The sequence below is a fragment of the Vanessa cardui genome, chromosome 2, assembly GCF_905220365.1.
Source record: "Vanessa cardui chromosome 2, ilVanCard2.1, whole genome shotgun sequence".
In the NCBI taxonomy this organism is placed as follows: Eukaryota; Metazoa; Arthropoda; class Insecta; order Lepidoptera; family Nymphalidae; genus Vanessa; species Vanessa cardui.
In genome coordinates this window covers 14578255-14722433 of record NC_061124.1, presented here as the reverse complement: position 1 = coordinate 14722433, position 144179 = coordinate 14578255, and the positions used below count along the sequence as shown (strand labels likewise).

The following is a 144179-nucleotide window of genomic DNA, read 5'->3' as shown; positions in this document are numbered from 1 at the left end:
TTACTAACCATTAGCCATCAATTCAGAGGCATCAACACGTGACTCGCGAAAGTCCTCACAGAGACAAATTGTCCGTCCGAAGTTAGCGTAGGTCGATAATGGCGTCTCATACTTTTTCAATAAGGACAAAATATCGCGACGGAATCATATTTCCTTGTAACTTCGAAAGAATACGGACGCCTTGGGAAATAATATTCAGTGTAAGTTTATGAATGATAAACTATATAAATATCAATATAATTTTTTTTGGCCCCTTCATGGATTATATAAGCAACAACAACAACAACAAAAACAGCCTGTAAATTTCTCGCTACTGGGCTAAGGACTCTTCTCTCTTTGATGAGAAGGTTTGGAACATATTCCATCACGCTATCCCAATGGGTTGGTGGAATACATATGTGGCAGAATTTCTATCACATTAGACACCTCCAGGTTTCATTCACTGGTGCTTGACTGGGTTTAAACCCGTAATCATTGGCTAAGATGCACGCGTTCTCATCAATCGGCCATTTCCATTCTATCGGATAGTATAAGGAAAGTGACTTTTTCTGCCCAAATCAGCAAACGGAACCTGATGAAATTTGGTACGAGGCACACTTGAACCGAGAGAAAGAACTAAGAGGGATACTTTTTCGTAAACCAAACCCACCACCCGTTTAACGCGCGAGCAAAAGCTTCTCACAAGTCAAATGGTTATGTGGCATAAATAGTATTATTTGATTCTTATGATTCTAAATTTACCTTTTACCTTTCTGCTATAAGTTAGTTATTAAACGAAACATTCTCATAAGTTAAATGATTATGTTGTACAAATATTTTTAGTAACATTCTGTTGCTTAGAAAATAAATTTACCTACCTTTATAACAAGTAAGGTGAATTATTTGAGAGTATAATCATTTATTTGCACTAAATTAAATTTAAAGAATCGAATAATTCAATATATAATCTAGAAGATTCTCTTACCTGTCTAAACGTGAAAGCGACCTAAAATTCCAATAATATCAAAGTAAATTAAATAATAAATTAACCGACTTAATTGCTCAGATGACTAGAGACTCTTTGTGATTACCTCGATTAGTTTCCTCTTAACTTCGTTATATTCGTCTAGACAAGTCCCAAGATAGATATAAGGTCAGACCAAAATATTTTGTTCTACGACTGTTGCGCGGTGGAGTAAGGTGAAGCCTCGTTGTAATCAATTTAATATTTTATTTGTAATTACATAAAGTCTTAAGTGTAATATACACTTAAGAACTTATGTCTTCTATTTGTGTATAATTAAGGCCTTTTAATGCTTAATATATTAAGTTTAATATGATAATAAATTACATAGATAACATAAAGGTACCTACTATGTCTGAAAAAACAAATGAATTAATTATTGTTTTATCCATTGTAATGTTATAAATGCGATGGTAAGTGTGTCTGTTAAACCTCTGAATCAATTCGAGATATATTTTGTAAGAACCAATCTTGAATCACAAGAAACGGGTGTTGATTTTTCACCCCTTAAAGGGACAAGGTTGTATGCAAATTCTTGACAAAATTTCAAGCGAGTAAATAAAAAATGTTCCATAAATTACAAATTTATTTTTTTATGTTTCGGTGTTATTATTTCAACCTCTACACTCGAAATGTAACGAGACGAAAACGTTCAGGCACAAAAGGCTTTTCAGGAGAAACGACTCTGTAGAAGCTACTTAAACATTTAACACTGAAACTGCTACGTTTCCCAATCATATGTGATTGTGCAGCCGGGTCTTTGAGACATTGACATTATATTTGGTGGTAGGGTTTCGTGCAAGGTAGGCCACTCACTCATCAGATATTCTACCACTTAAGAACAGTACTCAGTATTATTGTGATCCGGTTTGAAGTGTGAATGAGCCAGTGTAACAGCCAGTATACAGGCACAAGGGACCATCGCAGTCCCCGAGGTTGGTAGCGCATTGGCAATGTAAGAAATAGTTAATATCTCTAACAACGCCAGCGTCTATGATTGGCGATGATCACTTACCATTAGGTGGCCCATATGCTCATCAACTAACCCCAACATCAATAAAAAAATTAAAAAAAGCATTCCTATGTTCATGTTATTATCATAATCCCTCGAAGTATTCATGAATATTATTAGTATTGTAGAATTACGCGTGAATACGCGTGCGACATTTTTATTTAACGAAAAACTCTTCATTATCTTTCAACCATCATTGTAAAATTTAAATATTTTTTATTATGTATTTTCTATTTTGTTATAATTAAGTGGTGCACATAATTATGTTCTCTCTATTTATAACGATCGTTATATTGATTAAATTATATGCAGTTCACTGACCGCTGGTCTCTTCGACCTGCGGCAGACAGCTTCAAGTTAAACTCAGACAAGGTAAACAAAGCAAGACAGGATTGTGCTTGGACCTCAAGAGACTTAGCCTACAGAATACTGATCAAGTTATAAGCCTCCGAAGTAAATCTCAAAGGGTTAATGTTCTGAATAAACAATATTTTATTATTACAAAATAATATGTCACATATATCATATTGAATGATAGTCAAGTAATATTATTTAAATGAAAATAAATTAAAACATTGAGAGAGAAAGAGAGAGAACGCTTGCATCTTAACCAATGATTTCGGGTTCAAGCCCAGTCAAGCACCACTTGTATATATGCTTAATTTGTGTTTATAATTCATCTCGTGCTCGACGTTGAAGGAAAATATCATGAGGAAGCCTGCATGTGTCTAATTTCATTGAAATTCTGCCACATGTATGTACATTCCACCAACCCGCATTGAAACAGCGTGGTGGAATATGTTCCAAACTCTCTCCTTAACGGAAGAGGAGGCCTTAGCCCAAAAGTGGGTAATTTACAGGCCGTTACTTTACTTTACCTTTTTTTTAAATAAAAAGAGCAAAAAAAATATTAATTAATTTTCATTCTCCACGTTTACCGTCTTATCCATAAAAACAATGTTATCTACTTGGGGTTAATCATCTTTAATTTTGTATTTAAAAAAAAAATTGAGAGTATGGTGTGACAGCACAACTGCTACATAACTTTGCTTACATTAAATTGCTGTAGGATTATTCCTCTGTGATGTCTCTTCACACGATAAAAAAATCAACACTCTACCTTCCTTATCCTTACACAGTATAAAACAAAGTCGCTCACCGCTGTCGGTCCCTATATATACTTAGATCTTTAAAATTACGCAACGGATTTCGATGTGGTTTTTAATAGATAGTATTATTCGAGAAGAAGGTTTTTGTATATAATACATATATATTATAGAGTACGAGAAAACGAGAAAAATTCTGTAGTATAATATATTTAGTATCAGCATTGCACATGTGCGAAACCTGGCAGATTGCTAGTTTTATAATACAAAACATTTAATCGTATAAATCGTAGTCATGTGCGTCTATGATGTCATAATTTATTTAAATGTTTACATTAGTAACTATTACTGGTAAACTGATATTTCATCATAAGGAATAAAATAAAAAACAGAATCATCATTTTAAAACAGTTTTTCTAACATAATTACGTCGAATGGCCTTGATGCATCCACTCAATTATGAGAGCTATTTACTACATTTGTACATTTTTGTACATTTTAATTTAGTATATAGACATATTTATAATAATCTTTTATTATAAAAAAGATGTAAAATATTTTGAACGTTAAAAGTGAAACAATTTTTAATAAGAATGCTTGTTATTGTTGTTGGTTCAATTAGAATTAGTTATCGATAAATCATCGCTTTCCGCTTAATAATTAGACCAAACATCTCGTTCTCTTGCGAAACTCCATTGTCAGCGAAGACCTCTTGGAGAATCTATTCACAGGCTATTAAAGCCAGGACAATGCTTGTCAAATGATTCATACAAACTCATAATGTTTTCAAGAAAAATATTACATTAGTTCAGTTATCTCCTTTTAAAATGAAATCGAATTACAAATGTTTATAGTCTTAACAATAGTACTAGTACGTCAATTCCCTGTAGCCCAAAATTAGATTGTAGTTTTATTTAATTAAATTCTTAATGAATTAACTACTGAATCGTGTGGTCCAAGGAAAGCGATTTAATCTATCTAAGATATATGCGTACTATGTTTTTTTTTTCATGGAAGTGATTTAAAAGTGTCTGTGCACTATGGCGGCCGGCTGGAGATGGGTGCGAGCAGCCGGAGAAAGACCACAGTGGCGTGCACTTGGAGAAACTTATGTCCAGCAGTGGACAAAAACGGGCTGATGGTAATGATGATGTGCACTGTATTAGGTAGTAATGCTTTGTGCAATCCCGCCATACGATCATAAGGTATTCTACAGTTAAGCAGCAATACTTAATATTAGTTTCCAAGGTTCGTGGTGTTGGTGCCAATGTCAATTACCCATATCAGTGACGCTTTTGGCTTCAATCATCCTCAATCGATTTTCCTAATTTATTTTGGGGCTTTTGGATGTTGTAAGTTATTGTTAAATACTAGATTTGGAAAATTAAGACCAGCCAACCAATCAATGTTTTTAGTTGCATTGAATATAGTTGCTGGTAAGTTCGTGTCTTCTCTACACAGGCACAGACTGGTAGATAGCGAGGAATATAAAATGTAACCGCCTGTTAACGATTGTTTTTTGTTTAGCTATTAGATATTTACTCCTATTACTTATCATTTAAGCTCTTCGGCATAAGGTTGTATATCGCTTATCATGAACTCATGCGGTCATAATGATCTCTGGTGGTAGCGCATAAGTCGTGGCGATAGCGCAGTGCCAACATTAGCCGCCAGCAAACGGCTTAACGAGCGCAGTTTCTCAATGTCCTCAAGATCGACAGCTTAACGTGCAGAAACCATTACGCGAATATATTTACTAGCATCGCAAGATTGCTTTTAAAGATTTAGTACCTACATGTGAATTGGCAAAAATTTTATAATTATTATTATTTCCATGGAATGTTCCAGGTTCTCTAAGGTTCTAGGCTGATTAGATACGATGAGCAATAATCCTACAGTGTCACAGTTATTATTTTTTATTATGAAACAGATTCAAGAAATTTTTAAATCATTAAGTAATAAATGGTTTTTATCGAGTTATGCTCTTTGAAATGAATGGAATTTGTAGAGATATTATTCCGATAAATTTTTGAAACACGAATAGTTACATAAAGATATAATTGACAAATATAAGTTCGATATAAGATACGTGCTTACAATTTAATTTGTATGTGTAAACTTTAATCAATTATCAATCTTTCTTCAATTCAATTCAATCTTTAATCAAAATCAATTTAAAAAATCCTTCAATGCTTAATGCTACAATAAATTGGTACGTTGTTGACCAATTTCAGATACGTCCATAAGTCTATATTAGCCTATAGCCTACTTACGATTAAAAAAATTATAATAATATTTTATATAATATAAATCCAAGGAATACTCAAACTATAAACGTGGAAAATGCAATTGCCGGTACATTCCATATTTAAAATAAAATAACTACATATTAGCGAGAATATTAAAACATATTCAAGTAAGCGGTATAATTGGATTTCACACATGAGCAATTAATGCTGTTAGTCTGTAACTCGTGCATATAACGCAGTGACCATATTAGCAAATACTCCCACTGATTATGAGCAGTTATAAAGATTGACGGATTAATATTAACGCATTTAATGATTCTCAAATCCATTGGTAATCGCCACGAATTATCGTAAATTTTTGTGAGTATATGGTTGGTAATTCGTTTTTTTAATTACATTTTTTATTTATCAACACAGGCTCACAGTTGCCTATGCCTTTTTTGTATTCAACTTTAACACATTTGGAGTTTTATATTTTACATTTTTGCAGAACATCTGATCTTTACTGGACAAAAACCTAGTCGTCTTCTTAAAAGACGAAGCCCACACTGATAATTTAACGTTACCGTTCAGCAATTAACGCTACAGATTAATATATATTTTGTATAGGCTTAATCACTTAATGTACTTTTTCAAATGTAACGTTATAACGTTATTTCAAAACACTGTAGCAACTACAAGTAACGTTATATTGGCATCATGTTCCATCCATTTATTTAATGTTATTTTTTTGCTTTGATTTATTCCTCTGGTCATATTGTCAGTTATTACTTTCTTGCTACGGTGATATGTTGCCTATCCAAAATATTTATACAACGTTTTCTCTTGTATCGCCATTACTATTATTAGTGTGTGCGTGTGTTTAACATGTGTGCTGTAATATTAATCATTTCTTACATCACCGATGTGCCAACCTCGAGAGCTTAGATGTGATATTTCTCATCCTTAAAGACTTGTAGAAAATATGTATTAAACATTAACTTACTTTTTGCTTCTGACACGCTGATCAAAATCATTTAATTGTAATCTGAATAGCCATTTGTCGGTATCCGATGATGTGATAAGCAACCAATAAGCGTTCAGTATTTAGTTATTGGATCTGACTTTAATTTAAAAAATGATGATTACGTATATGGCAAGCGAATAGCTTGACATCGTAATAGCTGCTAGAATAATGGCGCGGATAACCCAGTGGTTACATTACCCACAGCAAACAACGTAACGAGCGCAGTTATTCTACGTCCAACGAAATCGCCAGCTAAACGTGTTTGCAGACAATGTCATTAATGTAAATTATAATACCAAGTATTTAAGCTAACGTAACTATCGTTGATATCATCTATAATGCAGGGCTTCCGATTTTAATATTTAGATTCGAACTCCAGTTAGGGCCAGTCATCATCATCATCATCAACAACAGCCTTTTTCGTCCACTGCTGGACACAGGCCTCTCCAAAAGCACGCCACTGTGATCAATCTCCGGCTACTCGCATCCAGCTCCTGCCAGCAGCCTTGCGTAAATCGTCACTCCACCGTGCCCGAGGACGTCCTACACTACGTTTGCCGAGACGCGGTCTCCACTCGACAAGCGAGGACTAGTAAGATGTAATTATTTTTATACCTTTTTTAGTGCCGTTCAGTCCGGCATACAATTACAATTTACAATAATGTGCATAAGAAAATACTCTAATCCAGTACTGACTCTTCCAAGTCATGTTGCATTTGCGTTACTTTCTAATTACAAGACTGAATGGATTAATTTATAGGACGAGGGAATACAGAATGCACATTTGTCTGCATACACTTATGAACTATTATTAGTAGGAATTACGGTTGTCATTATTTTCTGTGTTACTCTTCTTCTTGGATACAAGTCCGAATGCGATATAATTCATGCGCCAATCCTTCCGCATTGCAATTGACTAGACGTATAACTAAAACATATGTTTTTATCTATTTAAAATCGTACTTTTGAATCCATTCAAACAATTGAATAGAAATTTTGTAGACAGGTAACGTACGATTATACTGTAGTAGCGGCCCATCCTGGCTTGGCACGTGTGAACATAAGAATTTCATTTATATATTTTTTGTTTTATAAATAATCGATATATTCAATTTCTTTACACATAAACCTCCCTTATGAATCCCTCTGGCCATTAATAAAAACCGTATGAAAATCCACTCAGAAGTTTTGGAGTTTATCGCTAACATACAGACACGGCCGGGGGACTTTATTTTATAATATGTAGTAATAATACGGATAGATACATAATATAACAGTATGGATGTGTAATGATTGTTAAAAACGGCTTAAATTCCAAAACTTCTGTTTAGTGAATAGTAATTGACATCAGTGGGACATTATTTTGTGTAGCGTTGGTCGTTATTTTGTGAATTATTTTCAATTAAATAACAATTGTTTATGTATTTAATAAATTATTATGCGCTATCCACACAACGTAATAATTTCAATGAATTATTGCTTTAAACCAATAAATTCTAAACATGGCTATGAAATGCTGTTGAAACATTTCGAATTTATAAAGCTATCTATTATTCTCCGAACTGCAAGGAATAGCGAAAATTTTCAAAGGATTCTCAAGCCATTTCGATGTAATAAAATATTTCTCGCAGAATTCCTTCTTTATCCTAAGCCTGACTATGCTGATGTTTGCTTCCTTGATGCGAATGAAGAGACTTGATATATTTTAGGCGAAAGATCATTGGATATTTGATTTTTGAGGCGATTTTGAGAACTCATTGAGAGTATGTCCTTAACAACTTTTCAAATGGGTATTAAAACGTCCTAAGTCATAAAGTATATTTTAATTTAACTTCTACTGGCAAGAACTATGTATCAAGATGGCCAAGTCACAGTTACAACGTAAATAATTATAAGATCCACTCGCTTTTGTTACTGGTACACATGTGGGTACTCGTATTGTTAAAATGAAGCCACACAAAAACAGGGTCCCAGTTTAATCACCGCGCCGCCGTGCGTTCGTATTAAGCTTCCTATTATACATCGCCGTGGCTTGTTTCTTTACGGTATTTTACTAAGAATATTTTATCTCACAATGTATTTTATATTTAACTTTGTTTCTATGGGGTGAATATAAATGATGGTAACAGAAAAGTTGCAAAACCTACATACAACCTCTGATGGTATGATCTTGCACTAATGAATAATTTTCCTCTACTTATATCGTCAGGAACACATTACTTGAGTATTTGGAGTAAGACACTGATTTGAATCCAAGACCTTTATTCTGGATACATCCTCTCCACAAAGCTATGTTGATTTAAATGCACAAATATACTTAAACAACATATATGCGTAAAATGTTAAATAAAGGTAATCATCATATGTGTCCTACGATCCGTATTTGGAAAACCAATATGTATTATTTTTTTACGTGGCTTCGTACTTTATCTCTTGAAATACTGCGCTCCATAAATGTTTTATTGATTGAAGACGATCTCGCCTTGCGGGTTCAATTTCCGCTCATGACAAATATTTGGATTAACTATACGGATATTTTTCTACTGTTGGAACTGTTCTGGTTGAGATTTTCACAAGTACTCCAGCTATTCCAGTTATTACTTTTTAGACGGGATTATATTAAAATTTAAGAAAATATATCTTCTCCAAGCAATTGCTTTTTGATGATGATGTCTTCTTAAGTGATTTAGGTCGTGGCTTCTTCAATAGAGACTACAGCACACGTTATGATGCTCAAGTACGTAAACAAATATAAGTGCACTTGATATTTCTTCACTGACAGAACCTAATGGGACGGCAATTCGACACGACCGGTTATAGCTACTGAACAATAATTTTATGTGATTCCGAGGATTGTGAATAGTGCCAATTCGATATTTCGGTCTGCAATCGAATTTTTTCAGAAGAATACACGATAGCTTCTTGTTGGCCTTATTTGGAATTTTCAAAAGTACTCATTCCATAATGTTCAGCGTATACAAACTAGCTACTACACCTACAGTACTTTCTTTAAAGTGATATTTTAAATAGACGCAAAGATATACTAATATTATAAATGTGAAAGTATCTGTCTGTTGCTCTTTCACTGCTTAACAAATGAACCGAATTTGATGAAATTTGATATGAAGCAAATCGGACTCCAAGGAAGGACATAGGCTACTTTATTGGATAACACATGACAATCAACGTCCTAAAACGCGAGCAAAACCGCGCGCGACAACTAGTCAACCACTAAAAAGTCAAAATAAGTGGCATGAAAAAAAAAAAACAAAATGACGGAGCATCCATTATTCCTTGCTCATTCGCTTAATTGGCATCATATTGATTCACCTCTCAATCAATTATGCAGCGCGAACGTGTAACACGGTGCAAGCTCTCCAGAAAGTAGGTCGTATCAACACTAGCAATTCTATACACGCTCGCTTTTGCTGGAAAACAGCAATTGGGTCAGTGACACCCTTAAAACGTCTACACGGTGTATAGCGAATGTGACGAATCGTTGTTTATGGTTAACTAATGTTTGCTTGATATTTCTCGAAGATTTTCATGTATGTAAATAAATTATGAAGATGTTAGCTTTATCTGTTTGTTCCCAATTTTCCCCCATAAACAACTGATATGATTTATTTGGAACTTCCAGTTTATAATTTTTATATAATATGTAGAACACGATTCGTTTGTACTATGTAATTTTTTGAGATGGGTTTTTACTGCGTCTATGTAATCATTGATGGGATTAAATATATTTGGGAACTTATTATAATATAACAATTTATTCGCAATCACTATCAAATAGAATATAGAAGAAAACTGCCACTAAATATTCCACTCGTGCTTTAAGAACTTCTCTCCTATTTTTAAGAAAAAGTTTTCACCTTATTCCTACTCACTGCTCCAATGCATGTAGGTGGATGTACACGTTGCAGAATTACATCCAAAACATATAGGCTTAAGATGTTATACATCAATACTGAACACTCAATTTTTAATGTAACACGAATTGAACAAGATATCATCGGATAAAATTTTCTTTAACCGCTTGGTAAGCCTCGCTCAGTCAGATATCTTGCAATCTTAGTTAAAGTTTTCAAGCAATATCAACATTATAAATAAAATTTTAACAAAAACAAAAAGCCGACTTTTAAAACAAATAAAAATGCACTAAAAAGTAATAAAAATATTACATATTTAACATAATTTTAGAGTCCTCCTAGGTAAAATGAAATGAAAAATATTAGTCTACTTAAAAGTCGATTTACGATTATATTACGTGGTTATAATTATTGTTATATTAAAAGTAACAAACATAAAAATTACAGACGAATTGATGACCTTCTCCTTTTTGAAGTCGGTTGAAAAGAGCTGAGATGGAGCCCAGGGGTTAGAATGCATACATCTTAATCGATGATTGCGGGTTCAAATCCAGGCAAACACTACTATATATGTATATGTGCTTAATGTGCGTTTATAATTCATCTCGTGCTCGGCGGTGAAGGAAAACATCGTGAGGAAACCTGCGTGTGGCTAATTTCATCGACATTCTGCCACATGTGCATTCCACCAACCTGCATTGGAACAGCGTGTTGGAATATGTTCCAAATCCTCACCACAATGGAAGAGAAGGCCTTATCTCAGCAGTGGAAAATTTACAAGCTGTTACTTTACTTTACTATCAACATTAAAATAAAAATAGAAAGCGTATTTCGTGCACAATAAATAGCCGTTGCATTTTAAAACCTTGTCAATGCTACTAACTGTTATTTTACCACAAAATGTTCTATCCATTTCTGATCTTTTAGATATTTTGATATCTTACAAATGTTTTGAAATGACAATATAACATTATGCCAATTTTATTTGCTCAAATAATTATTAACTAAAATATAACACTTTATATATTACTTTATTAATTAATTAACAAAGATATTATAGGTCTGCATTAGTAGAAGTATCACTTGTGTTACTAATATATTCAAGTGTGTATGTGATGTTCAACATAAAACGACAAAAAAAAAATACCAATTCGATTATATCTACACACCAGGACATTAAATAGTACCATGGGTCCAAATTAAGATAAATCTTTACGACGTTGAAAGAAGGCAGATACAGAAGACAAACCTAATTTAATACAAAAGTTCTAGGCGTAACTAGCTTATAAATAATTTCGCAGAGTTGAATGTAAGAAAATTTTATATCGGACATAAAGAAAAAACGCCATTCCTTAACAAAGTTAATTCAGAAAATTTACCTTACTTATCCCGCCTATATTGCTACCACGTCTCGAAAAATTGGGAGCGACCATTCTGAGATCCTATTACAATATTTTCTCAGTGAAATATAGTGAGGATCTAAAACGATGAAGGCACCGAAAAGACGTGAACAGCTTCATAAAGTCTTAGGGATCACTGGGAGGGAAACTTTCGGAATTATTCTTTTGTTTAATTAATCTTGGACTGATAATGTTTAGACTTAGCTAGACTAAACTCAATTGTATTTTATAACATTCCTTTAAGTATTTTATTGTTAGATACATATAAGATATTCTGGTTTTAAAGACTAAATAAAGAAGGTTTTATAATATTTTCATTTTAAACGATACAATTTTAAATCTCTGATAATATTAAAATAAAATTTTAAAAGTATTTTTTTAGTGTTCTTGAAAATAAATATAACCTGCCTGCTGTTCATGATCTGGATAAAACTTTTTATTTCAGGCGACAATGCTTTCCCAAAACAGTTAGAAACATTTTATCGACAAATTTTATAATCAGTTATTTTTGTTTCAACCGACTTCAAAAAGGAGGAGGTTATCAATTCGTCTGCATTTTTTTTTTTTTTTTTTTATGTTTGTTACCTCATAACTTTTTGCTGGGTGGACCGATTTTGATAATTTTTTTTTGTTTGAAAGGTAGTGCTTCCCGTGGGGTCCCATTTTAATTTTATTTTTTTCCGATGATGGTATCCGTATGAAAACGACATAAGTCTTAAATTTGCATTATGTATATGTGCAACAAATAGGTGAATAACTGAAAATCACGTTAACCAATTTTGATGATTCTTTTTTTATTATACAGTATATACCTCAAGGGTAGTTTGGTGAAAGTTTGATAAGGTTCTGAGCATAGGATCCATGACAAAATAACGGAACGGAAGGGAACGGAACAATTCTGAGGAGCACCTTAGCGATACTCGGTCGAATCCTTTATATTTATAGGTTATTTGGATATTTGAGTCACCTTCCGTAATGTGGTTATGTTTATGTAATTATCATAGTCGAATATTGTAATCAACTAGCTACCCAACCCGGCTTCGCACGGGTGCAATGCTGATACTAAATATACTACAGAATTTGTTTATTTACGACATCACATCGCAAACTTCTAAAATTATCAGTGTTTCTTTACTATATTGTTCATGTATTATATACACAAACCTTCCCCTTGAATCGGACTATCTATTAAAAAAATTGCATCAAAATCCGTTGGGTAGATTTAAAGATATAGGGACAGAGAAAGCGACTTTGTTTTATATTATGTAGCGATGGAACTCCTATACGGCTCACAGTTAGGGTGCGATGTGGGGCAGAATTTCTTACTATCTTTAATCAAATTTTGTTAATGTGATGTGATGTCATATGATGTACGACATATATTAGCTCTTTTTCAAAGTTTTTTTGCTAAGGTCGATTATAGCTCTTTCGAGGGATCCTTGTAGTTTAGGCCGCATGATGTATTAAAGCCGCATTTTCGAAAGTCTATTTTTGCTTTATTCGCAAGTTTCCTTTGAAATTGTCCTCGAAGTAGTTTCTGACTCATATAAACGGAACGCTTAATCTATCCATATTAAGAAAAATTAGTTAGTCTACATCAGCTTCACTTAAAATCAAAAAATAAATAAAAATTTTAACAAAAAGAAAAACCGACTTTAAACAAAACACTATTTTAAAACAAATGAATATGCACTCAAAAGTAATAAAAATAATTGCGTATTCAACATATTTTTTAGAGTCCTCCTAAGAAAAATGAAATGAAAAATATTAGACTACTTAAAAGTCGATTTACGATTATATAATGTAGTTATAATTATTGCTATATTTGGAGTCGGTGTCAGCCAAGAAAAACCTACAGTATATCTATCAAAAAACAATACGAGAATACTTTAACAAATATGTTTTTTACAAATTACCTTTTATACAATAATATACTGGATCAATCAAGGGGCTCGTATCGCTTCTTGCTTTTGATTGTTGGGGCAAGGGCACCATGGCTGACACTGGCTCCAAATAAACCAATAACTATAACTGCGTTATATAATCGTAAATCGACTTTTAAGTAGTCTAATATTTTTCATTTCATTTTTCTTAGGAGGACTCTAAAAAATATGTTGAATACGCAATTATTTTTATTACTTATTCGTGCATATTCATTTGTTTTAAAATAGTGTTTTGTTTAAAGTCGGTTTTTCTTTTTGTTAAAATTTTTATTTATTCAATTTGAAGAAAGCAGTGCACGCGTGGATTTGTGTGTATGTATGTGTGTTACTTTTTTAAGATTTGGTGGCAAACAAGCTGAGGGACCAACTTGAAGATTCAGAATTGCATTGTAGAAAATGCCTTGGAAACCAGAATAAAGAAGTGCGCACATTGTGTTTTAATTAAAAGTTGTCTTCTTACCAAAGTTAATAAATAACTATCACTAAATTATTGGAAAGAGCATATGGGATTGCGTTTGACGACCTTCGTGGTCGAGTAGTGTGTACACCGGTTTTCAAAGTTACGCCAACCCGAGGTCTCGGCTTCAATACCCGGCCGAGTCAATGTAGAAAAATCACATTACATTAATTAGTTTTCTATGTTGTCTTGGGTCTAGGTGTTTGTGGTACCATAATAACTTTAGATTTTCCATAACACAAGTGCTTTCAAATCAAATAAAAATAAACTTTATTCGAGTAGGCTTTTACAAGCACTTTTGAATCGTCATTTTACAAATAAGCGAAGCTGCCACCTATTCGTAAGGTAGTAAATTGGAATCAGAGTAATGTATGTGATCTTGTCCAATATTCGTATTTGTTTTGTATTTGTCTGCTCCGTTGGAAAAACACTACATTTGTCTACCCCAATGATGAATTACAACAACGGTCAAAAACCAACAAACCATACATATGCAAGCAGCATCATTTTAAATACACTTGAAGTACACATTTGACCTCGTTATAATTTTGTTACATGACGTAAGATTATATAAAAAAAACTCGTGTTGCGCCAAGCGACGAGAGTGTTTCGCTTGAAGTCGTCAAGTTTGTAATTAAACTTAAATTTGCTCGACGAGGATTGAGGATTATACTAAAAGTTGTCTTATAATTAGGAACAAGTTTCCCTTCTCTTCGCTTAAACTGCACAAGGGATTTCCTCTTTACTTAATATTATCAATTAACACGTAAGTTTTAAGGAATAATATTAATTTATTATTACCGACAATTACCGATAGCATGAACACTGCTGATTCCAATGAAAAATAGTATTTAATATTTGTTTAGTTTGAAAAAGAAATAGACCGCTAAACTTTTATTTCCCTATTCGAATATTAAATTAGGAAGGATATATTAAATTAGGAAAATTGGTTATTTTTTATAAGTTTATACGGTTTAAAAAATAACAATGAGCTGATACCAATAAAATTGGTTTTCAAATGATCAAAATGAATTATAATAGAATTAATTGTTATTACATGAACGATAATGGACATAACACTTTTGATGGTGCATACTTAATAAATTAATTTGTTTAATCCACGTTTCCACAGAAGTAAAAAGTAATTTACAGTAATCACGTAGCCGTCGATTGCTGTCAAGCTTATAATTAAAAACTCGTCAATTACAGAAATGTTTCAGAATTCTTGTATCTACTTTAAATTTTAATACAGAAACCAATTATAACGTAACATCGATACAACCCAATTATTACTAATTATAATTAAAACTTTAATAATGCAGTAAGTATTGTATCATAACTGGTTATATCTTCTCTTGTACATTCGCTCACGTTTTAAGGGACATTCTTCAGATATGAGGTACAAAAATATATGTCTTATTGTATGTTAAAGTTTCATACCTTTTTACTTGGTGGTAGGGCTTTGTGCAAGCCCACCTGGGCAGGTACCACCCACTCATCAGATATTCCAAACAAACCCAACAACAGTACGCAGTATTGTTGTGTTCCGGTTTTACGGGTGAGTGAGCCAGTGTAACTACAGGTACAAGGGACATGTCATCTCAGTTCCCAAGGTCGGTGGCACATTGACGATGTAAGGAATAGTTAATATTTCTTACTGCCTCATTGTCTATGGGTGATGGTGACCACTTTCCATCAGGTGGCCTATATGCTCGTCCGCCAACCTATACCATAAAAAAATACCATATTACAACAAATTCAATTCAGTGGACGTAAAAGAAAAACAGACAGATAAAATTATTTCGTATTTATTATATTAGTAAAGATTATTTACTTATTTACGTCTACCTCAACCCAATCCTTAAAAGTGTTATAATAAATACAGATAAAGATGTCAAAAGTGAAGAGCCGATAAGTGTTCCTTGGACTGACGCCAATCCAGTATTATTCGAAGCAGGTAGACTAGGAATAGTTGTGAGAAGTTTTTCGAATTTTAACGGAGCTCAACAGTCGTTCAACATTCCTTTATGTTGTAAAGACGTCTTCAACCAGTCCATTCGCTTGCCAAGAATGGGCGCTGCTTGTGGATGCAAATTTTCAACCGTCTTGTGGATAAGATGATGCGTGGAACTTAAAATCAATTGGAAAATTAATTGTGCTTGTTATAAGTACGTACTCCAATTACAGTTATTTAATACGGAATATTCACTTTTTTATTTTTAGTTGGTGGAGCTCGATATTTCGACGTTATCTACGAGTGTCTTGTTCACGATCGAGCTCCTTCAACTGAAAAAAAAAACATGGTAAACATCCTGTATTAAATAACTTTAACATTAAAAATAACCATGATAACTTAATATCTCATATACTCCAATTAATTTTAAATACCAAATTATATTTGATTGAAGGTAATTGGTATGTTTTTTTATGCAGTTAGACTTTCTGCGCCGTGATTACTTTGCTCTTTTAATTATTTTGGTTATTAATAACTTTTTTCATTAAAAGTCTATCTATATTTATATTTATCTATTGGATATCTTTAATTATAATATATTCTTGAGATTTCCATCAATCACTACAAGTATCTGCCTTATTTACAGAAACAGTCTGTAAATTTCCCACTGCTGGGGTAAGGCCTTCTCTTCCACTGAGGAGCGTGTTTGGAACATATTCCACCACGCTGTTCCAATGCAGGTTGATGGAATGCACATGTGGCAGAATTTCGATGAAATACCAAGCCGAGCGCGAGATGAATTATAAACACAAATTAAGCACATATATATATTGGAGCTTGTGTTGGTTTCAACCCGAAATCATCGGTTAAGATGCACGCCTTCTAACCACTGGGCCGTCTCAGCTTATTTATAGTGATAGTTTTTTTTAAACAACCTTTTGTTTTGTAGCCATTCGTAACAATTTACAATTGATAGTTACAGTAGATTGCATTGTCACCAACACAAAAAGTGTTTACTAAATTTCAACTGAACGGAATCGGTGAAATTGGTTTTGAAATTCAGTTACAATATTTGACCTACGCGGACTAACAGCGAAAGAATAAAATATATTTTTTTTAAACTATACAAATTTAAGTTCATCATAACTGTAGGCATAAAAAGTGGACAAAAAATATAGATAACAAACGAATCTATGACAAAGGAATTTTTTAAATCTAAATAATTATTAGATATCTAAAGTAAAATTCAGATTTATTTAACAAAATCAGATAACTGCTTCGCTACCATAGATGCTCCACTAGACTGCAAGTAACATGCTAGTCTTTAAATAGACGTGCCTTTATATTAATAATGTTCTTTTATGTTATTAATATTTTGTGTTATTAATTTAAATGATAAATACAGATCACGATCCTAAGGTATAAATTAGATCTGATTAAAAACAATATAATTCAGATAATTTTGACAAACTTTTTGCCAATTTAACCACCAAGTATTTACTTGGTGTTGGGGTTAAATTTCGTGCTAGCCCATCTGGACTATATACTCACTCATCAGATATTCTACCGCCAAAGAGCAATATCCAGTATTGTTGTGCTTCGGTTAGGGTAAGGGTAAAAGGGCCAGTGAAACTACAGGCACAAGGGATATAATATCTTAGTTCCCAAAGTTGGCGGCGCATTGACGATTTAAGGAATAGTTAATATTTCTTACAGCGTCATTGTCTATGGTTAATGGTGACCACTTACCATCAGGTGGCATGTTCGTCCTCCAACCTATACCATTAAAAAAAAACATATTGTTACGGTCCTAAAATGTTAGTTCACTAATTAATTTTATTAGTTTAAATGGGTTCAGGTAATTATATTATTCATTACATGAATGTTTAACCTGAACTTTAAAGATATTAATATAATAAAAAATAACCAAAAGATCTTCATATTTTTCTCAACCTACGATACAAATGATAAGGAAACAAACATTTCATATAATTAAACCATAATTTCATCAAATCAAACATTATTGAAAATCAACATTTACAAATCCACCAAAATTGAAGCACAAAATAAAATAATTGTTTGAAATAATTGAAATGCAATATAATTCCATAGCAACGGGGAATTCGAATTAATTCTCATTGTTATGTTGGTACGAATGTTTCGTTTAGTTCACGGAGCCGAGATAACGCTGAAATGACATATGGGCCAGTGAGGCATGACGTAATAATATGGAAGGCAGAACGAAACGTAAAAACAGTTGAAGCGATTTTGATGCAAATTATTCTAATGTACGCTTGAATAATTGTCTGATTCCTCGCTTTGTTTGATAAATTACAATATTCTTAGCTTGCGTTGCTATATTGAAAGTCGAGTGTTTTTGTCAGTTGAGTTTTCGTTATATGTTGACGAATATCTTCAAAATCGAGATCATGAAGAAACAATTTTAAACAACTTAGTATTCATCAAATTAATGTTCCTTTCTATAATGTTGTCTTAAATTTTCGCGATTATTACACATTTAAATAAAACTAGTTATAACGGATTTTAATCGCGTATATTAATTGTTTTGGACATCCCGACGTTTCGAGCACTTTACAGCGTTCGTGGTCACGGGTAGACTAAGGTGGCATTTGTCTATTTGAAGAACAAAAGAAAATATTATTTGCAACTACCGCCAACGATTTCTCAATTGGTATCTTGAGTAACGTTCCGGTTGCACGCAGAAGGCACTGACTGTATCTTTAGGTCTTGCAGTCTGTTGGATTTGGGATTTTAAATATATAATAAGCGGATAGCAGGTGTTAGAAAGTCTCCAACCATCTTCTCTATTGAAGTTCGGATGTTTTTGAATTTCAATAGCCTCGCGTATCATTCTAGGAATGAATCTGTGTTCTTTAGCGAGTATCTGTGGTTTATCAAATCGGATAAAATGGTTAGGTTTATCCAGAGCATGTTCACAGACTGCAGACTTTGAAGAACGCCTATTTTTGACATCTCATATATGTTCCTTGACCCTGGTACCGATACTTCTCTTTGTTTGGCCTATGTAAGATAAACCACACTCACATTCGAGTTTATATACTCCTACAGTTTGTAAAGGAATATTACTCTCGATAGGTCTCAAAAACTGGCTTACTTTCTTGTGAGCTCGCGATGTGGCTTAATACGGCTTCTACGATGCTGGCGAGGCACGGGCAGCTTGTTCTGGTGGAGTGCAAGCTTAACCTGACGTAGCTCGTCCTCTAGGTGTTTAGCATCGCACGTGGGCTCTCTGAAACAAAGATTTACCAACGGTAGCTAACTGACTAGGGTGGTGGTGCCAGTCACCATTGAGGTATTTGTTGGTGTGTGTGGGTTTCCTATAAACTGTGTGACTTAATGTATTATCAGAATTCTTGATAATAAGGATGTCAAGGAAAGCTAAAGAATTATTTGCCTCTAATTCCATAGTAAATTGAATGTTTTTATTTATTATTATTTATTATAATTAAGATGTACTAAAAATGCAGATGTCAGATCACTAGGTAATATCGTGAAAGTGTCATCTACGTACCGTTTATAAAACCTAGGTGTTATTGGTCCGGAGCGAAGAGCCCTCTCCTCCAGGTCTTCCATGAATAAATCGGCGACCACGGGGCATACTGGAGAACCCATGGCTACCCCGTCAACTTGTACATAGAATTCATATATTATCAATATTACCTAGTGATCTGACATCTGCATTTTTAGTACATCTTAATTCTATAAATAAAAACATCTAATTTATTTATTGTTTGTTTGTGAAAATTGGTGTATTTTTAAAATTTGATATGGTCTTTTAAAATTTTGCTAGAATCTTTGCCGATAGCTTCATATTGAAAAAAAATCTTCCCGTTTCAAAATAGTTATTAAATAAATGATATAAAATCTCCAACAATATATGAGCTAGCCTTTATTTACAGTGCAAAATGGAATCTCATTTTTTCAGTAGTTACAACAACTTATCACTAAACACAAAAAGCCGATGTAGGTAACATAAAAGTGATTCGTCTTTAGAGGTGTCAACGACATTGGCCTTAAAAATATAGACCAATATAACCTATAAAATTTTAAATCAAATTTTAAGAACTAAATGATATAAAAATTGAAAATAAATTTAATAAAGATATAATATCGGAATGATTTTTTCTACACTTTGACATATCTAACACTTTCAAAACTCACTATTCCGTGCCTGAACATGATACACGGCTGGAATATGAAATATTTGCGCCTCAGCTATGCAAATGAGTATTATAAGCAGGTTTATCTCATTGCAATGTTTGATGCGTACTGAATTTACCCGCGTTATCTAGTAAGCGTTTTGTAGTTTCAAGCGCTGTAAACCGCTTGACAGCGGTAGATTAAACTTAATGAAATATTGATGAATTCATGAATGATAAGCTATAATCCTATTACATATTAGAATCTTACTCAGATCTGAATTCCATTTGCATTAAATTAGCTGTTTGGGAATCATCGTATGACAAACGAACTAAAGTGTGCTGTAATAATTTACATCAGATCTCACAATATAAATGGTTACAGCCGACTTACAGTGTTAGCCTATTTTGATACGTATATCCTATTAATTATTGCAGTTAATTTCGCATATCACATTTTGAGACGTAACGCTCGTCTTGTGTTGTGCGTTTCGAGTTTCCATTTACAGAATACAACCACTGCCTCATTATCATCATAGTTTGTGTTATTATTGCGACAGATTGGTTCGTATAAAACACTTTATTAAATCATGTATGATAAAAAGCAGAAGGACGTTTATTGTATTAAAGCAACATAAGAGAATATAAAATAAAAAGAACAGTCATATTAATTTTTAAGCCTAAAGACGCTTGACAATAAAACGCGTCGTTTAATAGTAACGAGATAATGTTTGTCTATATCTGCGTTTTATTGTACAATTTAAGAGTCAAATAATTTTGTAATCAATCTAAACAGACCCTGTACCAAAAGATATAATTTTAATTTACGTTCTATTATATTAAAAGATGGCCTAGTGGTTAGAACGCGTGCATCTTAACCGATGATTGTGGGTTCAAATCCAGGCAAGCACCACTATATATATGACGTGCTTAATTTGTGTTTATAATTCATCTCGTGCTCGGCGGTGAAGGAAAACATCGTGAGGAAACCTGTGTCTAATTTCATCGAAATTCTGCCACATGTGCATTCCATCAACCCGAATTGGAACGTGTGGTGGAATATGTTGCAAGCCCTCTCCTTAATGGAAGAGGAGGCCTTAAACCAGCAGTGGGAAGTTTACAGGCTGTTACTTTACTTTTTTAATTTTATATTAAAATATGAGATGTGGATCTATCACTGGGTGCAAATGTTACAGAAATGAGATGTATGCGATGGTTTAGTGAAGGTCTGCCACAATGGCGACTGCTACAAACATTCCTTGATATTTATATGTAGGTATATACAGAACTAATAACATAACATAATATGTAATTTTACTACACATTATTATAAACTAACATACATAATCGCTCATGTGAAACTTCATTAAAGTAGAAATTACGGCTATTTTTATTTTCATTTTAGAATAAGACAATTGCTTATATTTGTTATCACGTTTTAATTATTTTAAAAATGGAATACGAAATTTTGTGTTCATCAGTTTCATCTCAACAGAGTTATCTTTCAATATAAAAACTAAGCCCCATTTCCCATACATCCATATCTAAACTTTCTATTTCATCAAACCTTTTCACATACAATTTCCATTTCACACCTCCAAAGCCATTGAGCATCACATCGTCCCTTTCACATCAAAGAGTTACATCACTATTCTTAGAGGAATTATTCCAGTTTGTCGCTTCGGCAATCCTTTGGCCTTTTATGTCCTTCGGAAATAATTTATGGTGCTCCCGTATAACGTTTATGAAATGTTTCGCGCGGTTTCCTCTGTATTTATTTCAAGTTACAAGCGTAGAGCGTGAAGTAAGATAATATTAATAAATGTTACAGATACAAAAACAAAATAAATTTCACGCAGGAATAATAATAGTCCGTAAATGATATATTATAGAAACAAAACTAGTTATAACGGATTTGAATCGCGTATATTAATTATTTTTAACATCCCGACGTTTATTTTGTTTATGTTTACCTGTGACCACGAACGCTGTAAAGTGCTCGAAACATCGGGATGTTAAAAATAATTAATATACGCGATTCAAATCCGGTATAACTAGTTTTATTTCAATGTGTAATAATCGCGAAAATTTAAGACAACATTATATATTCTTATTATGTGTATTATTATTATTAATATTGTAGTTTTTTTTAATTTTTATAATATATTATCATATATTGTCACAGCCCGTCACAAACACACAGGGTACAATTGAAAATCACGTTGGGTTCTTGGAACCCAACTTGAAGCTAAACGGTAACCTTTCGGACACGTTAAGTATCATTGCATTGTTTTGTATTGCTGTTCCTTTTTTTTTATATATTAAGTTAGTCAGTAGTCATAGTTAGTTAATATGGTTTTTTATTTTTGTCGTTTTTTTAGTTTTAATTTATTTTTTATTTTTTATTCTTTTAATATGTATTGTGTCCTAATAAACATTTATTTCTTTCTTTCTTTAAATTTACCACTTGATTTGGCATAATTTTGGAAGTCGTCTCACGGACTAAGCTTGCGTGATTATGAAAATGTTGTAACTTTGTTTGATCCTACTGTCTTAACATAAAAGCATGAGGACTGTTAGATAATATATATTCAATACTAAGCGACTTGCCTTGTACAATACATTAATAAAGAAAATTGTTTGGAATATAAATTATACCGTATAGCACACAGAAATAAAATGAATCTTTTTGCAAATTAAAAACATTTGAGAATTGGACCAGTAGTTTCGAATATTACATACAGACGAACAAATTATACATGTTTATATATCAATATAGAAGTATATTAAATATATATAATATAAATTAATGTATTAACTTAAATTAATACCCACAGCAATAATAATTAAAATAAATAGGATTTATAATTAAATTTCGAATGTTTCAAGTAAATTGAAAACATACATAATTATTTATTTACAATTACTGCATAAATTATACAACTTTAATTTGTATGCAAGGAAAATATTATAAAAAAATAAAGTGCGATTCGCTCAGAGCAAATAACAGCAGTGTTAATCTGTAAAAACTCACTACGCGTAATGTTAAAACCGATTTACAGAGATTCGCTGCTTTAATACGTTTATCCTTTAAATATTATAACACAACAAAGAACCTTCTCATCATATACACACGAATTAAATGGTGAGTCAGCCAGTGTAACTACAGGCACAAGACATAGCATCTCAATTTCCAAAGATAATGGCGCATTGATGAAGGAATGCTTAAGAAATTTGATGGTGCTACTGCCAAGCCTAAGGTAAGTGGTGACCTCTTATCAAAAAGTCAATTATATGTATTGGAATCTAATGTCGCATAAGACCTTCTCGAGTTTCATAATCGTTTCGAAAATTCTGAGACGGATTATTTAATTAATAGCTTATCACGTCATATTCGAACCCAACTTAATGTTACTTTAAAAAGATACCATGTATCTTAAAAAGAATATGCACATAATACGTTTTTATTATCAGCGCAAAAGTTCAAATCGTAATCAAGGCAACATAAGCTAGATTTACGAGTGCATTATCCGAAAATTTAAAAACGGAACCACGCTTTAGGACCACTCACCCTAAAAGCAACAATTACGTTTCAGCGAGTAAAGCGGCATGCGACAGGATTTCAATTCGCCTTACATGGTCGGCTAAAACGTTTGCCACTTCGAGTTTCCTTTTATATATCACTAACCGCTTCTCGCAGCCTCCCTTGTTTTGATTCGGATCATTGTATTCTGATTTGCATTCTTATAAAACCTCTCAGAACAAAAATGAGAAAAAATATATGCCTATACACTTTCTTCTGTTAAAACGCACTTACAGGTTTCCTCTATGTGAAGTGAGGGGTGGGGGGGTGCTTGTTTGAGGGGCTTACCGACACTAATTTCCCTCATGTGAAGTAGTAGGTTTCTATGTAGGGTTCGCCAATATTAAAACCCACTGAAAGACCAGCAATACTCACTCCGTCTTTTCAGAGGAACATCACGGGATCGCTTGCGCATGCTACCATGACTAACTATACGAGTCACTGTTAACGTCAACATGTCCAAACAATCTGTAATGTCAATTCGCCGTCACTCAGAAATGGCCGTTAGGTAAGTTATACTTTTTTCACATACGATTTCATTTTTATCTTTGCCGTTTTGTAAATTCAAATCGTTTATAAAAAACACATTGGTAAAAGATGCATGTTATTCGATACAAGATTTTATAGATGATAAAAAAGCGTGGAGTTAATACCTGTTGACTTCCAAGCAGGATATATTAATTTAAATAATTGTATTCAACTAACTTGACTATGTATGTTTCAACCGACTTCCAAAAGGAGGAGGTTATCAATTCGTCTGTATTTTTTTTTTTTTTTTTTTTTTTTTTTTTTTTATGTTTGTTACCTCATAACTTTTCACTGGGTGGACCGATTTTGATAATTTTTTTTTGTTTGAAAGGTAGTGCTTCCCGTGGGGTCCCATTTTTTTTATTTTTTTTTCCGATGATGGTATCCATGTGAAAACGACATAAGTCTTAAATTTGCATTATGTATATGCGCGACAAATAGGTGAATAACTGAAAATCACGTTAACCAATTTTGATAATTCTTTTTTTATTATAAAATATATACTTCAAGGGTAATTTGGTGAAAGTTTGGTAAGGTTCTGAGCACAGGAGCCATGACAAAGTAACGGAACGGAAGGGAACGGAACAATTCTGAGGAGCACGTTAGCGATACTCGGTCGAATCTTTTATTTATAGGTTATTTGGATATTTGAGTCACCTTCCGTAATGTAATGTAATTATCATAGTCGAATATTATAATCAACTAGCTACCCACCCCGGCTTCGCACGGGTGCAATACTGATACTAAATATACTACAGAATTTGTTTATATACGACATCACATCGCAAACTTCTAAAATTATCTGTGTTTCTTTACTATATTGTTCATGTATTATATACACAAACCTTCCCCTTGAATCACACTATCTTTTAAAAAAAACCGCATCAAAATCCGTTGCGTAGATTTAAAGATATAGGGACAGAGAAAGCGACTTTGTTTTATACTATGTAGTGATGGAACTCCTATACGGCTCGCAGTTAGGGTGCGATATGGGGCAGAATTTCTTACTATCTTTAATCAAATTTTGTGTATGTGATGTGATGTCATATGATGTACGAAATATAGTTGGTCTTTTTCAAAGTATTTTTGCTGAGTTCGATTACAGCTCTTTCGAGGGATCCTTGTAGTTTACGCCGCGTGACGTATTAAATCCGCATTTTCGAAAGCCTATTTTTGCTTTATTCGCAAGTTTCCTTTGAAATTGTCCTCGAAGTAGTTTCTGACTCATATAAACGGAACGCTTAATCTATACATATTAAAAAAAATTAGTTAGTCAACATCAGCTTCACTTAAAATCAAAAAATAAATAAAATTTTAACAAAAAGAAAAACCGACTTCAAACAAAACACTATTTTAAAACAAATGAATATGCACGAAAAATTAATAAAAATAATTGCGTATTCAACATATTTTTTAGAGTCTTCCTAAGTTAAATGAAATGAAAAATATTAGACTACTTAAAAGTCGATTAACGATTATATCATGTAGTTATAATTATTGTTATATTTGGAGTCGGTGTCAGCCAATAAAACCCTACAGTATATCTATCAAAAAACAATACGAGAATACTTTAACAAATATGTTTTTTACAAATTACCTTTTACACAATAATATACTGGATCAATCAAGGGGCTCGCTATATATCGCTTCTTATTATCGCTTCTTTCTTTTGATTGTTGGGGCAAGGGCACCGTGGCTGACACCGGCTCCAAATATACCAATAACTATAACTACATGATATAATCGTTAATCGACTTTTAAGTAGTCTAATATTTTTCATTTCATTTAACTTAGGAAGACTCTAAAAAATATGTTGAATACGCAATTATTTTTATTACTTTTTCGTGCATATTCATTTGTTTTAAAATAGTGTTTTGTTTGAAGTCGGTTTTTCTTTTTGTTAAAATTTTATTTATTAAATGTTGAAAACGAGTAACTACTGAGTTTCTTGTCGGTTCTTCTCAGTAGAATTTACTTTCCGTACCAGCGGTAGCTTCACTTAATTGTAAAATGACGATTCAAAAGTGCTTGTAAAAGGCTACTAGGCTTTTTTTTTGATTGAGGAGAGGTCCCATTAACGCGGTTGCGTAAATTACATTAGTACACTTATTAAACATTAATTCGATTTGAAATCAATAATAATATAATAATATCTTCGAAAATATCCATTTAATTTACATACTGTACAGGGCTGTATTAAAATATTTAAAGTACTTAATTTGATAAGGATTAATGCTGTATTGCTTAAAATCATTTCGTATATAATCCATTATTTATCGTAAAAAGTTAATGATAAAAAGTGATTAAAACCTCTAAAATTGACACTGTTCTTCTACTATATTATGCATTTATTTTACATATAAACGTTTCTCTTAAATCACTTCCTCTATTAAACAAAACCGCATCAAAATCCGTTGAGTAGTTTTAAAGATTTAGGCACACACAGTGACATGCACACAGCTAGATGAGACTTTGTTTTAAACTATGTAGTGAAGCATCGCTTTTTGGAAAAGGAATTAGTGCATCATTTTATTATATACGTAGCAAGCATATTTCATAGTGACTTGTGAAGTTTTAAGTGTATTTTTCATATTCTTCAATATGATAAATCAAAACTAGCTCAGCAGCTACAAACACAACAGCACATCCACTAAATCTTTCTAAATGCAAATCTAACTACAGATTAAATTTTAGATTTCAAGATTACAATATTCAAATGCAATGCATGACTTTTTATAATCGAACTAATATGTAGTTATGTTTTAATAAAAATATTTCTTATAAACTTCCATTTTTATTTTATCATGTAACAAAATACACACTTAAATTATTATATCTATAAATAGTCGTAAGTTATCACAATAATAATATTGATTTTGGAAATTTCAATAATAATGTGGTTTACAATCAATATTATTTTTAACTACAAGCTAGTTAAAAATAATATTGATTGTAAACCACATTATTATTGATTTCGATTTCGTGCGCGTTTGAATTTAACATAAAATATATTATAGCCTTACATCAGTTACCTGCCGGTGAAAGTCCCGTCAAAATCGGACCAGCCGTTACAGGGATTAGCAGGAACAAACAGACATACACACAAAAGATTTTAAAAAATATTATTACAGTATATGTATATGTACATATGCATTGAGTAAAATAGGGCTATTTTAATTTTACAAACAGGCACAATTTTATTCCATTTTACTTTAAATGAATCAGTGCTCTTCTTTTGAGAACTTCTTCTTCGCTTGAGGAGGACGCTGGGAGCCTATTTCCATCACGCATCCGAAACGGCTTTGTGGCAGATTTCGACTACCACAATCATTTCTTTACCACCGATACCAATACAGAATGAATTTTAAACACAAATTACGTAAGTCAATACTCAGCGGTGTTTTCCCGGGTATTAACTGGGTCGCCGCAACTCTACATTTTATAAATTCATATAACATGATAAAATTATCGGATTTTAAATTAAGCTTTTAGTCAATACAGACGTAAATATTTGCGATGCAGTGATCTATAATTATATTTCCGTTCCAGGAGACGAAACATTTCCACGGAACTGAAAACATCGCGAAGTTCTTTTTTTAATTTTGAGATTACCGAAAATCTGACGACCATGGATTGGATACGCCATCCCGAGATTCCGGGTTAGATTCCCGGTCAAGTCGATGTAGGAAAAGTTCATTAGTATTCTATGTTATTGGCTCTGATTGTTTGTGGTACCGTCGTTACTTCTGATTTTCCATAACACAAGACGTGCTTTAGCCACTTACATTGGGATCAGAGTAATTTATATATTAATTATTTATAAAATGTTTATATTATTTTCTATGAATATCACTTGGACCAATCGTGACGTCATCGGGTTGGCTCAGAGTAAGAAAATTTGTATGCCGAAACTAAAGGGGGAGACATACGAGGATAAGAACGAGAAAGCAAATATTAATAAAAGTTTGCGTAACAGAGCTTAGCGGAACAAAAACAAAAGTTTTTTTTTCGGCAAAAAATCGTTAAGTTATGCATTAAATGTGTTCCAATATGATCGGCTTACTTGGGAGGATTTCTTGCGTAGGAACCACACACTCATCAATAATCTTCTGCTTTACACCAAAATTTAGTATTATTATTGTTTGAAGGTTAACGTTATATCTTACGTCTTATATTCGCGCGTTGGCAATGTAACGAATAGGACTGAAACACTTGGGGTAATTCACCTTGTCTAGCCTATGACAGAAAACTAACTCTTATAGTCTAAGTATACAATTATACAACTTGGGATAATATTTTTCCCTGAAGGCTTTATCCTTTTGAAAAACATTTGTATCAGTCCTCAGCTTTAAATGTCATGTAAGTTATATAAGTCATAATGAATTGTCCCTGAAACCGAATCTATTTAAAAAAGAAAACGCTAATAATATTGTTCTCGCATAATAAATTTAGCCCAATTTTACTGTCAACGAACTGTTAATGATATATTTTAGTTAATAAGTATACTTTATTTTCTGTCAGTTAGAAACCCCATTAGATCAATACTGCAGCATAACCATAAAAAGATCAGTCACATTCCTTCAACAACAACAACAGCCTGTAAATTCCCACTGCTGGGCTAAAGGCCTCCTCTCCCTTAGAGGATAAGGTTTGGAACATATTCCACCACGCTGTTCCAATGCGGGTTGGTGGAATACACATGTGGCAGAATTTCTATGAAATTTGTCACATACAGGTTTCCTCACGATGTTTTTCTTCACCGCTGAGTACGAGATGAATTATAAAGACAAATTAAGCACATGAATCAGCGGTGCTTGTCTGGGTTTGAACCCGCAATCATCGGTTAAGATGCACGCGTTCTAACCACTGGGCCATCTCGACTCAACTTCCTTCAAATTCTTTTGGTTTTCGAAGAAATTAATGTTACAAATATTTCCTATCGAGTAAGCATATTAATAGTTATTTGACTAGGTGGTCTCAATCAAACGTAAAACCGTACAATCTCCAACCGCACAATCTATTCAATAGATAAACGTGTGTAGGAAATGTACTTGTAATATTACATCCATTTATCTTTCTACATTTGCAGTATAACGCGATGCCTTGTCAACGTATTTTTGGAACCGACGCGCGACGGTCGACGTCATAAATTATACTACAATTGAGAGACGAATTCCCTTGATATTTATACAAACGCCATACAGATTCATATAGTGTTTTGAAAAAAAAACAATAATTAAACAAATTGATTTATAAATGCCGATTATATTGATTTTAAAGATAGTTTTATATGTATAACAAATTAAGAATACCGTAAAGAAAAAGTAATATAAGAGGTTTTTGAGGTAATGTCGTACTTAAACACATTGCGCTTACATTATAAACGCTGGCTGAATCATACGAGTTAGATCAAAATAATATACTACAGTATTTTACAAGGTTATACAGTATTTTAAAAGCTCTTCAAAGCGTGCATAATAATATATCTCTATCTCAGGAATAACCCATAATAACTATTTGGCAAAAAAATAATGGCTTATTTTCGAAGCGATTTTAAGCAATACAGCATTAATCCTTAACCAATTACTTAATGAAATGAAGAACTTACTTCATTGCATCCATGCGAGGTCAGCGGATGGCTAGTATTTAAATAGAAGACAATATTTTCGGGCGGATTAACATACTTGACAGTATAATAAATGGGTGTTTCCCCCATAGACATCGTAGGGTGATTAGAATTACAATGTCCTTTAAGGGGTCAGTATGCGTAGCATGGAATTCCATGGAAGTTTTTGCGTTATTATAAACGCTTATTCACATTGTTATATATGCCATAGGATTTATTGAGAGAAAATATCATCAACGAAACAGTTTTCATGGGTTTAAGTTTAAATGCAATTGTTAATTAATTTTGTTGATTACAATAATATTTTGGTTAAAGATTAAAGCTTAGAGATGGAACGACAAAAAATATTGTGTCAAATCAAAATATTCTTAATTCATTCAATTTAAATATTTAATTTTATTGTGTCATTTTAATGTTCGGAATATTATTTCTACTGACAAAACGGTCAAGGAATCAAATCAAATTAAAAGAAACTTTATTCTAGTAGGCTTTTACAAGCACTTTTTAATCGTCATTTAACAACTATATTGAGTGAAAATGTCTGTAGTATTTAATATAGAAACGGATAGTTTATTTTTCACTACAATTTTTACAAGGCGCTTATAATTCCTAGGAATTCCATAGTATAGATTTTTTTATGGAATAGATTGGCGGACGAGCGTATGGGCCACCTGGTGGTAAGTGGTCACCATCACCCGTAGACAATTACGTTGTAAGAAATATTAACTATTCCTTACATCGTCAATGCGCCACCAACCTTGGGAATTAAGACGCTACGTCCCTTGTGCAACAACAACAACAACAGCCTGTAAATTCCCAATGCTGGGCTAGAGGCCTCCTCTGCCTTCGAGGAGAAGGTTTGGAACATATTCCACCACGCTGTTCCAATGTGGGTTAATGGAATACACATGTGGCAGAATTTCTATGAAATTTGTCACACGCAGGTTTCCTTACGATGTTTTCCTTCACCGCTGAGCACGAGCGGATGAATTATAAAGACAAATTAAGCACATGAATCAGTGATGCTTACCTGGGTTTGAACCCGCAATCATCGGTTAAGATGCACGCGTTCTAACCACTGGGCCAAGAACCTTTTGAAGGAACTAATTCAAACGTTAACGCATAGAACAACGATCGAGATATGACAGAAGACAAACGACAAGAGCTATAACAATAAAATTAAAAACTGTACGCGTCAAAATAGCGTATAACAGTATCTCTGTTTTCAATATAACACACAAAACAATCAGACACACCCATGTTCTTACAGAGTCACATTTCTGATACGGGAATACTCTGAATTGTTCATTCGAAATATAAATTAATTTAATTTATATTCACTGCAATGAAATTTATTTTAAAATAAATATTATTATAAAAAGAGTAATTACTGAGTTTTTTAGCGGTTCTTCTCGGCAGAATTTACGTACATTCCGAACCAGTGGTAGTTTTAAATTTAATTAACTTTTAAAATTACGACTCAAAAGTGCTTGTAAGAGACTGCTCGAATAAAGTTTTTATTTTTAATTTTGATTGTCACTAGCAATGATGGAATGAGCAATGTTTCAACTTCATCGGCTAAGTGGAACAAATACAAAATTTAAGTCGTTTATTTGACTCACACAGATTTAGCTTTTTTTAATAAATAAATAATAAATATTGGACAACATCACATACATTACTGTGATCCCAATGTAAGTAACTCAAGCACTTGTGTTATGGAAAATCAGAAGTAATGGTGGATGGTACTACGAACACCCAGACTCAAGACAACATTGAAAACTAATCAAATTTTTCTACATCGACTCGGTCAGGAATCGAACCCGGGACTTGGAGTGGCGTACCGTGTACGTATGAAAACCGGTATACACATCACTCAACCACGGAGGTCGCCAATAACAGCTTTATTCTTTATACTATACAGATTGGGTAGGTGGAAGTACAAATGGACTACTTGAGATCACAGAACAACATCATCTATTGACAATTACGCTGTGAGAAATTATAACCTTTCAAACACATGACAACGCCCACATGAAAACTAGCGAAGCCGCGGGCGACGTCTAGTACTAATTATATATTTATCGTTGTCTGCCAAAATAATGCCACATTATTTTAAGGTTACAGGTTAGTTATTTACCGGTTTGAGTAAATCAATAAATATGGATCCATGTATTTAAAATTACTAATATTAATACTAATTTACTTTTGCTGTATGCGTAGTATACACACATTCACACAAGGAAAGGACAAATAATAGCATACGCGTCACGTATACAAGGGAGAACTACTTAGAGCGTCATGCCGTTTGCCGTCATGGTATATGAATTGGTCTTAACCCCCAGGCACCCCAATGTATGTTTCACATCACAAACGTATTTGTAACAACCGGATGACGTCACAGGGTTGGTCACTTAGCATATTTCGTGGGAAATACTATAGAAGATCGTATATATAAACGATTGAAACAACAAAAGCCTGTAAATTTCTTACTGCTGGACCAAGGCCTCTTCGTCCTTGGAGGAGAAGGTTTTTGGAACATATTCCACCAATGCGAGTTGGTGAAACAACAGGTGGCAGAGTTTCTTTGAAACTAGACACATGCAGTTTCCTTACAATGTTTTTCTTCACTTCCTAGCACGAGACGAATTATAAACGCAAATTAATCACATGAATATTCAGTTCTTGCCTGGGTTTGAACCCAGAATCATAGGTTAAAATGCACGCGTTCTTACCTCTGACCTATCTCAGATTTTGCCAACGTTTGAAAACAGATTATAATTATTTGACTGGTAACCATAATGGATTAAAGTTGCCAAAACATTTTGAAAACATAACAATAGCACCTTACGACTTGGGAACCTTTTAGAAAAGACGCCCACTCATTCATTAAAGGCAACGACTTAAACGGAATCGTATATTTTAGTATTGGCATGTAAAAGAAATGTAAAGTTTATTATTATATTTAATGAAATAAATTAGTTATCAACATTATTACATTGAATTTGTGTACCGTTTTTACGAATATTCCTTGAGACCGCTTTAAGCGATGAGACCGCCTTTGCGGGCCATTTCTTTTTATACATTTTATGTGTGACACTGTTGTTCTTTTTTCTTTATATGAAGTGCGGCAAAGTACAAACAAAAACAAAACCAATCCACTATCCAACACGCTTTACAATAGCCTGTAAATTTTCCACTGATGAGCTAAGGCTTCCTCTCTCTTTAAGGAGAATGTTTGGAACATATTCCACCACGCTGTTCCAATGCAGGTTGGTGGAATACATATGTGGCAGAATTTTAAAGAAATTAGACCCATGCAGGTTTTAGCACTATGTTCTCCTTCACCGCCGAGCACGAGATGAATTACAAATTCGAATTAAGAACGTGAATATTCAGTGGTGCCTGCTTGGACTTGGACCCGCCATCATTGGTTAAGGTGCATGCGTTCTAACCACTGGGTCATCTCGGCTCGCTTTAATAAACAAGAAAAATTTAACCTAACCAACCAAACATTCGTAGTACCCGGAGGCTTGAGTCATATTTCTCATAATACCTCATATTTAAAGCTGGGCTTAAAACGTATCTGAAACCGAAAGCAATAGACGAAAAACCGCCGGAAAATTCCGAATGTGAAAACTCTCAGCGACAGAACCGCGATCGCCGCTTCTTTCACCGCGATGTATATTTTTTACTCTGTTTGGAAGGTTATATTTTATACAACTTTTGAAGATTTAAAGAGGTCCTCAGCACAATGGAAATAAAACTACGATTGTAAAGTCTGCGAATTATATTGTATGTTCGCCTTTTTATTCTTTTTTATTTAAAAATGTAAGGATTGCAACAAGAAAGGAATTGTTTGGTAAATCTGTTAGCGTTCTAAAGATTTTTTAAAATACATTCGACCATCAAACAACCATCACTTGTCATGTTCTCATTCGAAGGGAGAGCGAGCTAGGGTAACTAAAGGAGCAACTAAGATGTTTACAGTCCAATATTACAGTAAACATTCATAATAAACAGATCTTTATTGCCTTAATTATACATATGTACTTTGTAGATCTTATGAGATTATCACATCCATTGAATAAATTAATTGCTTCAGGGTGTTCAAGCAAAAAATATAACGTCAATTATTAACACTTAATAAAACAAATGACAGTTAATTTGACGTTTCGTGATACCGGAGTTGTTGAGTTCTCCCGTTTTAGGGAGTTGGGAGCATATGTCCTTTGTTGGAGTTCAAGTTTGCTTCATAATAAATTTCAGCTGATTCGGATCAGCGGTTTGATCGCGAAAGAGCGACAGACAGACAGACAGACAGGGCTACTTTCACTATTATAATATTAATATAGATTTCAGGTTTACGTTAAATCGATAATTATCAAACATAAAATCATTATTTGAACTTAGGTCCTTACAATAAGCACGAAATATCCAGCTTTTATACACTAAAGGCTAATTTGCTGATGCCATTCAGTCTGCTGGTTGAACGGCGCCGTTTATTAAAGTATCTAGGTATTCTATTGAACGTCTAATTTGTTAAATTGACTGCGGCATAGATCGCTTAACCTAAGAATAATCTTTAATCCACTGCTGATTATAATTGTTTAGCTAGTGACATACATTGTCTAAATCAATTAAAGGAATAATGGTTTTAAAATTATACCCGTTACGAAAGGAGCATTAGTCTCAAAAAAGTTTTTACTGATTGAATAGTTTATTTGATCACGATAATGAAAAATCTATGCAAAACTATTTTAGCAGCATCAACTTTATGTCACAAGTTGCAAGGACTTATAAGATACATTTAACTGAAGTACGTTAAAGTAAGTTTGTAGGTTCACGAAAATTGCCGTGTTCTAATCACAATTAACCATATAAAGACGATTTCTGAAATCTACGTAATATACCCAAATATATAAACACCCTTTTCGCTTAGATCCACAAAGAGTCTGCCAATTTGGAAGGGTCGATCCGTACATTGGCCTTGAGCCAGAAACCCCGATAACATTACGTAATGGAAGAACTAATAGTACCCCCTACTTTATTTGAAGGCAGGCTGTTTGCCTAGTGCCTTCTACGATTACGTTATTTGTTAGGTATAAAAAAGTATACTGTACGGTATCAATTTGGTTGTTATTACGTATCGCGTTATATTCTTTATAGAAATATAGCATTTGTTTTATTGTAGTTTATATTAGAAAACAAAATTTATGTTTAACTAATATTAGTTACGCTTTTTTTCTTAATAACAAAGTATTAATTACTCTAGAGAAAACATTATATTAAATAACTATCCATAAACTCGCGTCAAATTCATAGAACTTCCCGTTAGCACACAAAACATCACCCCGCATTTTACACCCTCAAGGAGTGAATTGAAAATTGCCTTTGACCTTACCCGGGAGTCAAACTATTTCCATATCAAATTTAATCAAAATCTGTTCAAGCGTGAAGAAGATAAAACACAGAACACTATCACACACTTGTGATGTTAAAAAGGGTCAATTAAATACAAACTGTAAATTGTCACTTTTGGAAAATAGACCAATAATATACGGACTAAATTTCAGTGACCTTTTATAGCAAATGTGAAATGGAATCTAAAAATAATACCAGACTATATAAACTTAGTAGTTCATATGGATCCAAGTGACTGTGTAGAATGAAGACGAAATCACCGTAATGGATTAGAGGTCGTATTCACACTTACGTAAGTCTGCCTCAGATTCTTAATGTGATGGAGTATTGTAAATAAAATTTCGTATATTTCTGGATTTTTAAAGATATGCAACTTTGCATAAATATTAAGGAATCTTTTAATATTAAGGAATCTTTCCTTCAATAACCGATTTTTTTTTATATTAACATGAGCGAATTCTACTAGATTGTTGCATTTCCACTTGAATCCTTAGATATACATATATTAAAATATATATACATTATATAGGTCACCCACTTTTGATACTTTAATTCAGTAGTATTCTTGCTGAATAATTTAATAATCAACGACGGTAATGATAACGTCTGTGTTTTGGGAACAACGTATAATCCCTGACAAAATTAAAATTGTAAAATAAAGGAATAGATAAGAGCGCACGTACCGATGAACATATATATATCTAGTTTAGCTAATTAGTCTCCATTCAGAATAGATCAAGATTATATAAATGGAAATATTGTATAAATATAATTTTAATAAGATTAATATTGAACTATAAAACTAAACCGGTGTGTACGTACCTTTATAAAGTAAATATTCCCTACAATAGTTCATTTAACGGTCTATAAAGAAACAGCGGTTTTCTATTAAAAAAACCTTTGCGGGCGAAACGCTATCGGGAAGTTTGGGCATTTAAAAGTTATTTTTTTCTCCGTTTCCGCTGTGAAAAGGTTCGCTTAATGTTATACTTCGGAGTATTGTTGTCGGACTGTCATGGTTAGATATCCCAGTGACTGTTATTGCTATCGGTTTGAATTTAGAACATTTGTAGAACGCGTTCGTTTTTTAAAGTGAGTTATTTTTTATTCACTTAAATTGAATGTGATGTCATCTACTAGTTAAAAAGAAGTTTTCAAACATAAAAATAAGTTACTGAATCATGCGTGATCTGACTGTAATCATTTCCAATTGATCATCGTAACCTTCAATGGATGCCCTTTTTTTGTCAATAATACCTTTATTACATATTATAATATTCACGACCTCCGTGGTCGAATGGTGTGTGCACCGGTTTTCATGGGTACGCCACTCCGTAGACCCGGGTTCGAATCCCGATCGATGTAAATTACCATTACTTTTCTATGCTGTCTTGGATCTGGGTGTTTGTGGTATCATCGTTACTTCTGATTTTCCATAACACAAGTGCTTTAGCTACTTACATTGGGAACAGAGTAATGCAATAATGTTGTCTCATATGTATATATAATTATCAAAATTTTGTACCTAACTGTACATATACATTAATTATTTTCTAATCAACTGTACATATTGATGTGATTGTATCAATACAGATATACGATATCGATAACATCGACTTTAATGTGTCGATAACATTCGAATCAACGATATCGCTAAATCGTTCTGAAGCTGTTTATAGTAGTCCCGTTAACTTGTATCAGTTTCATATAATAGTATCGATAGATGGAACTTGGAGATGGTATTGGGAAAACAATTGTTTGTGAAATCAAATCGTATTAAAAACAACTCCGAGATAAAACTGAACCGTGTGTCGTGACGGTAAGCGACATGCTTTCTTTCTTTCTTGTATATTAATTTTTTTTTATGGTATAGGTTGGTGGACGAGCATATGGGTGACCTGAGGGTAAGTGGTCACCATCACCCATAGACAATGACGCTGAAAGAAATATTAACTATTCTTTACGTCGTCAATGTGCCAACAACCTTGTGAACTAAGATGTTATGTCCTTTGTGCCTGTAGTTACACTGGCTCACTCATCCGTCAAACCGGAACGCAACAATACTAAGTACTGTTTCATGAGTGGGTGGTAACTACCCAGACAGGGTAGCACAAAGCCCTACCACCAAGTAAATATGTTCTATGTGTAATATACATATAAATTAATTTCAATCTAAAAATATTTTATTATTCTTTAATTATTATGTTTCGTATTCCTCTTAAGCATGAATTTAAATGTTTAATTTCCACAGAGTATTCCATACGGCTACCTTTTACAATATCTATTTATATAAAATACCAATCGCCGTTTAATCACGAAATTTCAGAAACTATAACACCTAAAAACTTGAAATTTAGCAGATATGTCGTTTTTATGACGTAGAAAACTAAGAATTAATTTTACAAAATTCAATCCCTGAAGAAACTGGTTTTGTAATTTTGTGTTATACTAATTTCGTACGATTAAAGCCACATGTTCAGTTAGTAATTTATAAAGGAGAGCTCACTTAAAACAATTGAAAAAGTTATCGCCAATAATGTATCTTTACTGGACGTAAAATACTCCCTAAAAATGTTTAGCTTATATCACGACACCGCTTATGTGTCGGTCCATTGAAACACACAATGTAGTTTAAGTAGCGAGTCGCCCCGGCTACAATTTTTAATAAAGAAAACGATATCGTAATAAATATAATTTATGCCTTAAAAAAAAATTGAAATAAAATAAACAAACTGTACTTCTTCATAAAATTTGTATAGATTTAATTACATTTTCAAATGATATTTTCAACACCTGTCTGTCTGACTAGTTGAACAAATGAACACACATTTGTAACTAGTGAAGATTAATAAATAATTAAATTGTTAGCGATGCTACGATACAACACTAATTCATAAATTTATCGGCTACTATTATAATTGGTTTAGCTGCGCCGGGTTGGGATTCTAAATTGCCAAAACTCTCTTCAGAAATACTATTGCCCCAGAGAGGTCACTTGTAGCCTAAATTACAAATACATTATTTTATTTAAATGTCATTTATATCTAGAATCTAACTACGAATTCTATTTTTAAACAGCTACCGTTTCATCTGCGATAATTAGTTCTTATTCTATTATTAGTTTTTGTGTGTATGTGTGTGTGTGTATTTTTAGTTCTTATTAACACAAAAGTATGTTACTTTAGTCTTATAAGTGTGCAATGTAAATCAATCAATTGATCGAAATATACTTTATTCAAGTAGGCCTTTACAAGCACTTTTGAATCGTGTGAGTGCATTTAACAACTATATTAAGTACCGGTTCCGAAAGTACATTCTACCGAGAAGAACCGGCAAGAAACTCAATTTTTCAAACAAGAAAGTTAATCTTTTTCAACATTTAATAATACATTAATATGTATATGTACATATTTATAACGGGATTATCACTTAAGTAGTCAATGCATAGTATTTTAATTAATTCACATATAATAATTAGTGTATAACATTTCATCGTATAGCCTCCATTGGTAACAGAATTGCTAGGTAATTTCTCACCCACGCGGTTATGTTTTTTAATTTTCATTTGTATATAATTAAAGCCTTGCTTAGTCTTATTAAATTGTTTGGATGTGTGCGTATGTTTATTGCTAATGTGTTACATATACAGATATAATTCATATCAATATATCCAGTAAACAATATATTGTTATCACTTTGTTAGATAACACTAACTAATAATTTAGTTTGGTGTTTTGGGTTGAAGGGTGAGTCCACAGTAATTAAAGTTACAAGCTACATAGTAACTTAGTTCGCATTTTAATATACCGATGGTGATAGACGGTGGTGACCAGCTATTATTAATTGAGCTACCTTTTTTATGTAATGTGTAGGCGAACTGGTGAATGGGCTACCTAATGTTAATTGGTCACAACCGTCATTGCCAATGCACCAACATTCGGAACTAAGATGTCACGTCCTTGTTGCCTGTTGTTCCGCTGGCTCACTGACTCGCTAAATCGAAAACAACAATACCAAGTAGGTATTACTATTTGGAGGCGGAATACCTAAATGGATACAAGCGGACTTTCAAAGGGCAATTTTCCCATAATAATCACTAAAGAATAATTCTGTGTTTATTTAATTTGTCGTGGAATAATCCTTCTTCAGCAGAATGAGTATGCTTAAATTCAAAACGACTTATGTAACAGTAGAATCAAATTACAATGATTATGAGAACCGTAATGCCGGAACTTGACGAATAATGGATATTATTTTTTTAAACTAATTATAATAATTATATATACTATTAAATAATTTTTTTTTAAATATGAGTCAACGTCTCATACATTACTCTGACCCCATGTAAGTAGCTAAAGCACTTGTGTTATGGAAAATCAGAAGTAACGACGGTACCACAAATACCCAGACTCAAGACAACATAGAAAACTAATGATAATCTACATCGACTCAGCCGGGCATCGAACCCAGGACCTCGGAGCGGCGTACCCATGAAATCCGGTGTACACACCACTAGACCACGGAGGTCGTCTGGATATGGAATAAGTTCGCCACTTTTAATGTAGCCAGCCTTCCTTTAGTGTCTAGCAATACGTATTTCAAAGGTATTTTCATTTATTTAGAGCCTTTGATATGAATTTGGGTGTTTTATTCCAATGGACAGCTTATATCGATCCCGGAGCTTAGAGGTTCAAAGCCCATAAAAAACTTATTGGGTTTTTTTATCCAGACAATCTTTTCTATTCTCGTCGGATTAATTATCCATCTCATCGGATTTTGATAGTCTACTTTAATTTACACATACTTGTATAATTTGTAGTTTCATATGTATGCCTTCAGGATAGCTCTAGTGGCTGAAGTTAGTGAGAAAGACGTAATCTATACATATAATAAAATTGGAGTGTCTGTCTGAAAAATTAAAAAGCCATCTTTTTCTAAATGCGTATACACGGTACATATTACTTACGCTTATCATCTTATAAGGTATTTTATATATTATAAGATAGGTATTCCTTTATTAACAAATTCTTACCGTGCGAAGAAAGAGCAGGTTCCTAGTTATTACTTAAAACGGTAGTTACTTATAAATTGTTTAATGTTCTTCATTTAAAAAATTACATAAAAAATATTTTAAGAGAACTTTAGTAGGGCTTTGTGCAAGCCCGTCTGGGTAGGTACCGCCCACTCGTCAGTTATTTTGCCGCTAAATAACAGTACTCAGTATTGTTGTGTTGTTGAAGGGTGAGTGAGCCAGTGTAACTACAAACACGAGGGACATAATATCTTAGTTCCCAAGGTTATTGGCGCATTGACGATTTAAGGAATAGTTAATATTTCTTACAGCGTCATTGTCTTTGGGTAATGGTGACCACTTACCATCAGGTGGCCCATATGCTCGTTCGCCTACCTATACCATAAAAAAAACATCTTTATATAAAAAAAGCCACCAGCCTCAGACGATCCTGTGCCTGTAGTTATCCTGGCTAACTCGCCTGTCAAACCGGAGCACAACTTACACTAAGGATTAATTCTCATTTGCCGTTAGTGTACATGATTTAGATACACCTTTGTAAATAAATAGCTGTTTCAGGTTAAAAGGGGTACATGACACAGAGTAAAAAGTACAAGAGAAAATGATATGCTCTTTGAATATACATACTAAACATACCAATAGGCATTAGTGATGGGGAAAGTAAAGATGAAATCTTTATATACGAACACAATAGTCGGTTCGCTTGTATTAACTTCTGATCGATTTGATCGTATTATGCTACATTCACACATCACGAGTATATTTGTTTTATCGAAACGATAACTATTCACTCATTAAGGCAGGCATTTTAATGAAAAAAAACTTTTTGCTCTCTGTAGAGTTATTCTGAATCAAGAAACTCGAATCTCACCGCATTAAACGAGTTTGAAATGTCAGAATGAGATATGTCACATTAAAAATAATAATAATTACAAAATACATAGGATACACGTATCAAAACGGCGTAAATCGGTTCTCACTCAGAGAAAGAAATTCTTACAGAATCACACTGCTGATTCTTCTTACGCACACTAAGCCATTCTAAAGCACGAGCGTCACTCACGCATACTAATGCACCGCCAGTAATAATGACTTAACGTGGAGGCGCGCCTACATTGGTGAATGGATTAATATACATGTACAATATACAAGTGGTATTGGTAGACCATCATTTCTTACTCACAATCCGTGTTGAGTTATAGATATTGCTTTTTGTTATGCAATTTCAATCCTTATTTATATATATATATATATATATATATATATATATATATATATATATATATATATATATATACACCTTATATATATATAAGGTGTAAAACTGTTGTCTGATAAAATAAATACTAACGAAGTTAACAGTTAGCTTAAAAATCCCGCATAGTGTTACAAAACACGTGACTTACTTTGAAACTAAAACACGATACAAATATATATGTAAATACAGATTTGTTTATTTCGAATAGATTTTCATCCTATAATATTATACAAAAACTATTGGAGATGCTGAGGTATAGCTATTATAATTGATCTTTATTAAATGGAATTAAGATGATCGAGTTGTTAGATCGTGTGCATCTTAAGAGATGTTAGCGAGTGAAAGCACCGAGAGAAAATACGCATGTATCAATAAATTTCGGTTACATATATGCGCTAACCCAAATTAGAATTGTGCAATTTGTTCAAAAGCTCCTTAAAATAGAGGATTCCTTAAACCCAGCAGAGGAATATTTACACGCTGTTACTTTACCTTTTTAAACAATGCAACCTTAATTAATTCTTACTGCTCAAAGGAGACGAAGTGTTTGGTTGAAACAAGTGTTGCCGCTGCACCTGAGAAAGTTATAAACACACAATGTTTTCCCTGGTCTCTTACAACCACTGTTGTGTTTATTTACTCGCCTCTATCGCATCGGGCTCGACGTGAAATAACGATTCAGGACATGTGTTTCTTTTCTTCAAGGTCGTTACAAAACTGCTTGTACCAACTTCGGCTTTGTACGAGATGTTATCATGTAATCAAAATATCCTTTTTTACGTAGGGTCTTTTAAAAGTCAAAACTATAGACTAAGATGCACGTTTACATGATTCGGTCATCTCGACTGATGTATTTTACGTTAATTTGAGTGAACGTTAACGTGAGTTTTCTTCGTAAAATCTCTATTCCAAATTTGTGATATCTAGCTATATTCAGCCCTACTAAGCAGATACATTCTTGCTTTAAAACAGAAATAATTGTAGTATCAATAAACAATATCACATACAGTACTATGATTCCAAATTAAGAAGCTAAAGTACTTGTGTTAAGGAAAATCAGAAGTAACGACGGTGACACAAACACCTAGACTCAAGAAACAACAAAGAATACTAATGAACTTTTTCTGCAGCGACTCGGCCGGGAATCTAACCCGGGACCACGGAGTGGCGTACCCATGAAGACCGGCGTAAACAAGTACTCAACCTCGGGGGTCGTTGCTGTAATTAAATGTAATTGGAGGCGACTTGAGAAACACTTTGTGCATGACGCACATCTCTGCTTAATTTTCCTACCAAGATTTGAGTAGATACACAACCTATTTTGTAAATCTGCTTGCTTGCTTTAGCGGTCACAAATTCTCAAGTCTTGGTTTAAAATTTAGGTCAAGTTTTTGGGTTTTTCTATTGAATTCTCAGTATTTTGGAATTTGTTAGTGTGTACATTCTCGTGCTTTAGACAACACTTTATGCCGTTAGATCAGGTTGAATTATATCCGCCCGTGTTCAATTTTAACCCTCGTATAAGAATGTGAAGAAATAGAGACTACACATGTGCAGTACTATGTTCTCTGTGACGTTGACCGCAATGGTCAAAATTGCATAGGAGGACATTAATAAATCATATATACTAATGAGATATTCTTGATAAACTTTAATGATTCCAAATTTTGTATAAATTAGGCTCTTATTCGTATGTATGTATAAATTAAATTCCAATCGAGCACGAGAACTTACTTCCTTACTAACCCCAGCTGTATATTAAAGCCACTACACTAACAAGATAATCTGATCAACAATACACTCTCTCTAATTAAAGATCAATTATAACACTCGAACAAAGTTCGTCCGTACAAAAGTTACTCGTAAATTTATATAGAAAACAAGTCCATGTAAGAGAAAATTAAATACGCCTCTATTTGTTTACGTAACAGCTTTTTGGACAGTATTAATTTATACCAGCATGCAAAGCCGGTTTCACTCGTGTAAAATTAATGAAACTAACAATTATTTTGCTACTAATTTATTTATAACAACACACTTTTTAAACCACCATAAGCCATAAGACGGCCATAATCGTCTTGAACTATCATGTCATTTACTTTTATGGATTTAATATCGAAATTCGTATTTTTGCGGCTATAAATTATCGACTAAAGTAATTAAAGATCGGATCTATCGTACCTGCATGAAAATATTAATAGGTTATTGACACAATGTTTCTGTAGATAACTCTTCAATCATTAACCAATTTACTCTAAGACGGATTGAAAAGAATGAATATTGATTTAACAGAAAAACAATTTATATATATATATATATATATATATATATATATATATATATATATAACATACGACCTTCCACAGGCACACATATAACTCATTAAAATCAAAGTTTAAAATTTTATTAGTTCAACTCGTTCTGCAACTACGAATGTTTTTAAATATAAAATAATTGCAATATATAATAATGATTATCTTGTTATTCGATTTAAACATTTTCAGTGAAAATAAAGAACTAAGAAAGAAGACTTATAAAGCAGAGATAGCAATTTCTTTTTAGCATTTATAGCAACTGTATTGAACTTAAGTTTCATATAAGATTCTAAATAAACACTATAGAGAACTTTCTTCACAGACTTATAAAGAAATATCAAACCGGATTCACAGTAAAATGACTATTATATCTATTCTTTTAAGAGCTACATTTCCTTGTATAAATCAAGTGATGTTGGAAAATAGCTTTTGAGAGCAAAAGCGAGCTAGCTACATTGCATATATTAACTTGTAGATTCTATTCAGTGAAATGTGACCTTTATTGATTTTGTAACAAGAGCTACATTGGTATAAAATAAATTTCTAACAACAGGAGTTTCTTGAAAGCGAGTATACGGGTAACAATACTTTACACAGTTCATGGGCTCTTTTAATTTTCAACAAGATTCCCGGCCGTTACGCTTCTGAGGCAAGCTTAAGTCTTCAAGCAGACTTTAATGGAGAATGAATACTATGCGTTGGCAATGTCCCTATAATGGAAAAAAACGGCATAGAAATATAGTTTCATAAATATTTACAGCAAGCATTTTTTACGTAGAGATTGTGTTCGTAAGCATAGAACATGTTCATGCATATAATAATGCCTATATATTACTGAGTAAGAGATGAATCAAAAGTGAAGATGATCGTTCAAACTAGTGAATTTTCATGTGTTCATGTTTCATGTTTATGTTTCATGTGTTTCATGTGTTTATATGTGTTTATATTTTATCTTGAGATCTGCAGTGAAGACAAACTTCTTAGTCTGATATATGATAAAATAAATATTCACACTCGCGTATTGACCGCATTGAGTAAGAAGAGAAGCTAACCAATGAGGATTAGCCTTTGCCTAGGGTTGGTGCAGTCATAATTTTGTTTATTTAGTGTATTGTTAAAAGACTAATTAACTATTTCGATTATTTTCTATGTCATGGATATAGTCGTTCTGTCAAAAGTGGAAACTGATGATATTCACACTTACTTTTAGATTGGTATTGTAAGATATATCCCTGATCCCTCTTATCACCAATTCATCACCAATATTGGAAAGTTATATCTCCAGTATACGTGTAGTTTTACGTAGATTAAATAATGACTACCAAGAAGGTCTTTCACAAGCCCATAAGGTAATTTATTTTAATCAATTTCCCATCTCTAATTATAACGGACCCAATGTCTAAAAGTTTTATTTTTATTCATATGTAATAAAGTGAAACGATCTACGCCCAGTTATTTTTAAGTTATTGATTGAACTATAAACTTAGCGCTATTAGGTAACTATAAATACACAGACATCCCAGTTCTAGTATGTTAAAATCAAAATGTCAGAGTCAGTTTTAGAAGTATGTGGGCTTAGAAAAATCCCTCAATTATTTGTTAAAAAGAAAATATTTTTTGATCTCCTTATAGAATTTCCGTAACATTACTAATGTATGCTGCATAATATGTTCTTACCCGGGATGCTTTTTGTTCCAGAAATTTCCATTGTGAAATTTTGGAAGGACCGGGCCTGTAACCCCGGATGTTTTACCCCTAAATCCGGCCCTGCATAAAGTAATTACTAACTTCATAGTAAAACATTAATAACACTGGGACACGTGAATATATAATGTATCGCAATGTCACATAGCTCGTAATTAGACCCTATATTTACGTAAGCCCTGCTTTATTAATGTTTGACACGACATTCCAGGACCCCATATAATTCAACTGGAATACAAACAATATCATATTGTAACAACCCTCCCAGCTTGGAATCCCTCACGTCACGTCTGAGATAAACTCGAGACTCCTATGAAGATGACAACATTGAATGTGTATAGTGATGCATGAATAAGTTTTGTTTATCGATAAATATATTCGTTATTAAAATTTAAAAATTTGTCGCAAGCCAATTCGAACAACAGTCACTTGCTGACATCGGTTCCAAATATAACAATAACTGTAACTACGTTATATAATCGTAAACCGACTTTTGAGTAGTCTAATATTTTTCATTTTATTTAATTAAAATATCAATATTTTTTTTTATTTTTAAGTTTTAATTCATTATATGTATTAATGATATATCTGTATCTACTGAACTAATTTTTCAATTATTTAATCTATATATTTGTCTGTATTGATATATGTACATGGCTACAAATTAATATTTACACAAAAAATTTGTAATAAAAAGTATATACGAGTATATCAGCATGAAAACGAATTATAAGATATGTCTGAAGGAAGAATTTATACAGCATCTACAATGTTTAGGTTAAGGTGGTACGAGTACGACTACCATAAATACTTTTATCGCGATCATAAAAACTGACGTCAACCGCAGTTTACGACGTCTATCGATTCGATAAACTAGTGCTTACCTCGATAGTTTATATTGACATCACTTTTTCTTATTATGTATGCCGGGAACCAAACAAAAGGTCTTTATAGCCTTGTTTATCGTCGACCGCAAGCATTTCAAGCAAAATGTTCGTTTAAGCCCTGTCTCTGTAGTATCCTTAATAATAAGTGTGGTTTGTACGACAGAAATATATTGCAACCTTTATATGACGTTTTAAAATGTAATTATAAATAACTAATTTCCTGCTTATCTAAGCTTTAGTGAAACAACGTTTGTATTGAAAGAGCATTACAAAACAAATTCAGTTAGTTTCCCCTTAATGGTTGTAAAAAAAAAAAACGAAAAAAGTTTCAACATTGTTGTTAATTATGGTAACTCAATATTCTTTTAAATGTATTTACTAACCTTGAATTTGTATATAAACTTGGGGTGTCTGGAAGAGATGGCTAATTAGCCATAAATCCGCCCATTGTATAACACTCGAAATCACCATTTACTTGTTATTTTAATCTTGTTTTTTTTCTCTCTGTGTTTAATCCTAAGCTTTCTGTATTTTTGTTTGTAGTGTACAATAAAGTCTATTTCATTTAATTTCATAAATTTTAGTAAAATTTCGTGATAAAATTAGATAGTAAAGTGTGATATTTTCTTTATGTGAAATAATAATAAAACAAAGAAATATATTCGATTCTTTAATCATAAATCATCAATACAGCGACTGAAAGAATCCATAACGCCCTTCCCTAAAAAACGTCATTTTCATACAATTATTTACACTTCACAAATCACTTAAGAGTCTTAATTCAACGGTCACACTCTCATTTCATCGATAGCAGTTTGTGGAAGATTTGACGGATGAAGAGATTTGCCTCGTCTCAATGTTGCGTGGTGGGCTCTCGAAGATTCTTCTCTGCCAGGCGAGTCCGCGGAACCATTCGGTGGATATTTATGCCTTAAATCTTGCAAAGGTGGTGAATTACTAAATTGATTCAATTTTTTTGGCAATGTTGCATACCCTCCCACTTGGGGATAGCTAACATTTGGCAATCTGAAACTACTATTACGACTGCCCAATTTACTTGGCAACATCATATTATCTATACTGAGAGTCGGGCTCGGCGATTTTGGACCATCCAAGGGCCCCTTAAAGTTCAGATTCCCTAAACTTGGATCAGCCATTATTTTCTTTCTATTTTGCCGCTCGATGTCCACTACCAAACTAGGGGCGAGGTTAGGGTCGATATGATAATGGGAGTGCTTTCCAGATATCGTTTCAAAGTGTTTTTCATTGAAACGTTGTTGCTTCCCGCGGGACCTTGATTTATCTCGTTGGTAATAAACACCGGCGAATATCAAAACGTTCAATATAAGCAAAGAGCAACCTATAGCTATCGTTACGCTCAGAGCGGTTGAATACGCCGCATAGCCTGCGGCTTCTAAATTGGCTAAAGTATTATCCGTGGCGTTGAAACTCTGCAAATCTCTCCCGCTTGGCATCATAGTCACGCACGTAGCTAATATCGTATCGACCGTGGTTAACGCTGTATCGGAATAAGCCGAACCATTGCGCCTTATCTGATCATTATCGGCATTCCGTGCCAAAGGATCAGGTCTAACGATGCCTTCATACAGATCTTGCTCGTTATGGTTCCTGAATAAATTGTGGCGTGCCGCGACATCTTCCATACCCGTTCTATGAAGTTCGGGAACGAGACGAAGCCAAACTGACAGCTGATGAGCGCGATAGTGATTTTTCATACGTGGCTTGATACCTGTCAACAAAGAAATTTATCATGGTATATTCAGTGAGCGCAATAATTTTTCATACACAATATTCGGCTGCTTGAAATAAATTTACATTTTAATAGCAACGTGGCTTTGGACTGAAATAATTTTGCATAGAAATTAGTGCCATGCTGCCGAGAAAAGTTGGGTATTCTGACTAAAATCGAATTTACATATGAAGAAAACTTTTAACTTCATTGTAATTCGAATTTTACGGGATAGTGTGAATAGTTAATTCTGCTGTGATAAGGCGTGACATGAAAAAGAAAATGCTTTCAGAATCGTATTTCTTTTTTCATCCTTTGATGTGTACTGACCTATTTCGAGGTACTTCTGGTGTGTCGAGTCATATTCTTCCCAATTTATGCCGCGAAACTTATTTCTTTCCCTTGACGCTGGCAGAAAGGCTTCTTGACGAGCGTTGTCATTTGGATTTCTGTAGTAAATTTACGATTAAAATAAATTGTTCTAGAATTTACTGCATTTGCATAAAAACATAAAATTAACATTCAGCTTTTTTGGTACCGACTTTTTTCTTCACATAATCATATGAGACTCTGATTGGTAAAATTAATTTACTTCTTTTGTATTAAGACGTAGCGACTAAATTCAATATTACTGCTGAATTAAATGTAATGAGAACATAATTAGGTCTTCACGCCTCTCGTCTGACGCATTATCTTGGAGTCGATCAAATCATTATTGCTTTAGATATTCAAGTAAGCACACACATGTAAATAACAGTATACATACATACAGTCGCGGACATTAGCACTGTCAATTCATTTCTACCGAATGTCAAGGAATACAATTTTACTTGTTAAAATTGTAAAATTTTTTTGTAGATAATTTTAGTTTTCTTTTAATTCATAAATTACAGTCTACTCGTAGGTCGTCACTAATGTTGTTATGTCTCTTAAAATAATCTTTAGACAAAATATTTTCTCTGATGATGATAAATAAAAATATATCAACTCAGTTAGGAAAATAAAAATCGAACGTCGCTCGTCGAATAAAACGAGAGTTAAAACGCCGCAAAAATGTCCACCATTCAAAAGGAAAAGTTTGAACGATAAAAGTAAATAGTGGTTAGATAAAGATTGTTTACCCGGTTTTCGCAAAGTTTGCCACGAAGAGCATTATAGACTCAGACAGTGCTGTCTCGAACTTAGTGTAGTTCTCTGGGAAATGTCCGAAACCTTCGGCTAATGGAGCTCCGAAGATATATGGGAGTTCCTCGCCGTGAACAGCGCCCATTCTCTGCAAGAAACAATTGACATTTGAATATTTATATACTCTATGCACATCCAGCAAAGTTCAATATTGAGATATTACTATTTGAATATGGATTTTTTTTTGGAAAACTACTCTCTCTCTCTCTCTCTCTCTCTCTCTCTCTCTCTCTATAATTAAACTACGTAATAAGATTGGATTAGAAAGTGCTGTTAATATAATTAAAGCAAATAAACGCGACACGCAAATGTCGTACTATTTTATAAGCGCATTTTGTTGGGGAAGAGAAATTTACGAAATTAAGCGTACACGAAGCGTAAATAAATAATATTATCTTGATCATGTTAAAACGTGATTATAAAAATTCAATGTAATCATAAAACTTTAGAGGCAATTACAAAATTTAACAACAGGCGTTCACCCGACTGTGGAATATTAAAAGCCAGTTCGCAGAACAAAATTATCTCATTACATCGAATGAATCCCTATACGCAAATATCTGGCTAAATGTATGAATAATTTTATTTTGTTAAATTTCAACGTTCACATTTTACATACGTCGTAAGTCACATGGGAAAGCCGGTCTATTTATACTTATCAGAAGTTCCAATGCCAGTTTATTTTGTACACAAATATTACTTTATTTCTCTAATTACTGTAGAATCCTTACTCTCAGTGGTAACAACAACTGCAGTATAAAGTTTTATCTATGAATGAACATTTAGTGTACGTATATAATATCAGTGATCAATTAAATTGTGTCGAAATATATTTTGTAGTTATTCACTTTAAGTTATTTTTTATGGTATAGGTTGGCAGACGAGCATAGGGGCCACCTGATGGTAAGTGGTCACCATCACCCATTGACTCAAGAAATATTAACTATTCCTTACATCTTCAATGTGCCACCGATCTTGGGAACTAAGATGTTAATAAGATTGTCCCTTGTGCCTGTAGTTACACTGACTCACTCACCATTCAAACCGGAACACAACAATACTGAAATTTGGCGGTAGAATAACTGATGAGTGGGTGGTACCTACTCAGTACCAACATCAATTTAAATTGATTAATAAATTAATAAATTAATTGCTGTCGAAACGCTTGGCCCTTGGAGTAGTGGTGCAAAAAGCTTCATCAAAAGTATAACACCTCGCCTCATTGCCTCCACTGGTGACAGAAGGGCTGGTTCGTTTTTTGCCCAGAGGATCGGAATTGCGATTCAACGGGGAAATGCTGCTAGCATTCTTGCCACCATTCCACGCGGTCAAAATTTATACAGTAACTAGTTGTAGTTCATATTTGTCTATATATATTTAAGCATTTAATGTTGTTAATTCTTATGTTAATAAAAGTTTATAAAATTTAAATTTATGTATATTAAAAACAGAGCGATGTTTATTCTAACTCTCCAAAGCCTACCTGCGGATAATACCCATCCCTTGTTTGATAGTCGAAAACATAAAAGAAAGTTTTAGTCGGTCTTCCAGGCGAATCTTCATCGGTTAGCGTAATCTTTGGTCCTCCACTCAGCAGATCACCGCTTTGTATCAAAGGCGCTATGTATTGAGCATCGGATAAGGCAGATATGGTTGCGTCTCTGGTGTTTATTGGATTCTGGAATGGAATTGTTTCAGTGGTAACAATTGTGTTGGAACTCGACTTTGCTTTTCGAGAGCTATTAATTGAATTTTCATTGTTTGAAACTACATAAACATTTTGTCCGGCTAAGACAGGCGTTACCAAATTTGCTAAGGCATTTCCTGAACTTTCAACGTAGGCTAACAAATTTGTTAACAAAGAAAATATAATAAAATTACTAATTAACTTTTCAATAAATTGCTTCAATTGTCTCCTTTATTTTTATGGAAATATTCGAAATAAGTTATTTCGAATTCTTATTGGTTATATAAAACAGTTATTGTTTTATTATGAATTCGCTCCAATCACTCGTAAATAAAGTTGTTGTTGAGAGTCGTCACCGCGCGATAAAAGAGTCAAGTTCGCCGTGAAAAGTATCGAATTTTTTGTTTCGAAAGCAAGCGAGCGGTAAACTGTATCAAGTGCCACAGACGTATTTTGAATATAAGACCTTTCTATTTCTACAACCTAAAATCTTTATGGGAAACACTATCACGATTTATTATATAGTATGTTCTAGTACTCGCCATTTTCACGCAATATGTACCAACTTAGTCAAAAAATGAACTGAAATTACTTGACCTGACAACATATCATAAGGGATTATTGATTACCAATGTCACCAGTAATATCAAACTAAATTGCATCTTATAAATCTATCCAAGTAAAATATATCCGTCGAGTTACTCCACGTCCGAATAGGAAGGCAGATAGATGTTGATAGCTACAATAAATAACTGTAATTCAGCACCTGACGCTTTGATAAAGAACTGCTCCAATATAAACTTACGAGTGATAACAAATGGAAACGATTTTGTATCGCGTCTGATGAAAAAAATTGCTTTTCTCGATATATTTTCTCACTCGAAATTTTATCGAGTAAATATGAGAGAAAAAGATAAATTGATCGCTAAGATGATATATGGAATACATAATTTAGAATATTACGTAAAACAAACAGTAATCATTTAAATAGCAGAAGCTTGTAATAGCTTGTATATTCATAATTTTAAGACGAAATTTGACAAGCTTAATGAGCGGCGTGTTTAAGTATATAAAATAAAGTAGCTCTATAGAGAGTTTCATCGTTAAATATCTTAAGAAAATGAAATATTAGAGTCTGTTCAAGTCAAAGATTTCAACATTGTCTTTGAACCAATCTGTAGAAACAAGAAAATTAATTCTTTAAAATAGAACAAAAGCTTTACTCTAATTACGGAATTTCATTCAACGAACGTGTCTGGCAATTATTTTGTACTAACTAGATAATTAAACAAACCTCTACCGTTCTTTCCCAGTCGGTGTATTCGTTGACGATCGTGTAAAATATTTCGCTCAAATGGTATGTGTAGGAATTTCTGACATAGGTTCTGAAACAATTATTTATAATTAATAAAAAATATCCTTATTGAAATTTCGAATACGATCGGATAGCGCAAAATTTATTTTTAAATGCCGATATCAAAGATGGCAACTACAAAGCAAAAAGGGTCACGATCGAACCGGGGATTTCCGCATCACTAGATGACACGTACACAATTATGGAGGTCAATTTGATCTTAAGTGAATATTAAATTCCATTGAAAATTTTTGCCAAAAAAAAAATCAAGGAACGAATGAAAATAAAAATAATGGCAAAATGAATAACCTCAGCATTCGATCTCTTTTCTCTGGTTCAATACCGTTTTGTATATCGTGAGCGGAGAATTTCCAAAGAGATTCACATGTGACAACGCCAAATAGCAAATCGTATTTGTTTTGGAACAAACGTCTTCCACTATCGCTTCTCTTTATATGAAAATTGTTCTGATTCATATTATTTAATGGTCCAAAACTGGGAAAATCGGCAGTCGAATGAAGAGTCAAAAAGTCCTTTGCAAAATCTGTCTTGATTACAACTCCGTCCACTGACGGTCCAAATGCAGTCAGAAAATTCGGAGGCGATATGTCAATTGATAATAATTCTTCTATTGTGGCGTCTCTTAAGCAGTCTACTATAACTTCGTGGTCTTTTGCGAGATCTTCGGGTATTGTGCAGTTCATACGTTTCGCTAATTTCAATGAATAGTAAACTGGATCATCAACTATAGCCCACGAACTGAGAGCTGAGCCAGACAATAGAATCGCTCTATGAAAAAGACCTGAAAAAATCCAAACAAATATTTATTATGAAACAAAATATCTTTTTTCTTTTTAGCAGTACTAAAATAATAAAAAAAAAATAGCTGTGGGCACAAATATCTGTTATTGCACAAAATTACCCCGCTTAAGTAAAGAGATTAAGCACCCTTCTCTATATTTGATAGACAATGTTTTACTTTAATGTTAGTTTTAAAATCATTTAGCTCGAGTAAATTTCAACTCTGTAATGCATTTGGGAAAATAACAAGATACGACTTATCATTATTGAAATACTAATACGTTCAGATAAGCATGTAAAGTCAGTCACGTTTATATCATTAAACGATTTCCATGTACCTGGCATAACCGTTGGTGATATCATTAGGAAATTAATACAAGCAGCTCCCGATCCGTGTCCCATTAACGTTATATTCGTCGGGTCTCCTCCAAACAAAGCAATGTTTTGCTGTACCCAATGCAACGCAGCTATTTGATCCATTAAACCGTAGTTCGCCACTCTAGCCTTCAAGTGCGGAGTCGGATTTGCGTTTAGGAATCCTGCGAAATTTATGCAGCAGTTTGAGTTGGGTGGCGTGAGTTATGAGGTCAGGGATCGAATTTTTCACTTCCCAATACGCTACCGAAATTTGATTTTGAATTTGGCTTGAGCTCCCCAACTCAATGTATGGAAATATTACTTTATCCAAGATAGTATGTTTAAGATATCAAATACGACAAAATGTTGCCAGAAAATACATAATTCAGAATTGATTACATATGTATAGAAAAACAGGAATAATTCATTCTCATCACGTGTAAATTAAGAACTAAAAGCTTTTATTCAAAATGGTAAGAAACATTAACATAATAATTAGTTTGCATATTATATTTAAGTATACGATAAAACCTAAGACAATTTTACTGTAAGACATTAAAAGTAAAATCGTCTTAAGCTATTTTTAATTAATTTGAGTATCTTTCTATTTATAAAGAAGTATCGTTGTACAAAGTTGATATAAAACGTACTCAGTGTGGCAAAGTTAAAAGGAAATACATCGAAGTTCATTTTGTACGTTTCTTTTCAATTGAAACACAACGAGATAAAAAGCTGATGCATTTCTTTTTGTCGCAAGCGAGCTGAAAACCACCGATAGAGCGAAACTCGATTTTAGAATCGCATCGATTTATTTATTGAATCACAAGCAACATTGATTTCACTAGCAGTACAACATTCAATAACCATCTCATTTCATGGAAGGAAGCCAGACAAAATACATTTTAGTTGAATCGTATTCCTTATCAATGTATCCACATTTGCCTTTCAATTTCACCCCTATTTGCATTTATAATGTACTCGAATAACTCGTTCAGACAGTTCATTCCAAAGTACTCCAAAGAATTCATGGAATAAATGTATATATTGTATAAATTGTTTTGCATTTATTCAATCTACGCACAATAAAGATATGACCTATCTAAACGTACAAAAGGAAGCATTACGAATAACAATGTATTGACTGAATACCTATTTTTTATTAATCTCTCTCTACGTCGTTTCTGTATTACATGCAGCCATTGATTGAGTGAAAGGAATTTAATTGAATAAATATTAATTAAAAGACATTTCCTTATAACGTCGTTTTAAAAAAAAACTATATCTTGTAATCGAATAGCTAGCGATATCAGCTCAAAGTATAGGCTGCTCATTAAAATACAACAGAGAATTAATTATATTTTGTAAAAGTATAATACGAAAAATGTAAGTGTATTTATTCATTAAAAGAATAACACGTTCGCAACTTCGAAGAAATAACTTATCAAAAGATTGTTGCCTTTTGCCAATAATTTCCAACGAGTCCCAAGTCACGACTAATGAGTATACTAGAGACTAATGATGTACGTTTGCCAGAAAATTATCTTAATTAGAGCAATTTAGGGATGTTTTATTGTTCGCTCCCAACTTAGTCTGCTGAGTGAGACAATACGCTTATCATGGTATTCATATTCAAATAAAATTCAAATGATGTATTGTGATTAATAGTCATTTTTGAATAAGCGCTAAGACTATGTCGTCTTTAGCCCATTTATTTGGCCAATGTTGCTAATACTGAAAAAACTTGACAGACTATTGTAGTCACGTTTCTTCGTAACCACAAAGCTCGTTGGAACATTTTTGCTGCCCGGTTTAGTTGTTTAAGGTATTGATGATATGTTTATTTCAAATTACTTCTTTAGACGCCTATGTGCTATGTATATAGTCTTGGCTGTAATCCAACGAAACACGATAAGTTTTTTTTTTCTAAATGACTCAAGTACATATGTTCGAAGCGTTTATATGTCTCCGATTCATATAGAATTGAATGTGACTTGTACCCCGAAGTTTATAATGATATACTTCTATGATCTATTTTAGAGTTACACGCTGCCTACCCTTATCACAATTTACGTAGGGTCGGCGCAGCATGTCTTCTTCCTTACTTCCTTAACTGACGTCATCTCACAAGTAACATTCTTTCCAGCCATATCATCTTTCACACAATATCCATCGTTTCATTTGGTTACATTCATGCTCAAGACCTTATTTTAGAGCTACACACAAAATGTGCAAAATTCCTTAGACATTTTTACTTCACCGTCGGATGAAAATTATGAGTATTAGCATAGCGTGACTCAAAATTCAATGCTGCCTGTCCGCGCTTTAACTGTAACTTTTTATCCTGTTGCTGTTTCAATATTCTTACCTAAAACACCAAGTCTAAAATTTAAAGTTACAACGATGAGGTCCGTGTAGCTAGCGAGTACTGCACCATCATAAGGATTCCCTGAGCTCATTGAGTAGCTGTCGCCATGTATGTATACCAATACGGGCAGGGCCAATTTAGTTTCATCCACTTAAACAAATAAAGTAAAATTGTTATTTGCAATTCATTAATACTGATGAAAAACAAATGAATATTGATTTTGTTAATATTCATATAATTGTTAGCTAAAACTTACTTTGTAAGGGAGCAAATATGTTCAAATAAAGACAATCTTCACTTTGGTTCTTAAGATAAGGTATCAGTCTTTTTATATAATCTAGTCTACCCTTGGGCATTTTTTCTAACAGAATCCGATCGTCATCGAGATCTGGGAGTTTTTGGGGACAAGCTGGACCTGGACGATCAGAGACTCTCACGCCATCCCAGGGTGAAGGAGTTCTTGTTGGACTAAACCTAAAATGAAATACACAAACAAAAATTTTTGAAGAATCCAATCGCAATTTACATATCTTAAACTTTCTTTTAAATGTAAATATTTTTATTCCAGTTAAAAAAATCTTTCAGAGTTGTTATGTTTTTTGTTAAGAATATAGAATAATAAAAATAAATAGGTTTAGTTTTGTATAACTTAGTTTCGTCTTACCTGTTTGATCCCACGGGAGGCGTAGCGTAGGGCACACCTAAAAACACTTCTAGTGGACTCAGGTATCTGTGTTCATCCATGGCCAAAACAATCCCCTGTAATTTTCCATACTTTGTCTGGACTATCCTACTGCTTATTTTAAATTTAACACTAGATTTAGGTAATGGATTAGAAGGATTTAAATAATATCTCTTATAATCACTATAGTCACTGTAACCGTTTCTCTCGTTTTTATAAATGTCACTGTGTTGGGGATATTTTTCGTTACTGTAATACGGATTCTTATCAAAATTGACATTTGTATATTTCTCTCCGTGAACATCGTCATTATCATCGTATTCATCGTTCGGTGAATCGTTTTGTACGTTGTTAACGTTCAAATTGTTTTCATCGCTTACGTTGATAACGTTGTCACCGCGCTGATTCATATTCGTCGTATTCGAATTAGCTTTTTGTAGAGATAAGAAAAATATCAATAAAAACGAATATAGATTAAAATACACTAGTTTGTTAGCAAATATTTTGCTCTTTCCAGTATCAGTTTTACGTTCGTCATATTGAAGCATTGCCCCGTTTTTATTCTGCCCTGTATGAAACTGTCCAACTGGAAACATATTTCGTCATGTTATCATTTTTTTATTGAATTTATCACTATGTCCGTATGTAGCTCGGTTCAAACATTTCGTACGGCATCTGAAACAAAAGAGAAATTAAATTTGTATTGTACGATTTCTCATTGAAAAACATAACCTTTATAAATCTTTTTGTATTTTTTCATTCAATAAAGTTGATTTTACGAGTATAATAATATGGTATATTATAATAAATCTGTGTAATATATGATCATTAAACTATTGAATCTAATTTACAAAGACATAGTGTTAGGCCCGCGTACAAGATTGTCAAGAGTACCACATACTCATCACATACTGTAGTGCTACATAGCAATACTTGGTATCGTTGTGTTCTTATTTGAAGAATTTGTGAAGTAGTGTTTTTACAGGAACGGGGTAAATAACATCGTGGCATAATTGGCGATGTAAGGAATGATTGATATTTCAATAGCGCTAGTGCCTTGCGGGCAGTGATTTCTATCAGGTAGTCAAGTGCTATTCAGTACTAAGAATGCATAAGCTATTTGTAGTCGAAACGTGAAATTATTTGTTCTCTTTTCAACCGACTTCCAAACGGAGGAGGTTATCAATTCGTCCGTATTTTTTTTTTTTTTTTTTTTATGTTTGTTACCTCATAACTTTTCACTGGGTGGACCGATTTTGATAATTTTTTTTTGTTTGAAAGGTAGTGCTTCCCGTGGGGTCCCATTTTTTTTTATTTTTTTCCGATGATGGTATCCATATGAAAACGACATAAGTCTTAAATTTGCATTATTGCAGTATATGCGCGACAAATAGGTGAATAACTAAAAATCACGTTAACCAATTTTGATAAATTTTTTTTATTATAAAATATATACTTCAAGGGTAATTTGGTGAAAGTTTGGTAAGGTTCTGAGCACAGGATCCATGACAAAGTAACGGAACGGTAGGGAACGGAACAATTCTGAGGAGCACGTTAGCGATACTCAGTCGAATCTTTTAATTATAGGTTATTTGGATATTTGAGTCACCTTCCGTAATGTGGTTATGTTTATGTATTTATCATAGTCGAATATTATAATCAACTAGCTACCCACCCCGGCTTCGCACGGGTGCAATACTGATACTAAATATACTACAGAATTTGTTTATTTACGAAATCACATCGCAAACTTCTAAAATTATCAGTGTTTCTTTACTATATTGTTCATGTATTATATACACAAACCTTCCCCTTGAATCACACTATCTTTTAAAAAAAACCGCATCAAAATCCGTTTCGTAGATTTAAAGATATAGGGACAGAGAAAGCGACTTTGTTTTATACTATGTAGTGATGGAACTCCTATACGGCTCGCAGTTAGGGTGCGATATGGGGCAGAATTTCTTACTATCTTTAATCAAATTTTGTGTATGTGATGTGATGTCATATGATGTACGAAATATAGTTGGTCTTTTTCAAAGTTTTTTTGCTGAGTTCGATTACAGCTCTTTCGAGGGATCCTTGTAGTTTACGCCGCGTGACGTATTAAATCCGCATTTTCGAAAGTCTATTTTTGCTTTATTCGCAAGTTTCCTTTGAAATTGTCCTCGAAGTAGTTTCTGAATCATATAAACGGAACGCTTAATCTATCCATATTAAAAAAAAATAGTTAGTCAACATCAGCTTCACTTAAAATCAAAAAATAAATAAAAATTTTAACAATAAAAATTTTAACAAAAAGAAAAACCGACTTCAAACAAAACACTATTTTAAAACAAATGAATATGCACTCAAAAGTAATAAAAATAATTGAGTATTCAACATATTTTTTAGAGTCTTCCTAAGTTAAATGAAATGAAAAATATTAGACTACTTAAAAGTCGATTAACGATTATATCATGTAGTTATAATTATTGGTATATTTGGAGCCGGTGTCAGCCACGGTGCCCTTGCCCCAACAATCAAAAGAAAGAAGCGATACGAGCCCCTTGATTGATCCAGTATATTATTGTGTAAAAGGTAATTTGTAAAAAACAAACAACACCGACTCCAAATATACAAATAATTATAACTATATGATATAATCGTTAATCGACTTTTAAGTAGTCTAATATTTTTCATTTCATTTAACTTAGGAAGACTCTAAAAAATATGTTGAATTCGCAATTATTTTTATTACTTTTTCGTGCATATTCATTTGTTTTAAAATAGTGTTTTGTTTGAAGTCGGTTTTTCTTTTTGTTAAAATTTTTATTTATTATTATGAATTTATTTGATAATTGTCACGAGAAACTATCTCCCATATCGATGACCATACTTTATATTAAAACTTAATATTAATTAGTTACTTTATTTATTGTGTTTAATAAATTGACAATTAGTAATTATAACTTGAAACAAGAATTAAATATAATTAATGAAATTATTATGCAATCAATTTCAAAATGACAGTTTAACTATTTGATTAAATATTTCAATTACTAATTTAATCATAAATAAATTAACATGACGATAAGTAGTATGGTTCATTAAAGTTTGTTCAATTATAAATATTTCAATAAATTTATTTAAATAGTGTATTTTATAAGTACATTTGAAACGTTTAAGAGAATTATCAAGTTCATTAAAAATAATGAAGCAAATTTCAAATGTAAGTCTTCGTTCAAAGTTAGAAGTTTTATTCTTTAATTCCAAAAATGTTAGCATAACGAAATTGAATTATATTTTATTTATAATAAAACTTGAAAAGTTATTCTATTATAAGTTTATTTTCATTGTTATATTATTCTAAACTATCCAAATTTATACAGAAATAATTAAATTTTAATCCAAGATATTTATACATGAATTATGGGACTGTTACTGATTTGAAACAAAACACTTCAGACCCTCGAAAATCCAATGATAGAAATTAAACGGGATTATAATTTTGGGTGTTGTTTTTCATACTCTCATTTCAACGTAGTATGTAAGTTTTAGAAACATAATTAATTATCTGTACTAATATTATATCAATACCAAAGTAACTTTTACTTGGTGGTAGGGCTTTGTGCTAGCCCGTCTGGGTAGGTACCACCATCTCATCAGTTATTCTACCGCCAAATAACAGTACTCAGTATTATTGTGTTCCGCTTTGAAGGGTGAGTGAGCCAGTGTAACTACAGGCACAAGGGACATAATATCTTAGTTCCCAAGGTTGGTCGCACATTGACGATGTAAAGAAAAGTTAATATTTCTTAGAGCGTCATTGTCTATGGGTGATGGTGACCACTTACCATCAGATGGCCCATATGCTCGTCCGCCAACCTATACTATAAAAAAAACTCAGTTTGTCTGTCTGGTTGTTGCTCTTTGGTATAAACCAAGTTTCAACTGCAAAGACGTATGCTACTATTTATCACCTGACAATTACCCTTAAAAAGCAAGCGAAGCAATTAGAAGTAACTAGTAAAACTTTACAGAAAATTGCCTTAAGCTTCGAATAGCACTAAGTGGCCATGTACGGACAATTATGTAGACATTTCTTTAGAACTTTACACATGTAGAGTTCACTGTGTTTTTCCACTCGGTGTGACAGCAATAGTTGTTGAGATTAGAGCGAACATACATACAAACGACTGACGAAAATTCACAGTAAGTATTAATTTATAAGTCATGTTTCTTTTATTATTTTTACAAACTTATTAAAAACTTATGTCACACTAGTTTTCGCCTGCAACTATATTTGCGTTTTAGAGGTTGGTTGTCAAATATTACTCACACGACATCCTTATAAATTACTTCAATACCCTCTGTGTTATATTGATGTATAATCTATATAATTACAAAGTTTTTTCAAAATCCATTGAATACTTTTGCGTGAGAGTGTAACAAACATCCATACATACCCACCCATACATACAAACTTTCGCGTTTAGTGTATTAAAATGTCAAAATAAAGTTACAAAAGTTACAAAAGGACATAGATAAGCCCTTTATAACATCAGGTTGATGATTCAATGAGTTGAGTACGCATTTTATTCAAATAATCAAATTTTATTTTTATGGCGGAACGGCACTTAAACATTTTAGTAGGCTTTTAATATAGAAAATATTCTCGGGAGCGCCATTGAAATTTCATATCTGGGGTAAATGTGTTACGTAATTTTGATGTTTGTATAATTAAAAGACTTTAAAGATTTTCCTTTTGGTATGATAAAATCTACATCAGTAAATAAGTAGACGTATATAATATCGACGATAAAATCAATATACATAGATAGATATATAATCTTCTATACATATAATGAAATTGGAGTGTCTGTTTGTACTAGTAAAATAGCCCTTTTTACTCAATGCATATAGAAACGGTATATATAGCAAAAAAAAATTTTTTACAATTTTTGTCTGTCTGTTTGTTTGTTCCGGCTAATCTCTGCAACGGCGGCAGATAACTGATATAATAAGGAGTAACTTAGGCTACAATAATGTTTTCTTTTTGTTAAATTCAAACGCGTACAAAGTCGCGGGCATAGCTAGTATTTAATAATTATAATCCATACATTTATGAGTACATAGAATATAAAAAAAATATTGACTTGAAAAATTAGTGTAGTCACAAAACAAAGTAAGCAAGCCCGTAATGCGGGTACCAACTACCGGTTACAATTTCGTACGCTTAAACAAGGGAGATACATTTTATATCACAAATATAGTAATGTATAGAAGAATCAAAAATGTAATTAAAGATATCAGTAGTAACGCTGTCAAACCAATGTGTATTATAAATACGTTTATAGTGTAACATGGTGTACCTACATCCAATATTTTACGTTCATTTTCTTTTAATTTATTTAATGACTCGTCGATCTAGTCTAGGCAACTTGTTTAAGACACATGTAAGTTTATTTAAACATGTAGATTTTCTCACAGTGTTTTCCTCCCGAACGGAACAAAGTAATTCCCGAGCACTAGATTAAATATAAACAAAACATATGTTCCTGTGTTCGTGGTGAAGCTTAATGCGTTCTAACCACTGCACCATCTCGACTCGGTGGGTAGAACTTACAACAACAACAGCCTGTAAATTCCAACTTCTGGTCTAAGATCTCCTCTCCCATTGAGAAGGTTTGACACATATTCCACCACGCTGTTACCATGCGGGCTAGTGGAATACACGTGTGCCAGAATTTCTAAAAAATGCAGGTTTCCTCAAGTAAAGCACATATTATGTAGCAGTGGTGCTAGCCTCGGTTTGAACCCGCAATCGTCTGTTAAAATGCACGAGTAGCCCATCTCAGTTTAGGTAGATAAAGACAGGTAGTAAAAAATAAATTAAACATCTATCTAAAGTCTAGTAAATACTGACATTACACGCTGCGGAATCCGATTAATCCGCCAGTTTATTGCTGGAGTTATCTCGCCAACGCAATTAGTCGAGTGAATGACACACGATGCCCAATTACAAATCGAATTATTTATAGAACGCAATAATTAACATCGCTGCAAACAATTCGTCGTTAACGGTAAATAAGCTTATGATGTTATGCATTTGTGTTATCATATTTTCAAATTTATTTTAATTGTATATGTATGTGCTCGTATATATTACCCTTAATAGTACGTTGTTGCTATTTTATCTGCTCTTAAATAATACCTGTTATTGTAGAAGTATTTCCTAGTTACTCAGTTGGTTCTAATACTTGGCTATATGCCTATGAATCTATGTATATAATATTTAAAGTCTACGATATCTTCCGTGCATTTGACTTGGAAAAATATTTTGAAATAATTTCAAGCATGTCAATAATATTCAACCCTAAAATAAACTCATAGTGTCACCGCAAAATGTCATTGAAATATGAAATTAAATAGTAATGTCTATCACAAATGTTAATTAAACATTATTAAAATTATTGTATGCAGTAAATTTATATACAATGCAATTATTGTTATAATCAAATTAATTGTTTCGCTGGTAGAATAATAGATGGCGTTAGTTTCCAATTAAATCGCGCTTTTGTTTGTTACGCGTCAGATGCATATTTAATTAAGGTGTACACAATAAAATTAGATAGAAGCGCTCTCCACGCTATCAGCGACGCTCTGAGCTGAGGTCAGGATGGACGTCGCTTGAAACCTGATAAGGTTGATATATAAAAGACGTTCCTTGCTACTCACTTCCCTATTTTACGATGCCGTATAAGCCGCTCGAGCCAATGATATTTACACAAGTGGCAGGAAAAAAAACATCGATATGGTCAAGAAATTGGTTTTATTATAAATTTAATTAAAATTGATAAGAAACGTATGATATCCAACAAAATGCTTGACTTATTAGTACAACAGCCAACAACTTAAGTAACGAGACAGCCACACATACATAGATACAGATTGTGGAGTTATTTTGAAATAATTGAAAATCTTTTTTAGAAGGTACTTTAAAATTAACAAAATAAAGCACTATTGAATTTTCCAGCCATTTAATGTATTTATAAATCATCTCGTGATCGAAGCGAAACTTCGCAGGAAACTTGCATTTGTTGGATGAAAATCTGCCACACGTGTGTTGCATTAACTAATCCATAACTAACTCGCATTTCAGCAGCGTGTTGGAATAAGCTTAAAACCTCCTTAAAAGGGAAGGCCTTAAGTGAAACATTAAAAGGATTGTTGTATTAAATATGTTTTGTAACTCTGAATCTATATTATAAATGTAAAAGTAATTCTGTCTACCTGTCTATCTATCTGGTCGCTCTTTCACGCTGAACCGTATTTGATGGAATGTAGTATGAAGCAAAGTTGAACTCCCAAGGAAGGACACAGGCTACCTTTTTTGCCTAAAACATGACAACCAACACCGTAAAACCTAAGCTAAGCCGCGGGTTATTACTAGTAAATCATAAGAGCATCGCAACATAAGGGTACATTCCTAATATGAATTAAAAAAAATAATTATACAACGCTTCATAAAAAAATTCGATCAAGGTCGAAAAAGTTGAATACGAAATTGAATATGAAAAAAATATATAGGAAGTTGAATAGTTTTATGTATAACCCTCGTAACTTTTACGAGTCATTTGACGTGATTGACGTCACAGATTGAATCCACCGCGAAACTTTTTTATATAGCGCATAAATTTTATACGTTTCATCATCGTGTAGTCTGTATTGAGTTTTTTTACCGTATCATACTTTTTCTTTGTCAGCGTAACCGAAAAACTATGATCCGATAGAAACATAATACATTATTCAAATAGGTTTCTCATTTTTTTGGTATTGCTTGGCATATGTACCACCTGATGATAAGTAGTCAACACCGCCCATAGACGATGGCACTTGTAACTATAGTTACACTGGCTCACTGACCCTTCTATCACAACACAACAATACCAGTTGTTGGCGGTAGAATATCTGAGTGGGTGGTACCCAGACCCAAAACCAAACCAAATATAGTAAAATAAAGTACTCATTTTATATAATTATCGTCATTTTAGATTTAAAATTAAGTTACAATGGTTCGGAATATAGATTCGTCCGGCTAAGGAATTATATAATCTTCCGAACGGGATTTCTTGTACGATTTTGTGATTTTGTATATTTCTTCCATTATTATTTATTGTTCCGTGGATGGAGACGAAGGGGACGACCAACGAAATGGATGGATTGTGTGATTGTGTTAGTGAGATGATGTCAGACAGATAAGTATGGAAGAAGAAGACATGCTGCGCGGACACCAAATAAAATTGTATAAGGGCAAGAGAATAATAATGATGATTAATTATTGTTCCTTTTTTGAATAAATTAATTTTAAAAAATCCTTTTTGTAACCAGGTGTTATGTAGATACGACATTTCGTATCTAGCATAGACATTGATCAATGAAGAGTTCCTTTATCTGGAGCCAATACTGAAAGTCATGTCATCGGTTGTTAAATGTAAATGAATCTACGTGTAACATGAGACGATTATTCAATTTCAAGTTCTAAAGAAACAAATATTGTAAATAAAATTAAAGCAAGTAAAACGCTAATTATTTCTAAGTTTGAGAGCATGTTCCTTAATCAGCAGGACTAGAACAACAGGATAGATACTACCAACTCTTCATATATTCTACACCAAATAGAAATACTTAGGGTAATTTTGTTGGAGTAATTACAGATATAAGAGATATAACATCTTAGCACCAAAAGTTCGTAGTGCATTAGTGAAATAACAAATAATTACTAGTTCTTACTTATTTCAAACAAGATCGAAATCAAAATATACTTTATTCGAATAGGCTTTTATAAGAACTTTTGGATCGTCATTTCCGAATGCAAATTTTACCGAGATAAACTGTCAAGAAATTCAGTAGTTGCACTTTTTCAAAATCACTATAAAGTTGTCCATTAATTTTGATTGACATTTTCCCAGTTAGTAATTCTATGCAGCTATTTTCAATCGAATAATGATTTTTATAGATGGCTTCTAACATATTATGCGAGAACAGAACTGTAAATGACAGCTCCCATTGTATCCGCCCACTCGAGAGACGTGTCCAGATAAGAACTGCTGGCGAGCGGATAGACGCCAGACTTAAGTTAGATAGGTTTTATAGAGTTGAGTTTACTCTAACTCTCATATTACGTCGTAGTGTTTTGTTTCATTTCTCCAAATAACTTGACTCAAAAACATGCTAACATGCTTTAAATGTCTCAGGGCTCTTGAGGCGAAGATGTAAGGCTTTCTTTTCTCTTGAAAACGTTTTTCAAACTTAACTCAAACTCAGATTACTTTATTCGATATATAAGTATTACACTTTCTCATTGATGGTCAATTGAAACAGTACCACCGGTTCGGAAAAGAAAATATCCTGACCTGAGAAGAACCGGCGAAAGAAACTCAGCGGGATTTTCTTTGTGTTCTATATTACATAAACAATTTAATATGAAATGCAATATAGTTTAAAGGCTAATTCCATACAGGTTGGTGTACAAATATACTTTTTTAATTTAAATTTCCTCATTGACTATATACACAAAATTCGTGAAAATTCAATAATGTTTGCACGGGTTTAAACTCGGAATCTTTATTTGAGGTTCACGTGGTCGAACCCTTGAAAATATATTGAGCTAAATTAGGAACGGACATTCGACAGCCTTAAAATAGTTTCGGGTTGTAATAGTATGTTTATATGCCTTATTTGTTTAATGTAGCCTATGTTAGGGTAAATAAGCATACTTATTGTAGAAATTTCACTCATACCGTCAATGAGTTATTGTCTCTGCCATTTGAAATGTTATATTAAGATTTTAAAGTTCAATTAACTTTCTATTTTAGAACTTGGTGGTAGGGCTTTGTGCTGGCCCGTCTGGGTAGGTACCACCCCTCAGTATTGTTGTGTTCCGGTTTGAAGAGTGAGTGAGCCAGTGTAATTACAGGCCCAAGGGACATAATATCTTAGTTCACAATGTTGGTGGCACATTGACGATGTAAATAATAGTTAACATTTCTTACAGCGTCATTGTCTATGGGTGATGGTGACCACTTACCATCAGGTGGCCCATATGCTCGTCCGCCAACTTATACCATAAAAAAACACAGTAACCATCGAAGTAGAAGTGTTATAATATTTACATACATAAATAAGATAAGATTATATAACATTTTTGACATTTATATTGTAAAAGAAACTGATTAATTTGTGGACTAGAAATAACAGAATCTCATAAAATATAATGAAAGCATCATTTGAATTTTGCCGACGAAATTACGAGTATATTATATTAAGAAATTAATTAGTTTCAAGAAAAAAAGGTCTTCAACTCTACAGTACAGTTAGCCTTTTATAATAATAAAAATAAATTGACTGTGTAACTCTGGTTATAAATAATATTATGTAAATGAAAATGCTTAAGAAATAAATTCAAATACATATATCCCTTTAAAAGGTATAAATCGTTAAGCTGGTGTTTTAAAAACGTGTCGATTTACCAAACATAAGAATTTCAATATTAAACACATCCATAATAATCAAAATAAAACAAAAGTGTAAATTAACGCTGTAAAAAATTTCGCAATGAAAAATATGACAAACGAAAAGATAATTATTTGACAATATTATCAATAAACTATTAAATATTTATCATGTAACAGGGAAACCTATATATACCATCCATCACCACTACAATGTGCCATATTGAAATAAGAATGGCATCACATGACATATAATAATTAGCATTTAATAGACACTTTTTATTATTCAACAAGAATAACAGCCTGTAAATTTCCTACTACTGGGTAGGCCTCCCCTTTTTTTGAGGAGAAGGTTTGGCACATATTCTACTACGCTGTTCCATTGCGGATTAGTGGAATATACAAGTGGTGAAATTTTTATGGAATTAGATACATTCAGGTTTCTTCACAGTATTTTCCTTCACCGCCATGAATATTCTGCGGTGCTTGTTTGATGCACGCGTTCTAACCGCTGGGTTATCTGGCTTTTAGAAGTTACATAAGAACTGAAATCATCATACTTCGCATTGGAGTAATCAGCTAATTACAAACATTGGCTTATCAAATACAAGCGTGATATGCGTTGCGTATTAGTTGATAAACGTGCAACACAATTTTGAACCGAATTAAATACAGCCGTGCATATCACGCCATTATAATTGGATTAAGAGCTTTACTGATCCGAACTGATCACATGGTTGCTGAAGTCGATGTGTTGCGATCGAACGCCGCAAACTAATAATGCTATTTCGAAATGTGTCCTTCAAATCTATTTTAGTGTAACAAATTCGAATGGATTCTAAATACATTATGATTACCGTTCGAGTATCGATTTTATGTATGATTATACAGTATAAAACCAAGCTGCCTACCGCTGTCTGTCTCCGTGTATGCTTTGATCTTTAAAATTACGTAACGGATAATGATGCGGTTTTTATAATAGATAGATTGATTCAAGATAATGGTTTATATGTATGATACATGTATAATATAGTAGTATAAGAAATGTCATAAATAAAGTCATTTTTATTGCTGACATTGCAATTTCTTGGTGGTAAGGCTTTTTGCAAGCCCGTCTGAGTAGGTATCACCCACTTCTCAGTTATTCTGCCGCCAAACAACAGTACTCAGTATTGTTGTGTTCCGGTTTGAAGGGTGAGTAAGCCAGTGTACAGGCACAAGGGACATAACATCTTAGTTCCCAAGGTTGGTGGCGCATTGACGATGTAAGAAATGGTAAATATTTCTTACATCCCATATGCTCGTCCGCCAACATTTTCCATGAAAAAATTTGACTGAAACAAACGATCAAACTAAATAACATGTACATCTTAATAATGTCAGTATCTCTTAGTAACCCACAATAAAAAATCTTTTTTGCAACATGTTTGTATTGTCTAACAAAAAAGCTGTGAACGTTGTAATACATTCAGTGGTCATATTTAGTATCAACATCGCAACCGTGCGAAGCCAGGGCAGATTGCTAGTAAATAATATTTAAAATTAGATTATTATTTGGTTGAAAATGGTTAGATTGATTGAAAATGGATTGTTGTTAGTTAAAAAAGTAAAGTAACAGCCTGGTAAATTTCCCACTGCTGGGCTAAGGCCTCCTCTCCTATCAAGGAGAGGGCTTGGAACATAATCCACCACGCTGTGTCAATGCGGGTTGGTGAAATGCGCATGTGGCTGAATTTCGATGAAATTAGACACATGCAGGTTTCCTTACGATGTTTGTTTTCACCGCCAAGCACGAGATGAAATATAAACACAAGTTAAGCACATATATATATAGTAGTGCTTGCCTGGGTTTGAACCCGCAATCATCTGTTAAGATGCACGCGTTTTAAACTCTGGACCATCTCAGCTATAATAATATTTATTAAATCCAAAATCTAAAATATTGAGAAAAGCTCTTCAAAGTTCTTTCACTAGTTCTTCTCGGCCTAGATACTTAAGTTTCGGAACCAGTGCCATTTCATTGGGTTATATAGATTGTATTATGCTTCATTAAATAGATGATTTTGAATTTGAGTTTATGCATTATAATGTAATGTTTATAATGTAATAGTAATTGTATATAATCTAGCTTATCATGTTACACGTCGAAAACCAAACGTAATATAATATGTTGGACTGATTTTCTTGGAAACGCTGACAATGACATAGCGCATAATATTTGATGACAAAACATTTATCTCGTAGTACATTGATGCGATTGGTCCAGTCGATTAAGGGTATGAATCTCAGATTAAAACTCCGGGTTCAAATCTGGTTCAAGCTTGCTTCATACCAAATTTCATGAAAATCAGTTCAGCGGCTTGATCGTGAAAGTACAACAGACAAATAACCATGATTATATTCGTATTTATACTATTATATATAAGATTTTAAATTAACACGGTTATTCTTATTAAAGTTATTGATTTCATCAGTCTCGTGAACAAGACATTCGTAGATAATGTCGAAAAATCGAGCTCCACCAAAAATAAGAAACATGGTAAATATCTCGAAATCAATAATTTTAATATACTATTATAGATTATACATCACTGAACTTGTGTTTGGAGTACATTATTATATATTCATATATACAGTTAATACATATTCTATAATATTTTTATTACTTCAACTTATATATTTCTACTAACATTACATTATCAACCGAAGTCGGTATTATGTACTTATAATATCCTAGCAGTTGTTCAAACAATTTTGTCCTTGAAGGAATAATTTAGGTCAAATTTATGAATATTACCAATATTCAAATGTAAGGTTGTACAATATACAGAACAAGAATCTGGATAAACAACCTCGATTTAAAGGATGATCTTTATTTTCAAGGTTATACCCGTGCTTTTACAGCGAAATTATTATATACTAGTTGTCGCCCTGGGATGGATTTAGTTGTGGTGTGTTAGGCAAAAAAGTAGCTTATGTCCATCCTTGGTATTCGAATTAGCTTCATTCTTTTGGTAGTGAAAGAGCGACAGACAGACAAAGTTATTATCACATTTATTATATTAATATAGATTATTATAAATTTCCATTTCAAAATTATTATATATTTTTTTTATTAACATAAGAATTAATAACATTAATATATACAAATATGAAATAAAACTAGTTACTGTATAAATATTGACCGCGTGGAATGGTGGCAAGAATGCTAGCAGCATTTCCCCGTTGAATCGCAATTTATAATATGAAATGGCTTATTTATATGTACGCTCATTTAGAAATCATTTGGAAATTTGACTTCAATATTCATTTTCTTATTTACCAACAGCATTTAATTCACTAGCGAACCAGTTCAACAAAATCAGGGGCACTTGAGAGGAATCAAACTTCATATATTCGCATAGATGAAATATCATGTATTGATTTAGAACAAAAAACAAAAAGACAAAGAATAACAAAAAATACATTTTTAATTGAACCTTGAAACTTGTCTTCCTTAAAAAAATTGTCAATCGTTAATAATAATGCCTTCTACATTATAATGGGGTGGAACGAGGACTATAGTCAAAATATGTCATTTATTTTATATAGAGTCGAGATGGCTCAGTGGTAAGAACGCGCGCATCTTAACCGATGATTGCGGGTTCAAACCCAGGCAAGCACCGCTGATTCATGTGCTTAATTTGTCTTTATAATTCATCTCGTGCTCAGCGGTGAAGGAAAACATCGTGAGGAAACCTGCATGTGACAAATTTCATAGAAATTCTGCCACATGTGTATTCCACCAACCCGCATTGGAACAGCGTGGTGGAATATGTTCCAAACCTTCTCCTCAAAGGGAGAGGAGGCCTTTAGCCCAGCAGTGGGAATTTACAGGCTGTTGTTGTTGTTATGTCATTTATATCGCAATTAAAATCTTGTGTGGGATCCTTAAATACCTTTTTGGCTGAAGCCAATACAGAAAAAGCGTCTCAATTAAAAAAAAATGTTAGGGTCGGCCTTAGTAATAGAAAGGATAATGTAATATTAGTGCTTACTGAAATTACTTAATTGTTAATTTTACAGATTGGCATATTCGTTTTAACGAATAAACTCTTCGAATAAAGAAAAGTAAATCGTAAATAATAGTTTGATGAATATTTATTTTTAAAATTGTACGTAACAATATAGAGAATGTTTCCACTCGTATTGAAAATAGATTGACTATCTGAGTATTGCTTAGACTGAGCCGTTTTAAGGAAAAAAGAATTGCTTTGTTTTTTTCCATTCTCATTTCCAACGTTACAAGTGGAATTTTTTCCTCGTAAATTTCTACCGCCCTCTTCGTAGGCTATTTAATGAAAACCAATCTTCAAAATAGGTTACAATTCTAGCGTTAACAGTGGAATCGTTACGCCTAGCAATGTATAATGTCGCAGGTTTAATTCTCACATCTTGATCTTCATCTCCTCGTCCCCACTAGCACAAGCTTTAAGCTTTATTGGAGGGGTTTATGAGCCGAAATGGCTGGGCCATTTCGGCTAAGAGCCGAGATGGCCCAGTGGTTAGGTGAGAAAGGAAACCTGCATCTAATTTGTCTAATTGTCTCCAGTGTCTAATTTCATCGATATTTTGCCATATGTGCATTACACCAGACCACATTGTAACAGCATGCTGGAATATTTTCAAAATTCTACTCCTCCAAAGGAGAGGGCGGCCCTAGCCCAGCGATGGGAAATTGACAAGCTGTTGTTGTTATTTGTTGTTGGTGGGGGGTGAAAATAATATGAAACCTTTAGCAATTATTTTAAAACGGTGTTGTTCCTGATCTACTTTAAAATGTATATCGTGTAGCTTGGATAATAAAAGAATATACAAATTGAAAATCTTCTCGGGAAATCAAAAAATAGTGTACACAAAAAGAACAAAAATATTAATTAAGGAATTACTTAGCTTTGGGAAACATAAGAGGTCCATGACTCGGTCCAGTGGGTTGAAGAATGTGATCGAATTGCAAGCAGGCATTCCCGTCACGGTTCACAATCTTACGCTATACGTGTCTCGAATACTTCGCAACGTTACAGAAATATATATCTTAATTACTTTGACATACAAATTAAATTCGTTTGGCAACTGTAACAAAGTATGTGATATCAAAGGCGAGTCCTTAAAGATAAGTTTGAGGGTACTTTGAGATTCTCGTTATACATAGCGGATGAATATTCCAATGTTAAAGTTTAACTGTTGGAAACAATTGATTCTGTCGCCTTTGTTGGTAACTGTTACGTCTGTATTACGAAGCAACTTCATCTTAACAGAACTTTAATTATATATAACTGTTGCTGCATATTATTTATACACCTGTAGTTTTGTTCAGTTTCAAACTAAGTTTTAACGTTGCATAGTATTATACAAATTATATTAAATCACATTTTATTAAACCAATGCTTCCATTACCAATGACAAAACAGATACATTAATAAATAAATGCTTTTTGTATTTTCTGAGGAGTTAATAATATTCCTTTCCATATACCTACTCCTCTTTTTAAGCTTATCACTTGTAGTAGGAGTGGATACGATAATAGTCCAAGGAGTTAGGATCGATCCTGTGATTTTTACATCCCTAGTCAGCCCTTAAACCATTTAGCTAATATTTACACATACTTTACAAAAAACCTATCCATATTATTTATCAAGCTATCTAAAAAAACATAATTTTTTTATTCAAACAGATACAAGCATGTAATTCATTTCTCTATTTATCGTATAATAAACTCTACCCACGCCTTCGTTCGCGTTTTGAGGTTGGTCATCAGCTGTTAAGCAAAAAAAGATAGCCTATATTCCTTTTTGGATTTCAAGGTTCAGAAGCTTAGTCAAAAAGGAAACATAGACAGACAGAGTTACTTGTTTGAAGTACCTAATACGTAATTATTTAACAGTGTCCTAGTCTATAATTCATAAGTAACATTTATCGATACTGTAATAATGAATTATTTATGGTTTCTGAAGTTAATAAATTTAATATTTCTACCGTTGAGGATACAGGAAATATATGATACGCTTGAATACCTCCTGACAAATGATCGCACCCGGTTATCATTACAAACCAATGAACAGATCAGAGGGTTGTCTGAGGAGGCATACATCAGGAATGATAACGTTACTTGTCTGATAGAGTGATTGATATTTCTGATATCATTGAAATGAATAAATGATTCTTTGATTTTCCGACAAGTATTCTTTTTTGTTACTAAACAATTTGTATGATGTAGAGTTATAATTGTATAGAGCGTTATTTATTTTGTAAAGTTATTATAATAGACTAGACTAGTATTATTTGTTTAGTTGATTGGAAATTGTTTTATCCGATTTCAAAAATATTGAGGTTAATACTTCAAACTGTTCAAATAACAATTATTTATTTGTATTTGATTTATAAGCATTTTTTAACGAGATTAAAAATAGTATTCCATTTTTTTTTTAATTTCGAAATATTTATTGATCTGATTGTATTCCTGTTTTGTAATTTGAATTTATTTGGTCGCAATTAAAAAATAATACATATATATAATATCCTAAGTATCAACGTTATATATCAACGATATATCATCATACCGTTGTTATCCTAAAACGTAACGTCATAAAAATATTACGATGTTTTATTTTACGATCCCCAAATAAGATTCTAATGATAAGATATCAGCTATAAGTTACGGTCGTTCATGTAATATTGTAATTCAGATTCCTCATAGCATTGGCGTTGTGCCATTTATCGCATAGTCCGAGCCAAGACAACAAATTGCTGACATCAGATATCATGATTAACATTGTAGACTTCCTTTATCACTAGATACTCATATCTTGTAGATGTAACTCTCAATAATAAACGCTCGTGCCTACAATATAAGGCAATAAATCCTGTATCAAGTAAATGGCAGATACCGACAATTATGGAGACGATGTTTTTTTTCTGAAATATAAAGTGTAAAGCAGAAAAATGGGATTGTTTTGACCAAGCGTAGGATGTTATAAAAGGAAAAAAATAACAGAAACTCAACCATAAAAGGAAACCTAGCGGCACGCCGAGAAAGACAAAAATTGTTAAAATGGATACCTTTTCGTAGAATCGCTTATAAATATTTTAAAAAGGAAATGTTAATTTTTAAAAAAGGTTCAAGTATATTTGTCTGTTATGTTTATTAAAATATTTAAAATATATACTTATGAAATAATTTTTTTTGGATCATTTTATTGCTAGTGCTCCCAAAAAATTCTCAGGAAAAATGGAGAAAATCCTGTTGGCCTTTTTAAACCATTTCCGAGAAATTGAAAAGAGTAGATTTTTTGAGAGCCGAGAAGTGTTGTATTGCATATCTTCATTCAGTAATAATTTAAAATATAATTAAAAATATCGTATAACGTATCGTAAAATACCAATAATAATAATAAAGTAAAACATCAAGCAATAAATTATACTTCCTATGATTATAATGTATGCTAATGATATTAAAATCAGTCTGACGGTGGCGCAATTGGCAAATGAAATAGAAATGTAAAATCTGCATTTTCATGCTAAAACTGATCTCGGATATATTCCATTAAAAGAAATTGAAATTCTTGATCAGCGAGAGTTTTATTGAAAACTTTATGCAAATGTCTTTTACTGAACCAATAACGAAATTAAATTATTTATGCCAAGAAAATTTCGCTTTCTAAATTTTCTCTTCGATTTGTAAAATGTTCGAATTATTCTTGTAGAAAAAAATAAGACAAAAACGATAATGACATTAGTGGGATATAGATTATACATTTTGTCAAACAATGAAACCATAAAAGTAATTTAATGCCTGATGCAGCATTCATTCTTTTGTGGAACGCGAAAATGGACGCATAAACTAAAAGGAAGTCCATTATCAACAATGACGAAATATAACTCTTATTGCCTTTGAAATATGATTTAAATTTAAATACGTTAAATTCAGTTTTAAGACCAGAGATAGTAATATGTTAAGAATATGGAAGCTGTTTATTTCAATGTATTTTATGACATCAAGCCTTTTCAGACTAACGTTAAATTATATGCATACGATGTAAAAGATGAATTCTTGAATTTATTTTACAAATGATCCTAGATTTTGAAGATAAACAATGATCTTTAAACACAATGTTTTTGTCTGATTTATGTATTTTTACAACTCCTTCTCTTTTTGAAGTTGATCTCAGATGTGTAGTTAAGATTTTATCTTTATCTACTTTTACACATATATATTTATTAGATACATACTTGCTTACTTTATAATTTAGTTTGGTAATATTATAAGGTAGTGACAGGGCTTTGTGGAACTTCCTCTGAGTTGTTACTAACCCCTCATAAACATAACCTTATCGTCGTGCTTCGGTACAAATCGTGAGCAAGTGACGCGTTGTAACAGGCACAAGGGATATGAATTCGTAATACCTTAGTTTGTTGATGTATTACCGATATTAGCAATGTTAATATTTTCTAAAACATCGTTCTATTTGTGATTCTTAACCTGATTTTCGATAAAAAATCACAACTATGTGTTCATTAGACCCTCTTAACTTATGGATATTGTATGTGATACCTGATACTGGTTCAATAGGAACAAGGCAAGCTATCACAGGAAGCCACATACATTGATACATTAGCTCCATCTTCTATCTGGGAAACAATATTCAAGGCCGTAGCGGATATTGTTGAAGGGGATCCAATGAAATAAATTATTCGCCTCTAATTCCAAATTGAATTTTTATTCGGTTTTCTCTTGAAACTTAGACTTTGGTGTAAATGTGCAAATAATTTCGGAACATAAAACATCCCGTCTTCTTGCCGCCACTGGTGACAGGGTGGCTGGTTCATTTTTCATTCAGACAATCGGAACTGCGATTCAACGAGGTTACGCTAGTAACGCTAACATTTCACGATTATGATATTATAATTTTAGAATTCCCAAGGTAAATAATTCCTTTTCAAATTTTAAATATATCATCGGCAAAAAAAAATGCATTCAGTATTCATAAAAAATTGTAAAGCCAACTAAATTGCTTAGAGCGTTTAACGTAACGCTGGTTTCAAAACTTCAGCTCCATTTATAGGGCTAACGCTCTAACGCGCTTTATACCATACCTAGCTGTATTGGTTTACGTCAGTTCTGAGCTCAGTTTTGCCCCAATTACTAAATTGTTGTACTAAAATTTCAAGGTATTTAAGTTTTAAATGGCATACCATTTCAGATAGAGAATACAATTGATCACGTTATGGTAAACGAAGGTCGTTATACACCAACTATGAACAGATAAGAGATTAGACAAAATATTGTAATTAGTGGTAGGATTTTATGAAAACTAGACTGGGTAAGTAACATCGTATCTTCTACCGCTAAGCAGCAATACTCGCTATTTTTGTGTTCGCGTTTAATGAACGAGTAATTCAATGTAAAGATATTAATTATCTGTGTTTGTTTTTTTGGTTATATGAGGAGTGTTAAATATTTATTAAAATAAAAATGTCTTTGAGTAGTGATTACCACTATCCGTTGTATTTACCGCCAATGTTTTGACCACATTCCATACAAATCGTACATAGCAGTAACAGTAACAGCCCGTAAATTTCCCACTGCTGGGCTAAGGCCTCCTCTTCCATAAAAGACAGGGTTTAGAACGTATTCCACCACGCTGTTCCAGTGCGGTTTGGTGGAATGCATATGTTGCAGAGTTTTGATGAAATTAGACACATGCAGGTTTCTTTACGATGTTTTCCTTCACCGCCGAGCATGAGATGAATTATAAACACAATTAAGCGGTGGTTCTTGCCTGGGCTTGAACCCACAATCATCGGTTAAGATGCACGCGTTCTAATCACTGGGCCATTTCAGCTCGTATATAGTATATTGTATACATATATTATACATAAAATGAGCGTCGTAGCGACTCACCCGTCGCGTTAGACGCGATAGACTTCAACGGTTGACACGGAACATAATATTAAAGTGCACAAGCGTGTACCCGAAAATGCATTTTATATTCGAATATTCTTATAATCAGATGGAACAGCAAATCTTACATAGTCTGGAATTGTTAAGACACTGGCCTATTAGCTTTATGTCATTTCTGAGGCACGGGATTGGAAAAACTACCTATATAGTCTGTATATTATGTTCCATTTCAGGACTAAGGCCTCTTCTCACCTCGAGTAGTGTAGAGTAGAATTGGAGCTTGATCCAAAACACTACTCTAGTGCTTCTCTGAACTGCTCTAGAACTAAGGCACCCAAAAACCAGATCCATACGATGTTTTCGTCCACCGATAAGTAAGAGACGAATTACAAACACAAATTAGGTACATGAAAATTTAGTAGAGACTATGGGGTTTGAATCCATAATCATCTCTCGCTCATATGCTCGCGTTCTAATCACTGGACCAACTTGACTGTTGATATAAACGTTAACGCAGATCCTTATTGCAGCCCAGCGAAGCGGGAATAGGTATCTGGTCATTTAGTTTCATAATAAAACTTCAATTATGTTATGTTAATTAAATAATACTTTTAAGGATGTTCTCACCTACAGATATTACTAGAAATAATTTCTAAAACAATCAAAAATTTGTAACCGGATACATTCATTTTGTATTTGTGCTAGCGATTCGGCGAAACGAGTTACCGCTGGAGTGTTTATATTCCAGAGTAAATGTTTGCGGTGCAATATTGATCAAGTCCACTTCCGAAGTTTCCACCTCGCCGGTTAATACGATAGCGACTGCTTGTTCTGATACGCAAAAGGATTAATCAACTTAATGAAATTGAAGCGGGCTTTTGAAATTTTAAAGTGGAAACTATATTGACCTTTTGTGAAATATTTCAATTTTTTTTTTAATAATGCTATATGATCATGATTTTAAATGAATTAAAATGACGATACAAGCAAAATATGTAAAAAGAAATCGTCGCGCTATCGAAAGTAATTTTCTAATTTTTAAATATAAACAAAAATGTTGTATCGAAACTGTGTTGTCTATCTGCTTTCGCAAAAGGCATAACATCTTAGTTCCTAATATTGGTGAACCGTTAGGGATATAGCTATGAAATGGTTAATATTTCCTACAGTGCCAGCCAGTGTATATGTATGTGTATGTGTGGCATTTTAGCTCAATAAGACTGTGGTTCATTCTCTATACACATAAATAAAATTGGAGTATCTGTTTGTAATATCAAAATAACTTCTTTGTACGAAATGCATTTGAATGTATACACGGTACATTACATATACAAAAAAATATTATTTTTAAAAAATAACACCGTCTTTAAAGTGATCACTAAAAAGTAAAAAAAAAAATAATTTGATTAAAACGTGTATTATTGAAATAAAAAGTCAAAGGGGCAACCTATCAATACCAAATAAATAAAATAAATTCTATGCATCTGGGTTCTAATAATGTAGTAGTATTAATGCATGGTGACAGTTTGTCTCTAAACAAAAAGAGTTTAATTAAGGATATTAAATTATTAATTGAAATCCAAAATCAAAAGAAATGCAAATTTATAATTAGTTTATTTCCATATTCACATACCTTGACAGATGCACAGAATTTACATATTTATGACTTAAACCTATGTCTATATAATTTGACTCGACATTGCAGTAATGATTTAATGTTATTTGACATTAATAAATTCATTCATAGATTTAAGTGGACAGAGGATACTATGTACCTACCAATGAAATTGAAAAGACAAATTGGTAACCTAATTGCCTACAATATCAAAAATTATTTTACAAGTAATGTTACCAAGGATCATATGTATAATAAAAATAATAATTTAATTTATATTAACACCGACAAAATTAAAAATACTCAAATTAATAGTTTAAACTAAATAAAACGACAACATCTGCGCCCTCTTACTTAAATATTATACATCAAAATATACAGGGCCTAGGTGGCAAAGATCATGAAATAGAATTATTTTCGGAGTGTTATAAAATACATGTATTTTGTTTCACAGAACATTGGGTTAAAAAATTTGACATATTTAATATTTCAAACTTTAAACTGTCTAGTGCGTTCGTAAGAGGGAGTGCTATTCGTGGTGGCTCATTAATATTAGTACGGAATGATATCGTTTGTAAATCTCGAAAAGATATTGTGGCCCTCTCTATCGAACGTACTATCGAACTATCCTGCGTGGAATTTCCACAGTACATTATAGTCTGCGTGTACCGGCCCCCATCGGGAGATTATTATTTGTTTGAAACCACTATGGAGGACATTCTTAAAAAGCTATGTAAAACTAATAAATATATAATTGTATGTGGGGACTTTAACGTCGACTTACTTAAAGAAACTACGTTAAGTGTTCGGTTGGTCGCCTTGTTTATGTCATTTAATTTAACTCATAGAGTTAATGAACCGACGCGAATAACCGACGGCACTTCTACGTGTATTGATAATGTGTTCTGTGACTGTGAAATATATGAAGTATCAATTATAAATAATTTAACTTCTGACCATTGTGGTCAGAAGTTTTCATTAAAACACAAAGAAATAAATCATTTAAAAAAAATAACATACAGGCCAATAACGGCTAACAAATTACATTGTTTTAAAGATATTGTGGCGTATAAATTGTCTAATCTAGATCTTACGACACAGGATCCAAATGAGCTTTATAATTCATTTTTTGAAGTAATACTAAAAGAATTTAACAATATATTTAAAATGAAATCATGTTATAGTAACACAAAATTAAAGTTTAGTGACTGGGCTACTGTTGGTATTTATAAAAGTAGAAATAAATTATACGACTTATATGATATGAGGCGGTGGAATCGAAGCGTAGCCTTTTTAGAATACGTCATTAAATATTCCAAAATTTTTAAAACAGTATGCATTTCTGCTAAGTCCTTATATTTAAAGAAAAAAATCCTGGATTCTGATAATAGAATTAAAGCCACATGGGATGTTATTAGTAGTGTTAGTGGAAAACCCAAAAAGGAAATGATACCAATAGAATTGAACACAGGTAGTAGATACACGAGTTCTGAATTAGAGGTTGCTAATTTATTTGAATCATTTTTTGATAAAGTACCCCATAAAATAACATTTCATTTAAAATCATCTACATCAAATGCAGCTAGGTTATTAAATAATAGTGTTTCTAAATGCGTTATTGATTTTTCATTTGAAACGGTTTCTGCAATAGATGTCATAAAAGTATTTAAAACTATAAATATTAAAAAAACTAACGACATATGGGGCATTTCGGTAAAATTTTTTAATAACATCATATACGATATTGCTCCGTATATAGCAGTAATTTTTAACAAGAGTTTGGACACGGGTTCATTTCCTAACTTGTTAAAATGTAGTAAAGTTTTACCACTTTTTAAAACTGGAAACAGAAGCGATCCCGGTAATTACAGACCTATTTCAATACTCCCATCGTTAAGTAAAATTTTCGAAAAAATTATTTTAAATCAACTTCTCGTCCATTTCGGTACAAATGCTATTTTTCATGGTGAGCAATTCGGTTTTAGAAGAGGTCGCTCGACAACTGATGCGGGAATTGCGCTTCTCAAACATATTTACGATGCTTGGGAGAAATCACAGAACGCTATTGGAGTATTCTGTGATTTATCTAAAGCATTCGATTGTGTAGAACACGAAACGCTTCTTTATAAGCTCAAATATTACGGTGTTAAAGGTAAAGCTCTTGATCTCATCGCTTCATATTTAAGTCAAAGAATCCAGCAAGTTTTCATTAATGGAATAAAGTCTTCTGGATCTACGTTAAAAATGGGAGTTCCACAAGGTTCAATTTTGGGTCCCTTTCTATTCCTAGTATATATAAATGATCTTCCTTTCTATGTTAAGGGTATTTGTGATATAGTGTTGTTTGCTGACGATACTTCGCTGATTTTTAAGGTTGACAGGAAAAAAAATGACTATGACGATGTGAACGGTGCATTATCACAGATACACAATTGGTTTACAGTAAATAATTTAGTTTTGAATGCTCAAAAAACAAAATGTGTAGTTTTTACCCTACCTAATGTTAGCAAGCAAAATTATAATATATCTTTAAATGGTGACCGTCTTGAAGTAGCTGATACTACGGTGTTTTTAGGAATAGAATTGGATTCCAGACTTCAGTGGACTTCTCATTTATCATCCCTAACAGGAAGACTCAGCTCCGCAACATACGCGGTTAGAAAAGTTAGACAACTAACTGATATTGATACCGCTCGTTTAGTTTATTTTGGTTATTTTCACAGTATTATGTCATATGGCATATTACTTTGGGGTAACGCTGCAGATATTGAATCTGTCTTTATTTTACAAAAGAGAGCAATTCGGTTTATTTATAATCTTGGAGCTAGAGACTCTCTTCGGGATGTTTTTAACAGAGTAGGAATACTTACTGTTGCGTCGCAATATATTTACAACAATATCATGTATATTCACAGTAACATTGATCACTTTGATAAAATCAGTGATAATCATTGTATATGCACTAGAAGTAAGGATAAACTTATAACGCCAAGTTTCCGACTCCGCAAAGTCAATGGATCCTTCTTGGGGCAAGGTATCCGTTTCTATAATAAAATTCCGCAGAAATTTTTAACTTTGCCGTTTAGTAAATTCAAATCGTTTGTTAAAAATATATTGGTAGAAAAAGCATACTATTCAATACAAGATTTTGTAGATGATAAAAAAGCGTGGAGTTAATACCTGTTGACTTCCAAGCAGGATACATTAATTGAAATAATTGTATTTAATTGACATGACGTTGTATTTTTTAAATGTTAAAAAAGAGTAACTACTGAGTTTCTTGCCGGTTCTTCTCGGTAGAATCTACTTTCCGAACCGGTGGTAGCTTCACTTAATTGTAAAATGACGATTCAAAAGTGCTTATAAAAGCCTACTTGAATAAAGTTTATTTTATTTTGATTTGACTGTCTCTGGCAAAGAGCTGATGTAAGTCGCGAATACAGGAAGAAGAAGTAAGTTGTTAATATGAGGAACGATTAAAGTTTATTTAGGTAGCAATCTCTATTTTCACTGTTTACAATTTCATTTAGAGTGATCCATTTGTCGATCGACCTAGATTTCAGTTACAACAGATTGTATGAATTGTATTTTTTGTGCATAATTGCTTTTGATCAAACATTTATCGGGTCTTCTATAAACACAATGTTTAAATCAATATCATTGTTTCAATACTCATCAATTGGGTTAATTGAATACTATCCAATAGTATGTTCATATACTTTTGTTTTTATTAATTGTAGCTTTGTTAAGGTATCTGAGAGATTAACCTTATATTCTTCAATTGTATATACCCATTTCATACTATTTCATCATAATCCATGTATTACAAAGTACCACAGGCCCCCCACTTTCCATCACGTGGGGGAAGCGTGTAAAGCGTTTTTCCAGCGAAAAAAAAAATGGTTCTGGGTGTTTGTGGTTACGTCGTTACTTCTGATTTTCCATTACACAAGTGCTTTAGCTAACATTGGGATCAGAGTAAAGTATATGATGTTGTCCAATATTTATTTATTTATATTTATCATTTTATGTCCAATTTAACTGAAATATGTAAGATTAAACGATTATGTATATTATTGATATGCGAATCAGTATAACGACGATTTGATTTACTTATTATATTATTCGATCAGCCGAAAACAAATCAATCAGACGTGGAGATTGCGGGTCAAAATCTGGGTAATCAATGAGTTTCCAAGTGTAATTTGTGTTCATAATGTATTTATTAGGTGGAAAAGGTGAACATTGTGAGGTAACCTACATTTGTCGGATAAAATGATTTGGTCCCATATGTGTAGTAAATTTGTGATCTATCCAATCCATATTGAAGCAACATCCTTAAACGAGCATCAAACCTACTCCTCAAATTTGTTATAAATTTTAGGTGTTTTCAGATTTGGGTATAATAATAGTCATTGATCTTTTTTGGGCTTTAAGTTAACTTCATACCATAATTTTATTTAATTCTATTCAGTGGTTGAGTTAGAAACGTAACAACAATGTACAGGTTTATTTTTGCACATATAATATTTCAGTGTTTAAAAAAGGTGTACATATATTTCGAAGCAATTGGAAAGATATGAAAATAAATGAAATCAAACTAGCATAAAATAATAATTAATAACATAATTATAGTCTTGAATAAGAGCATAAATATTTACGTAATATATAGAGATTGGAATATAATTATGTTAATAATATAGAGAACTGTGGTTGAGAGATATCAATATTAAAATGTAAGAGAATTCTCAATAAGTTGATATTTCTTTTTAAAACAGTCAATTTCACGAATGAATACACGCATTTGAATATTTGTTCCCTCCAACTTTATCGTAGCAAATTATAGGTTGAATAAATTTAAATTAATAAAAGTATATTTTTTTATTCAATATAAAAATCTGAAAAGTTTTTTTTTCAAGATCAATGCCTCTATTGGCTCTCGAATAAAGACCACCCATTCCTTTTGGGAGAAAAGGTTGTAGGTAGATGAGAAAGGCTGCAGATCGGACTACTGAGCCACTGGGGCGCCTTGGAGCAGGTCTATGTCCAGCAATTGACTGATACAGGCTTAGGATGATGACGATGATGACGATTCCTTACACTCTCAATGCACCAACCTTGGATCTATGAAGGTACCATATACTCGAAATTACTCAGGATCACTCAATTCAAGTATTATAATACATAGTATTCTTAGCTTAATATAAGTCTAGACGGAATGACATATATCTCTATGAACTGGGAAGAAAGCTTTGAACCGTATATAACGCTGCTCAGCGAGTTGAATATATAATTTGAATGTGTCTGCGGTTCTAATATATACGAACTTATACCTAACTACTAGGTATTACTAGGTAAACACATTTATCAGATATTGTCTCGTCGTACAGCAATACTCTGTAAGATGAACCAGCGAATGGGCCACCTGATGGTGAGTGGTAACCATCGCCCATTGACATTGGCACTATTAGAAATATTAAACATCTACTTCACCATCATCGTTCACCATCGTCATGTAATGTGTATAAATATATATATAAATCAAATCGAAATTAGCATCCAAATAACGTAGATGTTTCGTAACTTACAAAAGATTAAAAGACAATAAAATAACATAATGTTCGCGCAAACGCTGTAAACTGGGCAAATATATCTTTTTCTCTGGTTCATGAGGTTAAGGGATTATAACCCTTACTGAAACTTAGAATTTCATCAAATTCATGTAGGCTTCCACGTGATGTTTTCCTTAAAAGTCCAAAAAATGAACTTATTATAAATTAAGTACAAAAAAATTTAGTGTCACTTGTTCGGTTTTGAATGCACTTTTATCAAGATTCGTGTGAACCGCTGGAGCATCTCAATTATTTCTGACATTCGGAGTGAAAGAAACAAAAAAAGAACAAAGAACAACAGGCTAGAGGCGGTATTCATATTTGTATGCAAATCAAACGACTTTTACGAAAGACTTTAATGTCCCGCGATTCCACTAAGTAAACACAAAGATAAGTATTTTTTGACTTATTGATTAAACCTAGTATATATTTCTTCTGATTTATTATTGTAAGTGTCTTGTTTGTTGTACTTATTTTAACAAACGCAAATTTTGGACAAGGGCATTCTCGTCTAAATTGAAAGGGTTTGAAACATATTCAAACAAGCTACTCGAGTGCGGATAAGTACGCTTGCAGGATTTATTCGAAAACATGGATTTATCCAAAAAGGTTTTCCTGTATCGCCAAACAGAAGATTAATTATAAACAAATAAGGTTACATGTAATTTAAAATCACGATCTAGCATAAAAGTCAACGTCTTTTCCATCCATATTTTTATCATGACATGACGTTATACTTTACACTTTTGGGATGTACATTTTCCATGAATACGCCCATATTGTTTGACTGACGTTTTGACAGGACAGCATTGCAGCGTGGAGATACCATACAATATATAAAGTGGCGCATGACAGACGTATAAACTGATACAGATAAGTTTGTAAAACGTCATTTTATCGTCTGGTGTATAGCATGTACCATACAAAAGAAAATTGCATACAAAATCAAAATATATTTATTGTTTTTATATCAAAATACATATCTCACAGAGGCCCAGTACCCCTAAACTAGGAAAACCCGTATCTTAGGGGTCAAAGACTTCACAATCAATGTTTTAGTTCAATGGAACACAAAATAAAAAATATGTCTAGCTAATGTGGTAAAGTAAATTTTACTACCTATAATTAATATATGCATGCGTGCGCGTGTGTGCCTGTATGTGTGTGTGTGTGTGTCTGTGTGCGAGTGCACGTGTATGTGTGTGTGTGTGTTTGTCATGTACGAAGATAGTTTTCTGTTTCTTTATAGCTTAGGCCATTTAGAGGGCCATACAAGTCTGCCAATTCTGATCAATTTCTTTTAATATTATAAATGTGGAAGTAGACCTGTCTGTCGCTCTCTCACATCCAAATCAACAAACCGAATTTGATGAAATTAGTTATGAACCAAACCAGAACTCCAACGCAGAACATAGGCTACTTTTTTGCGTAGCACGTGACAACCAACTCCTTAACCAGGGGCGAAGCTGCGGACAACAACTAGTGATATATAAAATATACTATGATATTTGATGTCTTATTAATTTAGTAAAACTAATTATATATTTATCAATAACATATTGATTCAAAAAAACCGTCATTAAACAAAATAATAAGTATACAATAATTTATATCGCTAAGCTATCGCGAAAGCCATTTCGTTTCAAATTAAACTCTTGCAAAAAAATGCCGCGACAAACCGCTGCGAATGTTAGGAGGGTAGAGGGCGATGGGAAATTTATTCATCGTGAGGTCCCTAACGCTGCGTATCTCTGGCAAATGGGAGGATGGACCGTTGGATAAAAAAAAAAACTGTAAGCCTATTTACTGGATTGAAATTGATCGAAAAACTATTGTCAAAGGATTTAAGTTGGGCTTTAAATTTTTAGTCGCTAGTGACTTTACGTTGCTGAATATAATAAAACAAAGTTTAGCTGTGTAAATTAAAAAGACCTTACGATTTTTCATATGTTTTTCACTAATACATTGAGTGGATTCGTGAGGAATGTTCAAGTGTATCTTTAAAGAATGTTTTGTGTAAATTACCTGAAATATGAAGATAATACAACGCAACTACTCTGTGGAACCAGCTTTCACCGTTGGTTTTTCCGAACCGATACGACTTGGGAACCTTCAAGAAAAGAGTGTGCTGCTAAAAACATCTCAGTGTTGCAGATGTCCATGGGCGATGGTCACTTTTCATCAAGTGAGCCTCCTGCTCGTTTGCTAACTATAACATAAAAAAAGTCGCAAAAAAATATGTCAAGAATAACTACTGTAGTGAAACGTGTAAGCCAATAGATTTATACGTATCAAGGGTTAAGTGTACGTGGAACTCTAATCAATTACTTAAACATCCATGCACAGTTTAATGACATAGTTTTGACTCTCAATTACAAAATATTCCTCATTCAAGTTGGCTTCCCACAAACACTTTTGAACCGCATTCAATGTACAAGACTGCATGCAACGTAAATGTATCACGTATACCGATTCGAAACAAATTGTATAACTTAATCCCAAGCTTTTGTTATAATATTATACAGAATAAATACTTTATACTTTATATTTTTACTATGAACGGATCGCTATGGTCTTCAACTTTACGTAACATGACGTAACGTCAAAATAAAAGTTAATACTTAGTCAATATAAAAACGTTACTCTACAGTATGGATGGTGAAAGAAAGTGAAGAACTCTTTTGTATAGCCAATTGAAATATCAACCTTTTAAGACCAAGGCCAATGAATACGTAACGTTTTGTTTTAATACGTTTTCGAGATCAGCGAAACGCGTAGTTCTTTATAAATATTCACTGACGAATCTCTTGTGGTTTGCGCTGGCATTCTTTAAGAGGACAAGGTTATTACTGAGCTTATGCCGCGCTGCACTGCAGTTCTCTGGTCATAATTTTTTCCAGAATTTTGTTATAAACGTGTATTTCCTTATGCTTTTTTTATGACTGCAAACTCTACACACAAAAGGACGTGAGTACTGCTTGTGCTAATTTATGTTTCGATGCATTGTTAGCTAGCATTTCTTTTCTGAATAATACTATCATTATAATAATAAAATACGTAAATTATTTTGGACAAATCGTTGAACTCCTCATAAACGGCTGAAGCGATTTAGATTACATTTGGTTTTTACATTATTTGTTTAGCGGATGGTGTTATATGGTGGTATATATTATCTAATCAAAGTATATAGTAAGAATAGTAATAATAAATTATAAAGCAATACTTATATACATATGTATTTCACAATTTATACATTTTATAAAAGTGCTCGATGTTTAGTTATGTAGTTTTCAGGGCTCTGTTAATAGATAGTGATGACTATCTTGTAAAAGTTTGGTTCTCTCATTCTTTCTTTATTAATTTGCCAATTGTGAGAAAGAGACAACAACAACAACAACAGCAGCCTGTAAATTTCCACTGCTGGGCTAAAGGCCTCCTCTCCCTTTGAGGAGAAGGTTTGGAACATATTCCACCACGCTGTTCCAATGCGGTTTGGTGGAATACACATGTGGCAGAATTTCTATGAAATTTGTCACATGCAGGTTTCCTCACGATGTTTTCCTTCACCTCTGAGCACGAGATGAATTATAAAGACAAATTAAGCACATGAATCAGCGGTGCTTGCCTGGGTTCGAACTCGCAATCATCGGTTAAGATGCACGCGTTCTAACCAGTGGGCCATCTCGACTCTTTGGAGAAAGAGACAGCATTGATTAAATAATTACTTGTAAGAAAAAACATTATAATTGAGACGGATAATATTAAAATTTGATCTTAAGTTAACATTGTATACATAATAAAGAAATAGTATTCATTTCTTCCTATAGCATATATTGTTTTTCTATTCTGTGGCGGTTATTTGCAGTTGTTTTTGCATGTAAAATAAGATATCGAAGAGCAAGTTCTGCCCACATGAGTGTAAATCTTATTTCTACCCTACCTTGCTTTATGTCAATGTAAATCTTGCGAGGATAAAATATTGTTCTTTTTTTATTAGTAGGGCTAACAGAAAAAAGTTTATATATAATAATTATGTTATTTCAGAATAAAGCAACGAAGTATATTCCGTCCTGTCTTCACAAAGGTAACATGTTTTATAGACCACTTTTAGATAAAAAACTCCAGCCAGAGAAGGATATTTTTGGAATAAAACACAAAAAAAAATCAACAGATAAATATTTAAAACTTTCCCTCGAATCGTGTTATTTATTGTTAAAAAATGTGTTAAAAACATTTGCGTAGTTAAAAAGACCTAAACGTACTGACAACGGAAAGTTTTATGGTATGTAGAGACGCGCTACGTATACGAACAGGTTAGTCACCTTAAGATCTATTTTCGTGTGCTTAGTATATGCAATAATCTGATTTACCGATTGAGAATGACATATTGCGTCCCAATGATTTCATGTTCAGATTCAAAAGGTACTAAGAGTTTAAGACTTGATGAAGAAATGAATTTGAAAAATGACGAAGGTTTTCTCACTCTGACTACATACAAGGAGTGGAAAACGGCGTTAAGAAGCAGGCACGGCGGCGTAGAGAGCGTCATGTCATTTGACGTCACGACATACATATAAGTCACACCAAAATAAAATTGCAGCCCGTAAATGACAATGTATAGAAGAAGCCTATTCTGTTGGATGAAGAACCTACCTTTTACGGTAAATATTCGCATGCATATATTCCACTGAACCACATCAGATCTTTGACGAGGTTATTTTAACAGCCTATCCTGAGTGTATTGAAATATTATACTTAGTATGATTATGGAATTATAATGTATGTATATTGATGGTATAAGTGTCTGAACCAAATAAAGGCCAATAGATGTTAGGTACCTACTGCCTCCAGAAATGTTTAATAATTCTCCAATTTTGGGAACTAAGATGTTTTGTCTTTTATTTCTGTAGTTACACTGGCTGACTCACCCCTCAAACTTATAACAAATGGTAAATAAACGTGGTAACTGTGGATGACAAAATATCCGTTCTTTGTATTTTGGTAATTTTTATCTCTAAAATTTAAATATATTAAAGAGTAAAACACTCGAAATTAAAATGTATTTTTAATGCAAACTCTTTTGGTAGAATTAATTTGTTTCAAGTAAACGAGACGAGTATTTTCGTTACGATTTAATAATTTAAACGTAAATGTTAGAACTGTTATTCTCTTATAAATTTCATACAATGATAAAATAGATATATTTACTTTATTCTGCAAATTAAACATTTTTATATTAAATATTATAGATCGTCGATTTAAAGTTTGACGACCTCCGTAGTCGAGCAGTGTGTACACCGGTTTTCATAGCTACGCCACTCCGAGGTCGCGGGTTCGATTCCGAACCGAGTCGATGCAGAAAAAGTTAATTAATTTTCTACTGTCTCTAGTTTGTGTGTGTGTGGTACAGTCGTTTATTTATATTCAAAGCTTACGTTTACTGTTATTGATCTACTTATAAACGTACGTACAAGGATATTTAATTAATAGAAGTAAATGGGAAGCAACACCAAGTTTCTCCGAGAAGCAAAATAAATTAACAAGTCACAAATTTGTTCTGCTAGTCTAAACAGATGAGAATTGACTGAGCTAATTGCAACTGGGTTACGAAAACATTAAAATTTTGAAACATTATGTTGAGTCAAAATTATTAACTTTATTTATACTAATTAATTTTGTGACTTTTCAATACTATAAAATACTTTAATAACAAGAAATAAAATAGATATTAAAAATCGATATTGAAATACGAACCCATAAATAATAGAGAGAAATGGAGAAAACGAGAAAGACAGGCAAATGTCGCCTGAAGGGGCATGAAATTTTTTCCCAACAAAGATTTCTAGTTCACATACTGTCTGCGTTCAAGAACATAGCTTCAAACCTTAGGAGCAGTCAGTGTCGAGTATTTTGTAAGAAATTATTTTGTAACTCACTTGGGTAATAGCATGATAACTATATGGTCGTACGACACGAAACTTTGTCCAGCTTGTCACTGTCAAGTGCACACTTGAAGCGCCGTCCAGTATATAGGGGATACATATAGACTACTGACTTACAAGTTTGTCATTTAGTTTGCATGATTCCACACCAGTTTAAACCATGCTGTCACCAATGAGAAGTAAAGTTCCATCCTGGCTACTTATTAACATGACTGTATTTTTAAATGTTGAAATTGTTAACCTACTGAGTTTCTTATTGGTTTTTCTCGATTAAAAAGTGCTTGTAATCGCCTACTTAAATATAGTATATTTTGATTTGATTGCAACCAATAAGTAATAATGCTGTTTTATTTTCCGGAATAAAGGAATTATGGAATTATTAATTCGAATTTTAAATATCTATCAAAATGACATCACAATGAATTCTAAGCGAAATAAAAATATAATGTAAACAGAATTTCAAATAGATAAAATAAAATTGGAAAGGTCTTTGTCCAGCAGTGGACGAAAAAAGGCTGTTGATGGTGATGATGAAAATAAAAATAAATGCTTTGAATGAATTCCGACATCGTTTAGAGCGTTGCGTCAAATCAAAAAGACGTCATGCGTGGCCAACAAATTACGGTTAAGCCATTTTGATACTTATTTCATTTAAATATTATACTAGCTTTAGATAATTTCGCATATCATTATTTGATTCAAATTGGTCCTTCAATTTAGTATTATATATATATTATTATAACATGGATAGATGTATTAAATTTGTTTTTTTAAAGTGCTGTAATATCGAATTGGGGCACAATCCTGTAATGATATGTATACAGTGTGGCATTAAATAATAAATAAATAAATGATTGTCTAATAGAATTATTAATTGTCAAGTAATCGATTATATACCAACAACAGCTATATGATTAACTTTTCATACATCATTAACATTATTTACTACGAATTAAAGCCAAATTACATATTACGCACAATTTCTAAATTGGATCACGTCATAAAGTAATCACATCAGTCAGGTTTCCCCATTTTTTTCTTTCCAGCCGACCACGAAGTTAATCAACACTCACTATATTATGGGAATAACCTACATGTGCATTCACTATCAGAATAAATTTGGCATCATTTCCACTTGGTGATTGTGGTAAGTGTCACTTGTTTTATATTCCACCGCCAAGCAGCATTGCTGTGTTCCAGTTTTAAGGGTGATTGAGTAATGGGCCAATTATAACATACTTAGTTCTCAAAATAGGTGGTGGGTTCCTTACAGCAGTGATTGTTAAAACTTCTTATTGTGACATTGTCTTCGGGCAACGGTGAATACTTACCATCGGATGACTCGCTAAAAACCAACCAAATATATAAAAAAAAGTCTTCCACAAGAAAAATAAAATAAAGTAACGACCTTTTGTTCAACGTTTTTCAACGTCTAGCTATGACTAGATCTGTTCACGACAGTATCAATTGGAATTCAAAGTGTCAATACTATTTCAAATGAATAAACATAATGAAGCGCCGAAAATTACAGAGTTAGTTGCAATCGTGCGTTCAATAGCCGTAATTTGGTGCATTCAATCGAGTAAAATTACTAACTGAATAGCGGTTAGCGGCGGAATAATTAAATTAAAACATCAGCGCAGTGTAAATTATAAATATAATTATATCCGAATTAATTTCTATTGTTTTAAACCTATTTAACAGTGTTTTGATATCGATTCAATGATCTAGTTTCATTTGTATTTGCTTATCATAACACACATTTCACCAGCACCACCTTGATGTCCGAAAGTCCGCAACATAGTGATTTTGAAGACCATAAACACTATGTGGAACCAAGCTCTCGCAGGTGGCCTTTCCGAACCGATACGACTTATGGACCTTCAAGAAAAGTGCGTATAAGTAATACCTGCCTTTAAGGCAAGCAATGCACTTATAAGCCCCCCGGTGTTACAGATATCCATGGGCGCTAGTAATCACTTTCCATCAGGTGATGTGAGCCTTCATATAATTTGCCTCCTCTAACATAATACATATGCCTTGACATAATATTCCTCGTATCTGTATTTGGACTCGGGCATTCTATGTTAATAAGAGCCGCCGTAGTGTCATCTTAATTCAGATGACTTTTAATACTAATAGTAGGTTCATACAATCACTTTTCCACTAAACTGTGATGTCACACACACACATACACACATAGAAAGTAGTAAAACAGTCGGAGTGTACTAGTTTAGCCTGTTTAATGCGAACAGCTCCATTTAAATAAATCAGCCACGTTACTTTGCAACCATAAATATCTCTACGCCTAAGCTACGCCTTACAGTGTTAAAATACGCTCACTATTATTATTTCTTGAGTAGTAGTAGTAGGATTCCATGCAAATCCGTAGGTGTGATCTTTTCATATTATTTACCGCCAAACACTAAACTTTGTGCTGCAGTATTCTAGTTTACCAGTATTTTTACTATGATGTTTGTTGATCATACAGGCTTTTATGATACTAAGTAAGACAAGGGACGAGAATGAAGGAAATTAATCTATCGCGATAAAAATGAAGTTGATCCTGTGATTATTTCTTACGGGGTCTCACTTCTGTTGCCTGACGGAGGGTTTTAAGAGTGTTATAATATCTCTACCACGAGGAGATAGTCTGTTTTCTAGGAACGTAAAAACGACATCTAAATCTTTCGATACCTTTGGAAAAGTTTATACAAAACTACTTTAGAGAAAATATACGAATATCTAAGAAGAAGTGTGAGGCATGTGTTAATATGTATTAGCAGGTTGGCTGGTTATATATGCGCGTTACTTGCCGCAATTATATAAAAGTAATTACGTAATATGTTATAAATATACAGTTTTTATTTTAAATTAAATAGTGCCCATATGAATTCAGAGTTGTAGCTAGTTCATACGAAAACGGTTTTCAGTAATCACAAACTTTTCCAATTCCCAACGGGTATTCGAACGAGAAATACGTCAGAATTGAAATAGCAGACAGCATGTATTTATGGAAATCAACTCTGGTACCAAAAAGTTAGCGCGGAACTTTAACTTTACATGTATCATTATCCTGTTTCGTGTACGAATATAGTTTTTTTTTTTTTTTTTTTTATTTATTACAAAAGCGAAAAATGGCACTACAAGTCACCTAGCAAACATAAATTGACGGTTACTGAAAGTATTAATAATAAAAAACTAATAAATAAGTACCTAAATTGAGTATCGTCACAAAAATAAATATATTATTCTTATTATTGTAACAATACTAGCGACCAACCCCGGCTTCGCACGGGTAAAATACTGATAATAAATAAACTAAAAAATAATTTTGTTCATGATATCACATTAGAAACGTCCAAATTATCAGTGTTTTTTACTATATTGTCCATGTATTATACACAAAAATCTTCTTCTCAAAGCATCTTTCAAGAAAAACGCATCACAATCCGTTACGTACTTTTAAAGATCTAAGCATACATAGGGACAGACAGCGATAAGAGACTTTGTTTCATACTTTGTAATGATAATTATACACTGTTAGCACCTGGCATAAGACGTAGCAATCTACTACTTATTTAATATGCATGCGACTACATGTTACACACTTACACTATTCGCACGTCCAATAAAAAGCCGTTGTTAATTTTACGTGCAGCGAATTTCCTTTGGTCGGTCAAGACAGAATCCATATACAGTAAAGAAGCAGTCTTTAGCGATGGGCACGCTAAAGAGGAAGAGAGCGCGGCATGAAGTCAAAGAAAGGATCATACCATTTATGTCATGTATTATAAATGGGCTATATGTACGACTTGGGCTTCTTGTCCTTGACTGGAAGAGCTGAAGTTTTATCACTGGCCTGCTTTAACACACTTTGATAAATGAAAGCTGCCTGTTCGTTCGTGACCGCAATTTATTTATTAATTTTGATTAAAAAAAAATATTATTGTGTATAATTTACGCAAGTTGTAAAATAAACTAAGTACATGTAAACTAAGAAGTGCCTGCTCGTTTTTTCCACTAACCATCACATACATTATAATTTTGACATAAAGAAACCTAAAATGTGTAATAATCGCGAAAATATAAGACAACATTATAAAGAAACCTTATCATTTAATACCTTATTTAATACCTTACTATAAAAAATCATGTATGTATATACATATGTATTTCCCGGAGCGAATAAATCAAATTTAACGCGCTGTATTGTCACCAGAAATTTCTGCGAAGTTATGGTAATTGAATTGTGCCGGCATTGATCGAACTGATTTGAAATTCACACAAACTAACATGTTTAATAAAGCTTGTAATGATTGAACATTATCCAATTTATGATTTCTGCTTTTATCGTCATTCTTGAAAAAGCTAATCATGTAGTTAAGACATATTATGATGTGCAAGACGTGTACACGCAAATCTAAGTGCCCTTTCTGTTCTGAGATTCGAAGAGAGAGAGAGAACCAGAAGGAGTTCACAGGACCGAAAGGAATCACGTATTTTCCGAGACCCAGGAGTGACACTGTTAAATTTACAACTCGGCTGCTACAGAGAATTTATTAATAGGGATTTGAAACCACTTTGGATTCAGGTTTTGAAACTTCGTAGTATTTTATAAACACTACGTGAATATTACAAACATAGTAATTATAAACTTTGTTTAATGAATAAATATCTTAACGTTTATAAATTGCATTTGCAATTGGAACACGGCAAATTCTATTTAAAAGTGTTTAAAACCTTACGCTTTTTCAGTTACGTATTTCAGAAGCAAATTGCAGTACGAATGTACACATCGCTAAAACTTCTCGGCAACTCGGAATTGAATTATGCAGCGTTAAATATTTCGATGAAGAATGTTTGTTTTGTTTTTACACGACTCTCGCAGATCCAACGGTAATTCTATGTGATTTATTCCATTAATGCTATGCTTTGTCTGATTTTGATAAATCGGTGAACGTATTCGTGATCTTGTTTCAGAGGTTTTATTATATAATGGCGAAGTTTACGTGCTTAAGGAAATGTTTTGGAATTCCTACGCATTTAATTGGAGACAAGCACGTGAAAAGTCAGTAGTGATTTCCCAAATTTGCAATCGCAACTTTTCGTTGAATCTTCAATTGAAATTTACGTACGTATTGACTAAAGTTTTCAGCTATCTTTCAGAATAGTCTTCTTAATTTGATTTTGAGTATCATTATTAATATTATATTTTAATAGTATTGTCTTTCTTACATGACCCTGAAGTTATTACCCGACACTTATTAAGGATACCAATTTAATACAGATTAAAAAAAAAACAGATAAAACTATCAGTACCCAAATAAACCAATAAAAAAATGTGATACACCAAAAGTGTGCAAGTGAGAAACTGTGAGTTGATTGAGAATTGATCCCAGTTCTCTAGTAAGGCGAGGCGAATACGAAAACGTCTTAGAACTTCTTACGAAACACGAGTATCCTCACTAAGTTTTCCATCGCCGCAGGACACGAGATGAATTGTAAACATCGATTTAGTACACGATGAACTTAGAGCGCTCGGCCTATTTTGAATCCGAGACTATAGATAAAGGTCTATGTACATTTTAAATGTCACAGCGATGTTTTTAAAGAGAATCTTTATTCATCATTTTATTTTTATTTAGTGTATATTTCTCTTTATGTGAAATGTAAAGTATATCAAGGAGAACATTTAATATTATACAAGCTGTATCCGCGACTTTGTACGTGTCTGAATTTAACGAAATAAATATTATTGTAACCTACGTACGATCTAATCCTTATTACATCAGCTACCTGCTAGTGAAAGTCCCATCAAAATTGGTCCAGCCGTTCCAGATATTAGCCGAAACAAACAGACAGACAAACAAAAACTGTAAAAAAAAATATTATCGTTTAAATGTATTTTGTACCTTTAGATGCCATTTGAAATATGTGTGGGAATAAGTTGTAAAAGTGTAAATTTGTGAAATATTTGCAAAGTTTATTACGATTATTTTATATTTTTCTTTTTTTTTAATTAAAAATAAATAACTTTCATTCAAAATATTGAACCGTTACTGTAACCGTCTTAGTATTCACTTGACCGATTTTGTTATACCGGACACATGTACCTGAAGATTCCCAAGCACGGGCAAAGTCGAAAATAGAAACTAGTACATGCTAATTATATAAAATTCATTTATAAAACTGTTTCCATTTAATATTATTGCGTTGAATCGAGATAATAACGGTTAATAACTTTTATAGCACTTTTAAACTAATAAAATAATTTTATACGACACTAACGCCGAGTTACAGCCGATATTAAGAAGACAAGAGAATTTTTAATGACTTAATCTATTCTTCAGAGTTTATTGTTACAATTTTAATAAAAGTTATACTTGTGTTTAATTTTATAAGAAATTGCATTTTTTATACTTAAACAATTTTTTATTTTTAGAACATAATAAGAATATGAAAAAGTGTCCACAACTGGACTCAAGCTTCCCTTAGCATTTGTTTTGTATATTTGCCTTCATATTGTTATCTAATTTTTAAAAAAATACTAGTTATCGCCCGCGGCTTCGCTTGCGTTTTAGTTGTTGGTCATCATGTGTTAGATAAAAAAGTATACTATGTCTTTTCTTAGAGTTCATGTTTGCTTCACACCAAATTTCATTGCATTCAGTTCATTGCCTTGGTCGTGTAACAGCGATAGACAGACAGACAGAGTTACTTTCACATTTATAACATTAGTATAGAAATAAAGATAAATACATTCGTTGTAAAGATCAAAAAATTAAAAAAAATCCTATTGTGTACTGGCCAATTACATGTTTTAGTAATGAAAAAACTAAAAACAGACATTAGAAACTCTTTCGTGATCGTTACAGCGTCGGAGAACAGTTTTCATATCAATTACATCCATGATTCATCAACTGGTGCCACTAAGTCTTTAAAAATCTTCCGAGGAGATAATAAATACGCTTTCCATACTATAAACCGCATTTTTATTTCTAGCTCATGTCATAACGCGGGTAAAACGGATCGAAGTTCCTTGAAAAACTTCGCTTAATTTTCCGTTGTGCCCTTTGTATTCAAATGTGTCAATAATTGAATAATTCCTTTAACAATAATCGATATTTTACTACCTAAAAAATACTTCCCAAACAATTTAGAAAAATAGGTGAATTAATTATAATGAGCGAGCCCGAGATACGCAAATAAAACGTTCCATATATTAAATTATTCATTAAACGACAAAATCATAAGTAAAGAAATTACATTTATTCTATCAATTAATTATCCTAGTATCTGATCGCCGCGAACCGATAGTTGGCGGCGATTCATCGGTGGTCTTGAGGTTGCAACTCGAACGATTCCCACGTTATGTGTTCCGAAGAATTATTGAATTCACGGCGATCGCTTTGTTGGTCTTTGTGCTGTATTCCCAGGAATGCTCGAGTAAGGTGTTACGAATTCTTGAATGTGGAATGTCAATGGGAAATACATTACGAAGAGTATAGTTCGATAGTTATCAATCCTGTATTCTATCCTGTAGTCTAGTGGTATTATAACAAATTTGTAACTAAATATATTTGATATTGACGCCCTCCATGGCCGAGTAGTGTGTATCGATTTTAATGGGTACGCTACTCCAAGGTTCTGGGTTCGATTCAATGTAGAAAATTCATTAGTTTTCTATGTTATCTTGGGTCTGGGTGTTTATGGTACCGTCTTTACTTTTGATTTTCCATAACACAAGTGCTCTAGCTACTTATATTGGAATCAGAGTAAAGTATGTGATGTTGTCCAATTCTTATATTCATATTTATTTATTTGAAAGAAATTATGTTTATTGGGACACGAGACAAAATAAAACGTATAAAAAATATTAAAAAAAAAATCATTTTAACTAATTATAACTACTGACTAACTAATATCTACAAAAAACCAACAACAAAACAAAACAATGATGATTAACGTATCCTTCAAGGTATTTATTTGTAAACATATCAAAGTGCAGTGCTCGTATCTCTCGATACTAGATATCTGAAACACCGCCAAGCAATGATGTTTTCAATTGCTGCGTTCCGGTGATACGAGTGAGTAAGCTGTTATTGCGGGCTACATAAAAGTTTAGATTTCATGGTTGGCTCGAGGTGGTCACATTCGAGCGTAATGTAGTCGGTTTCCTGTTTTCTATTGTCAATGATAAAATAGAACGACTGACTTACTTGTATATCAAATTGCATTTTTTTCTAGATACAGTAATAATATGGATCTATTGCTGTTATTTATGATAGAAAAGCTATGATAATATGTGATAGAGTATTCTTACATATTGTTATATTTTGCTAGAGATAGAATATCAGCTTTGCATTTTAACATATTTGTGTGTACTCAAAATCAAAGAAATTTTTATTCGAGTAGGCTCGTAAAAGGAATTTTCCTTTACTCTCTCTTACGAGAAGAAATTTACAACAATTTTATCATTGATGTTAGTAAATAAAATAAATATTTTTTTTACTCAATAACAACTTACTATAAGTGTTCTTCATGTTAATAAATAAATATGCTGGGCTAATGGCCTCCTCTCCCATTACGGAGAGACCCTGGAACATATTCCACAACGCTGTTCCAATGTGGGTTGGTGGAATGCACATGTGGCAGAATTTCAATGAAATTACTCTATAAATTCATCATAATTTTGCCACAAGTGCATTCCACCGACCCGCATTGGAACAGCGTGGTGGAATATGTTCCAAACCCTCTCCTTAATGGAAGAAGAGGCCACAGCCCTGCAGTGGGAAATTTGCAGGCTGTTACTACACTTTCACTTTGCAGAACACTTTACATACGATACTTCGTTTATATAATAAAACGTAAACAAAACAAAATAAAGATACCACGATAACTTCGCTTTGCTATGTATGTGTAGTTTGCAATTCTATTAAAATAAATAATGTAGTAAAACATAAAGTTTTATTTAAAACAATTAAACCGGCCTCTTACCACGAAATGACTTTCAACGTATCCTCCATTCTTCCAACAATGGTTGTCCGACGACCACTACAAAAATGAATTACCGACGTCGTACTTAATATTTTTATGCTCACTTTAGCGCTACAGTGAATGTTGGCTTAACATTTACAAAGGATAAGTTAGAGCCTTAAAAATAAAAAGGAACGCAGAGAGGTTTTACGAGGTTTCAGCTTATAAATTAAAAATTAATTATTAATTTCATGATTACTAAACTTCAAAAAAAAAAACTTATTTTCAAAAATTACTTTCGCTTTAATTTGCTTTGCATTCTTGAATTTATTTTGAAAAATAACGTCAAGCAATGTGATAATCAAAAAGTTTTCGGCGTATTTTGTGCTTAAAAAAAAACATTTTTATTCAAGACAATTATCTAAACATTTGTTCAAAATCAAAATCAAAATATACTTTATTCAAGTGGGCTTTTACAAGCACTTTTGAATCGTCATTTAACAATTAAGTGAAGCTACCACCGGTTCGGAAAGTAGATTCTACCGAGAAGAACCGGCAAGAAACTCAGTAGTTACTCTTTTTCAAAATTTAAAAAAATACAGTCATGTTAGTTAATACAATTATTTAAATTAATATTTGATAGAGGTATTACGTAAAAAGAAACCCCAAAAGTCTTTCGAATACAAGAACTTGAGAGTTTAACGTGATTATGTAGAATGTTATTTATAACATTGACTATAATATTTATATTCGTATATTCTATAAATTTTGTAATTATTACAGTAAGTATAAGATTTTAAATTAACATGGTTATTTTTCTTATTAAAGTTATTAATTTCGGGATAGTTACCATGTTTTTTTTTTACTTTTGTTCGGTGGAGCTCGATATTTCGACATTATCTACGAACGTCTTGTTCACGAGACTGAAAATTGCGGGTATGTTGATAATATTCAATAAAAAACATGGTAAATATCTTATATTGACTATAATAATTACAAAATATATAGAATATACGGATCAAAATAATGTATTACTGTAAATTTGCCAACATTTCACGTTCCAAATGAGAAACGAAGTGAATCGCACCGCAAAGCAGTTGCTGTTTTTCACTTTGAAAAATAACGTCATAAGTGACATCGGTTTTAATTGATTATTTATGCATCTTATTGTTTTAAAGATAAGTGTCGATTTTCTTTACTATTATTATGAATTTGAAATTGTGAGCTTCGTTTTCGCTTCTTCTGTCGCTCTTTCTCAACTAAACCGCTGAACCGATTTTTTTGAAATTTTATATGAAGCAAATTTGAACTCCAAGGGGAGACATAATATACACTATAATATAACTAGTCAAATAATATATTGATACTAGTAAATAAATGCAAAGGCATTAAACCATGTCTTCATCCAAATTCTTTAAAGCAATTATTTAACAGGTGATGTTTTGAGCAATTTAATCTCCAATAGCAATAGTACAATATATAAATTCTTATAGAATCCTTATATAAAACAAAAATGAAGCCCAACAGTAAAGACAAAGCCGATATAAGCGTAAATCCAATTCCGATCCTTTGGAATATTCTCGCAGCTATTCGCCGACCACTTTAACAAAGTGACAACTAGTAATATTTGTAACGCCTTGAAAGGGCGTAGCTGTTATTGTCTTTGATATACCTCGGTTATGACTTAAGCCCTTTATAATCTAAAATTATCATTCTAGTAAATTTGAAATTGACAATAGTGGTTATCATAGCTTTACACTCTCTTGGATCGAGGACGGAGCAGGGCCCGTGGGATTGCGGTAATTAGGATTAAACAAAAACTACTAAATACAGTATTTTTATATGTTATTATCAAATATTATTTACTATGGATTATTTATATGAAAATTATATGAAATGTCAGAGTCGGACACGTCTTCCAAGAAGACGACAAGCTCGAAGTCCAGCGAAAATCTGTTCAGTAAAAATATAAAATAACGCCAAAATTTTTAAAAGAAAATGGAATAAACGCACGAGCAACTGTGAGCCCATGGATGTTTGTAAATTAAATAAAAAAAATCATAGTTTAAATATTGATCTCGTAACAATTGTTTCACGAAGTTATGTCCTGGGCAAGCGATTGCGTAAAATCTTCTAAAACACTAAGAATAAGCAAGAATAAGGGAATTTACTCATCGTTAGGTTGCTGTAGGAACGCTGTCTCGTGCAAATGGCGGAATGGATCTTGGGAAAATGCGGACGTAAGAAAAGAAATGAGGGTATCATTCTAACATTCTATCACACAGGCTTAAATGAGACTTTACGTCTTAGTGGAATATTTTTCTTAAAAGTTAAATAAAAAATCTAAAAAGAATAGAAGAATCTTAGAAGAATATCGACAGTTTAAGAAACTGATGAATAGCTTAGTGGAGTTTAGTTAAAAAATATGCGAAAAGATAGGGTGTTTTGAAAATATAATCTATATTAATATTACAAGTGTGAAAGTCTATCTGTCGTTTTTTTACGACAAAACCCCCGAACCGAATTTGATGAAATTTAGTATGAAGCAAAGTTAGACTCCAAAAAAGGACATAGACTACTTTTTTACCCATCACATGACAACTAACTCTCTTAAACGCAAGTTAGGCCGCGGACTACTAGTATTATTTATAACCATCATATATAATCAACATAATAATTAATAACATCTCTGAATTAAATTAAGACTATTGACTTGACGTCATCGATATAGCCCACCGGATTAGTAAGCTGAAGTGGCAGTGGGCTGACCACATTTGTCGTAGAACCGATAACCGTTGGGTAAAACGTGTTCTAGAGTGGAGACCGCGTCTCGGCAAACATAGTGTAGGACGTCCGTCCTCAGGTACGGTGGAGTGACGATTTACCGAAGACGACTGGTAGGAGCTGGCTGGGCCACAGTGGTTTGCATTTGGAGAGGCCTATGACTAGCAGTAGACAAAAACGGGCTGATGATGATGATGATTGACAAGCTAGAATACTTACTTAAGAAATCCATAGGGAAAAGTAATGCAGCTGAAATAGTTGCCACTATAGTTTCTTCGACTGCTACAAAAACTCTGAATGATTATTTATTCATACGACGTTAGAACGATCTATTTCCCATCAGAATGAGACCTATATAATAATATCAAGTCTGACGCCACATAGAATAGTCGCTGAAACATTTCGTACGCTGCGTATCAATTGTAGGTCACAGTGAACTGGTAAAACAAACATTTATATGTAAACTGCATAACACAAGATACAACAGATGGTCTATAGCGGCTATTGGAAAGCGAACTGTGTATTTAGATTTCATTGAACGGGACCAATATACGTAGAATTACTTTAAGCTTTGACCCCTTTCGGTATTGGTCGTTGTTTTTTATGTTATATGCGTATAACGAAATTGCTGGTGACTTTTTTTTCTGATATTCGAAATTCGAATCGAAAGAATTTATAAATATATTCCGAGTGATAAATTGTTGCTGGATAAGAAAATACTGAAAGATCTTTTGCTTCGTACGAAATATTATAAATTTTGTGGGTGTTCTAGCATGTTTTCTGTGAAAACGACGTAGATTGATGTGATGTATGTAACGTAAAGCGTGTGCCTTGGGATTTGTTCTGTCTAAAATATAAATGTACTGGAATATTATTTTATAAGTGAGAACATTTTATGAAAATTGCTAAACAAATGTTAATGAGTTACATTTTTATAACAAACTGGTTATGAATGCTGAATACGTAGAACGTGATGAAATCTAATAATTGTGGTAATCTTCCAAAGATTACCTACTTATTATAGTTACTCTAGTTGGTATGTTCTGAACTATTTTATGTATGAGTTTTCTTTTTATTTATTTAGTTTACAACATCCATAGGCTCGCAGATGTCCGTGTCTTTTTTTACATTTTACATTAAACATGTTGGCGTTTTATATTATATATTTTTACTAAACATCAGCAGATCTTCGCTAGATTTCTTTCTTGTCGTCTTCTTGGGAGACGTGGCCCACATTGACATTTTTTTATATTTTCAATAAATAATAGATAATAAAAATATGTAGTAGTATATGCTGTTTGAGTTTAAAATGTGTAGTCTGAGATGGTCAAAGTAAATGGAGTTGTCTAAATTATTAGAACGCGTGCATTTTAACCGATGATCGTGGATTCAAACCTACGCAATCACCAATTAACTTAAATGTGTTTGTCTGAGTTATGCGTTTGTGTTTTTTTAATTCCTCTCGTGATCGGTGACAAAAACAAAAAAAAAAAAATAAGAAAACAGCGTTGATGGAAAAAATCGTAAGGAAACCTGCATGTATTCTGCTACATGTATGCATGTATTCTATTCATATACAATATGTATTTAATTAATCTGACAAAAAAAGACCCGCTGAGTTTCTTTCGCCGGTTCTTCTCAGGTCAGGGTGTCTTTTTTCCGACCGAAAGTTATTTGATTTGAGTTGAGTTACATGTGTTAACCAACCCGAGAGCAGCTCATAATATACTTTACTTTTTAAATGTCAATATTATGTAAATATTATTTTCACTATTATCAAACTAAGTGAAATTATTTTGTACGCATTATATATTAAGTATATATAACAAACAAAGATAGGTATCTAAAATAATTTACAAAGTCGGTTAGCTATACGGATGACAATATATTAAATTGATACCATAGAACTTATACGATTATTGAGGCTAGGGTTCGATTACAAAACACTGCAATGGCTTCTATTAAACCTCCTTTATTTAGTTCATGTTATTTTATTTCGAACTAGATGTACCTTATACGCGTTTGAAATTAACAAAAAAAAATTATTGTTGCCTAAATTACTCCGTATTATTATTATTTACTATAATTACTCCTTATATTATTACCTGATATAGTTATCTGCCAGTGAAAATCCCGTCAAAATCAGTCCAGCTGTTCCAGAGATTAGCCGGAACAAACAGGCAGACAGACTAAAATATTAAAAAATATTATTTTGATATATGTACCGTGTACATATACATATACATATGCATTGATTAAAAACAAGCTATTTTAATATTACAAATAGACAATCCAATTTTATTATATCTAGTAAGACAAAAAAAAAGTATAATTGTATTTGTAATATAAAATAAAATCTATGTTACATTGATACGGTTATAAAATTTTTATGTTTCAACACGCCACTACATGATGGGCACGATAAACAGCCCCTAAAAATAATATTTTCTGTGTGTAAAGAACCACACATGTATTTTTTTTTTTTTTGGTAACGGCAACAATTTTTTTTATTTAACTGTGGTGCTGACCTTACCGGCCTTAGCAGCGTCACTTATCTGGATAAGTACTAAGACTCTATCGAGAAAAGGCGATGCTATGGATCAGTGAGACAAATGTTCTTACTAGAACGTACCTCGGACATTTGTTTTTACTTACATTACCGTGGTGGAATATGTTCCAAAACCCTCTCCTTGATGGGAAAGGAAGCATAGCCCAGCAGTGGATCTAAAACTAGTTACAGTATGAATCTTGACGGCGTCAAAGTTATATTGTTAAGAAAATAAATGATTATATAGTTTTCCGTACGGTGTATATTTAAGAAATTTCGTTTTATAATGCATTCAAAAAATATTATGAAAGAGTTGCGAAGCGGTAGAAATAGGTCAGCAAATTAGATTTCCGTATCTCTAAATTCCACACAAACGAATTCACGGACTAAGCGTCCGCTTTATCTGCAAAAACATTATAAGATCCTCTAAGCCAATACGTATTTAAATTATAATGGTTTATTTTTTGAAGAGAAATACTATTCTTATGTACACCTATTATATAATCAACAATTTTGTGCCTAGATTTCGAAATATATATTACAGTCCCTTCAGTTTTGCTTGGATGCAACTTAGTTGCAAAATTGTATAATATATGTACATATGTATATACATAATAATTTATTATATATTAGATTCGATAATAATTCGATTTGGATAAGTCCAAACAAATTTTACCTCTTTATAATATTTAGCACAAAATGAAGAGATAATTATTTATATTTTGTATAAATAGATTTTTATTATATGCATAACATACCCGTATAACATGTAATAAAAATCTATTATATATAGGCAGATTGACTAACTGCTAAACTAAGGGTAAGTGGTTGGCACTGCATTGCTTAATGTTAATAAGAACCGTAAATTCACCGTATAAGCCTGATAAATAAATGTTATGTCATCAGTATCCCCATACTTACACTAGTTCATTCAACTCTAACATGAGAATACATACAAAGTATTGTTCATTGATGGTAGTACATGTGATGAGTGGGTGGTTACTCAGGCGGGCTGGCACAAAGCCCTGCCACTAAGTGGATATTGTATTACAATCAAATAGCCTCTCAGTCGATCTTTTTAAATTTCACAACGACTTTCCAATTTTATTTATATACCAAGGAGATTCAATGTACTGAAAACCTTTTAGTTATTTAAATCGGAAATCATATAAGAAGAAGAACGAAACGTTCGTTCGATATATAAATATAATATAAATCACAAAAATTACATTGAGTATATATCCTATGCTTGGGAAGAAGCCTCCTCTCAAAGAAGACCCCACAATTTGCGTCGCTCACGCAAATTAAGCACACAAAAATTTTACTTTTCCCAGATTTCAACCCACGATATTCCTTTCAGATCCTCGCATTCCGATCACTGTGGAATAACGACGCTTACAACGTCACATTTTATGGCTTTAATTAGCCCTAAGAGCTCTACATTAAATTTTATAAGTCACGCTGTGTTTTCCTTAAAAACACATCCCCTTGTACATTATGTATATATATTTAATATAGGTAGGCAAAAGGGCAAATGGGTCTGATAGGAAATGATCATTACCATCCCGAGACATTGGCGTAGTAAGAAATATTAACCATTGCTTACGTCGCCTTCTACTAGGTTACTCAGAACAATACTAATTAGTAATTTTACCTCTGAGATAGTCCAAGAGTTTTTTGTTGAAATGTGTTGAATTATAAGATATTTATATAGACTAAAGTCACCTCAGGTTAGACAGGATAGTTTATAGGATAGGTACCCTATAAACTACCCTATTCATTTGAGATATTTCAAATTTGCCAGACTATCCGTTTAACGAGGCTTATTTTACTTCAACAAGTTCTACTAAGTAAGCTTTCACCATCGGTTTTTTCCAAATCAATAGAACTTGCAAACCTTAAAGATAAGAGCCAACTTGACACTCACATTTCTAAAAGCTGACAACCAGGGTGCAGTTGACCCTGGTTTTGCTATAGGCGATGGTAGTCACTTTTCATCAAATAAGTTTATTCCAAAAAGGAAAAATAATATTTACATTAATCACAGGTTATAACCTCTAAAACATTTTTACAATTGAATTTAATAAATTTACGTGTATTATGAATGCTCAATGAAAATGATAATATTCATTTAAAAACACTAATTTAATATAATTAACTTTTACTTACAATTAATTACTAAGAACCCTCTTAAATCTAAACGTCGATACTGAAACAGTAAACAGAACGACGGTAGAAAGACATTGAGATATACGACTGTATAATTAAGGTCGGCCGTCAAAGTAACTTTACTAGGGGCACAACGTTTGGGTCAATTTGCGAAATAGCCCCAGGGGCACTATGATACCCAACTCGAACTTAGTGCAACCGAAATGGTTTGGGGAATTTTGTGAACTCTAATCTTAATTAAGTTTACATGTTTATTAGGTTTTTAATTGTGAGATGGTGGAATTCGTTTTATTTGTCCTATGAGACGAAGAGTTCTTTAAATCGAATCAAGTTGCTTAAAAGATAATGATTAATTGAAGTCATGTATTATAGAACCAAAAGGGATTTAAAGGTTTCATTCAAGTGTAACGTTTTAAACTGAAACAATTCTGATGGAGAACTGTATTGTTTGACTTTAGTGTTTTATTCTCATTATAGATATTTTTGGTCGTTAATTTCGATTCCGAGAGAACGTGAAGAAGGATTTTTTTTCAAATTGTTATCAGATTCAGTACATATCTACTATTGATTAATTAATAATCTACTATTAAGTTAGTTAATACTTTATTAAGTCTAGTTGAACGTATATTTGGATTTAGATTAGAACAACATCAGAAAGATTATTGGGTCGTACGGACTTCTGTCGGTATTAGATATGTCAAATAGCAGCAAAATAACTTGCATCAAACCTTCTTTAACGGGAAAGGAAACCGGGACCCAGCATGACGTCCGAACGCCTGGAGTGATATTCTGTATTAGCTCACATTATATCTTACTTGGAAAATGTTGAAACCGGTTTACAAAGATGCGCTATTCGATGCATAACTTATAAATATTATATATCTTATTTATTAAAAGCGTAAGCCGATTTTTGTGCTAGTGATTATGGGATAGCACATAAAAAAAGGTTGTGGTTGCATTTTAAAGAGCTTCAAAAAATTTAAGAGGTTTCTTTATACAATATACCAGATAAGACTTTTTTACCGGCACACTCCGATTCTAACTAATAGTAACGAACTAATTAATAGTAATGTACATATAATTTGATATACAAAAAAAACCCGTTTTTTAATTCAAAATTTTGACGTCAGATAAGTGACGTGCAGTTTACAATTGAAATAAAATCTAAATAAAACCTGTTCTAACTTTCAGGATTCCTAATAATTTATTTGAATAAACGAGAAGTTTCGTAGGAGACCAAACTATGTTATGCAATATGTTTTAAATTTGTTTTTATCACGCATGTCTACAACTAGTTTCTTCAAACTAAATTCAAATAATATTTATCTGCATTTCTATCAGAACGAAACATAGGTCATCAACATGCACCTATCATGCAGTTTCCTTGACTAACTTAATTCATTGAATTATATACAAATGACTGATATTATAAATTAAAGTGAATATTATAGAATTTTTTTTATAAAGTTAAATAATAGCTTAGCAGGGAAGAATGGAGTCAAAAAATTATGACTAAGTCCCATGAGAAGGTAGAGCCTTTCATAATGCGTCTAATTAAATTTTAAAACCAATTATTTTTAGATTGACTTCTATGATCATTTTCAATTTGAGTTAATAAATATTTCATGTAGATTATCGTGATACTCTTTTGAATAAGTTCAACCCATGAAGCAGTTATAATTAGTGTTGTTGTTGTTCCAATTTGATAGGTGAGCTAAACCAGTGCGGGCATACCTTAGTTTCCAAAGTTGGTGACTCATTGACGATGTGACGAATGGTTATGGGTAGGCATTGTTTATGGGCGGTGTTGACCACATACCATCAGATAACCCATTTTGGTGAAAAAAACAGAGTTATTAGGCTTATTATAAAAAACAACAAGACCTTAAAAAATGTTATTTTTGCCAAATCTCAAAGTTAAACACAAAAGACTATAATTTTCTTGTTATTTTTTTTATGAATAATAATAAGAGAAAGAGGAGTTCTCTGATATTTTGCATCACGAAACGTACAATTTAGTTTAATGCAAAGGCAACAAATTCGTACTTATTATTTATTCAGTGCATCGCATTTTCAATTCATATTCATGAAAATTTGAGTATTTAAAACCAAGATATTTAATGTTAGTTAAATTATGAAAAAAATCAGCATCGAAATATTATCATAGACTCATATTAAGTTTAGAGATAATATATAAAATAATATTACGTTCTGAATGTATACGAATATATTTTAAAAGCAAAACGAGGCTAAAAGCCCGGAACATCACAGAGTTTTTCCGCTGAACGAAAATTTTAAAGCGCGCTATGTGTACGAACTACGTTTATGATTTTAATCGTTTAAAGCAAACAGCTCTCGCGTTTCTTTGCAGCGATGAAACTAATTGCTTAATTGCTATTCAAAATATTGTTTATTAAAATTTGGTGGCATGGCAAGCGCGCCTAGGCAGATATCCACTTGTAGTGTATGAATGTGGTAGACTTTCGTTGAGATTAGACTCATAACCTGTTCCTCGCGATGTTTTCCTTCATCACTAAGTGCGAAATTAATAATAAGTAGAAATTAAGTACATGAAAATCCATGTGTTTACTGGGGATTGAACCCGCAATCACCGCGCAATCACCGGGTAAGATGCAAGTATTCTAACCACTGAAAAATCTCATATCACAAAGGACATATCTTTGGTACCAAGATTATTGGCAATGTAAAGAATGATTATTATTTCTTACACAGCGCCATTGTCTAGGAAGTCAATTAGACCGTCTGCCTATCTGTATTATAAATATATATTTCTACAAAAACCTTAAACTTAGAGATTTTTTATGATTATTATTTATTATTTGATTGATTATTCTTGTTGTCCATGCTTGGATAATGTAATTTTTTTGTAAGATTATTTAAATGTAAAAACTATTCAGTATTGCTGTTTTCTTTCAAGATATATTAAGTTAAGTATAATAGCAAAGCAAGAAGGCCTCCGTTATATGAACTCCATTTGAAACCTAGATAAGATTAAGTTTATATAAATCTTAAAATCTTTTTGTATTTTATTCAATGGAAGACGTGAATCTAAGATTTATAGCAAATCCGTGATATATAAAACAGAAGGGATTTTACGACGAACTGTCGGGCAGTAATTCATCGTGACAAACGAACAGCGTTCGGCACTTCTACCCTGTTTTTACTTTATTACATATTCGGTATTTTATTATAAATTCAAACCAAACATTTCAATATCTTCACATTGATTTTGTGACACTTACAAGATAGATAATTTGGGAAAACTAAATATAATAACACTCAATGCTGCAGTGGGATCCTGAAATATTACCTAAATGTGTGATACATTAATAGCCTGTAAAATTCCCACTGCTAGGCTAAGAATCTTTTCTCTTTGAGGAGAACTCTTGCAACATATTCTACCAAGCTGTTCCAATGCGGGTTAGTGGAATACACATGTGGTAGAATTTCTATGAAATTAAACACATGCATTATATTATAAACACAAATTAAGCCCATGAATAGTCAGTGTTGCTTGCATGAGTTTGAAATCGCAATCATAGGTTAAGATGAGTTCTAACAACTGGGCCATCTCGGCTCTTTGGACTCGACTCAACTTACAATGATACGCCATTTTGATATGTGTATAATATACTTTTATAATTATTATGCGAAATCTATCACGGTATATCAAATTCTGAAATTTCAAGCTCGTGTTCTGTGGTGAGTTTAAATTTCTTGTTACAGAATTAAAAATAAATATAGAATTAAATATTAAACTGTTCATAAACAAAAACTAGCATTAACAAACATTCATGAATCGTCATATTATAAAATCTTGTTTTTTATATGATTCATCACTGAAGGTTTTGAGGTTTACAAGCTCCACAACTATCTGACCACAGCTTGTCACTAGCAGATAGAATAGTTATATTTTGGATATGGTTGGACAAGCGGCTTCATACCGCTACTACAACCAGTTTATCTAGATTGTCTGTTTGTTTTCGGCCTTAGACATATCATAAAATTGAATTGTCTGTTTGTAATATTAAACTAATCGCTATAGACTAAATGAATATGTGTGTATACACCGTACTTACACCAAAAAAATGTCATTTTTATAATTTTTTTCGGGACTTTCAATGGCAGATAGTTGATGTAATAACGAGTAACTTTTACCTTAGAATTTTGTATAAAATAATAGCTTAATATCACAAAAGCTGCCTAATAGAGAATTAATAAGTTGTAGTAAAATTATTTACGAACTGAACAATAACTTTATTGTTAAATTCAAACGCGTTCGAAGTCGCGGGAACAGCTAGTATTGTTATACGTTGAGCATTAAATATATTACTAAAAATCTTACCACCACCAAACGGTTTTCGATTCAATTCAATATTGCAACATGACCATACAAAAGTGCTGTTATGAGTAAAGAATATTTAGATTATGATAAATTCTTGTATTGAATGATATTATCCTTTATTTAAAATATTTTTATTGAAATAAAATTTATTTCTGTATAAAGTCGAAATTATGTCCGAATATAATTATAGAAACGAGTAGCTAGGGAAGTTCCTTTCGAGGAGGAAGGATTTATTGACTCTGCGCTGCCGGAAACTTGGTGTTATAAGTTTATCTTTTCCTTTCGTGTTGTTGAATAATCGTTATCACTAATTTTATGATAATTGATTTTTTTAATTATATAATTTTATTGTCATCACTGTTTCTATCAAGAAGCATATGCCAGATGGTGTCACGGCTTATGAAATTAAAATCAATATACGATAATCTAGCTACTAGTCGAGATGGCCCAATGAGCCGAGATACTTAGTGGTTAGCACGCGTGGATCTTAACCAATGAGTGCGGGTTCAAACACTTGTGTTTGAACCCGCACTCATTGAATTTTCATGTGCTTAACTTGTTTTTATAATTCATCTCGAGCTCAGAGATGAAGGAAAACATCGTGACTGCAGGTTGCATGTGTCTAATTTCAATGAAATTCTGCCACATGTGAAACCAACCCGCATTGGAACAGCATGGTGGAATATGCTCCAAACCTTCTCCTCAAAGGGAGAGGAGGCCTTAGACTAGCAGTGGTAAATTAACAAGCTGTTGATGTTGTTTGATAATTCAGCAATAGATTTGTTGTACCTATAATTTAGTGAATATGTGTAAAGAAGATGATGACCCCGAACCAAACAAAACATGTCGGCTCCTTGTCATAAATATACTAAGATTTAGACTAAGGTAGTAACGAGTTCCAAAACTATAATCAGGTGGTCAGCATCAATGTCTTTCTTAAAATACATAAAACATATCTTAAATAAGTAGTAAATGTGTCATTAATCAGCCATCCAAAATATTATGAACCCCGTCTAATTCAAGGTGACGTAAGCAATACTAGTAAATGGTCTGAACAGGACAGGCTTACTTAAATACCATTCACAACTATTAGACCTAACGTTTTAAAACATAAATAAAAAATTTAACAAAAAGAAATACCGACTTCAAACAAAACAAATGAATATGGACTAAAAAGTAATAAAAATAATTGCGTATTCAACATATTTTTTAGAGTCCTCCTAGGTAAAATGAAATGAAAAATATTAGACTTCTTAAAAGTCGATTTACGATTATATAACGTAGTTATAGTTATTGTTATATTTGGAGCCGGTTGACAACACACACAAATACAGGAGTTTTAATAAAAAAGGGAAAAACTGAATTTAATAATTAGCTTCATAACACATAAAGAATTGTCATATCAAATCAAATCATCTATATACATGCGTATTACGAATCATATAATATAACTTTTATACGAGGACTCTAATAAATATCAAGAATCAATAAATAAACATGATAGCATCACAATTGCGCGGTTATTTGATATAGGACAATTGGATTTAATGGACAATGAAAACCACATGTACATATGTGTGCGTTGTTACCGCAATGTGTTGGTGTTAGTCAGCATGTGTGTGTAATGTGGATAACATTCATATATTTGCGGTTGTGTGGGAATATGTACAATTATAGTCTAACTTTTCTGTAAATGTTTGCCTAAAGCTTTTAGTCTTATTACAGATAATTGTTCGTAGCCTTAACGATGATAGACACACATTACATTTTAAATTTGAATATGGAATTCGAATGGATTGTCGTTATTAAATAAGATGACATTCTATCCAATTTAAAGGGTGATTGGGTGGGTACAGGCATGGGGAACATATTAATTCTCAAGGCTCAATATTTCTTACAGCTCTAATATCTATAGAACATGGTTACCACGTATAAGTTGTTCTTTACGCATATATATACAATAAAAAAGAAACTAATATAATATTAATATGATAATAATGTACGTTTCGTAAAATTATCGGCCTGTTTCGATATGAGTATGATCCGATGTTATGTTAAAGTATTCAAAAGTACGAGAGATTAGGGTATTTTCTGCCTCACAAAATCACTCTGTGGTTGGTTCCAAGCTAGTGCTTTCGGTGATTTTTCCGAACTAATACGACTTTGGAATCTTCGACAGTAGAGCGTACACATTTCTCAAATAGCGACATTGTTCTTGTCAGCTTCCAGGGGTTGCAGATGTCTGGGAAAAAGTGACTTTTCGCCAGTTGAGTCTCCTACTTGTTTGACACATATACCATAAAAAAGGATAAATATCTATACATTATCTTATGTATTAGCGTAAATGAATTCTTAAGAAATTGCACTTTTTAGTAATATTTTGAAAACATATATGTATCATTAGCTTGTACAACAAGTTTGCCTAAATTAATTAAAATCAGAAATGATTTGGTTGTTCAAAAACCAAACATAAACAAATATAAATATATATACATATATATGAGACAACATCACATACATTACTTTGATCCCAAAATAAGTAGCTGAAGCACTTGTGTTATGAAAACTCAGACGTAACGACGGTACTACAAACACCCAGACCCAAGACAAAATAGAAAACTAATGATAATCTACATCGACTCCATCGCGAATCGAGCCCGGGACCTCAGAGTGGTGTACCCATGAAAACCAGTGTACACACTGACCACGGAGGTCGTCAAACTGATAAAAATAAAAAACTGTTCCTATTTTGAAATTCAAATCGAAGTTTCGACAACAAACAAAAACCCTTCAAGAACTCTCGAAGTACTGAAATTTCAAAATTATCATAACAATAAACATAAATTCAATGCATTCAAATTTATCAAAGCATGGTTAATAGCAATCTACATAAGAGGTTATAATATAGGTATTAGCTAAATCAATTAACCTAAGCTCATGACTTGATGAGGGATAGTTTACCAGCTAAGCTGTTAAATGGCTTGCAAAGGTCAAACAGTTAAACTTGTTAAATAGGGTCAGCTTAATGAGATTAATTGGTCAAGTAATAGTTAACTTCGTCATAGTTTAATATTGTTTGTCAAATTAATTAATTTAGTTTTAAGATTATATTATCTGATAACATTTATCAATCGTTAGAGTGAAATGAAATCTACTTAATACAATTTTAAAATGGCGTATAACGCACAGTGTAATCGGATGAGTCAAACAAGATCAAATATTGCACACGAATTTCTTATGATATCTTGGTGTTGTTATGGTGGGTGTAAATTAACATAGAAATTAAACATTTCTTCTTTTAGAAGTTGAAAATCTGAGCTAAGAATAATACTTATAAGTATACCTAGACCTAGACTACAGTATTGATAACTATCGAACTATAAACAATATATTTCCCATCGACATTCCACATTCAAGAGTTCTCGTAACACTTTACCTGAGCGTTCTGGGGAATACAACACAAAGACTACCAAAGCGATCGCCGTGAATTCAATAATTCTTCGTAACACATAACGTGAGAATCGTACGAGTTGCGACATCAAGACCACGGATGAATCGCCGCCCGAGTACGAAGGAGACTTCACTTCTGGCTCACGTTTCGAGCAGTAGACATTGGGCTACTTAGTTGATAGGATAAATGTAATTACTTCTGGTTCTTAAATAAATTGTTTAAGAAATATAACGTTTCTATTTGCACCTGTTGGGCTCACTCATTATAACTAGAACAAGACAGCTATCACTACATATTATAAAACAAAAATCCCGTCTGCGTTTGTCTGTCTGTATGTTCGGAATAAACCCTAAAACTACCGAATGGATTTTCATGCGGTTTTTACGAGACACGGTTGATAGTTTTCGTGTAAATAATTTGATATAGAACGACAATTATTGTTAAACATGTCGGAATAAAGAAACAAAAAAAAATATAAAAATAAGGTAAAAATATTTAATAAAACTTATGTCCACCTATGAAGCCGGGACGGGCCGCTAGTGAATTACAAATAATTATACATTCATTTTTCTTCGATTCACAATAGAGCTATATATATATATATATATATATACGGTTATGTCTAAGATGGCCATCAAAATGGATTAACGCGGCTCACATCAGAGCATGCACATAGAGATTCGATTTGTCTCAGTCTCGGATATAAATGTTCCATTAGCCCCGACATTACTTTGAATTAAGACGGACAAGGGAATCGATGTTAGGTGATCGTGATACACAGATAACAGAGTCTACTAGAAGTGGCTGGATTATATTTATCAAAAAAAAACCTATATTTTATCTACTTAGAGGAGAAATTTTCATGAACCCTTTCTTAGTGATTATCTACATTCTATAACAAAGGCTTATGCATTATTATATGATTCTATAGCAACTGTTGACGTTGCGCTACTACGGTACATGTAGGTAAAGTCGGGGTTAGAAAAGGTACGACATCTAAAGATCTAGTTTCATGTGCTCAGTAAAAAAAAAGTAAAGTGACAGCCTGCAAATTATCCACTGCTAGGCTAAGGCCACCTCTTCCATTAAGAAGAGGGTTTGGAACATATTCCACCACGCTGTTCCATTGCGGGTTAGTGGAGTGCACATGTGGCAGTATTTCGATGAAATTGGACATATGCAGGTTTCCTCACGATGTTTTCCTTCACCGCAGAGCACGAGATGAATTAAGCACATACATATAATGGTGCTTGCCTGGGTTTGAACCCGAAATCATCGATTGAGATGCACGCGTTCTAACGACTGAGCCATCTCAGCTCGTGTACTCAGTATGAGTGATAATCTGTTTTACCGATCGAGGATGGCATATTGCGTCGCAATGATTATATACCATTAATACTTAATACCATTCAAAAGGTACTAAGAGTTTAAAACTTGATAAAGGAATGAATTTGAAAACTGACGAAGGTCTTCTTACTCTTTCTGTACATCTCCAGTTTCAACGCGAAACATTGGTTTAAGAAGTAAATTAAATTTGAAGCTTAGATATTGTTATTAAAATATCTAACGAAGATAAAGCGATGCAACGCACCTCGCTGTTGGGCGCTTATATTACTTTAATTTCGATAAGTAAATACTATTAACACATTTCATACGTGAAAAGTTACGCAATAGTTTACGGACCGCCTAGAAATGTTTAAAGTCTCAGGATCGGTTCTGTTTCATTGGGCTATTGTCGTACCAACTCCTAACACAAGTAATAAGTTTAAAAGTAGAATTAAATAGGAATAAAAATAATTCCCTAATTAATTTGGTTAAAAGTTCTAGTATAACTCCGTTCTTAAACAAAATAACATTATTTTGAAATTGGTAACTTTGACCTATTTGAATCCAAGAAAAAATCTATTTAAAAGGAATTTTCAATTAGGTGCGGACATACATTATGTTTTATAGATTATTAAAAGGTTTGTTAATGTGATTTGTAATCATTTAAAGCGTATTTTTCTTACAATTTTCTTATATTGTAAGTTTATATCAGTTTTTCTTCTCTTTGAATGAGAATTCATTCTTTTATTTTTATACAATCATCAGTCTACAGAAAGTCCTTTACAGTTAAAGCTCTACGTCTTTGGAATTCACTACCTTATCTGTAAGCGCTCGAACCGTAGTTGATTTTAAAAAGTGATAAAATGTTTTGCCTTTTTTTAATTAAATTTTATCAATCTGTTATTAAAAAATATAAATATATTTAAATATAATTTTAATGAGAGACGACGATTATGCAATCCCAGCTTCTAATAAAAGCATTTTCATAAGACAGGAAATATCTGTATACTTTATTTATATTTGATTCTCCGATATTGATTGGATTTAATAGTTAACACACTGAATTGCTACAAGTTCTACGATGCTACGAAACTAAGAGCTACGAAAGTTGTAGCAATAATAATTAATTTGTGGCTCAAATATCTCGTCATATCCCCCAAGATAGCAGGGAAGGAACTTTACGTTATAAGTAATTAAATTTTATAACATATAATCTATATACGTGCAATCAATAAAAAAAGCATAATACTAAAATAGTATTTATAATCTGAGTGGGTATAAATATACTACTTTAAAGAAAATTAAGTGAGGGTATGGAATTAATACATGCATATATAATTACATTTATGTAACATGACTGTATTTTTAAATGTTGAAAATGAGTAACTACTGACTTTCTTGATTGTTCTTCTCGGTAGAATACTACGATTTTCATCATCGGTAGTAGCTTCTCTTAATAAAGTTGTTAAATGACGATTCAAAAGTGCTTGGAAATGTCTACTGGAATAAATTTAATTTTTATTTTGTATTTGTATGTACAATAACAACGTCATTGAAGAACCAATGACAAGTAGTAGGGGCTCGGCCTGACCCTTCTCCTAAAGTTAATCTAGTAATTTTTTAATTTTTTGCCTTTATTTATTTAATCACAACTTGATTTTTATATACAAATTCATGATCTGAAAACCCTTACGTAGCCTATATATAGTACTAGATATAATTAATGTATTCTATCCTACTGGATCAATTTAGATAAAAATGATTATAAATGAAGTCCTCATTTATATTAATCATGTAACAAACAAACAAAAGCCCTGAAAATCTCGTATGAAATATGCGCTGCGTGGATTCTTATCGCATATCACGAGTCACAAATCATTTCTACATTATTAAATCAAGAGATACAGGTATTTTACTCCATGGTGTATGTAAGGAAATATTTACTTTATACCGTTTGAAATAAAAGCTATATTTCAATAGCAATGATTTGTAATACGAGTTTATTAGGAGCAAGCTTATACAACCCGACCTGTCTACTTATACGCGGTAAATAAATTAAATCATAATTCTGCGTGAAGATGAAATGGTGTAAGATTTGTTTAACGATTATGACAGACTAGTTTACGCACGAAGCTTCGTGCGTGGGTTCCGGGCTGGCTGTGTAGGTTTTAGGGATAAAAGTATAACATAACAAACAAAATATTAACAGCCAGCAAATTTCTCATGGCTGGCTTTAAGGTTGTCACGGTAGCATGCTTAAGCGGTACCGCTGGTTTTTTAGTGGGTAAACCCAGTGGATCTGGGCGCATCTGACGTCCAGGAAACCGGGGAGTACCCCCGCCCCCACTTTCCATCACGTGAGGGGAGCGCACAAAGCATTTTTACAGCGAGAAAAAAAAACACAAAAAGAAAAGAAAAAAAAAGGCCTTCTTTGAGGTTAGGATCATATTCTACCACGATGCTTCAATGCGGATTCACATGGCAAAATTTAGAAGTAAGCCACAAGCAGGTTTCCTTGCGATGATTTCCTTCACCGCCGAACACGGTATGAATATAAACACAATATAGTCTATGGCTTTAAGAGAAAATATTTAGTGAATAAAATTTAAATCATAAAATTAATAGCTTCAATTTTTTACACAATTTCAAGAACGTAACAACCGCAATTTGCTACGTGATATAATTTCCAAGTGTTTTAGATGAATTCTAATTTCTTTATTTTATAAATGTACACTTAATCGATCCAATAAAATAAATTAAACAATTTATATATTTTTAAATAAAATTACGTGCAAATCTAAATTGTTTACATAAAAATTCATTTTATATATTTACAATTACAAAATTATCCCATTTCTTCTTCATTCAACTATAATTGAAAAAAAGTAACGTAAAGAAGTATTTTTAGAATAAAACACATTGCGCAAGACAACTAAATGGTGCGTTTTTAAATGTAAATGCTTGAGGTCTCGCATACCAAGCAATCATTGTGGTTAATGTTTTATCATGATATGTATGTGAACTTACTTTAGATCAGTATATTACAAAATAGAATAAACAAACATAATATATTATTCATTACAAATATTGCAAAGGGTCGATCAACTGTTAAATAAGCCATTTTATTATTTATACTTTAGTCTCTTTTTGAGATTAAATATGCGATTTTTTAAATAGTTAAGTAACAGCCTCTACATTTCCCACTGCTGAGATAAGGCCTCTTCTTCCATTAAGGAGAGGGTTTTGAACATATTCCACCACGCTGTTCCAATGTGGTTTGGTGAAATACACATGTGGCAGAATTTCTATGCAATTAGACACGCAGATTACCACCATGTTTTCCTTCACCGCTGAGCACGAGATTAATTGTAAACACAAATTGAGCACACGAATATTCAGTGGTGCTTGCCTGGATGTGAACCCGCAATCATCGGTTAAGTTGCACGCGTTCTAACCACTGGGTCATGTTGGCTCGGCTTATTATTACAAAATATTAGTATTGTATAATAATGTACAAAGTTTTGATATGTTTCACTTACAACGGTTCAATATGCAGACGAGACTCCACGCGTTAGGACGATAAATATGTCGATCCGACCATATTTGAAAAGTCGCAGAACCTCATTAAAAGTTATACATGAAAATTTACGTCGAAATGAGATTTACAAAAATATATAATATTTTGCTTTTTTTCATCCGGCTACTCTTGAATTACAAGTTATAATTAAATAAACTCAAATACAAGATGTTAGGAAGAAGTTTGAATGGCAAACCGTGACTATGATAAAAAATGAACAGATTCTAGACTCGCTGAGTCAGCTGTGTCAAAAAGGTTTTACCGAAAGTTTCAACGCCTCCTTCTATTTCTAACAGATCGATATCCAGGGCAAAAAGTCTTTTCATTGAAATCAAAAGCCTTCACAACTATTTAGTTCTTTGTGGAAGTTTTTCCTTTTATTTGATAAGAGATTAAAGAACTTTTTCAATGTGACAAATTTCAAGTATTTTATAATTAGAAATCTTTTAACCTATTTTCAGCGATTGTGGTGTTGTTGAAAATTTGTAGAGCTACCAAAAATTTAATATAAGAAAAATGGTGTCCAAGCCAAAATAATCATTTGTATACATGGGTATACAACGTAAAATCTATTGAATACACTTGAGAGATTGAGATGGCACAGTGGTTAGAACACGTGCATCTTAACAGATGATTTCGAGTTCAAACCCCACTATATAAGCGAAGCTACCATCGGCTCGGAATGCAAATAATACCGAGAAGAAACAAGAAAATTCAAAGTGATGTTAGTTAAATACAATTGGCTATGTATATAATCCCGCCTGGAAGCCAACAAGTATTAGTTCCACGCTTTTAGTCATCTATATAATCTTGTATCGAATTATAAGCTTTCTTTACATATTTTTTTTACAATTATTTTAAATTTATGAAACGACAAAATTATAAATATATGCGGTATTTTAATACCTTACTCCAAGAAGAATTTATAATAAAGGAAAAGAGAGAAGCTAACAAACTACATTTAATTAAACTCATATCAGAAGATGCAGATGGTTTTGAAAATATTCTGCAATATTATATCTATAATAATAATGTAGTACATATTAGGTAATAATAATATTATTGCATATACAGTACACACACTTCCCAGTATCATCTGCTATGATATTAAATAAAAATAATTAGGACCAAGATGGCCAAGTGGTTAGAACGCGTGCATCTTAACCGATGATTGCGGGTTCAAACCCAGGCTAGCATAAATGAATATACAGGGTTACAGGTTAAGTCGACCGAAATCCTTTAAGAGAGGATAGATTCCATCATTCCTAACCGATTTGACTATGGAACCCCATATCCTAAACCTAACCCTTCTCAAGTTATTGGCCTTTGAATTTTTTTTATAAAAATTACAGATTTTTTGTCGATTGCCCCTTTATTTTTGTTTTGTGTCCCAATTTTGTATTCTTTTTGCTAGTTTTGAGTAGAGGGTTAGTTGCTTTATTATTTTAAGCTACAAAACTGCCAGTAACTACACCAAATGAGTCGTAGTAGACAGTCAATTGTTAAAAAAAATAATTACATTTTAAAAAAATATTTTTTATTTGTAAGATATCTTTAAAAAAGTCTATGACAGATGTACTGCAGATGTGCTAAAAAATATCTACGGCTCTTCAGCTTTCCGATAAGGTATAATAACATAGGGTATTATTAGAATTCTTGGAAAAAATCTTTAAACAAAGACGCCCGAGTAACAAACGTTAAGCCGCTCGCAGCGTCTATCGTCCTGCAATGATTGCGAGCGGGACATTTTTTAATGTAAATAGGTACGAGAGGGATAGGCAAAAAATATTTTGTTGTTATTGTGTGTGCTTTTTGGTAATTCCTTAATTCCTTATTCAGTCTGCTTACGCGATTCGTCCGTGGTAGATGCGATACATAGTGCTCTTGGTTTTTTACTCGATTTGGCTTGTTTTCTGGACCGTTTCTTCCTATTCGTGACTATGCTTGTTAACTGGACCTTGATTTGTGCTTCTGATTTGGAACGGTCGAATTTTGACTCATCAGTCCACAAGATTCTTCTAAATAACAACGGACCTTCTAAATCTGCGTTGAGCATAAATTTACAGAAGTCTAGTCTCCTCGCAGGATCTCCTTCTTTGATGATATGTACTGGCGTGTAATGGCAGGAGTAGATATCAGCAGTATGCACTGTAAACCACACTTTCCACTGTGAGATTCCAAGTTCTCGAGAAACAACATTAGTTGACGTAGTGGGATCCTGTCGAAATCGTCGAATTATCTCATTATCTTGCTCTTCGTCTTCATCATGAATTCGTGGTCTACCTACGTCTGTTCGTCGTCTTGAAACAGAGCCAGTCTCTCTAATTCGCCGATAAACTCTGTCTAAGACACTAATATTCGGTATACGGCGGCCAGGATAAAGAGCTATGTATTCTTCACGGGCTCGTGAAGATACACAGTTGCAGTACCCATAACAAATCAGAATATCAGCATATTTTTAATTTGTAAAGTTAAAAAAGAATACAAAATTGGGACACAAAACAAAAATAAAGGGGCAATCGACAAAAAATCTGTAATTTTTATAAAAAAAATTCAAAGGCCAATAACTTGAGAAGGGTTAGGTTTAGGATATGGGGTTCCATAGTCAAATCGGTTAGGAATGATGGAATCTATCCTCCCTTAAAGGATTTCGGTCGACTTAACCTGTAACCCGTATATTTACTTATATTGTAATTAATTATAATTGATTTCATCCTCGTTTGATGAAGGAAAACATCCTGAAGAAATCTGCATGTTAGTAATTTGTTCAGTACTGTTTCAGGTGTTTATTCCACCAAATCGCATTGGAAAAGCGTGGTGGAATGTGTTCCAAAATATTTTGCCCCAAAGGAAAATATACAGGCTGTTGATGATGCTGAAGAAAATTAATAAAAAACATTTCGTGTAATACGAGACTATTACGAAGCAATTGTACATCGTCCTTAAATTTCAGCAAAGTTGATTTTCTGTTAGTTACAAACTCAGTACATCCTAATAATTAAACGATCTTTGTGAATCATGTTCGAAGTTCCGTACAAATACAACGCGTGCAATTTAACAGCGTTCAGTTTGAGCACTCATCTGTTACACATTTACGTTGAAACAAAACGTACGAATAGGGTAACCGGAACATACGATAATAGTCTTTCTGATTTACATGTTGTGAGCTATAATGCTATAAATATAGCTAGCATAAATACAACATTAAATTAAATTAAGAAGCTCAAGTATGTCCAGGTATATAGAGACTTCATAGATACTTAGGTGGTAGGTCTTTGTGCTGTCCCTTCTGAGTAGGTACCACCCACTTATCAGATATTATACCGCCAAACAGCAGTTCTCAGTATAATTGTGTTCCCGTTTAAATTATGAGTGTATAACTTCAGACGCAAGGAACATAAAATCTTAGTTCCCGAACTTGATAGAACATCAGTGAAGTAATATATCTATATTGATAATGAGAAAGTAACTCTGTCTGTCTGTCGCTCTTTCACGATCAAACAAATGAACCGAATTTGATGATATTTTGGTGTGAAGCTAACTTTAATTCTAAGTAAGGACATCGGCTACTTTTTGTCTATCGCTTGACAACGAACATACTAAAACACGAGCGAAGCCTTGGGCGATAACTAGTAGTTAATATGGCTTACAGTGATATTCTCTATTGCTGATGGTGAACATTAATTGAGTCATTTGCTGGTCCAACAACAAACAACAACAACAACCTGTAAATTCCCACAGCTGGGCTAAAGGCCTCCTCTCCCTTTGAGGAGAAGGTTTGGAACATATTCCACCACGCTGTTCCAATGCGGGTTGGTGGAATGCACATGTGGCAGAATTTCTATGAAATTTGTCACATGCAGGTTTCCTCACGAAGGTTTCCTTCACCGCTGAGCACGAGATGAATTATAAAGACAAATTAAGCACATATATATAGTGGAGCTTGCCTGGGTTTGAACCCGCAATCATCGGTTGAGATGCACGCGTTCTAACCACTGGGCCATCTCGACTCTTGCTGGTCCAATTGTACTATAAAAAAGAGAAATCGGAGTCGCGTTGATTTTGATCACTAATCACGGAATTCAATTATTGAACGACAATCTCTTGACAAATTAATAGAAAATAAATATTTTCAAGTACACAAGTACAATTGTTGATACAAATCTGTTATGATAGTTCTATGCGGTACACTTGTATGTTTAAACAAACATTTGCGTTTGCCTTAGTGTAGGTGTGTTGTGTATGTGTGTATAAGGACTTGAACACACCTATTAGCAGGCTCATTTCACGCTTAAACTGCTGAACATATTTAGATCAAATTTAGTATAGAGATAGTTTGACCTCCAGGTGACATAAGATAGTTATTATCATAGAAATCTATACATATAATAAAATTGGATTGTCTATTTGTAATATTAAAGTAGCCCTTTTATACTCTATGCATGTATTTATACACGGCACATATGCCAAAACATTTTTTTTTACAATTTTTTTTGGTCTGCCTTTCTGTATGTTTGTTCCGGCTAATCTCTGGATAGGCTGGACCGATTTTGACGGGACTTTCACTGGCAGATAACTGATATAATATGGAGTAACTTAGAGTGCAATAATATTATTTTTTGTTATATTCAAAGGCGTACAAGGTCGTGGGCACAGCTAGTAGTTTCATAAGAGTGAAAAAGTTGCTGAAAATTATTGAAAGGTGAATTTATTATTAAGTGTAGTACACACACAAAAATAACTAAAATGCAAAAATTAACATGATTCTGTGACTGTATCTTTCACAAAACCGGCACTGAGGACTTGAGTGAAATGTCATACTTTTTTTAATTTAATCCTTGAGGGAGTAAAATATGATCGATGATTTGTGTGCTATAGTTTTTTAAGCTGTATGATTTCAGTAATGAAAAAAAATACTTGTTCAATGTAATTTATTTGAATATCGAATAGGATAAAGAAATAAATTATTCTCAAACCGAAATTTGAGGTAAAAAAGTCGTGAACCCAAGTGACAGCGACAGCCGTCAGATACACCTGGTGCCCCGAAAAAATATGAAATCCTGTAAGCCCCTTAAACTGTCAACGTTATGTGTACTGGTGATTATGACTTATTAATTTAGAGGTACTTGTTGCTTTTTATATATTTATATAATAAAGCTTTTAACATAATGGCAAATCTTAGTCTAACATTTGTTTATTTATTCAAATTTGTATTGTTTAATAATGTTTATTGGTTACAGATGATTTTAGCCAGATACCCTAGAATTTTTGGAAATAATTAAAGAAATATAATATTGTGATGTCACTGTATCAACAACAAAAATGTGCTTAATTTGTGCTCGGCGGTGAAGGAAACATCGTGAGGAAACCTGCATGTAACTAATTTCATCGAAATTCTGCCACATGTGTATTCCACCAACCCGCACTGGAACAGCGTGGTGGAATATGTTCCTAAACGGAAGAGGAGGCCTTATTCAAGCAGTGGGAAATTTACAGGCTGTTACTTTATTATAATAATTGAGAATTTTGTGGATGCTATAAAACGCGTTAAATTTGCTTGTTAAGAATGTATATATAATATATTAAATAATATATAATATAGCAACCCAAATACCAATAAATACGGGGGTTAACCATAGCAACACGTATAATATATATCACAATAATTATTATACAAAGTAATAAATATTTTTTATTGATTATACGTATTTGCTATCGCGACAAATGAACAATCTATCTAAATTTATCAAAATGCTAATTTAATTATGCGTTAATTTTTTTCACAAACATTACAGATAACAGCTATTAATTTAATATCACAATAAATTTCGTAAATGTAACAAATTTTCAACAAACAATGACTTTGGTAATAAAACTCAAATTTCCGCTGTAATAACTTTTCAGAAGCTAAAGATTTATGTTGACAGGAAATTCGGAAACTACTTCATTAAATAGTCGCAAATTACGAATATAATAGGCCTTCGTCACAAAAGCGTAAGACAGGGTTAATTGAAATATTGCCACAGAAATGAAATTTTTCCCTCATTGTTATATTATTACTTCTGATGAGCCCATTATGAGAAAATAGGACGGCGTTACTATGTTTCCCCCGGGCTTACCTTCACAATGAGAAATTATTTCACTACCGTTCATTGCTCGTCGGAAACATTGCGAAATTATTTAAATTTAACTAATTCAGCAATGTACGTCTAAGTAAGGAAGTTATATATAACATCGAATGTAACTCATAGTACCAAAGCAAGAAGTCCTTAAAATTCCCTAAGTGTCGTAGAAGACTACTCAATTTGTGTGATAATAACCCAATAAACATCTCCATTAATTATTGAAATGGAAAATTGTTCTATTATGAATTTAACTTGACAAATGAAGCAGCGATTCCGAATTTGTTCCGTTAAAACTTCGACAGTCCGTTTTTCCAACTTTAGAATTAAATTTTTCGCATCAATAACGTAACAGATCTTCGTACATCTTGTTCAAACATTGGAAAGTTGGGAAATACAAGTTATAATTTTTTAAGGACCATCAAAACGTTTTCGAGTAAAAATTTAAAGATCAGTCCAAAAAAAGAAATCTTGGTATAAATTCCTAATTTTTTAAATATTAGAATTCCTTTGAAACGATGTAATTGACTGAAACAATTATTAAAGATGAATTAAAAGGTGAAAAACGTTTTAAATTCGGTAGTCAATTTCCCTTTCGGTAAGGCAGTCCCAAAACTTATCAAATTAGACTCTCATTTGAAATTCCTTTGTCATAGTAATTTAAAATTAAAAGAATAAAAAGGTACAGTACACGTATAATGAACAGCAATTTTACACACGATCAAAGCACCGTGAAAAGATCTATGAAGGAGGCTGCTTGTTTCAAAGAATTATCGTTTAATACGAAGACTTGAGAAGATAGGAATTTGAAGCGTTTATACCGAACAAAGCAGCTATCAACAGCTAGTTTCTATAATAAAAAAGCAATTCAGGAACATTTTCTCACGTTATATCGCCCGACATGTTTTAAATGTAAATAAAATAAAACTGTGAACAGCGTAAGATGGCACTTATTTGTTTTTCATAAGACACTGTTCGCGAAGAAAATTGGTTCTGCTATACAAATATTCTTGGCTTAGAGAAACACCTGCTCCTTGTCATCGAATTTATTAAAACACGGAATATGGAGGTGGATTTTCTCCACGCCTTATTTCCTAGTGAACCTTTTTACCAGATGTGACCTTTTCTTTTAGGCTCTAAATGACACGCGAAATGTAGGCGGATTATTCTGGTGATACTCATTTTCTTTACGGGTTTTAAACCTACTTTGAGGTAACTCCGAGCGAGTTTTAATTATGTCGACGACTTTCTGGACATTATTTTGTCTTGCTTTTTTACTTCGTTAAGATAATTATGTTTATTACAACGATAAGCCGTTTTTCCTCGTGTCAAAACGAAAGTTAGAAGAACTTTTTTAAAACAGTAATTATTGAGAATCTTTTAGATCTGTCGTGGGCTCAAAATAAACTCTAGACACATATTGAAAGAAAAAGATGGACTCTATAACACGTTGCTTGTAAGACTATTAATTTTATCACTCGAAGAAATATTTCAAATTATATTTACGGCAATTTTGATGTTGTTTTTGACAATAGGGTACCAGATTCCTGTTGTGTTTGAATATCATATAAACAAATCAATTATCATATTGAAAACAAGTGCAAAGTGCTAAATGTGTAGGTAATAAAGAAAATATTTGATACGGATAACTAAAAATAAGAAAAAACTACATTTCTTTTTCGTCATATATTTCTTATATTCGTTCGATGGATAAAAAACATATGTAAGTGTTTGTATGAGGCTACACTAACATTTTTCCAAGAAACTAAGATAAATATTATTTTAACGTTAAAACCAATTCTCAGTGGGTTGTCGAAGTGAAACTGTTCACACAAAAAGATATAATGAAAATATAAGCGAGATTATTGACAGTTATTTAGTTAGACTTTACGATATTGTCTTAAATGTCATCGTGAAACTATCAAGCCTTCAGTACTTAGCAGCTCATAAATATTCCTCTGTAATGCAAAGTATACAATGCCGTCAAAGTAAACTGGGTTTCTTTATTTTTTTTAATTTAAACACAAAAGTACCTGAATTTGTCCAAAAAACATTATTACCTCGTTAAGATTTATTTTCAGTGTGTTGGCGAGTAAGTGTCCAAGCAAACTTTCTTTGATAGATAAAATTGTACAGAGTAATCTTCTTCTTCTTCTTTCGCCTGGTCTTTATTAAACCTGGCAAAGATATGGTTTCCGACAAAGTCTACTGCACTTTGGGTTTTTAAGTCCATTAGCTTTTTTATGGTATAGGTTGGCAGGCGAGCATATGGGCTACCTGATGGTAAGTGGTCACTATCACCCATAGACAATGACGCTGTTAGAAATATTAACTATTCGTTACATTGTCAATGTGCCACCAACCTTTGGATTAAGATGTTATGTCCCTTGTGCCTGTATTTACACTGGCTCACCCTTCAAACCGGAACACAACAATACTGACTACTACTAAATTAATAATACTGAATTTGGCGGTAGAATAATTGGTGAGTGGGTGGTACCTATCCAGACGTACTTGCACAAAGCCCTACCACCAAGTAGCTCTTATGTTCTGCTTTATTACATCTAGCCATCACTTTCATGGACAAACAGTAGGTCTATATCTACGAACAAACATACCAAGACACATACTTCGGGCATAGTTCGTTAGCCGACGCGCGATATGACGCTTTTGGTGCTTATCCGCTACGTCTCGGTTTCCGAGAGTACCTCGGGAAGAAATGCGTATGCAGTCAGCCCGAGTTAAGTCGTACATTTGCCTCAGCTTTTTCATCTCCGTGACGTGAAAATTCGGAATGCGCTAGCACTCGCCTCTTTGTAGAAGGACAGATTGATTATATGCCTTTAGAGCGGTATTTTTGCGTTCACTGACAATACCTGAGATCTCCAGCCATTTAGACCAAAAATGACTTATACTGGTTTGAACTTCGATATACATATATACTTCTGTATTCGTGTATAACGGATCCAACGTACCTAAACTTCAAATCGTATTTGGACGGTCTTTACAAAATTTATTATTATTTATTATGAATAAATTCAATTTTGTCAACAAAATTTCCATTTATTGCTCGGTTACATTTTCTTGTTTCTAATCAAAAAATAAACAAGCCGTTTCTGTATTATCGGTTTCAATAAAACATTTGCTCATCATTAGTAGCAAACCGTACGTTTTGCGTTGTTTGTTTTTAATTAAATACGAAGCAAGCCTCCGCGTATCATTATTGTCTTCAATTTAGATGGTTCGGAGTAGCCTGATCAGAATATCGATACATTTTACATCGGGTTTGTGAAAATGTAAAGAGAGGTCTTTATCGATATACGAATTTTGATTTCTTAAATTTTTCAATTAGTAATAAAAAATGATAGTTAAGTTTAAAAATATTATATAAAACTGCATAAAATAGAAAGAGACAGCGAGAGGAGGAAAGAGAGAGAAAGCATGACGTTTTTTCCGTGCATGATGATTTTTCGCAGTTTGTTCGGTCCAAATAAACGAATTATATTATTATTTATTTTTATACATCAGAGTCATTTGCTGCTGAGCGATTCATAAAAAAAATGCAAATTCGACATAAAACAGTTTTATAATAATAATAGGTCAACCCCCATTATTTGTCTTCGCATACAACAAACAGGTAACCAGGTCGAAGCTATAATAAGAGAGATCATAAAAATATTATGTATTGGTTATATAGACATTACATTGCATAATTTTAATATATTTATGGCGCATATTTGAATTATTTGTTGATTTACTAGCTTAGCTTCAAATCATAGTATCAGTCAGTTTATATGACAGCATTGGGTACAGCCACGTGTCTTCGTTTGTCCTGCATCTGAATTCGTTCTTTATTGCTATTTTCTATCAAATAATAGTACGAGTATATTTATTTCTTTACTTCATTATATCAATTAAATCACATCGTCGAATCTAAATTCGATTAATTTATGCTTTTAGTATAACTTTATCGTTTGGTCAGAAATTCTTCACGAATTGACGCCAGACAGTCCTTGGAAATAAGGCTGTACTTCTTAAGTACGCGTAAACATGACACGCGAGGCACCTCTCGCTTCTACAGACACTCGAGTCACGGCCAGTCTTCTAAAACCCGGACTCTTCTGAATACCCTGTGCTATAAAGTTGCTTGTGTATCCAAAACATCAATAAATCCTTCCTGAGCGAAAGTATTCATTTCTGTAATAAAATCCAAAGATATTTTTAGCCTTGCTAATTCATCATTTTTAATCGTTTCGATGAAAATGTAAATAAGTAATCTTAAATTTAATAATATGCCTTATATTGATCAACATACGATTAACGTAGTTAGTTGTTAAATGACGATTCAAAAGTGCTTTTAAAAGCTTGCTTGAATATAGTATGTTTTGATTTTTTAAAATGAGCTAGTACTTGTTCAGGCAAGATATAACTAGAAAATTTTAATTTCTTAACATAAATTTTGTATTCCAAAAAGATTGGAAACAAATAACTATTGAGGGTTTGCAATTTTTCTCTGATCAAGATGCAAGTGTTTGTCTATTCATTTAGATTTTTGACAGTAGAATATTTTTAGTCATTTTTATTTTATTCGAAATTATGTTATGGCGTTGTAAACTCAACTAGATCGATCAATCTCATAGCGTGTTCTCAATCATACCTGACGTTGACAAAATAATCGGCGCCTATTTGTCACAAAAAAAAAATACGTATACAAAAGAAAATGTTACCAAGTTTAAAGGTAGGGACAAACCCACCAATGCGTGTACATACGCTTTACACACAAATAAATATTAATTATTTTTTTAATTTATTTAATGCAAATGTTACTGTCAGATTAAAAACATCTTTAGATTATAATCTATCTCGTGAATCATATTTCACGGTTCACAATATTTCGACAGTTTACAATCTCACGATATAGATTGTTATCTAACAATGTTTGTAATCTTACGGTGCCACATATAAATCTTGAATCAGGAATAATTGATATCTCTTACAGGCCCATTGTCTATGGGTGGTAACGCCCACTTACAATCAGGGGCACATTTGCTGGATCACCAACCAAAATAAAAATAAGTTGAAAATATAAAGAAATAAGGAAAGACAAAGAGAAACAACTATCGAAATATTATCAACACAATCGTCTTAATTGTCGAAAATCGATTGAAGATTCAAATCGATTCCCTGTTGTTCGATTAGAATCGACGCGTGTGAACGCGGTTACATATCTCATAAACGAGTATCTCAATTGTATAATATCCGCTCAGTTATCAAAAACACACTGTACCCAAATACCGAGTCCCATCAAGATGAAAGATTATAATATATTCAAAATAAACAGACAATTTAATGAGTCCTTAAGGTAAACTGGGGCGCTTTTAATTCCCTTAACAAGGATGTATAAACACAGGTGAATGCTTAATTACGCGTGCCCACACGACATAATTTATGTACTACCTTCGTAATAACTTCAGAACTTAGTGTTACAAATGTACGGGTTAAATTAGATTGAAAGTTATATATTATTGTATAGATATTTGTCTATTTGAATAGTATTAATTATGTATATTCCAATTATCTCTGTTATAAATCGCAACTGAAGTGAAATGTTTATTGTGATTTATATATTACGTACGTTAACTTAAGATTTGATACAAGCAATTTTTTTAGACATGGTTCACATTGTAAAAAAATGTGTGATAATAATTTTTCTCAGTAATAGAAATAAAACAAGTTCATATAAAACAAAACATAGAAAGGATAGTTATTATAATAATTAATCATGGAGCTGTTGATACATCTTTAAAATCAAGAGATCATTAATCATCACCGTGGCCCGGAACAAAGTAGAGCAAAATATTAATGAAGTATTACAATGAAGGTATGTTATACATCAATGATCAGTGTTTCACACTATCTTGTCCACTAAAGTATCTTATACGTAGTATGCTATTAAGTAATCGTCATTCAAATGTAGTCGGAATCAGCAGAACTCTATACACGACTTTAATCTATATCTATACAACTTCACTAATATTATTAATATAAAGTAACTGTGCATGTCTGGCTGTCGCTTTTTCACGACCAAACCGCTAACCGAATTTGATGAAATTTGATATGATGCAAGCTTGTTCAAGTATTATATAAATTATCATATACAATTACATATTCACGGAAATAAATATCAATGGAAAGTTTTTCGAGTATATAGTCACTATAAAAGCTGACCTTATTTTAAAAGCCATCTGAATCCCGCACGCATTAGGATTACGTATTGTTTTTGGGCGAAGGAAAATGTATGCTATTTAAATGAACTGACCTTTAAATCCAATGCTTCTTTACTAGCTGTGCAATTTTAGTTAATACTACACATGCGATAGTGTTGTGTCTAGACTAGGTGTTCCCGCAGGCTTTGATTGGATGTAATATCATACCAATGAGTTCGGTGGTTTCGAATGTGAATTTCGGAATGGAAAATTAATAATATTAAATTTTCACTTACTTGATCACCTCACTTCACATGATTGAATAAATCTTGGCAGGATTTATATAAATCTGGAATAATAATTAATACTTATACTTTGCGATATTAACATTTAAAAAATAATATATACAAAGGAAACCGATTTCAAATTTTCTTAGTTAATTATTAATTAATAGATTATATTTAATTTCTTAAAATGATATTCTAAAGGGTTTTCAATTTGATATAATAAATATATACAGCGCAATTTTAGAACATTAGACGTTTATAAATAAATGTATATAAAAAAATAATTTAAGTATCTATTAAAATATATGAGCATTTTATTCCGAAAGTATAGTCTACAAATAACAGAATACATTAGTCTATAATTCATATTTAATAAAAAACGATACATTTAATGAGTCGAGATGGTCCAGTGGTTAGAACGCGTGCATCTTAACCGATAATTGCGGGTTCAAACCCAGGCAAGCACCGCTGTTTCATGTGCTTAATTCGTGTTTATAATTCATCTCGTGCTCAGCGGTGAAGGAAAACATCCTGAGGAAACCTGCATGAGACAAATTTCATAGAAATTCTGCCACATGAGCATTCCACCAACCCGCATTGGAACAGCGTGGTGGAATGTGTTCCAAACCTTCTCCTCAAAGGGAGAGGAGGCCATTAGCCCAGTAGTGGTGTTTACAGGCTGTTGTTGTTGTTGTGATACATTTAATGTAACTTCATATCAAGAATATTGATAAGTTAGATTATCAAATATACTTTCTCCATCGAGATACGATAACGTATTATGTTTGCATTTATCTCTGTTAAAGGAAATTTATCCGCGGAGCTTGACACGTATCATAATTAAAACTTATTTGCTTTAAAAACTTTATGCTTGGAATATAAATTATGCAAATAAATTCAGTTCGAAAGCTTATCAAACCTTATCCCAAAAAAAAATCGTTGATAAATACAATAATTCACAAGCTCTAAATGAATTATATATGTAATATGATTAAAACTATTTCCTAATTAATTCGTTATGTAACATGATATTTCTGACCTAATTAACAACAATAGTGTAAAGGTAAAGTGGGTAGCAATATCAACCGAAATGACAGTCTAAATTAAACTTCCCTCATCTGACCTGCCGTTCAACCCTGGTTACATGACCCAAAAGCCTCAATCCATTTATGTCTGCGGCTTAATAAACAAAGTTAATTAAGTGCAAATTATAAAATTATGAATTTTAGAATGAGATAATATTAAAAGGGATAAAAGGAGTTTACAAACAATTACCCGCGGGAAGACCCTAATGGATTGGTAAATCAAAATTTTATAATAAAATAAAATAATTTACGAATTCTCGGCAAATGAAAGCTGTCTAATTATTTTTATAAAGATATTGCGGAAATTAAAATGAAAAAGGCGAAACGTCTGGATCAATTGATCCTCGCCACTCGCGGGCATAATTCTGATGAAAATATTTTTAAAATTTTCTTTGACTTCCATCCAAGGAGTAAAAAGTTAAAGATATCTCAGATAAATTAGCTTGATATAAAAATAAATTATATTACTTTACTTTAGGATTTAGAGACTTAGCTCAAATCACGGAATTCTGATAAACGATCAGCTTACACAGTTCATTTAAGAACAATGGTGAAAATTTCAAGTATCAAATAATTCCAGGGAAACTTAAAACAAAATAATAATCTTATAAGTCGATTTATATATAAATATTTTAGTTTTAAAAGAATACTTGATTTCTGTTCAAACTTCCGTCAAAACTTACTCGTAAGCGATTTCATTATTCGCGGTTAGTTTTAAGAGAATATTAATATTAAATTTTTAAGATGATTCAGGCGAAAAAGTTGCACCATAATATAATAGTTCACGTTTAAGTGATTTACCTACTTTAGGCTTGCGTTCCTTCATTTAACGCTAGGGTTGCCTAAAAGTTTATAACGTAATTGATGTTGGGACTGAATTTCCTTATGCTGTCATTTTCACTGTAGTTTTGGTATAATGGTCAACTTTTAATTAATGTTCAAAAGCTATGAGTAGCAGCCCTGAGTATTTACTACTCAAGGTTTCGGAATCAACATCAATAGCTTTATTTACAAATTTTTTTAGTAAGCAATTTGATGATTACAATTTCTCGTTAAATTTATTAAATTGTTTCTAATGGCAATACCATAAGTGCTCGTAGAAAACCTGATTTCCGTCCAAGTGGGAGTCATTGACTGTGAACAATATTCCACTCTGTAACCAATCCGAGTTTTGCAACAGGTTGGACTTAGCTTTAATATGTAGAAGATACTCACATTTAGAAATTTAAAAGGAAAGTTATTTTTGAATTTATAAATTCTTATATTAAACTCAAACCAATATATTTGGACAAATACTAGATGTATTTGTAAGAAGATTTGATATTCGAAATGCAAATGGAAATCAATTTAAAAAAGATGATGTCTTTCTTTTGTTTGTATCTAAAGTTGTCGACGTAACTGATAACGATCAGATCAAAGAGCTCGTAAGAGTCAACGTCCGTTAAATCTCGAAATGACAATTTGAATATTATCCCTCCAATAGCAAACTAAGCGCTGGAAAATGAAGCATATGTTCCATCGAGTGAAGACATTGAAGATATTACAGTAGTAAAGAACGATAAATCAACTGAACGAGTCCTTAAATAGTTAAATGAAATGCAAGTGACAAAAATAAAAAAAATATGTATACTACGAAATTTATATAATATTTTAAAGCCACTTACAAATAAATAAATATTGGTCAATATCAGATACATCACTATGATCCCAATGTAAGTAGCTAAAGCACTTGTATCATGGAAAATCAGTAGTAACGACGGTACCACAAACACCCAGACCCAAAACAACATAAAAAACTAATGAACCTTTTCTACATCGACTCAACTGCGAATCGGATCCGGGATCTGTGGGTGGCGTACCCATGAAAACCGGTGTACACGCTCAACCACTGAGGTAGGCTTATGTAACTATTTACTGAATAAAATTATCTTTCTCAAAAGATATTAGCTAGGATATTCGCAGCACCTACGTATCCTCAAAGTTTAATAATATCACTAAAATTTTGGGCACGTAAATTAATTTCCATTTCTGTTGTGTAAGAGAACAATTCCCACATTAACGTACATTATAAGCTGAAACGCAGTTTAATACGTGCACAATGAAATTTCGCTCTATTGAAATTTTCAATCAAACTACCATTCGCTTTGTGAATTTAAAACCTTTCTATTTTAAATAATTCATGCGACATTTGTTGAGACTTTGTAACTATTATTGAACATGAAACAGATTGAAGATGGAAGATGATTGAAATTTTAACTTAGTTGTAAAGTTTTGTGTGAAACCGTCTTGGTATGAACCTATTGATCATATTATATGTATTCTACCACTACATAGCAAAACTTGGTATTTTCGTGTTCCATTTTTGATTCTGAGTAAGCCAGTTTAACTATAAATACGAGGGATATAGCATCTTAGTTCCAAAGATAATTAGCAAATTCGATATGTAAACAGGGATTAAAATGCGAATGTGGGGGGTACCATTTAAAATGGAGTGGCCTATTTACCAGTTCCCCTACGAACACTTTAAGAACAATTCTTTAAATTAATCCTTCTAAATTTAAAATATAATATTTCGTTGATATGATATTCATTATGAAAGGAATACATTTTTTATCGCTATATTCAAACCACAACAAATATAAAAGACAGCAGCTTGAAATAAAACAGGATCGACAAATATTGCTTTGGAATGAACTGTCACAGCGGCAGTTTAATATTCATAAGAGAGCGTAGGTTGAAGATCAATCTTTCAATTGATATATATTATTCAGAGACATATTTTTATTTCATCGATAAACTTTACTAATAAAACCAATGCAATTAATCGAGGTCAAAATTTAATAAACGAAAACGATTAAGACAATTCTATATTTAAAATATTTCAAATACCAAATGAGACAACCCTGGCACGTATTCTAGAACTGGAGTAATAAAACTCACCCCACGTGCTTGGGAAGTGAGAGTTTCCAAAACAAAGGAGTTAGTTTGCAAGGCATAACTACTTTGTTCCACTATATTTTAGTGCAAATATTGTGCACTAAGAAAATTTTGTAGTCAAAGAAACTTTGGGCAACTGTCAAAATAACTTAGAATTCATTCGAGGCACTGTGTTAAATTTATGTAGTTGTGAGCTCAGACGATTTTATCAAACTGCACATAAAATTATTATTCGAACCTTCTGGATCATTCTCATGTTTAATGTATTGACTTAGTTTATATAAAGGGGCTCATTGTGTTGAGAAAAATAAAACATTTAATAAATTTATCCTGTGATTTTAAATAAGTTGATTTTTCTACTCGTACACAGTTCATCAGACACGTTTGACTGCGCCTTCTAGAATGGTCACGGTTATCAAATGCTAATTAAAATAAGCGGGTCCGTAGGCTCAACTGGATTCCACTACATCAATCACCCATTTAAGTTGTTTAACTAGCGTAATCCCTTGATATACATACTGGCTTAACTAGGCCACGTAGCGTTTAAATAAATTTATTCAAATAGACCTAATGTTGCGGATTTTATATGCCTGGCTACCATATGTATTTTGTAGAACAGCGCCATACGTCTATTATGTAGCTGCTATAGGCTCAGATCTCAGCCTGGCCCAGTAAATGTTACTGAGTTTTGGTCAAGATTCAAGATTCTAGTAGTAGTGGTTTGGAAGTTGGCAGTGTACGTCTCTTGCATTGGAAAGTACGGTAATCCATTGGTTCTGCGCCAATTCTCTCTAATGTGTTGGACCCGTCCCATTGGACTATGGGCGAGGAAACATAGATTGCTCTTGCACACACTTGTGTGCTATAATTTAATCTTAGAAAATCACTGTCTTCATTGGCATCATATTATTTACCAAAGAGGTTTTGCAACTCCCAACTAGAGTGGCTCTCAATTTTTAGTTTCAATTTATTTCCTAAGCGTCTCATACATTGTCCTTATATGTTGGAAACAATAATTTTCTGGTAGATAAAAATATCTAAATTTATTCACAGATCAAATAAAAATGATATTTCGTTCAATTTATATAACATTAAATTCAATGTCGAAGATCAGAAATAATATCAATGTTACAAGTATAATACGGGTTTATTTTAGGAAATGTAAATAACATATATTTTCTTGGAAACGCGCTTAAATCAATGTTTTTTTGTAACAGATTATAAAACTGTAAGAAGATTGTAAATATAATTGTAAAATTGAATGAACTGTATATACTGATAACGGAGTATTGAAACTAAATAATAACTTAAATCGGAAAGTAATTTAATTAGTCGCAGAAGAAAAAGACAATGAAATCAATCATTGAAATTTTTAATAAAAAATTAAATTAAAAATTTCAGAAACCCCCGCCACAAAAAATATAAGCTACCTTTAAAAAGTAAAAAATAATAAAAGAAAATTAATTCTAAAGTACCTATATGTATAAGTATGTATTAATATTTAATAAAAAAACTTCGCGTTGGGGGACCACTCCTACCTAATTAATTAGTGTCACATGCTTACCTATCTCATCTTTTATCTAAGACTTATTATTATTTTGTACAATAGCGCTCGGTCCCCCAACGCGAAGTTTTTTTTTTAATATTAATACATACTTATACATATAGGTATTTTCGAATTATTTTTCTTTTATTATTTTTTACTTTTTAAAGGTAGCTTATGTTTTTTGTGGCGGGGGTTTCTGAAATTTTTAATTTAATTTTTTATTTTATACTTTTTAAAGGTAAACATCCTTAAAATATCTCTGGTTAAGTGGTAAATACGTAGGTTCTTGTCGATTTAAAACATATAAGTTAAGATTACATTTTAAGATCAATCTTGTTCTTTTTTATTTTTTGTTTCTTAATTATTGTTTTTTTCTAATAATTTTATTTAACTACTAATGTTTTTTGTGATGTACAAGTCATAACCTTTCATTTGATACCCCACTTGAGCATATTTGCAGACATTCGGTTTTTCTTCCCCACCTTAACCCCCCATAACTTTTAAACGGCTAAACCGATTTTCATCAAACATGTCTAAGAACACTCGCCCGTAAAACACCTATAATACAAAACAAACTAAATTGAAATCGGTTCATTCGTTCGGGAGCTATGATGCCACAGACAGACAGACACACAGACAGACAGACAGACAGACAGACAGACAGACACGTCAAACTTATAACACCCCTCTTTTTGCGTCGGGGGTTAAAAAGAGTAACTATTAAGTTTCTTGCCGGTCCTTCTCGGTAGAATCTACTTTTCAAACCGGTGGTAGCTTCGCTTAATTGTTAATTGGCGTTTCAAAAGCCCACTTGAATAAAGTTTATTTTGATTTTGATTTTGATTTTTGAATAAAACTATTTGTCTGAATATATTATATATTTAATCAAAATTAGATCCATATTGTATCAGCGCTGTCGCGTGAGTGAAAGTCCTTAATGCAGGCTGCGACATTTACCCTATTTTTCCTTATTACTATCCCCTTTCAGGGTTATGGTACGACTAAGAGATTCTAAGGGATCAACCGTACTAACTTTGGGTGACGCTTTTGATGTTTGATTTAATGCTTAATTTACTCTTCCGAGAATATTAATATTAGATGGAGCATTTTTTTTTATAGTTTATTGTTTTTCGGTGACATCTTATAACCGTTATAAATTTTAGCTAACACTGGAATAAAAAATATGTTCTTTGCGACAAAAAATACCAATGACTGTCACTGGGAATAAGTATAAGACCTCAATTAAATAATTTTGACGTTTATTTCACCACGCTGTTTTACAAATTTGAATAAGATAAACAGTATTTCACCTTCACCAAATTCGGTAATAAAGACAGAAATATCGGTCGGATTTGTGCAATCTTCTATTAAGATCAACCTTTTCCCACATTTCAATATATTTCATCTTTAATTATTTCTAATGCTTGTACGTATACGTTATTGTTTGCAAAATTAATATTTTTAGATTCACTTTTCATCCATACGTTGTTATAAAAAGAGCGACTATGACTGAGTTATGACCAAGTTATGACTGCTTAGTCATAACTTGGTTGTAGGAAATGAAGTATATTTTTATTTACTTACATATCTTTAATTATATCATAAGCCCTCTGGCTTACTCGTTTCTATACTTAACAGATTATATTATTCAACAATGCTCTTTCCTTATACCGTTTGAATGAATGAATCAAGAATATTCCAAAGGAATGATGAAAAGTAATTAATATACTTTTTTGATAATCATAGGCTGCAATGTACTCGTATATATATTATTGATGAGTATTATTTTGTTATTTAAATAACGAACACAATTTCAAATTTTAGATTCAATCCAGTTCGCTGCCAATTTTATATAAGCCGCCTTGTTTTTTAAGCTAGTTAGTTGAACTAGTTTGTCAAGCCCGCGATAAATAATCAACAAATAGATTAAGCACATTTATCACATCATAATGCCCTAGTCTGAGATTGAATCAACAATCTTGGGTAGAATAGGCCATTCTTCTCGTCTTAAAATCTCATTGTAACTGGCGTGAATTGTCATTCATCGAATCGATCCAGTTACTCTTGCATGTCGACACGTATCACATTCGTTTCAAAATTCGAACTCTCAGAAGAGATTGTTCGTTGTTTTTTTGAGTTAATTCCATTTTCCTTTATACGGAGTGAATAGGGGATTTTTCAGCACATGTACCACACCTCGTTACGAGAATGTAAGGTATATTCGCATTGTTAAAAGAAGCACTGTGCACAATGAATACGAGTTGATGATGAAAGGTGAGCTCGAGAGCCCCGTTACGAATTGTTTTACGTTTTAAAAACTTTATTATTATTTTGTAACATCGTGTTTTAATATAAAAATGTGTTCCATTGTGAACTTGAACGTTGTTGGAATTAATTATGTCCTAATTTAGAAAAGAAGATTGTACTAAGACTTTTATTTTTTGATACTTATGAAAATATGAATATAAATTTATTTATTTTTGGAGCAGAATTAGGTGGACGGATAAATATGCCACCTAAATAAAGTATGTGGTGATTACTGCCATAGACACTGGTATAAATTAATACTCTACCAACCTTGTGAATTAAGCTCTTATGTCCCTAGTGCATGTAGTTGCTCTACTTACTTGCTATACAAACAAAACAAAAATATATGAGTGAATGATATCCACGTTCTTGTAGATTCAAGTTTTATGTTCGAAGGTTTTCATTAGGTAATTAAAACGTAATTAGTATATTTCTTATGGCATAAACCTATCAACCAGGAGTCACTATCTGATGGACAAGAAATACTAATCTAAATAAATTAACTGTTTTTGGGTACTGTATATGAAAAGGTACAATTTTTGGTCCATAATCTTGCTAATGATATAAAAATGAAATAAAAACAAAATTCCTTAAGAGATTTTTGTTATCTATAAGACTAATATTATCATGGTAGTAATTACTATATCCATGAACACATTATTTTTATTTGACCAACATTTTGACATATGTGTTCTGATCACAATTATATTTATATGCAAATCAACTATCAATATATCATAGAAAAAGTCAAAACTGCACAGACATCCTTAAATTAAATAATAAAAACATTAAACTAGCATAAACATAGAAAAAGATAACTGCTATTTTTTTTTAAAACAAACACAACTACTATAATCGTATAATAAGAAAATTGGAGCGATGATGTAGGGAAGGTGATTGGTAGAACCTGGATGAGAAGGAAGATCGGACTTAGTGGCGTGCCTTTTAAGGTACCCACGTCCAGCAGGAATAATACTGGCTGATCATGATGATGATGATGGTGATAATATAATTGAAATGATAAAAAGAGCAACAAAAACAAACAAGCTTTATTATTTCAACAAGCTAATAACAGTGTCAAAAAGCTTTGCTCTTCATATAGAACAGATAAATTATATTGGATATAATTAACATACTTACGTAGTTTAATTCGTTGAAATGAATAATTACCGAGTTCCCTGTCTCTTGGTAACATTCTTAATCGGTTGTAACTTTACATCTGATTTAATTTTGTTAATTGACAATTCAATATTCTTTGAACAAAAGGGTTATAAAGTTTGTTTGATTATTGAAGTAATTCTTGTTTTAATTAAAAAATACGGTAACTTATTTATTTATAAGTGGCTATGAAATATTTTGAAAATAAACTTTTAACATTATAATTTTTCATTCCACCCATGTACAAAGTTACTAAATTAAATTGTTTCCAACACCAAAACTGTATGCAAAATTTCAGCTTAATAGCTTAGGTGGAGTTGTTTAAAAATTTTGTTTGAAAATTTAATTCAAAAAGTTAAATGAGAATAAATATACCCAGCATCCTACCCAGTACATAGTACATTCACAAGAACAATTAACTATACAGGCGATCACATGTTATTTTCTAAAGTGTTTTAATGGATATTTTTAATATTATATTTAATCATTCCAAATTTGAAATCTGTAATCTTAAAAAAATAAATAAACAGTCAACTACATAAAGGTTGTTAACTAAACAAATATATCTAGTTTATAAAAACTCAAGGTAATATTTTTTCAAACGAACAACAATAAAATAAAATATTTAAATGCAATTCATTCTAAATTTTCCCAACCCTCATTTTATGTTTTAAACGTTATACGTCCTTGCTATCTTTTCACGAGCAAAGATTAAAATACATCCTTCTTTCCACTCGAGTATTCACGAATTAAAAAGTCAGCTACCTAATTAAAATTTTCTAAAGGCACTTGCCTCCGCGAATAAAAGCTATCTGCAAAAAAATTCAGTGCCTTACAAAAGAGAATGCTTACGCAATTTAGCCGTAAACAAGCAATATCTTAAATGTAACGTTAAAACGTACCTTTGAAAAAACATTTTGAAGTTCCACTTATCCACTTAACACCTAACATTATAGAAGCGCCACTTTAAAATTTAAGATAATCGTACGTCCACCGATTTTTATTAGTCACAGTATACACTTCAGTGTCACGAACACAGGGTCCAGTTGTATGTAAATCAAACAAATTATTAAATTGTTTTTATTTGTATTGAGAACTCGAAAATTTTCAAAATTCGAATGTCATACAGCAGATAACACGTCCGCTCGCGTCCGCGTTCAGACGGCAACTGAAGTCTGAAATGTGATACGATATACGAACCTAATTTCACAGGGCGGGTTTGACTCGATTGCAACCTTCAGTGCTGATACGTTTAAAAGAGAACAGATGGCGCTATTTGCAAGAGATCCCATCCACTGATACTAAAATTACTCGAAACTTTAACGAAAAATATTATACAATTATACCTAGAGAGAGACGTCTCTGCTACATATACATATAAAGTACTGAAACCTTTTTTTATTGTATTTGCTAAAAAAGCATGTTCATGTTCTATTTAAAGTAAAGTAAAGTAACAGCCTGTACATTTCCCACTGCTGAGATAAGGCCTCCTCTTCCATTAAGGAAAAGGTTTGGAAAATATTCCACCACGCTGTGCCAATGCGGGTTGGTGGAATGCACACGTGGTGAATTTCGATGAAATTAGACACATGCAAGTTTCCTCACGATGTATGTGTATGTATTTAAATGGTCTAAATAATATTATTCGTTAAGTTTTTATATACTTACACTCTAATTTATATAGATATTATTTATATTAATCAAAGAGGCTCTATTAAATTAAATTAAAAATCCCCTTGTTTTATTTACTTTCCAATCAATGCTAATATTTGTGAGTTAGGTCAATGGTTAACGTTTTCATTAAAATAAAGGAAGAAAAGCATTATAAGTATACAGATAATTTTACATAAGAGATATTAACATTAAGGTCTAAACATACATATAAACACACATATAAATAGTTACTGTATAATTCCTGACTTTGTGGAATGCTGGCAAGAATGCTCGCAGCATTTCCTTGTTGTGATGCAATTCTAATCATTAAGGCGAGATGTTATATTTAAAAAAATAAGATAAAAGCGTGCAAGTGTACAAATTAAGCAAGTATTAATTAAAAAATTGAGAATTGAGTTTAAAATGGCTATGAATATATTTAACAATATTATGTAAAATTTTAAAATAATAGTTAAAATAGGAATATTGATCTTCTCAAACCAGAAAACTAATGTTTAACTTGTGTTCAACTTCAACAGTTCAAACTAAGAAACTTATAAACTTTTCAGAATTTGCCTTGCAGTTTTCCAGAAACAAACATTCGTGAACGACCGGAGAAGTTATCGTCCGTTGTGATTATTCAATTTTAAAATAATATTCCATTATTTGTAGACTCATTAACTGCAGTAAAATTTGGAAATTACACTTTCTTCATCGAGATGTTTCAAATCAAATCAAATAAAAATACACTATAATATTTGACTAGGCTTTTACAATCGTCAATCGTATCTAAAGAGCATATGGGCTACCTGTTGGTAAGTCGTCACCATCACCCATAGACAATGATGCTGTAAGAAATATTAACTATTCTTTACATAGTCAATGTGCCACCAACCTTGGGAACTAAGATGTTAAGTCCCTTGTGCCTGTAATTACACTGGCTCACTCACCCTTCAAACCGGAACACAACAATACTGAGTACTGTTATTTGGATCGACATTTAACAAACTATATTAAGTGACGCTAGCACCGATTCGGAATGATGATTCTGCTATTATGAATAAAATACAAAGTCATGTAAGTTAAATACAATTATGTATGTGTGTAATATATCCTGTCTGGATATCAAAAAGTTGGTCTACTGCCACGTATATCACCAGGGTGTTAAATCATCTTTCACCTCTCATATTCTACCATTAAACAGCAATATGTGGTATGGTGGTTTAAAAGACAAGTATGCCAGGACAATTTCAGGCACAAAGAATACAATTTCATCGATCACAAGGCTATATAAAGAATGGTTATTATTTTTACTATCGCCAATATCTATAAATGTTGGTGGCCAATACCAA

The 144179-nt window shown here is 32.5% G+C and overlaps 1 protein-coding gene across 3 annotated transcripts; it reads right to left on the bottom strand.

Annotated features, from left to right (window-relative positions):
- Positions 1–47197: 47197 nt before the first annotated feature.
- Positions 47198–142324, bottom strand: LOC124541223 (neuroligin-4, Y-linked-like). 3 transcript variants are annotated; one of them, XM_047119103.1, is made up of 12 exons: positions 142077–142324; positions 132151–132203; positions 56704–57396; positions 56296–56513; positions 56040–56189; positions 53656–53856; positions 52826–53318; positions 52457–52547; positions 50959–51153; positions 49412–49563; positions 48621–48739; positions 47198–48290 (listed from the first exon to the last, which is right to left on the bottom strand). In XM_047119103.1, exons 3-12 carry the CDS (start codon positions 57315–57317, stop codon positions 47329–47331), a joined length of 3195 nt encoding a protein of 1064 aa, XP_046975059.1. In that variant the 5' UTR covers positions 57318–57396; positions 132151–132203; positions 142077–142324; the 3' UTR covers positions 47198–47328. The 3 variants fall into 3 exon arrangements, with proteins under 3 accessions (XP_046975059.1, XP_046975075.1, XP_046975067.1); XM_047119119.1 differs by having other exon boundaries at positions 52463–52547; XM_047119111.1 differs by lacking the exon at positions 132151–132203.
- Positions 142325–144179: the final 1855 nt, after the last annotated feature.

Bases quoted from the DNA above. Each gene is read 5' to 3' on its own strand.
- LOC124541223 (XM_047119103.1), bottom strand. From the start codon at position 57,317: ATGTTTCCAGTTGGACAGTTTCATACAGGGCAGAATAAAAACGGGGCA. The intron at 56,514-56,703 runs GTAAGACGAAAC...ATTTCATTTTAG, and splicing joins CCTCCCGTGGGATCAAACAG to GTTTAGTCCAACAAGAACTC. The intron at 53,319-53,655 runs GTACATGGAAAT...GGATTTTTTCAG, and splicing joins ATCACCAACGGTTATGCCAG to GTCTTTTTCATAGAGCGATT.